At 41.7% G+C, this 144,179-nt stretch overlaps 9 protein-coding genes across 24 annotated transcripts in view; 5 read left to right on the top strand and 4 right to left on the bottom strand.

The window, feature by feature from the left end:
• Positions 1-1,269, bottom strand: part of LOC137295755 (alpha-L-fucosidase-like) — an 8,660-nt gene extending 7,391 nt beyond the window's left edge. The window contains exons 1-2 of the mRNA XM_067827287.1: positions 903-1,269; positions 681-787 (exon numbers count right to left, since the gene is read on the bottom strand). Coding sequence (XP_067683388.1) covers positions 681-787; positions 903-1,249 — 454 coding nt within the window. The 5' untranslated portion in view covers positions 1,250-1,269. The remainder of the gene's footprint in view (positions 1-680; positions 788-902) is intronic.
• A 12,366-nt stretch (positions 1,270-13,635) lies between these two features.
• Positions 13,636-29,523, bottom strand: LOC137296183 (MAP kinase-activated protein kinase 2-like). Its single transcript, XM_067827896.1, has 10 exons — positions 29,259-29,523; positions 25,773-25,915; positions 24,865-24,929; positions 24,063-24,142; positions 23,487-23,613; positions 22,215-22,290; positions 20,909-21,033; positions 20,247-20,332; positions 18,126-18,206; positions 13,636-17,701 (listed from the first exon to the last, which is right to left on the bottom strand). Exons 1-10 carry the CDS (start codon positions 29,409-29,411, stop codon positions 17,558-17,560), a joined length of 1,080 nt encoding a protein of 359 aa, XP_067683997.1. The 5' UTR covers positions 29,412-29,523; the 3' UTR covers positions 13,636-17,557.
• Positions 29,524-33,937: 4,414 nt separating this feature from the next.
• On the top strand, positions 33,938-41,415 carry LOC137295664 (RNA-binding protein spenito-like). Its single transcript, XM_067827130.1, has 3 exons — positions 33,938-38,087; positions 39,725-39,767; positions 40,499-41,415. Exon 1 carries the CDS (start codon positions 34,303-34,305, stop codon positions 36,598-36,600), a length of 2,298 nt encoding a protein of 765 aa, XP_067683231.1. The 5' UTR covers positions 33,938-34,302; the 3' UTR covers positions 36,601-38,087; positions 39,725-39,767; positions 40,499-41,415.
• A 6,171-nt stretch (positions 41,416-47,586) lies between these two features.
• On the top strand, positions 47,587-49,148 carry LOC137296175 (uncharacterized). The gene is made up of 2 exons (XM_067827881.1): positions 47,587-47,720; positions 48,442-49,148. The coding sequence occupies exons 1-2, from the start codon at positions 47,697-47,699 to the stop codon at positions 49,138-49,140; spliced, it is 723 nt and encodes a 240-aa protein (XP_067683982.1). The 5' UTR covers positions 47,587-47,696; the 3' UTR covers positions 49,141-49,148.
• A 5,439-nt stretch (positions 49,149-54,587) lies between these two features.
• LOC137296067 (uncharacterized) lies at positions 54,588-56,151 on the top strand. Its single transcript, XM_067827723.1, has 2 exons — positions 54,588-54,723; positions 55,445-56,151. Exons 1-2 carry the CDS (start codon positions 54,700-54,702, stop codon positions 56,141-56,143), a joined length of 723 nt encoding a protein of 240 aa, XP_067683824.1. The 5' UTR covers positions 54,588-54,699; the 3' UTR covers positions 56,144-56,151.
• A 2,281-nt stretch (positions 56,152-58,432) lies between these two features.
• LOC137296066 (transmembrane protein adipocyte-associated 1 homolog) lies at positions 58,433-79,781 on the top strand. Of its 4 annotated transcripts, XM_067827721.1 has the most exons (12): positions 58,433-58,561; positions 58,917-58,965; positions 59,665-60,018; positions 60,694-60,826; positions 64,645-64,734; positions 66,469-66,541; positions 66,850-66,929; positions 67,505-67,636; positions 67,963-68,023; positions 69,558-69,660; positions 70,393-70,473; positions 73,066-73,990. In XM_067827721.1, the coding sequence occupies exons 3-12, from the start codon at positions 59,795-59,797 to the stop codon at positions 73,310-73,312; spliced, it is 1,224 nt and encodes a 407-aa protein (XP_067683822.1). In that variant the 5' UTR covers positions 58,433-58,561; positions 58,917-58,965; positions 59,665-59,794; the 3' UTR covers positions 73,313-73,990. The 4 variants fall into 4 exon arrangements, with proteins under 4 accessions (XP_067683822.1, XP_067683820.1, XP_067683821.1 ...); XM_067827719.1 differs by lacking the exon at positions 58,917-58,965 and having other exon boundaries at positions 58,449-58,561; positions 73,066-79,781; XM_067827720.1 differs by having other exon boundaries at positions 58,458-58,965; positions 73,066-74,971.
• A 1,293-nt stretch (positions 79,782-81,074) lies between these two features.
• LOC137296385 (uncharacterized) lies at positions 81,075-101,976 on the top strand. 11 transcript variants are annotated; one of them, XM_067828175.1, is made up of 8 exons: positions 81,304-81,542; positions 87,018-87,075; positions 88,263-88,361; positions 93,813-93,887; positions 94,356-94,583; positions 97,031-97,232; positions 97,595-97,673; positions 98,544-101,976. In XM_067828175.1, exons 4-8 carry the CDS (start codon positions 93,860-93,862, stop codon positions 98,997-98,999), a joined length of 993 nt encoding a protein of 330 aa, XP_067684276.1. In that variant the 5' UTR covers positions 81,304-81,542; positions 87,018-87,075; positions 88,263-88,361; positions 93,813-93,859; the 3' UTR covers positions 99,000-101,976. The 11 variants fall into 11 exon arrangements, with proteins under 11 accessions (XP_067684271.1, XP_067684277.1, XP_067684276.1 ...); XM_067828170.1 differs by lacking the exons at positions 81,304-81,542; positions 87,018-87,075 and adding an exon at positions 81,075-81,231; XM_067828176.1 differs by lacking the exons at positions 81,304-81,542; positions 87,018-87,075 and adding an exon at positions 81,258-81,289.
• Positions 101,977-102,619: 643 nt separating this feature from the next.
• Positions 102,620-117,679, bottom strand: LOC137296802 (uncharacterized). The gene is made up of 6 exons (XM_067828660.1): positions 117,490-117,679; positions 109,759-109,879; positions 107,564-107,685; positions 106,160-106,268; positions 105,440-105,579; positions 102,620-104,754 (listed from the first exon to the last, which is right to left on the bottom strand). The coding sequence occupies exons 1-6, from the start codon at positions 117,524-117,526 to the stop codon at positions 104,513-104,515; spliced, it is 771 nt and encodes a 256-aa protein (XP_067684761.1). The 5' UTR covers positions 117,527-117,679; the 3' UTR covers positions 102,620-104,512.
• Positions 117,680-121,039: 3,360 nt separating this feature from the next.
• The window catches only part of LOC137296614 (inhibitor of nuclear factor kappa-B kinase subunit epsilon-like), a 25,267-nt gene continuing 2,127 nt past the window's right edge, over positions 121,040-144,179 (bottom strand). The window contains exons 2-20 of one of the 3 annotated variants that reach the window (XR_010957651.1): positions 139,380-139,657; positions 138,409-138,546; positions 136,971-137,100; positions 136,761-136,851; positions 136,080-136,173; positions 135,358-135,518; positions 132,376-132,486; positions 130,978-131,157; positions 130,303-130,505; positions 130,027-130,177; positions 129,369-129,555; positions 128,565-128,677; positions 128,235-128,351; positions 127,848-127,949; positions 127,509-127,605; positions 124,170-124,231; positions 123,694-123,765; positions 122,923-123,033; positions 121,040-122,234 (exon numbers count right to left, since the gene is read on the bottom strand). Coding sequence is in view for 1 of the 3 variants with exons in the window: in XM_067828424.1 (XP_067684525.1) it covers positions 122,976-123,033; positions 123,694-123,765; positions 124,170-124,231; positions 127,509-127,605; positions 127,848-127,949; positions 128,235-128,351; positions 128,565-128,677; positions 129,369-129,555; positions 130,027-130,177; positions 130,303-130,505; positions 130,978-131,157; positions 132,376-132,486; positions 135,358-135,518; positions 136,080-136,173; positions 136,761-136,851; positions 136,971-137,100; positions 138,409-138,546; positions 139,380-139,490 (2,178 nt within the window). In the remaining 2 variants the exon portion in view is untranslated. Of the gene's footprint in view, positions 122,235-122,277; positions 123,034-123,693; positions 123,766-124,169; positions 124,232-127,508; positions 127,606-127,847; positions 127,950-128,234; positions 128,352-128,564; positions 128,678-129,368; positions 129,556-130,026; positions 130,178-130,302; positions 130,506-130,977; positions 131,158-132,375; positions 132,487-135,357; positions 135,519-136,079; positions 136,174-136,760; positions 136,852-136,970; positions 137,101-138,408; positions 138,547-139,379; positions 139,658-144,179 lie in introns of those variants that run through there. The other 2 variants (XR_010957650.1, XM_067828424.1) reach the window with 2 other exon arrangements.

The raw sequence follows: 144,179 nt of genomic DNA, 5'->3' as shown, positions 1-144,179 counted from the left end.
CTGAATGACACAAATGTTACACAGTCCATGAAAGTGGGAAACACAACAGAATAAATGGTCCAGTGACTGCATACATTACTATATCAGAACTCATTTACTGATATGGTCCAAGGTCCCCTATAAGCTTGAGGTTACTGTCTTATAACAAACAGACTCAATATCTCCTCATCTCAGCACACTGCCAACTACCTATGTGAATTGATTGAGATTTCATACGTTCAAGAACAGATTTCTGTACTCAAACATGCTGATTATAATTAGATACAAAATAGACAAGAAAGTTTATTTCACATATTTGACATATATAGAACTTGGGAACAGTATGTCAATACCATGAACAAGTAGCAAGTTTACCTTGTATTATCAAATTACAGTTCCAAAAATATCTGAAGCATTGTTTATCTATGTAGAAATAACATTCTACAATATGACGTCATAATGTTTGATATTATTTGTTTGTGATATTCAATCCATTTCCTACTTAACAGCTCTTCAACTGTGACCATTTCCTTCTAACAATTTAGTGAATTTCACAACTGATGTGTTCAGTCAGCCATGTTCAGTCAGCCATGTTCAGTCAGCCATGTTCAGTCAGCCATGGATATACTACTACTTGTATCATTATCTAGCACACAAGGCCCCAAGCTTGTTCCATGTTAATGTGCAATCTAAATACATACCAACAATATCTCTCTTAGGGCCAACATCCATAGAGTTCCAGTTAAATGATGCTTTTGAAGGCCAGTTACAGAAACCTTCGTGATGCTTGCTTGTAAATACTATGTACCTGAAATGGAACAGATATCTCACATCATGCTAGCAACTGTTAGATGAACTTGAGTGACTACAGTTTAGTGCAATGATATTACATTTTTTTTGTTTTATCAGTCTTTCTCGCTTACTGTGCGCCTGATGCTGCAAATATGTCAGCCCAGTCTTCTGCGTTGAAGAATTCCGCTGTGAACATAGCGCCGAAATCTGCATACGTGAAACCGGGTCGGTAGTTCTCCTGCATGAAAAACCTGACACCCGGGGTACTCTGGTCACCCTTCCAGTTCCACCAGAACCATTCCGACGAGAAACTGGGCACGGAGAAAACACCCCAGTGAATAAAGATTCCCAGTTTAGCCTCATCATACCACGCTGGCAGGGGCCTGGAATCTATCGAAGCCCAGTTTGGCTGGTATTGTGCATTTACGCACACACAGAGCAGGAACAGAGTTACAAAACAACTTCTGGCCTCCGCCATTTTGAAGCATGTGACTGTGGTCATGTGACTTTGTAAACAAAGGATATGTAACTCCCTGGATATGACTCATTGCTTACCGCTAATATGAAATTGTCGTGTAGTGAGTGAGTTAGTTAAGATACATACCTACATGTGCGTCCTGACATTTTGAATCACATGACGCGAAGGAATTCCTTCCCTAAAATAGTAACACACGTGTTCCACACCTCGCTGCTTGTTTACAACACATTTTCATACATTTTTAGATAAGTAAAAGGATTGTGCGAAGGCTTTCGTTCCCAATCTAGGCAGACTGACCACCCGCCCCTTTCAACAGCTGTTTTCAGAGGAATTGCTCTTGAGTTTTCAAAGCTTTTTACAATATTCATAAAAGTTTGACTACAAAACATAGTTAACTGATAAGACGTATTGAATGTAGGGATTAAATAATTAATGAGTTAACGAATTAATTATCTCTAAATTCCATTTATGCATTTATGCATCAAAAATAAATAAAAAATAAAAAAAACTTTAACATTCCTCAGTTCACATTTCTACTGCCTTGAATATCACGTTTAATATTTCCATGTTGTGTAAGGTTTCAAGCACCCAGCTTCAGTACTTGCTGCACATCTCTTCTTTTCTATATCAGCAATCAAGTAGAAAACAGTGTTTGTTATGTGTCAATTATAAACAAATGCCAAAACAAGTGGATACATCTAAGAAGCAATTGTTAAACGGGGAAGGATCATTCAAATTACAGCACAAAGGCAAATGTCATATTTAAACTCTTGTTCTTATATCATTGATGAAAAAGGTTTATATTTCTTAAGTCACTTATATGCTTCAATGAAGTCTTAGTTCAGAAAGTCAAATACATACAAATACTAACATATTGGGGTAGATCTAAATTTGTTGTTAAAAAGGTTTAGGTCATTCAGATTACTTCACAATGCCAAATATCATATCTAACTCTTGTTCACACACCACTAGACAGAAGGCTTCCATTGTTCGATCAGTTGAAGAAATTCCATTTGCAAATATGACAGTATCTCTTCCTTTTGGTAGCAAAAATAGCAGTATTTCCAAATTATCAATGAAGTATTATTTGCATATTTTACTGATTTATACTGAGAACTTTAACAATGATAGGTGTATGAAACTGTACATAAAGTTTATTCTGAATCAAAGGTTATAATTCCATTTGCTTTTGAAGTTACATTGTATATTGCCTGCATAAAGCTATGGCAAAGTCATCAATATTCCCGGCAATGGCAAAACAGTCTTCATGAATATGTCTACGAGTCTACGATTATTTAAAATGTTTTGGCTTGTATATAGCAAAGTGGAAGCAAATTGTTGAAAGTATTTTAAGTTCTGCGCAGTTGGGAACCGATGACGTGTCAACCAAGTCAGCGAGTCTGACCACCTGATCCCGTTAGTCGCCTCTTACGACAAGCATAATCGCCTTTTATGGCAAGCATGGGTTGTCGAAGGTCTGTTCTATCCCGGACCTTCACGAGCTTGTCGTGTAGTAGTTGTACGGTTGAAACAATATTTATTTTCCTCTAATAACATATATGTATATCGTGTCATAGAACGGGGTTTGTGGGGATTGACAAACAGGAAACTTTGCCTATAGTAATGCCTCTCCCCGCATGATACTGAACATACATACTCAGACGTCACACGTTAGTTAAGGAAAACAAAACACATCCAGATTGAAGATGAGTATCACGTGGAGATTCTTGGAAATAAACTGATAATAATGGTATAGTCTTAATGGAGTTGTTCAATATCGTTGTTAGATTTTATGTTTCAGTGAATCGATATGTTTCTTGAATATAATTGTAGACTGATGTTGCCAGACTATTATTTTCGATGACATTAAATCGGCAATCACTGTACAGAATAGTTTTCACATCAAACCTTTGAGGTAGAAGTATTTGTTTCGTGTCAGATGATTAAAACAAGGACACACAAAAATGTATTGTAACGGATCCTCTGTGGAATGGCCACAAGGACAGGAGGGTTTTCGGCCAAATGCCAATCAGCGAGGTGAGAGTTCAAATCACTAAAAGCAAGACGGAGCTAGTTTGCGCAATATTATCTTATAGTGGCGTGATGGGAAATTAGCGTCATTTTTTAAATTTAGTTTATTACACCAGAAACGCAACATTTGGAAAATACCTCTGTTCTAGGCTACAGAAATAATGTCACCGGTGTAAAGAATTTTTATGGCATACAAGTAATACCCATATTCAGCGAAGCAAACGAATCAGAGATGCGTTATGGTACTTATTATTAAACGTATTAAATCTACAATGCTAAAACACGGCGTGTAACTCATACATTACACACATATACACTACACAAATGTACATTACACTCGTGTACATTACACATATACATTAAACAGGTGTACACTACACACATGTACATTACGCACATGTACATTGCACTCATGTACATTACACTCGTGTACATTACACACATGTACATTACACACATGTACATTACACACATGTACATTACACACATGTACATTACGCACATGTACATTAAACACGTGTACATTACACACATGTACATTACACACATGTACATTACACACATGTACATTACACACAGGTACATTACGCACATGTACATTACACACATGTACATTACACACATTTACACATGTGTACATTACACACATGTACATTATACTCGTGTACATTACACACATGTACATTAAACAGGTGTACACTACACACATGTACATTACACACATATACATTACACACATGTACACTACACACATGTACATTACAGACATGTACATTGCACTCATGTACATTACACTCGTGTACATTACACACATGTACATTACACACATGTACATTACACACATGTACATTACACACAGGTACATTACGCACATGTACATTACACACATGTACATTACACACATTTACACATGTGTACATTACACACATGTACATTATACTCGTGTACATTACACACATGTACATTAAACAGGTGTACACTACACACATGTACATTACACACATGTACATTACACACATGTACACTACACACATGTACATTACAGACATGTACATTACACACATGTACATTACACACGTGTACATTACACACATGTACATTACACTCGTGCACATTACACACATGTACATTATACTCGTGTACATCACACACATATACATTACACACATGTACATTACACTGGTGCACATTACACACATGTACATTACACGCGTGTACAAAAATATAACCCAGCATCTCGCATACATCACACTATAACAAGCTTCATATTACTTGAAGATTTTGTTTAATACTAATATACTGTACACTGATTCTGCAATACTGAAAAGTGTTTGCACTTACTGTAAACTTGACGTTGCACATTGTTTATACACATCATAGACCCTCTTGGTTATGTGCCTGGAGTGGGATTACTTTACGTGTAAATAAATATGTGTTTAGCCTGGCCCGTGCATTGTATCAACACGTCTGTGTCTTTACTGTATTCAGTTAACTGAATTACATTTTTTCTGATTTTAATTTCATATTGAACGATGTAATATCTATTCTAAAATCTCAACTATTGTAAATGTGTGTTAAAGGACAAGGGTTCCTATGGTATTTGTGCATCAACTATTGTAAATGTGTGTTAAAGGACAAGGGTTGCTATGGTATTTGTGCATCAACTATTGTAAATGTATGTTAAAGGACAAGGGTTGCTATGGTATTTGTGCATCAACTATTGTAAATGTGCGTTAAACGATAGTGGTTCCTATGGTATTTGTGCATCTATTATTGTAGGTGTGCTGTAAGTATATCGTCTGCGATGGTATTTGTGCATCAACTATTGTAAATGTGTGTTAAAGGACAAGGGTTGCTATGGTACTTGTGCATCAACTATTGTAAATGTGTGTTAAAGGACAAGGGTTGCTATGGTATTTGTGCATCAACTATTGTAAATGTGTGTTAAAGGACAAGGGTTGCTATGGTATTTGTGCATCAACTATTGTAAATGTGTGTTAAAGGACAAGGGCTGCTATGGTATGTGTGCATCAACTATTGTAAATGTATGTTAAAGGACAAGGGTTGCTATGGTATTTGTGCATCAACTATTGTAAATGTGTGTTAAAGGACAAGGGTTGCTATGGTATTTGTGCATCAACTATTGTAAATGTGTGTTAAAGGACAAGGGTTGCTATGGTATTTGTGCATCAACTATTGTAAATGTGTGTTAAAGGACAAGGGTTGCTATGGTATTTGTGCAACAACTATTGTAAGGACATGCTAAAGCGTAAGAACTACAGTATCTTACTATCTAAGTAGAGATTCTCCAGTTTATACTGCTTTCATGGACAACGAGAAGGCGTTTGATCGCATATGGTATAATGGACTCTTTTTAAAGTTATATCAAATGGGCATTAAAGGCAAAATGTGGCAACTCCTATATCAAAGCTATACAATAAGCTCTGCTTTTGTGCAATATTATGGTCTCAGATCAAATGAATATGTTATCAAGCAAGGTGTTGGGCAAGGAAGAGTCCTCTCTTCTTGGTTTTTCCTTGTTTTTATTAATGATTTGATATGTGAACTTAGAAATTTGAACAATGGCATTTGTCTACGGGGCACTTATATCCCATGTATTCTATTAGCTGACGACACAACACTTGGCTCTACTTCTCCAAAGGGTCTTCAATCATCACTTGATACTGTCAGCAGATATGCTTGTAAGTGGCGTCTAACTTGTAACGGCACTTGTGTCATTTTCTGCAAATATAAGAGGCATCTGGGTACAAATTCATTCAAATTTGGTGACTCAGACATACCAACAAGTGAACGTGTCAAGTATGGAGGCATTTTACTTTCGTTTGATCTGTCCCCTAAATCTAGAGTACGCTCATACTCCCAGAAAGCACGGCAATCTGTAAATTCTCTAAAAGGTCTAGGTTTAAACAGTAGAGATCTCCACCCTACTTCTTCTGTTAAAATATTGAAAAGAATGATACTTCCGACAAGCTTTTACGGTTGTCAAATTTTACCCATTCTTCGAGGTAAAGATTATGATTTGGTGGAAAGTACACAGAGATATTTCGCCAGAGAGATTTCGGTAAGCGCTTTTCCTCTGCTTCAGTCCTAGGTAACCTTGGATTGTGGAGAATGGATGGATATATAGATAAATGTAGACTATTATTTCTTGGCAAGCTGTGTAACAGCAAGTGTAATTCTTCATTCAAAGATATTTTCTGTGTACATCTAGCTACCTTTCAAACTAGAACAGCTGCCTCACATAGTATATGTGATACACTTATTCAAACCAGTTTTAAATCTTCAGTTATCTTAGTGCCTATCTAGAATTTGGAAGGTTTTCATGTAAATCGTCATGGCGAAGAATAATTATAAGCTGTATAAATGAAGCTATATATCTGAAACTGAACGATGGGTTTCTCAAGTGTGTGTGAGACAAGACATGATATCGCCTGACCCACAATTTCTTTGGTATACATAGATTGTATTGTTTGATGTATTTTTACATGTAATTTAAATATATATTACTGTTTTGTGTAGAAATCAGCTCAAGGGGAAAATTTTTCAAAATACTGTGAACTCTGCAAAAGATATTGTAATGATTATGACTGCCACATAATTCTACACTGTGAACACTATATGAACAGCAGAAACAACTTCTTTTCAAAACTCATAGTAGAACTACTATCTGAAGATGAAATGTTGTCACTGTTTTCTGGGGGTGAACTACCAATAACTCCGATATTGATGAAGTGTCATGGAGATGCATGATTGTCCTCTTCTGTAAATACTTATATTCATTGCTTCCCTCTCTAAACCTTGCATTCTAGACCTTTCATTATTTGTGATAATGTTGCTGTAAATATTTTATGTATATGTTTACAATGATCTTCGGACTGCAGTCTGGAGGAAATAAAGAGATTCATTCATTCATTCATTCATCCTATAACAGTGTTGGTACATACTTAAACATAAGTCTCATTAACCTATTCAGACACTGACCTTCTTTTCAGCCGATTCGAATTTTCTCGTGTGGAAAGTGGAAATTTACAGCACAAACAGCTCTGGTTAAACCGAATTCCAGTTCCTTGTTTCATAAGGAAATGGTATTTACGAATGAGGTTTAATATTAAACTTCAATAACACCGTCTTTCTATACTTTATGTCGAGGTGTAGGCAGCATACCTTAACTATGGAATCACAGATTGCCCCTGTTTGATAAGGTCGTAAAATGGTTCACGATGCATCTGGCTCACTGGTTAAACATGTTATGTGTTCTTTACGGTCATTCAGTGTAGTTCTGTGACGCACAGTGAGGTTGATGTAATATCAGTTTCGTCACAGACAACCAAAATTAGCGGCAGAGCCTCGTTTTTAGATTTCCACGATTACCAGGATTCCGTTTGTCAGAGCTCGTTGAACAACAGAGCACGCTGTAGGATTGCAAGGATTAGAGGGAGCTCAGTGTTGCAATATGCAAGTGCGTAGACCTATCACATCATACTGATTAACATTTATGCATCCACTTAAATGACATAGTTTAAAAATTCTGGACTGGTTATCACAGTAAGTTGCACAATAAGACGGAACCAATTAAAGAGGAAACGAGACTGTTCTGGTAATCAATGTTTTGACATGGAAAACGTGCAGAGCAGTTGTCGGTAGAGTATATCTTCACATGAACCCGAAGTTCGTGCTCAGAATACAAGGCATTTAGAAAGTGGTTAAATGCAATATACGTTACACAGGAGATTACAACTTCTCACTAAAGTACACATTCTAGTACCTTTGTTGGGGTAAGTCCCATCCGGGATTCGAACCCACACCATCAGAGTAAGGCACCTAATCCCAGTTCACAAAGTACTTTGCTTTTGAAACCGGTGTGCCCTAGCCCAGCTAAACGTCTGTAAGTCTAGTTGCGTAAGGCTTGAAACTGGCAAGTCATCGCTGTTGATGTACCAACTAACAAACTTTAGGACCTTCATGGACCTTGAATTGACCCCTGTAACAATCTGCTGCCTAGTAACAACAACGAGGGCGATATCGAGTCATACAGTGAGTTGTGACGTCAGATACACTGAAGATAAGATTGATAACAGCCAAGAGCAACAACTTTCTCGGCGTTGCTTGAAGGCCGGCATGTGAATTTCAGTTATCTCATGCCCTACACGACCAAGGTCATCTGTAGACTTTATATTATTTTGACAAAACTGACAAAGATTTCATGACAAACAGAGGTCAGGGCGTTTCTAGGAAACCACTTGATCATGGAGCGTCTTGGAGACACAACTCTTCACAACTAACATTGGTAATGGAGTGGGCAACTTGTGGTGATTTCCGATAATACTCGTGTCACGACGAAGTTTGTGATGGTTTAGACTGTCTCAGTCTGTATTTGGTAATGCTGGAAACACACGTTGTGGTCGGTGTTACCGCGGATGAGCTATTGATGACACATTGTCATTCATCCGCTTCCTCAACACGAGATGCGTGAATCATGTACAAATACACAAAATAACATCTGATTCAAGGATGTAGCACTTGACCCGGAAGTGTATCTGATCTGCCGGGTCCAGTCTTTGTTGTGAGCCGTCGGGGTCTGACATTAGGATATGTCAGTACGTAATAATACAGTTCCAACTTGATATCGAAGTCTGAAGTCAGACCAGCTGCTCGCGATGATACCTACTTGTGGCACATCAGTTTTGTGAATCTAGAAAATATTTCGTTTCTGAATGGGCAGATATAGTATTGTTTGTGTGAATGTATTGCAGCCCTCCATTTCGGTGATATAGATGTATTTCTGTACAAAACAAAAAGTGCCACTACTGAATGCAAATGTTTGAGTACATTTCCTCAGAAACTACTTTTCACCTGCTTGGGTCGCAGTGTGACTTCTTCAACATATACTTCGGAGTGAAAGAACTTGCAAGAACTCTGGCAAGTGCTTGTCATTTGATACGTCATTATGGGGTCCCGGGAACCCTGCTTCCAGTCCCGATACTCAGAATACACAATGTCATTTAGCAAGTGATCAAAAGTAGCACAGCTTATATTGGGGATTACACTTTCTCAGTAAAGTGCAAATTCTATTACTTTTGTTGACTGGTGACGAGTAATCAGTGGTGGTTTGGGGCGTTGTTAGGTGGCTGACTGTGTGCTGGCGATTTGGTGCCTGATGTGGATTCCCTCAAACCACCAAAAGTACTAGAATCTGTACTTTACTGAGAAAGTGTAGTGCTTAATATTACATATGGTACTTATGCTCTGAGTTAAAGTCAAATACTTGCATCATTTAAGGCTTTTTTCTGCATACAGCCGACGGATAACGGGATACTTCTCACTCACTCACTCACTCCAATCTGTTGGCATACACTGTCCTCCAAGTACGTGACGTAATTAAAACTCACTTGAGAATTCAGTTATTAATAACTTTCACGTTACAAAATCAATACATATATGCCACAAGACTGAAACCTGGTGACACGGTATTGTAAAAACGTCTTGCTGATCTGGTGGATGTATGTTATCCTGGCTGCTTAGATTGTGCCTCGTGTCGACCACTGGATTGTCTGATCCAGATTGGAATACTTACAGACCAATGTAAACATGCCGTGGAAGATTAATGAACATTAAACAACAGCAGGCATACAACAGATCGAGCTGATATCTAATTATTTTGTGTATATTTTAATCATATCAACGTGGAGGTGCACTGTATTATACTACAAAACGATCTCCAAGTTAAACAGATGTCAACGAAACATTAAGGACGCATGTGTGGAGAGAAGTATGGTAACATTTTTTGGTTACCGTAACAATACATAACAAGAACAATGTAATAGTAGCGGAATAGCGTTGTTCCTAAACAGTTAAAAAAGAAGAGAAAAGACAACAAAATACCCAAACTCCCCTGTACTTCTACAAGCCAAACTGCTGCAGGTACCGCCGATTGACTTCCGGGTCTGTGGAGGTGTTGAATCCTGGGAATACTGCCCTGTGTTGGATAATGTTCCAGTCTATTGGCCGAGACTGCTGCAACACCCGTGGCTGACGAGTCTCACGACTGAGGTACGGCGTCGGGCGCGACTTTGTGTGCTTGTGAATCACTGTAATAGTCACATTGAACTTGTTCTTGTCTGGGTTGCCTCGCCTGTCTCCTCTCACGTTCACAGACAGCTCCCCATCACAGTATGTGGCCTCCGATTTCAGGGGGATTGGAACGGCAGGTTTCCTGGACTGGCGTCTGTTGAAACCTGATCTCACGTTGTCTCTTCCTGTCATTGAAACATACGTTCGTGGTTGTTTGCTTGAAGCCTTGTTTCCATGATGGCCCGTTGCACGGTGCCCCGTTGACCGCTCTCCTCGGTGTTTGGTCAGCTGAATTCGGCCACACCTGTCCACACTGGGCAGAGACAGTTTATTCCTGGAAGCCATGTTAACCGATTTTTCAGAGAAATTATTCAGACGGATGTCGGCACAGTTGCCAGCAGCAACGTCAGAAGATGTGTCTAAAGATAACTCACTGTCTACAACATCCTTCACGCGTCCGGATTCGGAGTTGGTACCTGAAGACGAACAGTGCTGGTTACATCCTCGTTTTCTTGACCTGCTTGATGTCAACTGTATTGTGTTCTTCACGTCAAACCTTTCGTCCTTGTATCCTGCCTTTCGTCCTGATACGCGGTCTCCAGATCTCAGCAGTCTTCGATCGGTGCTCCTGCGCTCAGCTGACTGCTTACCCGCAGCTGTAGTAACGTGATAGCATCCCCGTGTAGACCTATCTCCATTGCAGATATTCCTGGCAGCGTTATGCTGTGTGTGACCCGGTGACATTTGGGTCGGGTAACGGCGTTTACTACAGTTTACTGCGATACTGCTGTCAGTCGTGCTGCCGCCTTGATCGCGTGAGTCTTCCCTACCCGGCGCTGCTGGGTAACTCTCACTCGTTTCAGAAGGCGTTGATTCAAAGTCGTCCTCATATTCCGGAACAGAGGCATCATCTATTTCAAGACTCGGAGAATGAAGTGGGGCAGCAGTTGAGAAATCGTCGGAGAAAATTTCTTGTTCCTCACTGAATATACTGTCTCTGTGTGTTTGAATTTGTCTTTCACTTTCCACTGTTACATTTCTTATCTGACTGCCGTATGTCCAGCAACCTGCTGATGGAGCAGTCTTTAATGGGTCAGCTGGTGTAGGACATATTTCTCTCGCATGACTTTTGGCCCTTGGCACATCCGTGAAAAAGTCGAAGAGAGAATCGTCATCACTAACATCCATAACTCTTTAGAAGAGCAACGCTACGAACCCTTCATTACTCCTCTGACTGTCCACTGTTTCAGGCATCTGCTGCTCTCACGAAACCATTGTTGTGTTAACCATTGTTATGACGTCACATGAAACGTCATGACGTCACAGAGGTGAAAGTTGTTACTGAGCGTCATGAATGGTGCGGTAGAGTTGTGACTATAGTGTTGTCTAAGTTCCGGGTTTTATTTCCCAGCAGTCATAAAATGTGTGATGGGGGAGGGGGAGGTGGGCATATCTTGCACACTGCATCTGACGGAAGAAAGGTGTGTGTGTGTGTGTGTGTGTGTGTGTGTGTGTCATATCATGTACACAATACACCAGTCACAGCCGGGGTTAAGAGCGGCGTCTGGATATGTTTTGAATCAGGCACAGAGCCAAAATGCATGTTATGCTCAGTGCAGCTATGTCGCAAAGCAGGGTCATCTGAACAACAAACATCCATCCGTTAGAGTGAGTGAGTGAGTTTAGTTTTACGTCGCACTTAGCAATATTCCAGCTATATGGCGACAGTCTGTAAATAATCGAGTCTGGACCAGACAATCCAGTGATCAATAACATGAGCATCTATCTGCGCAATGGGGAACCGATGACGTGTGTCAACCAAGTCAGCTAGTCTGACCACCCGATCCCGTTAGTCGCCTCTTACGACAGGCAAAATGTAGTTAAAAGTATATATAGTATGACTGGCATTCCAGGAAACATCATGTTGACAGCAGATTCACTATCCCATTTATCGAATAATGTTTTATCTTTTTACTTATATTCATTTCATTTGACCTGGTCATACTAGCTACTAGAGGGGGATATTGATTACAGTTTCAAGCCTGTTTGTGACATTCAGTATGTCACATGACCCGTGAAGGTAGAATAGGCCTTCAGCAACCCATGCTTGCCATAAAAGGCGACTATGCTTGTCGTAAGAGGTGACTAACGGGATCAGGTTATTAGTCTACCATTTCTCATGTTTAATCAAAAAAGTGAGTTCAGTCTCTTTTATTAACTGTGCATGGTCAAAGGACCAATGGACCCGTGAAGGTGCAGAATAGGCCTTCAGGAACCCATGTGCATGGTCGACTATGATTGTCATAAGAGGCGACTAACAGGATCGGGTGGTCAGGCTTGGTCAACACATGTCATCAGTTCCCTATTGCACAGATCGATGCTCATGTTGTTGGTCACTGGATTGTCTGGTCCAGACTCGATTATTTACAGACCGCTGATATATAGCTGGAATAGTGCTGAGTGTGGCGTAAAACTAAACTCACTCACTCACTCAATATGTCACATAAACGACAGTGATTGGATGCCAGGTGTGTCATGTATGCACATTTTGCTACCTAATCACACATCAAGCAATACATCTAAAGTCATCATGTCATTTATACAATTATTTCGCTTACCTCATTACGACGGCAACCAATCACAAACAAGGTTACTTTCGAGGCAACACTATCCATGCAACAAGCATGTCTTTAAGCCTTTAGCAATCCAGTTATATTATCAGAATAATTCTGTTGAACCTGATAGCTGGATAATATTGAATAAGGCATGTGAACACTGGGTGGTTCTGTTCAAACTCTGGGTCTGAGTCTTTTACATGTAAGCAGTAACTATTTGAAACCTATGTTACAAGTGACAAGCCTAGTTGTTGACAGTTGATATCTTTGAGTCTGAGTTGAGTTTTAAGCGCATGCTTTGTCCACAATTTAAAACATAAAACAATGACCAAACAATTCTGTTGCAAATAGCGTTCTAACAAAACAACAACAAAAACCCATTTAATTCTTCATTGACCAGTCACATGATCAAGGCAGTTCCGGGTCCAACTGGGAACTTTAGCCAGCTTCCCCACGTATCCATGTTGTCCGTCCCAGCCCTATTTAGCACACTAATTGCTAATGTGGACACGGGTTGGGGGATCATATCGTGCACACTAAATCAAACAGGGTATGGGGTCAGGGAGATCAGCCATACACTTATCATCAGGTAATAAACCTGACTGTCAGTGAACCCTCACTCAAGTTAAAAATGACGAACAAAATACATAAACACAGTCATGTTTTATTACCTATGGTATTAGCTGTTCCCTGTTTAGGGTACAACTAGACGATTTTGGTATGAGGAGGGATTCAGGGCACTTCTCATATATGAGAGGAGTCTAAGTAAACTTAGTCTCTGTACTTTTCGATACACACCGCTTGTGAGTATCAGTACTGAGACTTAGTTTCCTTAGACTGATATGAGCTCTACTTCTAGTTTGACAAGAGCCAGGAGAAGTGTTAACATGACTGTTGATTTTCCAAGGTATTACTGAAAGAGTTACATAGGTACACAGTATAGTTTTCACTGTAAAAGAAAGAACCGTAACTCTGGCAGCACGGATCTACATATCTCTGTATATATTACACGAGCAATATATGGCAGCTGACAGAATGCCTACACCATTCATGATACTGTGACATTCAATATTCAGTAACAGCGATAATAGAGTTTGCACTTTCCATTGTTGACAAGTTCAGAGTCTGGTTTAATATTGAGAAAAAACTATGTAAGAAAATATTTAACAACTGTTTAAGATGTGTTGATCACTCAAAGGTGTATAATTCACACTGACTGAAGACAGAGGACTCTAATTCTTATAAGGTTCACACTGCTGATTCTTCCAAAGAAATAACAGACTACTGAACTTCAACAACTCCTATCTGACTTGCATAAGAAGTCCATCTCATTTAGCGATACACTGACTGCTTTACAGAGGATGACACAGCACACACTATGCACAGGCAAGCAATATCCTCTGATCAGAATATTCCAAGAATCTGAATATCATGAATGGGTAGACATTACTACCACTGAGAATAAACAATACAGTCCTACGTCAGATGCACTATATACAGTTAAACACAAGTACTGTTTATAAAAATCTCTGTACAATAACAGACCATTTCTGTCTGTCTAGTGAACAGTCAAGAGCTGACAATGATGTCAAAATAAAAATGATACCACTGCGTCTAATTTGAATCATATTGTTAAGATTATATTATTCCTGCAAGGAAAAAACAAGTAACTGTTTTTATGACATTTTTGTACATCCCCTTTCTGAGAACAGATTGTTAGATAGGTGTGTGCACTATCCCCAGTAGGACGAACAAATGAAGAGAATCATAATAATTCATCCTGTATATAAATTATACCAAGTCTGTATTCAATTGTAATCTTCTAAATAATATCACTAGTAATGTATCAAAGGCCCTGTTGAGGAGAAATCAAAAATGGATCATTATTTAAAGTACATTTCAGTTAAACACACGAAGATAATGGGAACAGATATGTGTACTAAATGCATGTTACTTTCACTTGAAACACGCTGATTTTTTTCACAGAACACTGTGTTTGTCATTTTCAATACAAATTTACTGATATAATTTCTGATTTGAAATCATCATCAAAGAATAAATCACAATATCATTCAGAAAATGTCAGGACTGAAACCCTTCTTACTCAGTTTGGTAAAATGATATACATGACGGTAAAATCACTCTAACAAGCACACAAGGCACATAACTCACAAGCACACAAGGGACATAACTCACAAGAATACATGTACATAAATGTCTACAAAACAAATCTTCATGATCATACACATTTTTGTTAAAAATTTTTCGCACTAGTCAGCATTTGATGACAAATAATAGACAGCATACAAACTTATCAAGTTTAAACAAATAATAATTTCATTCAAATATCATAAATGACCTTGACATTTGTTACAGATTTGTGTTGGTGGTACCTGCAATACAAGTACATGAACAGTTCGTTACAGATGGTGAGAATTATTGACATATGCACTTTTGAGTTTAGAAGGCTGACATTTTGTGCCATGTTTCCAGCCAGATTTCACAAAGCTATAGTAGCACCAAGACCATACCATGTCCTTGGATCATTACACTCTTGTGACAGTCAACACCCATAACCATCTTGGCACGAATACAATCATTAGTAACAAGCATTAACAAACTTATGACTGTCGTAGCACTAAGATCCCTGTGTGTTACAGATGCCAAAGACCCTAGACAGCAAAAACACTGTTGCAGGAATAGATGTCTGTCAAAGATCTAGACATCGAACACTGCCCCATGAGGAGATGCCTGTCAAAGATCTAGACATCAAACTGATGCCTGTCAAAGATCTAATGAAACAGATACCTGTCTAAGATCTCGACATCGAACATTGTCCCAGGAACAGATGCCTGTCACAGATCACGACATCGAACATTGTCCCAGGAACAGATGCCTGTGGAAGATCTTGATACCGACCAGTGTCCAAGTAACAGCTTCAAGATCATTCATGGAGACAAATGCAACAAAGTGAAATATGCAAGTCAGTGTCCTGCAGGTGGGCATGTTCCTACACTACTGAGTGCATGATACCCGCTAAAGGCCTTGTCAGTCAAGTACAAAGCTTTTCACCAGCTGAGATACATTTTATGTATATCTACCTTGATAACAAGGATAACAGAAACTCCTCATCTCAGGTAAAACCTGCTTCTTCTGGATTTAGCATATTTAACGTCCTCTGTCAAATACAGATAATACATATATATAAAACAGAAGACTGCTCATTGAGGCATCTATACTACTCAGATGTTCCTTCATCGCCAGAGAAGGCATACAGTCACTTTACTTTGTAGTTGTGATGTGTGTCTGGTACAGTGAGCTGGTTACATGAGGATACGCTCCACGAAGACAACACCCAGTCTGCAATGTGTCCATATGTCGTAATGGGCGATGGAAGAACATAGCTGTGTTACCACTTGTCTGTTGTCCCCTTGTCATAACACTGACAACATAACACCAATGATATGACACCACCTACATCATATCATTGAGACATGTCGCAAATAAGGTAATTGGGGAAATGCAGATGAATATTAGAAATCTGCATACTATGTATAGTCGCTCTATTGTATGTATAGTCTCTCATTTGTATGTATAGTCTATAGTCAGTCAATTGTATGTATAGTCAGTCAGTTGTATGTATAGTCAGTCAGTTGTATGTATAGTCAGTCAGTTGTATCTCACATAGTGTATGCAGGTCATCATAGTTTCTCATACAATTGGTGGGAAAACAAATAGAGTATAAGCATTGTGTATGAAGTCACAGGGAGACAACTTTGAAAGAAATCTCAATGTCTCTTTTTCTTTTCCATTCCTGCCTTCATCCCAAAGATGATCATATCTTATAATTCCCTAATGTTATCATCCACCCAACTGAATGTCTCTTTGCCAAAACTGCCATAAAAGGCCTAAAAGAACAAACACATTTCACTGTAACAAACACGATGACTTCACAAGTTGCAGCTTCAAAACTGAATAACAATAACAAGAAAAACTGAACAATGTTTAGCATGATCTAGAAAATAGGATGTTTATAACTGAGTTTACTAACTGTTCAGTCATCACGGTTTGATGTAGGACTGAAGACAGGGAGCACTGACAACAGTGAGATGAATCAAACAACATTCCAGACCAAGTCATATTCCTGTTCCAAGATAATCCTACCTTCTTATCAAAAAGAAACGTCACTGACGTGATCCCATGGTCTCATGATATCTATTACTAACTGACCAGGAGTTAAATAATTGCTCCCTTTCTTAGAGTGATATTGGCCTAGGAAATCTGTGAAAAATAAGACATTGGTCTTTACAATTCATCTGGCATAGAATCTAAACTGGAGTGATCTAAATGTCTCCACCCACTAAGAGGCCCATGTTACATGTTGGTCCTCGACATACTGCTGCTCCCCATCAAGCACCTGCCAGCAGAATCATGCACCATTTGTCCTTCCACACTGTTTAATATATACGTCCTCAATATGTGCTTACAGGTTATAAATGAATATTCTTCATGGTGTTCCGGCCTGCTGGCTGTGACTGGATGATGATTTATGTGACGATGGAAGATGAGTCTACGAAGCCTCAGCCCCCTTGGTCTTGCCTGATTGTGTTCGTCGTTTTTTCAAAATTGGGTTGTTGGAATCAGATAGGTTCTTGATGTTGCAACAGTGGTCGTAGTCCACTCTCATAGTGGCCAGTGCGTTGGTCATCTCCTCCTGTTAGAACAAGAACAGAAACCTGTGTACTGAAGGCACAGAGGCTCACCTATTCTTGTATCTGTTCACTGATTAGTTTGCTATTGTTTGTGTTTTTCACAACTGTATGAAACTACATGTCACAAATTCGACCAGGCAAACCCATGATTGATACAAAAATTAGTTGTTTCTCTTTATAGGTCCTGACAACCTGTCAATAACCTGAGATAGAAGTGATCAGCAATGGTCCCAGAAGATTAATGCACATAAGCAGGGAAGGAAAATGAATCACATGGACCACCATGAAAAAAAACCAGGGCAATAGTTGCAACCTTTCATTTAACAGCACATTCTGTACATTAACGACATCCTGTGTTTTTGAAACACAAACCATGTCAATGTAGGATTATCAACAAAGATCATAACCCCATTCTGTCAAACCCACCTGCACATCCATCCAGACATCCTCCTCCTCTCGCAACACCCGTGCCGACATTAGGGGTGTCGGTGGGACCATTGAATAGTTCTATGTGAAAAAGAACCATATTAAAAATACATTTAACACATTGGAAACTATCAAAAGTCACCAGTTTACTACTAGATTGATTTGTGTAAAAGGTTTCCCCAAGAAACATTCCAGGATTCTCATTTATAACTTGTCAAAAAACTTTTTCAGCAAATGAAAAATGGAAATCAGCAGTATCTCATTGCATCAGTTCAGATCTACTAGACAGATCTTCATAGCACATTTCAGCAAGGAATATCCTATACTTTAGAAGTTCATTAGAAGAGGCTCATATTCCAGGGAGATAACTCTAGATGAGATGCTCCTCACAGCCCAGTTCCAGAGTTCTCTCTATTATCACTAGCACAAGTCTCAGCTACCTTCAGTCTCAGTGGACCCACAGCTGAACTCACTACTGACTGACCACATTGTTTACAAACAAATGACAATGACAAGTTATTTCTGAGCTAAAACTTCCTGTTTAAATAATTGACACTGTATTTCATATACTATTTCATCAGCTCTTGCGTAACTGGTTTGTTAAACATAAAGAGAGAATGTGGCTGGTCCCATGTTGGTATCCAACAAACCACCACTGTATTCCTGCAGACCTATTTACGGGGTCAGTAACTGTGTTCGCAGTGTGACAGGAGCCAACAATGATATCCCGAGGGTAGGAAGATGACAAGGGCTGGGGTGAAGCTGGTACTAACTACACAACTGGAGCCAACAATGATATCCCGAGGGTAGGAAGATGACAAGGGCTGGGGTGAAGCTGGTACTAACTACACAACTGGAGACAACAATGATATCCCGAGGGTAGGAAGATGACAAGGGCTGGGGTGAAGCTGGTACTAACTACACAACTGGAGACAACAATGATATCCCGAGGGTAGGAAGATGACAAGGGCTGGGGTGAAGCTGGTACTAACTACACAACTGAAGACAACAATGATATCCCGCGGGTAGGACGATGACAAGGGCTGGAGTGAAGCTGGTACTAACTACACAACTGAAGACAACAATGATATCCCGAGGGTAGGAAGATGACAAGGGCTGGGGTGAAGCTGGTACTAACTACACAACTGGAGACAACAATGATATCCCGAGGGTAGGAAGATGACAAGGGCTGGGGTGAAGCTGGTACTAACTACACAACTGGAGCCAACAATGATATCCCGAGGGTAGGAAGATGACAAGGGCTGGGGTGAAGCTGGTACTAACTACACAACTGAAGACAACAATGATATCCCGCGGGTAGGACGATGACAAGGGCTGGAGTGAAGCTGGTACTAACTACACAACTGAAGACAACAATGATATCCCGAGGGTAGGAAGATGACAAGGGCTGGAGTGAAGCTGGTACTAACTACACAACTGGAGACAACAATGATATCCCGAGGGTAGGAAGATGACAAGGGCTGGAGTGAAGCTGGTACTAACTACACAACTGAAGACAACAATGATATCCCGAGGGTAGGAAGATGACAAGGGCTGGGGTGAAGCTGGTACTGACTACACAACTGAAGACAACAATGATATCCCGAGGGTAGGAAGATGACAAGGGCTGGAGTGAAGCTGGTACTAACTACACAACTGGAGACAACAATGATATCCCGAGGGTAGGAAGATGACAAGGGCTGGAGTGAAGCTGGTACTAACTACACAACTGAAGACAACAATGATATCCCGAGGGTAGGAAGATGACAAGGGCTGGGGTGAAGCTGGTACTGACTACACAACTGAAGACAACAATGATATCCCGAGGGTAGGAAGATGACAAGGGCTGGGGTGAAGCTGGTACTAACTACACAACTGGAGACAACAATGATATCCCGAGGGTAGGAAGATGACAAGGGCTGGGGTGAAGCTGGTACTGACTACACAACTGGAGACAACAATGATATCCCGAGGGTAGGACGATGACAAGGGCTGGGGTGAAGCTGGTACTAACTACACAACTGGAGACAACAATGATAATAATTGATATCCAGAGGGTAGGAGGGTGACAAGGGTTGGGGTGAAGCTGGTACTAACTATAGCTCTACAAAGAATACTTACTTTAATCCACTTGTTCTGCATCACCTCTGATATAGACAGTCTGTGATCAGGATCTGTTCTCAGTAAACCTCTAATCAACTCTTTTGCTGAAAAAACAAACAAACTCTCGTTACACTACCCTCATCCAGCTGGGTCTACATACTGTATGTGTATCAATAAATGTGTTGACATAAGTCCCATGATGAAGTAAGTGGGCTGAACCACTAACACATTTCAGACGAGTGAATGAGGATGAATTACGCACCTTTTAGCAATATCACAATGAGGGACACCAGAAACGAGGGAAATCAAACATTCATGCTCCACATGGCGAGCCAACATTTATTCCATAACCACTAGGCCACACAATATTGTGTATTAACTATTCATAAAGATGGGTATAAAGGTATCCAAAATCAGCTGTGACATGATTTTCTCCATGAACAAAACAAACATTCCCATGACACAAATGAAGCAAGCCAAACAAATACCAGCGACAGACCCAGTCGTCATGCTTATGTCATGCTTATGTCATGCTTATGCCCTCAAACATGGTTACTGTAGATCCTCTGGACTAAACTAGGTAACTGACTAAAATGTTGACGTTTGTACTCTGTACTCCCACAAAGCAAAGCCACTGAGCAAAGTGGTAAGAAGTGTATTTTTGTGAAAAGTGCACCTACCATCTGTGGACACCCGACTCCACTCCGGATTGGGGAACTCGTACTGTCCATTACGGATCCGCTTCTTCATTCCGGGGGAGATGGCAGCACCATGGTTACTATAGAAGGGGGGATAACCACAAAGTCTGGAAGAACCAATACAAAACATACATAGTAACACCCAGAGAGAGTAACACATGCAATATGTACATGATAACACCCAGAATGAGTAACACTTACAATATGTTCATAACACCCATAGAGTCCAGCACTTGCAACATGTACATGATAACACCCAGAGAGAGTAACACTCACTATATGTACATAAAAACACCAAGAGAGTATGACACTAACACTATGTACATGATAACACCAAGAGAGTATGACACTAACACTATGTACATGATAGCACCCAGAGAGTATGACACTAACACTATGTACATGATAGCACCAAGAGAGTATGACATTTACCACATGTACATGATAACACCCAAAGAGTATGACACTAACACTATGTACATGATAACACCAGGAGAGTATGACACTAACACTATGTACATGATAACACCAAGAGAGTATGACACTAACACTATGTACATGATAACACCCAGAGAGTATGACACTAACACTATGTACATGATAACACCCAGAGAGTATGACACTAACACTATGTACATGATAACACCCAGAGAGTATGACACTAACACTACGTACATGATAACACCCACAGAGTATGACACTAACACTATGTACATGATAACACCCAGAGAGTATGACACTAACACTATGTACATGATAACACCCAGAGAGTATGACACTAACACTATGTACATGATAACACCCAGAGAGTATGACACTAACACTATGTACATGATAACACCCAGAGAGTATGACACTAACACTATATACATGACAACACCAAGAGAGTATGACACTAACACTATGTACATGATAACACCCAGAGAGTATGACACTAACACTATGTACATGATAACACCAAGAGAGTATGACACTAACACTATATACATGACAACACCCAGAGAGTATGACACTAACACTATGTACATGATAACACCAAGAGAGTATGACACTAACACTATATACATGACAACACCCAGAGTATAACACTCACTATAAGTACATAAAAACACACTGAGAGTATGATATTTACAACATGTACATGATAACACCCAGAGAGTATGACACTAACACTATGTACATGATAACACCCAGAGAGTATGACACTAACACTACGTACATGATAACACCCAGAGAGTATGACACTAACACTATGTACATGATAACACACTGAAAGAGCAACACTTACAATATGTACATGATAACACCTAAGGACCACATGTCACACGATTTGTCATACTTCTCGGGCCCAAGGACTTCCGGTGCTGCAACACAAATGGCAAAACATTTAGACATCAGAAACCAATAAAAAAATTTAGATTTTCCACGGAAAAATATCAGCTCCATGTCTGCCTAAATAACATAAATACATGTACCAGCTAATGAGCAAAATTGAAATCAGTATACAGATGGGTATTGACATGCAATGTGGAAGCTGCGATATGATACATCTTGTCACTACTAACACTGGCAGTGTACCATTGTGACTGCAAAGTATCATGCACTTAATATACGTTACAACACGAATCCCAATATTAGGGGGGCAATACAATATGTATCATGACACAAAAACCTTTAACCCTAACACCAACTATAAAACAATATCAAAACAAAAACAATGTTTCAATGAAAGAAATCTTAATTTGAAAAAGCCACTTTTTAGGCACTTTTTAACACAAAAACAAACACCATAATACATTATACTGTTACAGACAGGAAACAGAGATCAAAAACACCTTTAATATCTGCAGGTTGCTGTATGCTGTTCACTGCAGTCACGTAATAGAATGAAGTTTGTGCTGCTTTTAAAAACACTATATTCTGACATTCAAAGTTAAAGATCGATGTATCATGGCCCATCTGCTGCATCGTATTAGGACACGCTGACTTGGCCATTAGGAGACATGGGTTGATGTACCCTTGATGCTTGTCTATGTTCCGCCTCACCCTTTATCAACCCATGGGTCCTGATGGAACAACGTCTCATCAAACACCACAGTGTTAATCTGGAATTGTTTCAGGCATGGGTACAAAATATGTGTAGCCATCGCTAGATTTTGCAGACAAGACAAACAAATTTAGAGTTATCTCCATTCCATCTATTTGCATTTGCTAAACATGGCTAATTTCCTTACATCATCCGTGATTCAATGTTATTCAAGGTATTACTACCACAAAGTACCATGAGTTTGGCATTCCCAGCAGGGTACATTGAGATGTTACTTGCTTGTAAGCATGATACAATGAATATAAAAGAGCGCTCAGACAATCAGAAAACAAGATTTATGTGTGAGGTAAGACAAATGAGAAATAATAATAATAACAATACATTTCTGTTATAATCGATGTAAACAAATGTAAATCTTTGTATCAATTCACTGTATCGCCAGCTCATGCATCGATGTGTATTGATGAATCGTCACACCACTAGAGTATAGCATGGTGTCCAACTACCACTTACCAACATAATAAGGTGTATAGCAAGGTGTTTGTAAGGACTTGTAGTTGCTGATTTCTTTAGCGAAACCAAAATCTGTCAACTTAAGCACTCCCATTTCACCACGCTTTGAATACAACAAATTTTCTGGCTGAAACATGGAAGGATACTTTGTTTAAGAAACATACATCAGTGAGAAAAGATTCTTGTATGAATTTTACAATTTTATGTTTGTATAGCGAGTTAGTGAGTGGGGTTTTGTTTAATGCCACTCAAAAAAAACATTCCAGCCATATATGATCAGTAATGATCAAATGAAGAACTATATACAGGGAATATCTGGGATTCAAACAGATCATGAATGACTGGATCCTAATCCTCCAAAGGGACACAAATCTGCATTTCAAATTAGAGTATTACGGTCACATTAAACATCAATCTGCAAGCAAGGCATCATTAGTGCTCATGTTAAAATAGATTCTGAAACTTCAAAAGAAATTGAACAGGAAGATTCCACAGAAATTGTCTCAATTTCAACCTACTGAAATAAACTTTTCTCAGAAACATCCTGAAACTACCACATCATTTGGATGTCCCTACCTTTAAGTCTCTGTGGGCTATGTTCATGGAATGAAGGTGCTGAATGGCCTTAGCTATGTCACATATAACTGATGCAGCCTCTGAAACAACAAAGCATGGCATAAGTAACAAGTACAGAGGATTTATCAGAAACATGTAAGAAATCTGCAATGATGATCTTATTAATGACACATTACAATGAAATTCAGACATTTTCCAGCAAAAACACATCAACAGAAATATTAATGTCATTGATTTAAATATTTCACATCTCAACTAACTTAAAACGCAGTTAGCTCGAAGGGACATGGAAGGCAATATATCTAGTGTTTCACAGAGTGAGTGAGCGAGTACATACTATTTGGAAGCACAGTGAGTAAGTGAGTGAGTGAGTTTGGTTTCAGCAATATTCCAGCAATATCACAGTGGGGGACACCAGAAAATGGGCCTCACACATTGTACCCATGTGAGGAATCGAACCCGGGTCTTCAGCGTGACGAGCAAACGCTTGAACCACTAGGCTACCCCACCGCCCCCTTGGAAGCACAGTAAGCTGAATACCTGAAACCTGAAACAAGCATGTACCTGTGGTTTATGGCTATTGAATCAATGTAACTGGCAAATGTAAATTGCCAGCAAATGTAATGACTGAGGCACTCTCTGTGCTTCTGACCTGGAAGTCAATGAAAATACGATGTTTTCCGGATATAATGACACTCATTGAAACATTGAAACTACACAATCCTCAGGCGACTGCAAGATTAAGGCTCTGAGGCCCAAATCCCTGGATTGAACTAGACCTTGCATCATCTGTCCTCCTCACCTCTCTCTGTGAATGCTGAGTCTGCTCGTTCCTGGATCCTTGTGAACAGCTCACCTCCCTCCATGCTGAAAATAGCCATACATAAATGTCAGTACCATGCTTGTGCTTTCATTCACTTTCTTGGAAGGTTCTTCTCTCCCTGTTACCATAAAGGTTGTAACAAGGGCCATATTATTTTCATTTTGGAGGGGCGGGGGTTCAAGATGTCAGTAGGGCAAGTCTGGAGCCTTGATAGTTATTGTTCTGGAAGAGTTCAGGCATGAGACTGGCCTCCAACGGTATCTAGCCTGGGCCGTAAACATGATAGGCAAATGCCCTACCAGTGCACTACTGAGCTCCACACAAATACTGCCATTCAGAGTTATTCAGACAGGGAAATTCTACAGTCATATCAATGAAGAAAAGAGATTCCACAGGAACATAGGACAAAAGAAAAACACATGATGTTTACCTCAGTTGACAACCAACTGACAAGATACAGAGACACAGTGATTTCACGATTCTCTTATGTCAAACACTATCTCTTTCATACTTACTAACTGTCCATCAGAACATTAATGCCTCACGTCCAGAATATATGAGTATTTACAAAAGTGAGTGAGTGAGTATGGTTTTATACCACTTATAGTATAAGAAGAAATGGCCTTCACACAATGTACCCATATGGGGAATCAAACCCATGTCTTTGCCGCAACAAGCAAACACTTCACCCATTAAGCTAACCACTGCCCCTTTTACCTCGATTAAAAGTTGTGTTCAAACACATTTGAATTTAGCTGAACCGGTTGTCTTTTTAACACTAATTTTTGTTATAATAACACCTTTTTCCATTTTGCCTGTCTTGTAAATCTGGATATGGAGTGACATCATCCTGAGACAGCACAGGGACCCTGCAAGACAGAACTTACCACTCCATGACAACCAGCAGACATCGTTGCCCTGAGTAGTTGTTTTCATAAACATCGATAATCCGAACTATGTGACAGCACCCATGACATGCGCGAAAGTGAAGGTCGACCTCTCTCCTGGCTTTGGGAACATCTCGGAGCACCTGCAGAAGGGACAATGCAGTCAGTCAACTTTAGCACTACAACCATAAGATCAATTACCTGTGTTCAAATTGAAGAGGATCTTTGGGTTCTTGAAATCTGCTGCCTTTCAACTAGTGTCTGATTCAATATCTCAACCTTTTCATTCTGTGTAAATGTTCTTTGTACATTATCACAGCCAAATGGCAGCAATTTCAAATTTACTAAACACCTGACTTGCATCAATGCAGACAATAAAATCAAGATTAGACCAAATACACAAGTAACATGTCTCCAGGAATACAAGCACAACATAATGTTTGGGGTGTGTGTGTGTGTGTGTGTGTGTGTGTCTACCTATTCTCATCTGCTGCCATACTTAAATAACACAGCTGGGAGGCTGATATACAAATCAGAGTTGCAATTCATTCCATACTATAAAGTTCTGAATGAAAACTGACCCCAATGTTTCAATCAGACAAAAGCAATCTCAGATCTCCTGCCATCTTTTTATTGTACCAGTTACAAATTTGAGTTTTCAAGTATATTTCTTGTTCTTAAAAGTTCGATAAAGTGTTGATCAATTTATTACCCAAGAATGGAGCACATTATGGCCGTCATTTATATAATGATGCAAGAGTTATCACACTTGTGTGGTGTGCCTGACTTCCACACCCCTCACCTATTGGCCTCATACGCATAATGCATACGTCATCGCCATGCTACCAGGTTTACTGTGTTTACACTGAGCAGTGTGACGAAGCAAGCTCCATGCATGTCACCAACATAAACCAGTCAGTCTGTGCCACCGGTGATCATAACACAGGGCTAAAACCAACCCCAGTTTCAAGGCCACAGCAGTCTGAATGGCTCTCTGTTTGAGAAGTGAACCCGACACCGATGAATGAGCCCATGAGTGAGTGACTATGGTTTTATGCCACTTTTAGCATTACCCATTACACCGTACCCATGTGGGACATTGAACTTGGGTCTCCCATGTTTAAAGCCAACACTTAACCACTAGGCTACCCTACTGCCCAAGCCCCAGAGATACATCCTAACAGTAAACAATTTCATGTCTGCACAAACTTCTTCCACTCCATTACTGTCACATTCAGTGTAACATGACGGCCCATTCCAGCATAAACTGGCCTCACATCCGTACTTGTTTGAATAGTATAAAAATTAGGTGTGACCATGCAGTATTAACCAGATATGGTATGACAGTAATAACAGGATGTAGTTGAGGCAGTATTAATGGTATACTGGTATCTAGGAAACGACATGACAAATGATGTATAATGCATTATCTTTTCATTCTTGTTAATTTTCATTTTCTTTCTTATTCTTGAAAAATACCAACGGATCAGTAAAACAAGAAATAAAATTGCTCTGGCTGAATTGTGTGAAATATGTGATCAACATGTAGAATGTGTGTCAGTCAGGGTGAAACACTTCACCTCCCACTGCACCATAACACACAGCTGTATTGAACATCCTTGATACGTATTTCACCATATATCATTTTAACTGGTCTCATAACATACAACAGCTGTATCAGATGCAGAACCCTTTGTAATATTGTTTCTGCTCTCTAGTTCATGATATACCTAACTTCTTCATAAATATATCCAGTGATTGTATCTGATTTCCACATTTCCATTTATGTATATTCATGTCTGCTAACATCTTCACAAGGCCAAAGCTGAATGAAACTTGTAGTTGTGCAATATGACATATTCCCAACAGATACAGTTGACATATTTCCTACTTATTGGCTTGAAATACTCCCTACTGACAGGTTTGACATACTCCCATACTTCCTACTGACTGGCTTGACATACTCCCTACTGACAGGTTTGAAATATTGACATGTGGGACACAATTCTTACTGGAAGGCTTGACAAACTCCCTGCTGACAGGCTTGACATACTCCCATACTCTCTACTGACAGGATTGACATACTCCCATACTCTCTACTGACAGGATTGACATACTCCCTACTGATGGGTTTGACGTACTGCCAAGCAGGACACAGTTCTTAGTGAAAGGCTTGACATACTCCCTACTGACAGGCTTGATATGCTCCCTACAGACAGGTTTGACATAATCCTTACTGACACTGACAAGCTTGACATACTGACAGGCTTGACCAACCACAGTGACTGACACTTCTACAAACGACATACTAAGCAATGATTTCTAATGAAACTGTAAACATGGTAGGCAATGATTTCTTAAGCAGTGCATGGTTCTAAGTATAGAGTTCAGGTCACAAATCAGTTGAACTTAAGCAATGCTGAACATGGCGAGTCCTTGGATGGGTGACTGTGTTCAGCAACTTCACTTGTGTTAGTTTCTAGAACTTCTGTTCTGCCCTACAACAAGCACATGGTCTCATTTTCGGCAAGTGAGTTTGTTGACAAATTGCCTACATTTACCCAGCAGAAAATGGGTACCTGCTGGGAATGGTCAAGTGACTATTTACCTTACTAATACCTTACAGGCAGCTGCGATAATAAGCTGCTTTGATAGTTTGTGATATGAGCATTCACCTCTTGAATGTTGTTTAGCTCATAATAAACGTACTTATTATTACTTTTATCACTAATGAAGCAGGGAACATGGTAGGCAATGATGTCTGTTGAAACTGTTGGCAAAATGAAGATCTAACCTGGCATTGTTAGTTCGTACATTGTTTAATGCTACACATATCAATATTGTGTAACACTCGACTGCAGCTGGTAATGATGGCGCGTGAACCTAACAACCCAGTGATTGACATCATGAGATCTGATCTTCACAATATTGGGATGTACGATGACATGCATAAACTAAAGCAGCAGGACTGCCCACCCAATCCCCGACTCATATGCTAAACAATTCTAACCCTGATGTTCATAGGTTCAACAACACAGCATTGCTGAATTAATAATCAATGACGCAGTTATACTAAAATTCGATTCCGACTAAACCCTGTCAATGAAGAAGTGGATGATATCGGGAGACACCAAAATGTTTTACACTTGGTAACACTTTGAATATACACACGCTTAGCATGTTCAGATTTTAATCAGAATTTTGATTGTTTCTAACTGATGAATGCATCATAGTGTGAAATTCAAAGACGGCGTGTTAATGTGTACAGAGCGGCACAATGTTGAACAATGTTGAAAGGAAATGACTGAGAAACTAACAAGAAGTGGGAGGGGTCTCACTTGAATGTCATCCCTACACTGTCATCAACCGAGAAGCTTTCTCACGATCACTCATTAAAAACGTTACAATCATAAAAACATATTCAACGACAGTCTTTACTACATCACGTAAGAACACTGACGTAATTTTATAGAGTCGATTTCCTACCTTCAAGGCAAACTTTTCCCCAGTCGCCCGTGAAAAACACTCAACCACTTTTCCGTTAATCCCCAGCCCCAAAACACTGCCCGTTATCCTATAATCGTCTGAAATTGGGTTCTTCCTTGGTTGTAGGGGCCTCGAATGACTATCGCCCATCATCTTGGACACTGTGGGTCAAATTTGAACTAAATACAATCAACTTTCGTCGGTAATGCCTCTAATATAACCGTATACACTCGCGAAGAAGCGAGCAGGCGGATGTGTGTGCGTCGACGCAATGGGAAGTGACGTTATGAGACAGAAATAGCATCAAACGCGCACCTGTTATGGCGCATATACCTTGCCTGATCAGTTATGTCCCTTTGATAAACACAAAGCATGAACACGCTGGATTATAAACATAATTTATCTAGGTTAAAATGTTCGCAAATTTCGCAACAATGACAAAGAACTTCTGCCGGCTGATATGATGCAACTGTGTGATTGTCTAGTCCATATCTTCCTATTGTTAAAGTACAAACTAATCTGCTGATGTAGTATAAATGTCCTCCCAAGTCAATCTCAGTAAGCATCCTACTTGTACTTGTAAACGATTAAGTGCACATCCGACAGTATGACAAGAATAGATTAATAATTCCCCGAATTTCGCGTCTCTGCACCGAAGTAGCACAGTTTGACCAGGTTGAAAGCTTACAGCTGACTGTTAAATGGCGGTATGAAAGCAAAGATTCGTTGACAACTAGCCTCATTCTTTTTTGTATCCCAGGGCTTCCACTTATGACACGAATGAAAGTAAGCGTGTATTATTCAATGAGCCAAAAAGTTGACTTTTCTGTGTTGAATAGACATTCTGTACCAGTAAGTCCATGATTCAAGACAAAACCCTCACCATAAGATATAATTATTCTATTACTTATTCTCCAAAGAAAAGAAATGTCAAAGACTTGCTCATCTTCAAATATTAACAAAACCGTTCACACGAAATCAGAGTTTTCACACATGTGAGCTTTACCTAAGTGTGCTGTCAGTGTTTTGATAAGATTACATAATGCCATTTAATAAGTGGTCAAATGTAACATATGTTATATTTGGGATGACACTTTCTCGGTAAAGTACAATTTCTAGTACTTTTTTGGTTGAGTCCCATCCGGGATTCGAACCCGCATCCTCAGGGTCAGACACCTAATAGCCAGCACACAAAGTCAGCCGCTCGGAGATCGTGGTGGCTGAACGGGTTGGGTGGCTGACGTTATCTGCTGGCGATAGTTTCTTCTTTGTGTGAAGAGTTTTCGAATTGCTAATGCTATGCATTATGATTTGGAATAAATTCTAAAGAATGAATTTGTCATCCTATATTCCACGGTTCCGTGTAGAGAAAGTGAAATAGAACGCTCAAATAGTAGAATATATGTCGCACACAGCGCTAGGAGATATCACTACGCATAACACAACACAACATTAGAATATAACAGTATGTATAACAGAGCATTAGGATGTAACAGTATGTATAACAAAGCAACAGAATATATCTATATGTATGACAGAACATGAGAATATATCTACATCTTTCATAACAAGACAATTTGTACGGAGTCACAGTTGAAGTTACCATGGTGACACAAATCCCCTCTTAAAGCAATAACAGTCCCATGGTCACGTGGCCCCGCCTCACGTCGGTATGTGCTAGCACTGAATCAAACATTAAACGTTTGTTTTCTCTAATTCGTAAAGCCATATATAAGCACTTTGCAAAGCACAGGTCTGATCCATCAGGTCACGTGACGTTGTTTAGACCAACATGGTGATTCCTGTTCAAACACCAGTCCCGGCTTCGTGGAAGGAGTGCATCCTAAATCCAGTGCTGGTTTTAGGATGAAAATCACATACTGCAACAACTGTAAACATTCAGAGTAGACACTCCTGTCATAACTTGCAACAAGCTATTTGCTTCTGTAACTTTATACACAACGATCTATCATGTGTGCCATATGTAGTGCCTGTAGGTTTGTCGTCGACAGCGGAGTTAAGCAATATATGAACATTGAAGCAACAGTGTGTTGTTGGGGAAATGGGGAAGTGCTGCTAGTTGGAGCAACACCGGCCAGGTGTAATACCCAGCTCGTGACAAACAGATGATGTAGAAACAAATGATCCAACATTTGTGAAACTCATAGAAAAAGACGTAAGACGACACAAATGCAGACACCTAGTTGTGGGTATAGTAATGTGGAGTATCCCCGGATATCCCCGGATAAATACTGCGACTATGTGTCCCAGTTCACCCAGTTGCAAATGGGTACCATGTTGGGATGAGGCTATCTGATAACCCGTTTTACCCAACAGGCAGCATGAGAAGAATACTCATAAGGGAGTTGATTTGAAAAGAATGCCAGAAATATAGACACCCGTTCATCAAGGGGAAACTCAAGCGCATTTAATATATCTGCTAGTTGCGTACATTTGAGTGCTATATAGATAATCTATCGTATGAGACCACGTGTAGCTGTAGAAAACATTGACGTCATTTAGAATGATAGGTATAATGGTGTATAGACAGTACAACGGTTGTCTCAGGAAGCAGGCGACTGGTGGATGTGCCGGCAGGCTTAGTCTGGCATTCTCAAATGAACGCGATGCTAATTACGTTATGGCCATGAAAGTCCATAATGAGATTCAAACCAGAACCCTTCTGATCCGAAGGACTTCTCTGGCTCAAATTTAACTTGAACTTGATCATATGACTCCACAATGATCTATCATACAGACCCTGAAACTAATATACTCGATAAAACCCATGGACGTCTGTGATATGTGGCAAGTCCTAATTGTCGTGGTTTCAGTTACTCTGGTGAGGAAAGAGGTGGAGCTGTTTCAAAGGTCACAGACACCTGAAGGTCCCGGGGTAGAACAGGCCGTCAGCAACCCATGCTTGCCATAAAAGGCGACTGTGCTTGTCGTAAGAGGCGACTAACGGGATCGGGTGGTCAGGTTCGCTGACTTGGTTGACTCATGTCATCGGTTCCCTATTGCGCAGATCGATGCTCATGTTGTTGATCACTGAATTGTCTGGTCCAGACTCGATTATTTACAGACCGCCGCCATGTAGCCTGAATATTGCTGAGTGCGGCGTAAAACTAAACACGCTCACCCACTCACTCACTCAAAGGTCACATGCAGCGGTAGTCTTTGGTTGTTTACACAAACAAGTAAATAACCTTCTCGTTACATAAAAGCCGTGGTAGTTGTGATAAGCACGCTGTGTCGTAGAGAAAATGTCTGGTTTAGAGCCGGCTAAGCGCATCGGCAAATGAATCAGTGGCCAATGAGGCTTCGTTACACTTGAGTGCACACCCAACTGTTCTGACTAGGTTCGATGTCGCGGCTGCTTCGTTTCGAGGGAGGTAAGCCCAGGTACAAAATACTGCACTTTTGATTTGCGATTATACGCTTATAATTTTGTCTATTTGTAATGAACTTTATATATGATGAATAAGTGATAACTGTGTTTTAATTATGTTTGATTTTGTGGTTGCATGTGACCTTTATGTTTTTAGGTATTTATGAGCAAAGGTGAGAATATCATATCTACCTACCTATCTTCACATACTCACGCAAGCACGCACGCACGCACACGCACACGCACACGCACACGCACACGCACACGCACACGCACACACACACACACATACATTTACAAAGCGCTTTTTGTCAGTGCAAATGCGGTACACTCGAACTGAGTGTGTCATATATGTATCAACACATAAGTTTATTCCTTTTACACTTGGTTTGATCGGGCGATATATATTAACTAATACACTGCACATGAATAACGCCGTCGTTTAAATTACCATGGAAACCATATATATATATATATATATATATGCTGAAGTCACAGATTTGATTCCTGGTAATTTAATCGACTGAGTTCTTCATCTGCAGTGTATTGGTGGTTAGTTAAAGACTGTACGTGTGTGTAAACAGACATGTTAAGACGTCCCACGTATCAGAAAACACTTTGATGAATTAGTTCGTGAAAACTATAAAAAAAACTATAATCGTAACTAACGACAAGAAATTATATGCAACGAAAAGTGCTACACTTCATTTTATGAAAGAACAATATGCAGCTAATATGGCTTTAATTGAAAAAACTATCCGCTTTTTGAACTGTCTCTGAAAAAACATATTTATGGTTGCATACAAAATTACCAGGTCGTGAATGCTTCATTAACACAGATAGGCGGGCCTGATTAAAGCAGAGTAGATAGTTCATGGGTCATTATGGACAATGGGCATCCACTAATCCCACAGGCCGACCTGGCGACTATGCACTTAAGTCCCCAAACCGTGAACCTTATTATGTCCATGGAGGAAGTGCAAAGTTGGAGGGGTAGGTTTTGGTTCCCAGACTGTTACATCTCTGAAAGAAGCCTGTCTTGTCTTCGAAAGATCACATATTTTTAACGTTTCCCTACTTTTCCAGGAGAGCTCAAATATGTTATTGCTATCCATTCATTCTGTCACATTAATATCTTGTTGCTGAACCGCCTGTTTAAACTGTACAGAGCAAACACGGTCGGTATTTGATTACTTGATTTGCACACATTTCAGCGAAACGCAACAGCGGCTTACTGACAGTTTGAGCTTGTCGCTGCAGGTTGCTACTGTAATCCCCTCACAGCGTCAGCCCGTTCGCTGAGGTGTCACGTGTTGGGAAGGAGCGTAGACTAGGGGAGGTAATTTCGTTCCTTGCCAAATCCCACCTATGTATTCCTACGCAAAGCTGATGTGTCTTTTCCGGAATTTGGAATAATGCGCGCTACAATATAGTCATGTGCGTGTTTCATTTCTACGATTTGCACAGTCATTCAGTGTAACTTTTCGGCACACCAGCATTATTCAATAGTTACAGAAGATGGGAATCACCGTCAAACAGCTGTGCTTTAAAACCGAGAACAAAACAAATAATTTATTCAATGAGCCCAAGATGGCGGTGCTGTGAAACAGAAGCTTTCGGCGACATCAGCAATTTTTTTGGAGAACAACCGTCATGAAACGACAACAAGATCGTGATGCTTCTCCAAGAAGCAAAAGATCACGTTCTTCATACTCAATACCCGATCACGACTCTATGCGCGACAGATTGAGCCCAGACTTTGATCGGCGAGAGAGGGGTGGGAAGTTCAACAAATCGTATCCTCCACGTCGTGATGATTTTGACCGTGGAGAGATGGATCACCCTCGTAAACACTACAGAAATGATCGAATGATGGATCAGGGTTATGCTCCAATTCGTGATCAGTCGAAATCTCACGATTACAGGTCCCTGTGTATAAGTAGTATTCCAAGCAAAATTCCTGATCCATTGTTGAGGGATACCCTGCTCCAGGAGTTCAAAAAGTACGGGGAAATGAACGTGAAAATTACTGTTTCAGGCGACCAACGAGTGGCATATGTTAACTTCCGCTACCCAGAACATGCTCGTGTTGCAAAACATGCAAAAGCTAAGCTTGTTTTGTTTGAACGTCAAGTAAGAGTGGACCCAGTTTTCAATAAACGAACTCGTAGCAACAGCCCAAATAGTGAGTATAATAATCGTGACATGTTCTATGGCCATGCAGGTCGCATGGGGTCAGGTGGTTCCCCTCCTCCGCCCCACATGATGGGAAACAGACGAGGTGGAGGTAGAGGTGGGGGCGACAGGCCCATGCAGCCAGGGAGAGATTTTGTTCCAAGAGGGGATGCAGCAGCGTTTGCTGCTGCTGCCGTTGCCGTTGCTGGAGGACAACCACTTGATCGTCCACGTGCACCAAATGAGAAATTTCCTCATCATTTAGATCATGTTGATCCTGAATTTGATGATAAAGCAACAAGAACGTTGTTCGTGGGAAATCTGGATGTGAATATCACTGATGGTGAATTGAGACGGATATTTGAAAAGTATGGGAGTGTTGAAGACATTGATATTAAAAGACCCCAAAGAGGTCAGGGAAATGCATATGCTTTCATTAAATTCATTAATCTAGATTGTGCACACAAGTCAAAAGTGGATATGTCCGGAAAGTATATTGGAAAGTTCCAGTGTAAGATTGGTTATGGAAAGGTGACTCCAACAACTTGTTTGTGGGTAGGGGGACTTGGTCCTTGGGTAAGTTATGATACACTTGAAAGAGAATTTGATAGATTTGGTGCGATTCATAGGATAGAGTGGCCTCATGGCAAGAACTATGCATATGTACTGTACGATGGGGTTGATGCTGCTACTGCAGCTTGTCAGGACATGCGTGGGTGGCCCATGGGAGGACATAACAGACGTCTGCGAGTGGATTTTGCTGACCCCAACACAATCGCTGCAAATGTGTCGGAGCAAGACAGCCCATACCTGGACCAGGGACGAGGTTTTGAAGTTGGAGAAAAGGGTGGTCCATGGAAAGGCCAAGGTTCTGATGGCCTACCTGACCGAAGATCTCGTCGTGATGATTGGCATGTTTCTGGAGGTGATCCAATGAATGCATATCGTAATCCCGATAATCCACGTGATTCTGAACGAAGGAGAGATGATTGGGATCATTTAAGTGACCATAGTGAGCGTCAGAGACGACCTAGATCTCCAGGTGAGCTGGGTATTCATCGTTCTGGCAGGTCAAGGTCACCAGACAGACCTCGTGAGTTTGGTGGGCGTGAAGGAATGAAGGACCATGATACTTTTCGCCGGACTAGTGGTGAATCAGGAAAAGAATGTGACGAACGAATGGGTCGGAATGGGCGGAGGCTTGAGGGTGACAAGGAGCTCAATATTTCTGACCATGTTGGTTCATTGTCTGATTTAGCTAAGTGTTTACCTGTTGCTTGGAATGGTGCATTGATACTTAAAAGTAGTTCATTTGCTGCTCGTATGCATGTGGTTAGTGGGGATGTGACTATAGTAGACAACTTGATGAGAGACCCAACAACGACAGAATCCCCTGTTCTCAAAATTACTCAACGCCTCCGATTAGATCAACCAAAACTGGATGATGTAGGTCGACGCATTCAGAGCTCTGGGGCACATGGCCATTGTATCCTGTTAGCATTACCAAGTACTGTTCAGAGTTATGAGGACCCAAGTGGATCCATTCAACCAAGACCTCTCAAGAATCTGGTGACTTACCTGAAGCAGAAGGAAGCAGCTGGTGTGATCTCTCTCCCACCCAATCCATCCCAGGACAAGAACAATGTTGGTGTGCTTCATGCGTTTCCTCCTTGCACATTTGGGTACAGCTTTCTCCAGAAGCGTGCACCTCAGCTCCCTGCCGATCCTGCTAAAGAAGACTATTTGGTAGTAGTGGTTGTCCTCGGAGCTGCGTAGTTGTGCTTGGGAAGATCTTGTGACAGACATTATGTCTTTGTTATATTGTTTTTAAAAGCTTTAATTTGGTGAAGCTTCCACCTGAGTTTGTAGGTTAAGTTCTAGATGAACCTTCCTCTTCCTATCTTTTGAGTTGATTCAGAAATGTTATGTCCATTGATGTTTCCATGGAAACCCTGTCAAGTGTCCACTGAATGAAGCCTGTGCCTCCTTGTGTGAAGCCAAAGTGTAGGTTTTATGTGGCTGCAAAAATGAAACATGGTGTCTATCAGTCTGAACTGTTTATACATCCAACCATCCTTGTGATTTACTCTTGCATCTAAATACCTTGATACCCTTGATGTTAGTACACTTTCTTCTTTGTCACTGTGAGAAATTATGTCAGTTAGTCTTGCAATAATTGTTTTTTATGTGCCATACTACTATATGATACAGAATGTAATAAGGACTGGGATCCGATTGTCAGGTCCTTCATGCAGAAACATTGTGTATCCCATATTTATGCAGTAGTTGTCAGGTGTGAAGTGATTGGAACTACCTGTCAGAACACACTTGACTGTGGTACAGTAGTAATGAGTAAGCACCATGAATGGATTTCTTTTTTCAAGAATTTCTGGTAGCCTTCTGTTTGTGTAAAGGAAATGATGAGGTCAACATCAGTTCATGTTTTTGAAGACCCTGAGAACACGTTCTGTAATTGATTGTACTTACTTCTATTTGTTTTCTGTGCATTTGGGATGAAACTGATGAAGCCAAACCAATATTACTGTTTTGTGGTGCAAGCCCGTTGACATAATCTGTTTTTTATATTTTCCATTAGCAATCATTCAGTGGGCAATACAGGCAGGTTTTACATTTAGCTATAGCAGTAAAAATGACGTGATTTACAATAGTCTGAGGTCACATGATTGGGTGATGTTGATAACAAAAACTTCAATGTTGAGCTTCTTGATGGTTTGACAAGATCCCTTAGTTAAAACAGGTCATAAAGAGTTCTGTTGTCGCCATGGTTGCATTGTAAACATACTGCATGTTAAGAGTTGATTGTTTTCAGATGATCTGACTTTTATGTTTGAGACTTGACACAAGGATTCTTGTTATGCACTGTTTATATGATTGTACAAAGCAGACGTCATGGGCAGGTGGCCAGGCACTTAGACATTCTGCTGACTTTAATTCAATTGTAGATACTATTGCTGGTACTGTTACCGCTGCTAGTACTGACTCCACTGCTAATACTGATTTGGTATGCAACCCTGTATTTGTAACTTTATAAACATTTTGTTTTAGTTTTTACAATGATGCTGAGTAGTGGAAGATATCCATTTTAGTACTGAAAAGAATGAATTTATTTGTGTCACGTTTTGTAATTGTTTTAGAAATGTTCTGTATGCTTTCTTGTGTTAATGCCTGAACAGCATGTGCAGCGTGTCTCCATTGTCTGTCACATCTTCCCTTCCTGGTGCTGCAGCTACGTGAACACAAAGGTAAGTCCTCCACCTCAGCCTCTTCCTTACATCTGCCAGTCTGTTGTATCTCAAGTCTGCTGTAGAAATGTGTTCTCCAGAATAGTCTAGGCCAGTGTAAACCTAGTTCCACAGCTTCTCTATGAGTGTCCATGTAGACATAGGTCAGAATCTTCAGCTGTGTGTCCTATGTTGATGAAAGGCAAGGTCTCCAGTGCTGTGTCCTATGTAGATGTAGGTCAGGGTCTCCAGTGCTGTATCCTGTGTAGAAATAGGTCAGGGTCTCCATTGTCCCATTTAGACATAAGTGAGAATCTCCAGCTGTGTCCCATGTAGATGTAGGTCAAGGTCTCCAGCACTGTGTCCCAGATGTAGGTCAGGGTCTCCAGTGCTGTGCCCCATGTAGTTGTAGGTCAGAGTTTCCATTGTCCCATTTAGACGTAAGCGAGAATCTCCAGCTGTGTGTCCCATGTAGACATTGGTCGATTTCCAGCTGTTTCCCATGTAGATGTAGTTAAGGGTCCCTAGTGCTGTGCCCCATGTAGATGTAGGTCAGGGTCTCCAGTGCTGTGTCCCATGTAGTTGTAGGTCAGAATCTCCATTGTCCCATGTAGACGTAGGTCAGAATCTCCAGCTGTGTGTCACATGTAGAGACATATGTCAGTTTCCAGCTCTGTCACATAAAGACTCAAGTCAGGGTCTCCAGTGCTGTGTCCTATGTAGATGTAGGTCAGGGTCTCCAGTGTCCAATGTAGACATCTACAGTTAAATGCCATATGATTCTGCTTAAGGAGTATTAAATCTGGCATGGAATGCCAACAGATGAGAGCTGCTGTGGTGTATTCAGTCCACTCTTATGGAGTGTTGGGGTGTAACAGAATCCGTTCTGTTTATACAGTTTGCATTTTCATCTAATTATTATCAATTAAAATAGGCTTCATCTGTCCTTGCAAAATTGTTTTTTCCAGTGCAGAACTTAAAAACTGTTCTGTATTTCTTCTCTAAACTGGTCTGGTGGTGCACTGGTGCCTCTTGGTAGTTTTGGAATTCAGAACAATCTATTTTTTTTGTGTGTGTTTCCATGGCAACAAGTTTGACTTCAACTGAATTTGGTGGTAGTGCTCTTTTCTGGAGGAGAACTTTAAATCTGTTCACCATTTCTTCTCTGAACTTGGCGCATAGATAGATCTTGTGGTGTACAGGTGCCATTTTAGAGTTTTGAAATTCTTATTATCCTATTTTTTTGTTTCCATAGCAACAAGTTTGACTTTGATTGCATTTGGTAGTAGTGCCCCTTTGTGGAGGAAAACTTAACGACCTTTTAGTACTCTCCTTCCACTTAGCTGTATGCATGCTGATACATTTGATGTCGTCATAACAAGTAGACATGTTCATGAAGAGTAGTTTGCCATTGCGTGCGATATTGATGATTCTTCTTGTGAATTTATTTGGGGAAAGGAAACTGTTTCCCTGATGTTTTAACTAAGACATGCATGATTTTAGCACTGATGTAACCATGGTTACTGTACTTGGGTAGTTGCTGATTAGCATATGGGATATTTGACTAGTGTCAATACTGTTATTTCCACTCTTGATGTTTTCAAGGTAATATTGCTTCATTGTAATATTTGCAGGAATGTCTGTTTTTGTCATTTCAGTTTATCACATGAAACAACATCCAGCCCAGTTTAACGTGTGGAGGTAAGATATCAATGTATGCACTTGTACTGTTGTCTGTGTATTATGTGCCTTGGATCAATTTGAGAACTGTCTGCAAGCAGTCTTTAGTCATGAGTGTATGATGTATTCTTTTACAATTAAAAAAAAAGAATTTGTATTTGTTTCTGAGCTATTTATAGTTAACGTTATTGCTTCACCAGTGCTAGGTCAGTTTTAAATCTCACACGCACACGCATACATGCACACACACATACGCACATACACATACATGCACGCACACATACGCGCACACATACGCACACACACATGCATACACATATTGATATCTCTGTAATATTGCTGAAGCAGCGTAAAACAAACATACCCACTCACTCACTCACTCACCTTGAGAACAGATCTTTGTGTGTAGCAAGTGTAGGAGATAAATCTACAGTGCTATGTCGACACAGGAGAGTGTGATAAGGAAATGTGTCAGCTCAACATAAAATGGTTGGCCCAAAGTCATATGACACATGTACTGATATTACAGACTGGTCATCATTCTGATGTGTTTGCTTGTTAGCCTTTGTACACTGATAAGTGGATAGTACTTTTGCACTCCAGGAAACTACAACTATTTGCATGATTGAACATATTTAAAATCAACTTATACAAGAGAATTGCCTTTTTTGTGGTTACAAGATTATTATCATTGAATACATGCATAATATTTGAGTCTGTTTGCAGTAATTAATCAACAATAATTTTTACAGGTCACGCAAAGTCACAGTTTCAAAGGAGATTGGAGGAGGATTCTGAATAATGAAGACATGAATTCATTTGAAAATATGGATGTGTGAAAACTGTGCCAAATTGAGTGTTGGAAAAAGGAAAGCTTCTGTCATCCAAATGTTCCCTATAATGTGGTTATCTGCTACAGCCACAGTATGAGACTGAACAATGTGCTCCATACACTTTTCATTCCAAGCAGTGAGAGCCAGTCGAAGAAACATGTTCATGGGAAGTGCCATGTGAATCTCGTGAATGGTAGTTTGTTTATACAGTGTTACAAGGGTTGTTGTGTAGTTCCACACAGAGCAATTTTCAACCATGACAACGTTTAGATTTCTTAATGGAAGGAAGTTTCTTTTCCAACAGAAAGTATGCACAATTGCGAAGTTCAACACCATGAATTCTCTTTTGTGAAAATATGAAAGATGTGTTTTGGAAATTCATTGGTTTGGGGGAAAATGAGCTGAATCGCTGTTGTGTTCAAAATTAAATACAAGATGTTGTCAAAGTTGGAAATTAGAATGCTGGAAACTGTTCCTGGAGAGTGTAGGAAGTCGTGCCAGTGATGAGTCTAGCTGCTGCCTTCCCAGTCAAGGCTTTTGTTGGTTTAGGGCTAACCCTTACTCCGCTTGTAGTTGGAAGAGGCGCTTTCCCTGATGATGGCAAGATAATATGTGTTGTGTAATACATGCATGGCATACTCATTAATATAATATAGCCTGTGTTTTTGTGGTATTTCTTTATCCGGAAGGAGCCATGTTGGATCAAGAAATTGAATTAATTATATTTTGTGGACCAGTGCTTCAGTATTGTGACAGATGGTTTTACTTGTTGATTCCCAAGTGATGTGTACTCATTCTTTTAGGTATGTGAAATAAACGTACATGTGTGAAATGAATGTGATTTTGATTGTTTGATGAAATCGTTCTGTGGTTGAGGAAGGCAATCGCTGTACACCAGTGAAAATGTGAAAAGTTTTATTTCAAGGAATTCTCAAAGTTGCTGCTAAGTGACAAAGGTGATTCCTCTCCCTTAGAAGTCAACAAGACAGTATGTAACACTTCAAAACCTTCTTGACTCCATAAAAATTCCATCATTTGGCATCCATTCTTGTAGTGTGAAGTACAGCTACAGTGGAATTGTCCTCTCAAAATTGAACATCAACATTATCCATATGTTGTTCAGGTTTCGGTGCCCCTTGCAGTAGAACAGCCAGTGAATGAGGTGAAACCTGTAACAGGGTGGGTGTGCACTGGTAGCCATATTCGTCGATCCCAGTAACAGGGAAACATGGCGGTGCCTAGATGTGCTTGAAACCGTAATCGCAAGAAGTTTCAGGGAAACCTGACCCAAGCCTTTCATCATGTTGTCCTTGAAATCGTAATGTGTCCTCATAGGAAAACTACAGTGTTTGTTTTATGTCAATGGAAAGGAAAGTTTCCACAACTACCCTGAGTTTTGCTGGTGTTTTGTGTTTGAAGGCATGCTGATGCAGTTCTTCTCCAGGACCTTGTCCATGGGCTTTATGTGTCTCAACAGTGGTTCCACCTGGCCAGGAACTAGGTCCAAGCCTATCTCTATTTGCAAGACTCCCATTTACAGAGCTGCAAATGATGTCCATTTTTTGTTCTGACCATAGGAACAGGTCGAAGTGACCCCTGCAAGCAAGCTTTGATGTGCTTGTTATTCCATGGAGTGGCCATCAGTCAACTGGTCCCAGAAGTGGGGCTGTTTCTACCTGGACCTCGATGTGCCAAAGTCAGTGAGGCAGCCCTGTGTTTACTACCAATATTTTTATGGCTGTGAATTTTTTTCACAGATGTTCCAAACATTTTAAGTATATATTCTTTATTCTTCCTATTGAAGATGATGTTAAGTTTTCAGAATAAAGTATATTTTGTTATCAGATTTGATGAGAGTTTCGATACAGTGAGTATGGTGCCCCTGAGGTGTGTTATGTTTAAATGGGAAGGTGTCTGGACTTATGCCTTGTGTGCTGAACTAGTGTTCCAAATGCTACATACCGAGTCAATATGCGTCTTGGTATTTGTTCCAGGGTGTGACTCGTACAAGTCATGCGTCATCAACTACATGAGCACCTAGGTTAGTTTCAGGTGGTTATAACTCAAACCTTGATGTCTCCATCTATCAGTAGCTAGAAGCTTCTCATCAGTAACAATTCCATAAAACCTGTCACTTACAGGGTACTTGTTATTTCACCCATTTCACTCCAAACTACTATGATTCAAAACTTGAAGATGAATACCTGATGTTCAATTATAAGAATGAAATATAGAACTATGTTATTTACTTTGAAAGTTTTCTTTTACATAATTATTTGGGGAAAAAATACAATATAAGTGATAGAAGAAATGTTCTACTGTAGGTGTGAATTAGGAGTATGGAAGTAACTTTTTGATGATGGGTGTGCCCAGGGTGGACCAGCTTTCAAGACCAGCATGTTTCCCCTGCTGGTTACACAACCTGGAAACATGGACCTGATGTAATTGTGTAGTTAAGTTAAAATGGTGATAGTTTTTACTCATAAAAGTACAGATTCTAGTACGTTTGTATTGGGTTGAATCCTATTGGAAGTTTGAACTCACACCCTCAGTCAGGCACGTACTTGTCAGCACACAAAGTCAGCTGTGTAACACAAGCAATTATGTCTGTTGGCAATGCAGGGAAACAGTAATTCCAAGTATTATAAGCAGAGCATGTGGACACTAAGTAAATAATTCTTAGGCCAGGGTATCAGACGCCAACAGTTTTAGTCGGGCCACAGAGCTGGTTAGATGTAATACTTGCCTGCCTTGTCCAAAACTTACCTGCCCTAAAAAAATATACTAGTTTTACTTAGGGGATTTAGTTCAGACAAACCAAATTACCTGATAGACTATGTAAGGTTTGTATGGTTATATTTTAATTAATTGATAAATCATAAGCCACTAACCTCAGCTTTCAACAAAATGACTTCTAGTGATATTCTAAAGTGAACCTTATTATGTCAGTGACACTTTACTCTTCTTTCAAGCAAAGGAAGTGTCCCTTGCCCAGATTTTGCTGGAAAATTGCTGACAGGAGTAAAATCATACTCACTCAAGCAAATTAATCTGGTGTTCTCAAATGATTTGAAAAGATGAACATTAATGTGATGATCTTCACAAATTATAGTGAGTGAGTTTAGTTTAACAGTATTCCAGCAATATCCTGTGGGGCACACCAGCATGAGAAATGGGCTTCACACACATTGTATCCATATGGGGAAGGCTTTAACCACTAGGCTACCCACCACAAAGAGTAGGTGAGAACAGATCATCATGGCACAGGTACATGTCATCAAACCACTTACTGATGATCTAGTCCTACACTGCTGGTGCACAGGTCACCATGGATATCTGGATTTCCTTCTGTATCTAATAGCAGCAAGTTGGTTGGCTAATCATTGGTTTACACCCAACAACAGTGTGATACCAGTTATTGGCCCATAGATGAACCACAGGTGAGTTTCACATGTAATTTAGACACACTTACTCTAATAAACACTTACTTTCTCTGTAAGACTTGGGGTGGTGGGATAACCTAATGGATAGAGTGTTTGCTCTTCATATGAAGGCTTTGATTTCCCACATGGGTATAATGTGTGAAGCCCATTTCTGTTGTCCTCTACAATATTGCTTAATGTGGCCTAACACCATACTCACCCGCTCATACAAGACTTATGGACCCATGGCCAGTCACATGTAGTGACGAAGTTGGCGATGATGAGTTGCATCCCTTTGGTATGCCAGGAACTGAATGTTTGGGATTTGTTTTGCAGCTTCGCTCTCATCATCATCAAAGTATTTTTCTAACAAATTTAGCGGACTCACACTTTATAAACGCCAATAAGTACTTTGACACACAGGTAAATATTCCTAATGGAACTATAAAGGAAGTAAAATGTGGCCTCCCCAACCTCCATGATCTATCAAAGGATAACATATGTATTGATAACACTGCTTAGTAATGACAGGCAGTAGTCAACCCTGAATACTGAGCTTTCAAACAGTGTGGGCGTTACAAACTCGTGTCTCTGAAGACTAAAGTATATATGGATATACAGGGCAGTTACAACTACAAAATATCTTTAGGTGGTATTCTAAAGTCAACCTTATGTCTGTGAAACCTATTTTCAAGCAAATTAATGAATGTGGTGTTCTCCAATGATTTGTGAAGATTAACATTCATAATAAACAGCGGTGGTGGGGTAGCCTAGTGGTCAATGTGTTGGCTCGTCACGCCGGGTTCGATTCCCCACATGGGTACAATGCGTGAAGCCAATATCTGGTGTCCCGTGCCGTGATATTGCTAGAATATAATTATTGCTGAAAGCGGCGTGAAACTAAACTCACTCACACAATATCAACACGATGTTATTCACAAACCATATGCGAGAACCGATCAGTATGACAGTGGTTGCTCGGCCGAGTTATTCCATTAGGATTCACCTCAGTGATGTGTGTAATGACGACCAGAGTGAAGAACCGAGTCAGAATTAATCTTTCGAAAACCTAAGTAAGAGGCGACTGATCTGGTGGCTGAGGTTGTGCATCGTATCCCATTGGTATATATCGCTGTTCGTGGTATCAAACCCAGGACCGTCAAGTTCAGCGTCGATTGTGTTTTGATCACAGCATACGAAACATACAGCATACGAAACATACAGCATACGAAACAAAATTGTAATGCCATCCTCTCAAATGTGCTTTCAGCTGTTGGGAAATGAAGGTTTACTTGTAAACGCTTCCGTAATATAATATTTCCAAGACGATGTGAAAACCACGCCATTCTCTTTTTCTATTCATTATTTTTTTTCTTGTTAAAATCTTATGACCTTAAGCTAAATGTATGAGTAAATAAACTATGACAGTATGACACCGGGCAATGCCGGCTAGTTTCGGTCTGATAATCCAACGTGCCTTGGAAAATCACACACAAGTAAAATGAAAAAGACTCTTCTTGTCATTCACGTACATAACTGATGAGCGGTTGTTTGACAACACGGGTACGACTCAAATGTTTTCTGCTGGGTGAAACGAGAAAATATTTCCTGTTTCAGATGGGCAGGTGCACGCGAATAAAACATCTGGTTGAGGAAGGAAGAGGGGTACTGACGTCAGCACACCGGAAGTGTGTTCCGTGTGGTATGAGTTGAGCAATACTACCTATTGTTGTAAATCACATACCACACATGTAAACATGATGTTGTATTTAATAAATCTTATGTTGATACAGGACTACATCCACCTTTCCTGAAACGCACGTCATAATACTAAACTATTCGGGTTTTTTGAAATTACAAATGGTGTGTGCAAATTACATCCGCCACAAACACATGCAATGGCAAGTCAAATTTTTCAACCGAAAAACGAGAGCGTGGTAGCAAATGAGGTCAGCTTGGGTATTTGTCACAGTAACAATGAGATACCATGGTAAGGGAGATAACCTTATAGTCAAATCGTTATAGTCAAACGGAAGATGTCGAGAATTGGCGTGAAACACAATGTCGGTAGAACAGTTGTACAACGGCTGCAGATACATACCGAAACATAAGTCTCATTAACCTGTTCAGACACTGACCTACTTTTCAGCCGATCCGAATTTTCTCGTGTGAAAGTGGAAATTGACAGCACAAACAGCTCTGGTTAAACCAAATTCCATTTCCTTGTTTCATAAGGAAATGGAATATACGAATGACTCTTAATTTCAAATTTTAATAACACCGTCTTTCTCTACTTTATGTCGAGGTTCAGGCAGCATATCTTAACTGTGGAATCACAGATTGCCCCTGTTTGATAAGGTCGTAAAATGGTTCACGATGCATCTGGCTCACTGGTTAAACATGTTATGTGTTCTTTACGGTCATTCAGTGTAGTTCTGTGACGCACAATGAGGTTGATGTAATATCAGAATCGTCACAGACAGCCAAAGTTAGCGGCAGAGCCTCGTTTTTAGATTTCCACGATTTCCAGGTTTCCGTGTGTCAGAGCTCGTTGAACAACAGAGCACGCTGTAGGATTGGAAGGATTAGAGGGAGCTCAGTGTTGCAATATGCAAGTGCGTAGACTTATCACATCATACTGATTAATATTTATGCATCCACTTAAATGACATAGTCAAACACTTCTGGACTGGTTATCACAGTAAGTTGCGCAATAAGACGGAACCAAGTAAACAGGAAACGAGACTGTTCTGTAATCAATGTTTTGACATGGAAAACGTGCAGAGCAGTTGTCGATAGAGTATATCTTCTCACGAGAATGGAGGGAACGAGCATCCATTGTGCTGTGAATCCCACTGTGGCTGTAAAGATCGCTGCCAGGGCACCTATTCAGCTCTGCACATGGATAAAGTGGACTATAATCTGTAAAGGGCACATTGCTACTTTACACTAGGGATGGTTCGTCATGCATGGCCAAGGATTGTGTTCAGCTTAGAATCTCTTCAGACTGTAGCACCTTTTGAGTAAACTGACAAAATCGGGTTTCCTATGGCGGTTACGAGAATATCACCTCATCATTATGCAGTCACGAGACAAAACGTCACATTCACTAATCCGAATGGTGCCAAATATATCCCTGGTGAAACACTACGGTTCTGTTTTAATGTTTGACAGTATTTGCTCCTTGTCACTTTATAAAATCAGTCTTCGATGACATTTATCACACAGTTCTTTTATGTGTGTACGATTCCACACGTGACATTTCCGGAAAACTGCTAATAAATTTGCAAATATTTCTACATCTTATGAAACTGGCTATTCTATATATCATATTTTATTGATAGATACACGATGATTGCGGCAATTCTGCCACAGATTCATCCATCACATCGGGCTTCCCTTTCTCACTTCCAAAGGCCATGCGACTGGTTTACAATATTTAAATCGTTGCTTAACATAAATGATGTACATGCATTGGACTACATACTATTTATTCTTGATATTTTATATTAAACACACCTTTCCGCCTTCAATAGTCCAAGGGAGGTAACTCGTGTTAACCAGATCAGTAAAATTCGGAGTTGTCTGTCCAGGGGAAATATGTCCATGTCTGACCAAGAGTTCTTCAGCTTCCCAAGTGAATCGTCCCGGGAAAGGTCTTACAGCTTGCCACGCGGCGACGAAGTTTCATTTGAATGAAAGAGACCAACTTTGACTTGGTATCAACTTGATCGCAATCTCATGCTCCCAGCTAGGCGTCTACGTGTTGTTGTTACCAGAATGTAATACTGTTTATCGTTGTTATTTCGAGTGCCATCAATTCTGGCAAAGAGCAGCGATGGAGTCTTAATCGCGTCTTCGAGTCATAACCCCGCAGTGCCGTGTACAGCAGTACAGTGTTAGGACCAATCAGGACGGCAGTCCACTGTGACTGTCAGACCCCATCGCGGCTCTCCGCTCTATCATCTACCCGATGATATGACACTGCGACATTAGTGTACTCAACATCCGTCCAACAACTGTTATATAAGAAGTTAACAATAAAGTGTTCAATATTTTTTTTTCTTATTGTGATATTGTTAATGGATGTGATTAAATATTTAGATTCATATTTCGATGGTAAAGTGATTTCATATTTTACTGACGTTTCGCTCACTATCTATCGCTTGTTTAACTGTTGATTAGAAACATATAATGTAGCGTCATAAGAAATCACGAGTCGGTTGTTTTATGGGCACAGCGTCTTTACACCATCCTTTACATATTTTGATTGAAACATGTGTAAAACAATCAGAGCCGATGATCCTGGACACGAGTAGCTTTCAGCAATCGTTAAATATAAATAATCTATACCTAACCGATTCCGTCAGGCTTTTGATGAAACCCAAGTTTTGACATTGCAGGCATGCATTTCACAAAATAACCATTAATTATTTTCAGGAACAGTGTGAAAATCAAGTGATAAACAGTTCGTCCGTGGCAATGGAAGTCTCCGCGCGTATTGGTGTCATCTTGATCGATCTGCAGAAGGCCTTCACCCTGGGTCAGTGGATGCAGGCGGTTGGTCCTGGTGATGTCACACGCATCGCGCAAGTGTTCTCCCGATCTGCGGACGTCGTGAAGCATCTCTCTGACGATGTGCCACTCCTGTTGACCCGTTGTCTGTTCAGACGGGAACAGGACTTCGAATTTGACTCTGAAGTCGCGAACAGTCTTCAAAACAAAACCTACACAGAGATTATCAAGCCTAACACTAGAATTCTGGATTTCGATCCAGACGCTGTTAAAGCGTGGATTCAAAAACTCAGAGAAGAAAATATTACAACAGTTTTGATTGGTGGGTGCACGACAACCAGTTGCGTGAGACAGAGTTCTATTCAACTTCAGCAGAATTTCAGTCGGAAAGGTGACCCTGGGTTCGTAGTTGATCTGAGTATGTGTGGAGCTCGCGACAGCAACTATCTTAAGCGATGTGTTTTGTGTATGGAGAAGTACTTGAGTGGTTATGACGTGCGTTGCAAGGGGTGTGAGGAGTCTGGAATGATGTCTCCGGTGGATAAAGCCGTGGAAGATATGACGCAAGCAGGAGTCACGGTTGTACAACAATTTGATTGGTCGAAATATCTGAAGAAAGAATAAATCGTTATTGAAGATAGTATGTTTCTGTTTTAAAATGGAAGTGTTGGTCTTTCTCTTCAAGTTTAATCTAGTGTCCTGAAATATAAAGTCTTACATTTGTCATAGACTAAATCATTTCAATAAGATTCCTTAAAACTTCATGTATTCAAACGATCTATTTGTTTCAATATAAGTCCAAAGTGCACCGAAATTCTATCCCCTTTGTCTATGTAATGTATTCGGCAAACATTCGGTGTATCCCCTCTTATCATAACATGCTGTCTTCATCTCTAACACCGACTCTTGTCTTCCCAGTCTCTTGTCCACCATCCTAAACTACCACCCGAGAACGACCACGACGGACGCTCTTGGACACATTTATGTATATCTTCCCTCCCTGAATCGAGATGGTCTTCAGCCACCCATGCTTGCCGTAAAGGAGGACGCCAGGTTCGGTGAAAGAGTTGAGGCATGTTATCGTGTCATTAGCACATGAGCACCTAGGTTAGTTTCAGGTGGTTATAACTCAAACCTTGATGTCTCCATCTATCAGTAGCTAGAAGCTTCTCATCAGTAACAATTCCATAAAACCTGTCACTTACAGGGTACTTGTTATTTCACCCATTTCACTCCAAACTACTATGATTCAAAACTTGAAGATGAATACCTGATGTTCAATTATAAGAATGAAATATAGAACTATGTTATTTACTTTGAAAGTTTTCTTTTACATAATTATTTGGGGAAAAAATACAATATAAGTGATAGAAGAAATGTTCTACTGTAGGTGTGAATTAGGAGTATGGAAGTAACTTTTTGATGATGGGTGTGCCCAGGGTGGACCAGCTTTCAAGACCAGCATGTTTCCCCTGCTGGTTACACAACCTGGAAACATGGACCTGATGTAATTGTGTAGTTAAGTTAAAATGGTGATAGTTTTTACTCATAAAAGTACAGATTCTAGTACGTTTGTATTGGGTTGAATCCTATTGGAAGTTTGAACTCACACCCTCAGTCAGGCACGTACTTGTCAGCACACAAAGTCAGCTGTGTAACACAAGCAATTATGTCTGTTGGCAATACAGGGAAACAGTAATTCCAAGTATTATAAGCAGAGCATGTGGACACTAAGTAAATAATTCTTAGGCCAGGGTATCAGACGCCAACAGTTTTAGTCGGGCCACAGAGCTGGTTAGATGTAATACTTGCCTGCCTTGTCCAAAACTTACCTGCCCTAAAAAAATATACTAGTTTTACTTAGGGGATTTAGTTCAGACAAACCAAATTACCTGATAGACTATGTAAGGTTTGTATGGTTATATTTTAATTAATTGATAAATCATAAGCCACTAACCTCAGCTTTCAACAAAATGACTTCTAGTGATATTCTAAAGTGAACCTTATTATGTCAGTGACACTTTACTCTTCTTTCAAGCAAAGGAAGTGTCCCTTGCCCAGATTTTGCTGGAAAATTGCTGACAGGAGTAAAATCATACTCACTCAAGCAAATTAATCTGGTGTTCTCAAATGATTTGAAAAGATGAACATTAATGTGATGATCTTCACAAATTATAGTGAGTGAGTTTAGTTTAACAGTATTCCAGCAATATCCTGTGGGGCACACCAGCATGAGAAATGGGCTTCACACACATTGTATCCATATGGGGAAGGCTTTAACCACTAGGCTACCCACCACAAAGAGTAGGTGAGAACAGATCATCATGGCACAGGTACATGTCATCAAACCACCTACTGATGATCTAGTCCTACACTGCTGGTGCACAGGTCACCATGGATATCTGGATTTCCTTCTGTATCTAATAGCAGCAAGTTGGTTGGCTAATCATTGGTTTACACCCAACAACAGTGTGATACCAGTTGTTGGCCCATAGATGAACCACAGGTGAGTTTCACATGTAATTTAGACACACTTACTCTAATAAACACTTACTTTCTCTGTAAGACTTGGGGTGGTGGGATAACCTAATGGATAGAGTGTTTGCTCTTCATATGAAGGCTTTGATTTCCCACATGGGTATAATGTGTGAAGCCCATTTCTGTTGTCCTCTACAATATTGCTTAATGTGGCCTAACACCATACTCACCCGCTCATACAAGACTTATGGACCCATGGCCAGTCACATGTAGTGACGAAGTTGGCGATGATGAGTTGCATCCCTTTGGTATGCCAGGAACTGAATGTTTGGGATTTGTTTTGCAGCTTCGCTCTCATCATCATCAAAGTATTTTTCTAACAAATTTAGCGGACTCACACTTTATAAACGCCAATAAGTACTTTGACACACAGGTAAATATTCCTAATGGAACTATAAAGGAAGTAAAATGTGGCCTCCCCAACCTCCATGATCTATCAAAGGATAACATATGTATTGATAACACTGCTTAGTAATGACAGGCAGTAGTCAACCCTGAATACTGAGCTTTCAAACAGTGTGGGCGTTACAAACTCGTGTCTCTGAAGACTAAAGTATATATGGATATACAGGGCAGTTACAACTACAAAATATCTTTAGGTGGTATTCTAAAGTCAACCTTATGTCTGTGAAACCTATTTTCAAGCAAATTAATGAATGTGGTGTTCTCCAATGATTTGTGAAGATTAACATTCATAATAAACAGCGGTGGTGGGGTAGCCTAGTGGTCAATGTGTTGGCTCGTCACGCCGGGTTCGATTCCCCACATGGGTACAATGCGTGAAGCCAATATCTGGTGTCCCGTGCCGTGATATTGCTAGAATATAATTATTGCTGAAAGCGGCGTGAAACTAAACTCACTCACACAATATCAACACGATGTTATTCACAAACCATATGCGAGAACCGATCAGTATGACAGTGGTTGCTCGGCCGAGTTATTCCATTAGGATTCACCTCAGTGATGTGTGTAATGACGACCAGAGTGAAGAACCGAGTCAGAATTAATCTTTCGAAAACCTAAGTAAGAGGCGACTGATCTGGTGGCTGAGGTTGTGCATCGTATCCCATTGGTATATATCGCTGTTCGTGGTATCAAACCCAGGACCGTCAAGTTCAGCGTCGATTGTGTTTTGATCACAGCATACGAAACATACAGCATACGAAACATACAGCATACGAAACAAAATTGTAATGCCATCCTCTCAAATGTGCTTTCAGCTGTTGGGAAATGAAGGTTTACTTGTAAACGCTTCCGTAATATAATATTTCCAAGACGATGTGAAAACCACGCCATTCTCTTTTTCTATTCATTATTTTTTTTCTTGTTAAAATCTTATGACCTTAAGCTAAATGTATGAGTAAATAAACTATGACAGTATGACACCGGGCAATGCCGGCTAGTTTCGGTCTGATAATCCAACGTGCCTTGGAAAATCACACACAAGTAAAATGAAAAAGACTCTTCTTGTCATTCACGTACATAACTGATGAGCGGTTGTTTGACAACACGGGTACGACTCAAATGTTTTCTGCTGGGTGAAACGAGAAAATATTTCCTGTTTCAGATGGGCAGGTGCACGCGAATAAAACATCTGGTTGAGGAAGGAAGAGGGGTACTGACGTCAGCACACCGGAAGTGTGTTCCGTGTGGTATGAGTTGAGCAATACTACCTATTGTTGTAAATCACATACCACACATGTAAACATGATGTTGTATTTAATAAATCTTATGTTGATACAGGACTACATCCACCTTTCCTGAAACGCACGTCATAATACTAAACTATTCGGGTTTTTTGAAATTACAAATGGTGTGTGCAAATTACATCCGCCACAAACACATGCAATGGCAAGTCAAATTTTTCAACCGAAAAACGAGAGCGTGGTAGCAAATGAGGTCAGCTTGGGTATTTGTCACAGTAACAATGAGATACCATGGTAAGGGAGATAACCTTATAGTCAAATCGTTATAGTCAAACGGAAGATGTCGAGAATTGGCGTGAAACACAATGTCGGTAGAACAGTTGTACAACGGCTGCAGATACATACCGAAACATAAGTCTCATTAACCTGTTCAGACACTGACCTACTTTTCAGCCGATCCGAATTTTCTCGTGTGAAAGTGGAAATTGACAGCACAAACAGCTCTGGTTAAACCAAATTCCATTTCCTTGTTTCATAAGGAAATGGAATATACGAATGACTCTTAATTTCAAATTTTAATAACACCGTCTTTCTCTACTTTATGTCGAGGTTCAGGCAGCATATCTTAACTGTGGAATCACAGATTGCCCCTGTTTGATAAGGTCGTAAAATGGTTCACGATGCATCTGGCTCACTGGTTAAACATGTTATGTGTTCTTTACGGTCATTCAGTGTAGTTCTGTGACGCACAATGAGGTTGATGTAATATCAGAATCGTCACAGACAGCCAAAGTTAGCGGCAGAGCCTCGTTTTTAGATTTCCACGATTTCCAGGTTTCCGTGTGTCAGAGCTCGTTGAACAACAGAGCACGCTGTAGGATTGGAAGGATTAGAGGGAGCTCAGTGTTGCAATATGCAAGTGCGTAGACTTATCACATCATACTGATTAATATTTATGCATCCACTTAAATGACATAGTCAAACACTTCTGGACTGGTTATCACAGTAAGTTGCGCAATAAGACGGAACCAAGTAAACAGGAAACGAGACTGTTCTGTAATCAATGTTTTGACATGGAAAACGTGCAGAGCAGTTGTCGATAGAGTATATCTTCTCACGAGAATGGAGGGAACGAGCATCCATTGTGCTGTGAATCCCACTGTGGCTGTAAAGATCGCTGCCAGGGCACCTATTCAGCTCTGCACATGGATAAAGTGGACTATAATCTGTAAAGGGCACATTGCTACTTTACACTAGGGATGGTTCGTCATGCATGGCCAAGGATTGTGTTCAGCTTAGAATCTCTTCAGACTGTAGCACCTTTTGAGTAAACTGACAAAATCGGGTTTCCTATGGCGGTTACGAGAATATCACCTCATCATTATGCAGTCACGAGACAAAACGTCACATTCACTAATCCGAATGGTGCCAAATATATCCCTGGTGAAACACTACGGTTCTGTTTTAATGTTTGACAGTATTTGCTCCTTGTCACTTTATAAAATCAGTCTTCGATGACATTTATCACACAGTTCTTTTATGTGTGTACGATTCCACACGTGACATTTCCGGAAAACTGCTAATAAATTTGCAAATATTTCTACATCTTATGAAACTGGCTATTCTATATATCATATTTTATTGATAGATACACGATGATTGCGGCAATTCTGCCACAGATTCATCCATCACATCGGGCTTCCCTTTCTCACTTCCAAAGGCCATGCGACTGGTTTACAATATTTAAATCGTTGCTTAACATAAATGATGTACATGCATTGGACTACATACTATTTATTCTTGATATTTTATATTAAACACACCTTTCCGCCTTCAATAGTCCAAGGGAGGTAACTCGTGTTAACCAGATCAGTAAAATTCGGAGTTGTCTGTCCAGGGGAAATATGTCCATGTCTGACCAAGAGTTCTTCAGCTTCCCAAGTGAATCGTCCCGGGAAAGGTCTTACAGCTTGCCACGCGGCGACGAAGTTTCATTTGAATGAAAGAGACCAACTTTGACTTGGTATCAACTTGATCGCAATCTCATGCTCCCAGCTAGGCGTCTACGTGTTGTTGTTACCAGAATGTAATACTGTTTATCGTTGTTATTTCGAGTGCCATCAATTCTGGCAAAGAGCAGCGATGGAGTCTTAATCGCGTCTTCGAGTCATAACCCCGCAGTGCCGTGTACAGCAGTACAGTGTTAGGACCAATCAGGACGGCAGTCCACTGTGACTGTCAGACCCCATCGCGGCTCTCCGCTCTATCATCTACCCGATGATATGACACTGCGACATTAGTGTACTCAACATCCGTCCAACAACTGTTATATAAGAAGTTAACAATAAAGTGTTCAATATTTTTTTTTCTTATTGTGATATTGTTAATGGATGTGATTAAATATTTAGATTCATATTTCGATGGTAAAGTGATTTCATATTTTACTGACGTTTCGCTCACTATCTATCGCTTGTTTAACTGTTGATTAGAAACATATAATGTAGCGTCATAAGAAATCACGAGTCGGTTGTTTTATGGGCACAGCGTCTTTACACCATCCTTTACATATTTTGATTGAAACATGTGTAAAACAATCAGAGCCGATGATCCTGGACACGAGTAGCTTTCAGCAATCGTTAAATATAAATAATCTATACCTAACCGATTCCGTCAGGCTTTTGATGAAACCCAAGTTTTGACATTGCAGGCATGCATTTCACAAAATAACCATTAATTATTTTCAGGAACAGTGTGAAAATCAAGTGATAAACAGTTCGTCCGTGGCAATGGAAGTCTCCGCGCGTATTGGTGTCATCTTGATCGATCTGCAGAAGGCCTTCACCCTGGGTCAGTGGATGCAGGCGGTTGGTCCTGGTGATGTCACACGCATCGCGCAAGTGTTCTCCCGATCTGCGGACGTCGTGAAGCATCTCTCTGACGATGTGCCACTCCTGTTGACCCGTTGTCTGTTCAGACGGGAACAGGACTTCGAATTTGACTCTGAAGTCGCGAACAGTCTTCAAAACAAAACCTACACAGAGATTATCAAGCCTAACACTAGAATTCTGGATTTCGATCCAGACGCTGTTAAAGCGTGGATTCAAAAACTCAGAGAAGAAAATATTACAACAGTTTTGATTGGTGGGTGCACGACAACCAGTTGCGTGAGACAGAGTTCTATTCAACTTCAGCAGAATTTCAGTCGGAAAGGTGACCCTGGGTTCGTAGTTGATCTGAGTATGTGTGGAGCTCGCGACAGCAACTATCTTAAGCGATGTGTTTTGTGTATGGAGAAGTACTTGAGTGGTTATGACGTGCGTTGCAAGGGGTGTGAGGAGTCTGGAATGATGTCTCCGGTGGATAAAGCCGTGGAAGATATGACGCAAGCAGGAGTCACGGTTGTACAACAATTTGATTGGTCGAAATATCTGAAGAAAGAATAAATCGTTATTGAAGATAGTATGTTTCTGTTTTAAAATGGAAGTGTTGGTCTTTCTCTTCAAGTTTAATCTAGTGTCCTGAAATATAAAGTCTTACATTTGTCATAGACTAAATCATTTCAATAAGATTCCTTAAAACTTCATGTATTCAAACGATCTATTTGTTTCAATATAAGTCCAAAGTGCACCGAAATTCTATCCCCTTTGTCTATGTAATGTATTCGGCAAACATTCGGTGTATCCCCTCTTATCATAACATGCTGTCTTCATCTCTAACACCGACTCTTGTCTTCCCAGTCTCTTGTCCACCATCCTAAACTACCACCCGAGAACGACCACGACGGACGCTCTTGGACACATTTATGTATATCTTCCCTCCCTGAATCGAGATGGTCTTCAGCCACCCATGCTTGCCGTAAAGGAGGACGCCAGGTTCGGTGAAAGAGTTGAGGCATGTTATCGTGTCCCCCTCGTCTGGATTCATTCCTAACACATTTCGGCAATATCTTGTCCAAGCGTCGCATTGCGCCCGCTTTTGTCAATGATCTGAGGTCACCTCCATGACTGACCATGTAAACCAGGCAGGTGTTGTAGGTGTAGGCTTTCACTGTGTTGTCCATGTGACTTGGTCATTACTGGAGGAGATACGCGGAATGTTTGCTGAAAACATTAAACAATGGAAATGGAATTTCGGTGCAATCTGGATTTAAACTGATATTTTACCATCTATTTTGCAACATGAAATAATTTCTTAAAAACCTCGTTAGTGGTTCTCAATACACCATCTACTGGAATTGCATGAAATACTATTTTCATTATGTCCTCATTGCCGAGGTTGAAAGGTAGTTAGTATTGGCTGTTAGATCTGAAGAGACGACGGGCTTGAATATTCGATTGAATTCACCGAGAGCTCGCTTATAAACCCACCGAATGCAAGAGCGAAAACACGGGTAGTGGTCTTCTATATTTGCTGGAGTGATGGAAGTCCATTTTATATCACCATTCTAGAATTGTCTAAAGGAAACATGTTTTGATTCAACGTTACACAATAAAATGACCATCAATGGGCCCTTCCGAAAGAAATGTTTCGTGTAACTTGTGATTCTGAGAGTTGAAAATAACCTATTTGTTCTCAACCTCCCAGAATAACACGCCCGTTTTCCTGAAGTCTGTGCATCAGAAAGGACGACTTATCATCCATTTCGGCAGGAGGAGAGTTTTACAATTGTCTGCAATCGTGTGCGGAAGAAGAGATCATGTCTTTCTCACACATCAAAGTCGACTCACGCGCGCACTCGCTATTATACATACACACTACAAGTGTGAACTCCAGTCATGGAGCAAAACGTCCCTACACTACTGCAAAATGTTAGAGACGTTTTGAAATACAATTATCACCAGGATATGCAGTAACGAGTGCGCAAGGTGGTGTCATGTGAACGCAGGGTGATGTCATGCAAACATATAAATCTGGAATATACGAAATCTGACATGTGGTCACACTTGACCTGTTGCCACGTGGACCTGCTGTGAACAGTACCCGTTCTTAGAACTATGCGAAGTGGCGGGCGGGCGGAGATCGGGGTATTACATTTCTTGACTTTACCTACTTGTTTTGTCGTTATCACAAGGGGGCACGTCCAAGGAAGAAATCGTCAGGTGAACTCTCAGTGACCTTTGGCGGCCCAAACCAACACAGAGGATGATAGGCACGATGGCAGCTTGACGAACTGATTTCTCAACCACCTTGGTCCATATTAACACGCAGGCACAATTACTGCAACAACCTTGAATTGATGCACTTGGAATTACTTCCCTAGTTGTTTATGTGTGAACGATTGTCCTATTTATTTTTTATTTATAAACCTTATACAATGCACACAAGTCACTTGCGAATGTAGTAATGGGATGCAAACACAGAAATATGTCAAGTTCAAACTTAAAAATCTTATTATGCATCTGCCCTCCAAGCGTAGCGTTTCAATGGTTTTCGTGACCTCGCATAATCATTTGTTTCAGTGAGGTCGTCCCATCAAGCTTAATTGATCGCTTGAGCGATGACAATACAGGGGAGGTAAATCTGTCGTTCCAGAATTGCTCGCGTGCATATGTACATTTATGTAAATGAAATAGTTTATATTTTTTGCCAGGAACTAGAATATCGATAAGGGGTAGCATGATCCGCGCTATATTTGTAAATTTGTTGAAATCAAAGACGTATATTCACGTAAACATACGTCTTGGGTTGAAATGTTTGATGGGAGTTTAAGCATAATACTCGCGTCTAATACTAGGCTATGATGTAACCGGAAGCGCTGCATCATCCTATATTTAGACGTTTAGTCTGCGTTTCTTTTCCGGTTGAAACTATTTCTTGTGTACTGGTGTCATAACAGATCAGGTGGTCACCTACGAGATATAGTAAGCCCAATTCTCACCAGTTGAATGTTGCGTGTTTGAATGGTATGTTTACAGTTTGTGTTTACAGCCGACACATGAAAGAGAATGCATGAAAAACACCCCTCCCTTCAAGTCCGTCGTGGACTGTCAGTCACAGCGTGAATATGAATCATACAGTTATTATTGTTTGTGATCAGCTGTGTGTTATTAATTCCGTCAGATAACAACACCTGTCGCCTCACTTCAACGAAACGACTAAGAGGCCAGTGATAAACTTACTAAACTAGGATGAGGCCAATGTCTGTTGAGCTAATGAGAGTCTGTGTTTACAATAGGGTGTTGAGATTTGTCTGTACTGGTATTCATGTGTTGTTAGGGGAAGAGATCATTACTGAATCTTTTTGCGGATCTGGCCTGTTTGTGTGGTGAGTAATTTAGATAATCTTTCGAACATCAGTATGAATAGGTAACATAAGACTTGTTAGGTGGTTTTGTCTTCAACACAGGAAGTCACATCAGACCAGATAGAAATGTACATGATTTGAGTTACCATTGTGACTCTTCCTGTTCCATGTAGATGCATAGTAGGTTTGTGTATATGTATAGTGCTAAAAGTACTTGTGGGATGCTACATGTGCTGAGTGCAATGGGAGTATCTACTAAAGAGGCGTAAAATTAAACACTTGTGTGATTGTACCCTCAGTATATTGTTCAGTATATTGATTACTGGATCATCTGGTCCAGGCTCAATCACTACAAACAAATGTTATATGACTGGAATATTGATGAGTTTAGCAACATTCAGACCAAGAGACCCTATTTTCTTTTATCAAGTGGTATTGATAAAATAAGTGTTAAGATACCATGCAGGTTTTTTTTCAGCACAGACAGAGTTAAGGGTTTTTTTTTTGTAGGTGAACTTATCATTAGTTACAATAATGTTGTGGTGATAGTCATGTTTTTATGTTATCAGTAAAATACAAATCTTCTTTATGAAGATTAATGATTATGATTATATCCACTTCAAAATTAACTGGGATATATATGGTTCAAAACTTACTGACATTAACTGCAGACTGCAGATTTCCGATCCTGTGTTGACAATGTAATGTATATCATTACAGGTAACAGCAACATGGATGGTGACTCCACTACAGCCTTCATTGTTCAAGGAAAATCAAGATTAACACTTGGACTCAGATGATTCATGGTCCAGAGTGATTGGCAGTTCAGTGAAACATATCTGTTTGTTGAATGACCGTGGCACATTTCAGTATTTCCCCAACCATGGTGACTCATGGGATGAAATCAAACATTTTTGCCGATGAGGTTTTACATGAGTCAGGCAATTCCAGCACAACTCTGGTCCCACCACTGATGAACTCCCCCATGTTGAGAAACAGTTCCTTCATTCCTCCAGCAGTAATCTCGCAACCCCCTTGTCAGTGGATTCTTTATGCAGATGTTGGCAACTCAGGGTAAGCACACTGAGTGAGGTGTGTGAGTGAATTCTTTATGTGAATGTTGGCAACTCAGGGTAAGCACACTGAGAGAGGTCTGTGAAGTTGGCTTCTGTGTGATGATGTTGGCAACTGATGGTAAGCACACTGTGTTGGGTCTGTCAGTGGCTTCTGTGTGGTGATGTTGGCAACTCAGGTTAGGCACTTAGAGTGAGGTCTGTCAGTCAATCTGTGTGCCCTTTTGAATTACATACGTGTGCTTCTTTTCAAAAGTTCACCCACTTACTTAAGTCACCCACTGTATGTTATGGTTTATGGTTACATCAAAGACTGATTTCTCCACGACCTTGGGGGAACCAACTGCAAACTTTATGCAGATGAATTGTAGGTGGATTGTGCAACAAATTGCTGGAAAGCATGTTCAGGTATCATGCATGTGAACAGTTGCAGTTTGGTGTAAATTTTTGTTCAGAATCAATCAGTTCTCACTTATTTTTATCATTTATTGAGTTAATGGCAATAATCTTTTCAATGTTACGAATTTGTTAACAATTCATCGGTTCATATGTAAACAGTGTAAAATATTTAGTTTATTACAAATGCCTGAAGAAAGAGGCTGTATTTACAGTTGACACTAGTGAGTGTAAACTAAGCAAGTGTATATTATGAGCTAGATATGATATATGTTGACAGGGTCAGGATCTGGGATCTCATCATCCTCATCCCCAATGCATTGTTCCTATTGTTCTTACTATGGCGTCTCAAGTCCACCGTCTCCAAGCTTAGGACACACACAAGCCCAATCTTCATGGCATTCTATTTTCTTGTGAGTAGCAGTTGATTATAACAGCATGTATGTGTAGAGGCTGTGACGTTTCAGATTCATGTAATGGGATTCGAACCTGGGACCTTCAGATCTGATGTTGGAAACCTTGTCCACATCACCAATAATACTACGACCTGCTGTGCCATGTAGTTAGATGCCGAGTCCTGCTCAGATTCAACAAGAACATGAACACGGTGAGCTCCAGTTTGGGAACCAATTACTTTTGTATTCGACCCCAGGCCTTGCGTGAGGTGAGACGTTCTTGTAAAATGACCCAAGGTGTAGAACCACGGAGGAGGTTGACAAGGTAGGGAAGTGAGGGATGACTCACATCAACATGGAGATGTGTGGATATGTGGAAATAGGCTGATTAGTTCCACAAGATGTTTTCCCCTCATGGCTGAATGGTCCATGAATGTTACATTGTTTTATTGTTTTGCTCATTACAAGAAATAATTTTGAATAGACCAGTGTACAAAATAAAACAATCTTCTGGTTTTCAGTTGGCAACAACAGTCCCAATCTGGTTGTAAGATGAGAACATTTGTATATTAGATCTGTCTGTAAGATATTAATTTTTAACTTACCTTACCATAGGTCTTATGCATATTACCTCAAGCATGACAGTAGAGATCAGACAGACGTTGATTCGCCATTCCCTGAATGGCTACCTCGTGTATCTACGGATGTAGTCACAGAAGTGACTTGATCTCCCTACTCCCTAATTCACTTTTACCTCTAGCATTCGTCTGTTCAGACGTGTTTGTTTCGCTCGGAGTTTTTCCTATATGTGTTGAAAAAAGTTGTCTCTCTACAGGTAGGTGTGTGTTGTTTCCCTAGGTGTGTGGTTAGTTAATTGGATTTAACTTCACTTACCTTGCTACCTCGTGTTGTAAATGTTTTTTCTCTCACTTCGATGGGGGTTTTCCTGCGTCATTTGTGAAGGTGTCATGGCGGGCTAGGAGGTTTTTATTCTGTTGGGGATGCTTCCTCCATCTGTTCTGCCATTTCGTATGGTAATTTCTCCTTATTTTGCCTTCTTTTCATGTGTTTTTTGTTCCACGTGGCATGTTTCGCAGGTAGCGATGTTGGTTGCTGGCCATCGCTGTCGCGAGCTTACAGGCATTCCCACTTCTTGTTGGGGGTGCGCTCTTGCTGCATTTTTTGTGTAGGGGTGTTTTTCCGATCTCCCCTTTAACGTTGATTTTTTGTTTCACGCTTCAGTTTATGTTTATCTGTTGCAGTTAACTGTGTATGACTCGGCAATTTTGTACTATCTGCAAGGGGCAGAAGTCAGCTAAGGATCCCCACCCCTGGTGCCCAGATTGTGCATCACAGGCCAGTTCCCTTGACAGCCGCTGTCAGCATTGTGCATTCGGTGGCGGATTTCAAGACTTTCTATCCGTTCGTAGGAAAAGGTTTACTCGGCGAAAGAGGAGAATGTCTTCCCCAGCTTTGTCCTTAGGTTCCTTACAGGATGACCCGGAGCTATCTACCTTTACAGCGCCAACGCCGACGCCAGGTTTGGATCGCTCGTCAGTTACGCCTGTTTGCTCGTCTCCGGAGCCTCCTCGCTCAGACGCCTTCGTCGACTTATCCCGTCCGGACGCCTTGGCACACCCATAAGTTCAGAGAAGGTCTCTCCTGACGCCAAGCACTTCAGTAAAAGAACCAGCGCCTAGCACATCTGCAGCACCAGCGCCTTTGCCGATGTCAGCGCCTACCTTGATGCCTGAACTTGCTCCAACTTCAACGCCTATGCCTGTGCCAGGGCCTATGCCCATGTCAGCGTCCACGCTAGCTTCAATGGGGACACCCTCACTGGTCCCAGTACCAGCGCCTATACCTACGCCAGCACTTGTTCAGACGCCGGCTCCTGTGCCCAGGATCCCCAGGATCTCGCACACACTGTCCAGACACCCCTTCAACACCAGGGCGAGGCAGAGGCAAGCACCCCTACTCTGGTCGCTGAAGCCTTGGATGTCTACGACTGGGACCTCCCACCAGCCAGACCGTGGTTCCCCGATCTGCGGTGCCTCGTCAGCAGAGATCCGTTTCAGCTCCCAGATTGGCCACACCTTCTGCGTCATCCTCACAGTCAACAACTCCATCCAGATCCGCTGAGGTTCCATCTGCACGGCTGGACCATTTACAGAAGGCATTAAGGGCGAAAGGCTGTTCCTTGCGTGTGGCGAATGCCATAGCCCGAGCTCATCAGGTATCCACCAGATCCCTATATGATGACATTTGAAAACTTTTGTGCTCAGAGATCACAGGATCCCATGACAGCCTCCCCACAGTTTGTGGCGAATTTTTTGATGTTCCTACGCAATTCCAAGCATCTGAAAGGGAGTACGTTGGGTACCTATTTGTCAGCGCTGAACTCCGTCTTGGTGGTCAAAAGCTTTAGATTTCTAAAGTACCAGAGTTGGTTGCATTGCTTAAGGCGTTCAAGTTGGAGGACTGAAGGTCAAGTTCCGCCCTCCAGCTTGGGATCTAAATGTCGTTTTACAACACTTGAGAGGACCCCCATATGAGCCCCGAGAGGATGCCTCTTTCGAACTGTTGTCTAGGAAGACGGTGTTCTTACTAGCCCTAGCTACGGCAGCTAGAGTTCGTGAGATTCATGCCCTGGATGTCACACAAGTGCGCTTTGAACAAGCGAGGCATGGTCGAGTCCACTTGGGTTTACTGTGGGACTTCATTGCCAAGAATCAGCTTCCCAGTCAACCGGACAGACGATTTTCCATCCCGCCTTTATTGACTATCCTGGGACGCCATGATACTGAGGAGGAGTTCCTGTGTCCAGTCAGGGCCCTTAGATGTTATATCCAGAGGTCTGCCTCGAAGAGACGTTCCCGGAAAATCCTGTTTATTCCCTTTCCTTCATCTTGCAAGGGTGAAGTAAACAGAAATACGATTGCCTTATGGCTTCGTTCGACTATCCTGGCGGCGTATGATGCCAAGAAACTTCCCCATCCGACGGCGAACAACCCCCATGAAATCAGAGCTCTGGCGTCCACTATGGCTTTCCACAGGAACTGTACGGTGCCACAAATTATTGAGAGTTCTTTTTGGAAGTCGACCACTGTTTTTGCCTCACACTACCTGAGGGACTTGGCGGTCGAGGACATGGAGGAGCTTTAGTCTTTTGGCCCATTGGTGGTTGCACAGCAACTCACCCGGCCTTCCGCCCATTAGGTAATTATGTTGTTATTACCATTGGTCTTAAGATTAATCTCACCCTCTGGGTGCATCGGTTTCTCTTTGGAGTTCCCCTTGGGTTATCCTTTGTCTTGTTTCCAGGTTTGCCCTGTGACGTTTGGCACTGGTCTCCTGTGTCTCCTGTGCATGTGCTTTGTCTGCTGAAGAGTTGAAGGTCCTCCGGAGTCCACACCACCGTCCTCTCTGTCGAAGCCATATGCATAAGACCTATGGTAAGGTAAGTTAAAAATTTAATAAAATCTAAATATTTTAGATATTTAAATACTTACCTTACCATAGGGCGGTGACTCCCTCCCAATGCTGGATGCTCCTCCCCACTTTGGACTCTTTGGACCTTTTTTTCTGCTGCCAGTAAAAGTGAATTTTGGATGGCTTGCGTTCCCGTGAGTAGGGAGACCACGTCACTTCCGTGACTACATCCGTAGATACACGAGGTAGCCATTCAGGGAATGGCGAATCAACGTCTGTCTGATCTCTGCTAGTGAAGCTTGAAGTAATATGCATAAGACCTATGGTAAGGTAAGTATTTAAATATCTAAAATATTTAGATTTTAATAATTTCAACTTTTCACCTATAATTGTGTTTTGTGCAGGTGTTCCTGGTAGCAGTGATCAGCGTCCTGCGATGTATTGTCTCCATGACGGTCAATGCATCTGTGCTGGCAGGAGATATAGCAGACAAAGTAAGTGTGTCACTTCACTGTAGACTGACTGTCACACTAATACACCCCATGAACGTGTGTCACTTCAATGTAGACTGACTGTCACACTAATACATGACAGTGTTATTGTTAGTAATTTTCTGTGATAAAAGGTATAAGAAATCCTCTATGAAACAGCAAAATATAACACAGGTAAAAAATAAAAAATACTCTATATATATATATACACAGTGGAAGCTGTCTAATTCGGACTCGACCCATATATATATATATATATATATATATATATATATATACACAGTGGAAGCTGTCTAATTCGGACTCGACCCGGACTGACTTTTCTGTCCAAATTACGAGGAGTCTGAATTGGACTCGTGGGTCAAGAGTTAGCTCCCTTGACCTGGAGATGTGCATGAAAGACACAACTACCCTGGTGTAACATGTCTTTGGGGTAATAGCGCAAAAGACGATCATGAACATTATTGCGTATCAGTAGATTATCAAAACTGTAATTCCGTTAATAAATATCACCTCATCCTTTATAAATTTATTGTTAGAATTTTTCTAGCTCCCACTGGTTTCCAATGCAACACACATTTCATGTCTTGTCCAAAAGCTTGAGTGCTAGAAGTGACGTACCATGTTTTTGCGTTACTCGCTATTTTGCGGGGTAACGCCCTTGTATGGAAGCGCATGTGATTCAGTCTTCTCCACAGAAATCAACAAATACACTGTATCATTGGTCAAGCCATTTTGTCACCGCTGAGAAATTACTGGAGTATCGTCTTTTTATAACAAAATCGCATACCATCAGAATGACACTGAGTGAGTCATGTCAGCTTGCTGAACTGCTTTGTTAATTCCTTTTTTTTTTATCACACCTGATAATAAGTTTGAAGTCGGTAATCGGCTAACTACAAAGCACTTCCACCTCAGGCAGTCCAGGTAGTCCGAGGTAATTAGCGATGTTTTCATAGCAAATGGGAGACCCATTGTAAACCCATGGGATTATTTATTGTTTGCAATCCAGTTTTTAAGGCAATATATTGTTCAAGCACCTTCAGGGAGTAGAATTTGCTGAGTTGAAGAATACCTGTGGTGTACCCGGGTGTTGTGACCAAGAATTTCACTTCTCGATGTGTGTCTCATGTTCATCCAGTGGTTTTCATCATTGTTGAAACATTCTTCTCTTGTATTTGAATCATATTGATGCCCTAAAGTTTTAGGATTAACATGTGGTACATGACAAGGAACACTTTACTTCCCAAATTTTGGACATTGGAAGGATGTTAGCAGAAACCTTCTCACAAGCCCTTTATCAGTTTATTGGCTACAGTAACTGCTGGTACACAAAGTCCTGTGTTTCTGTTGAGAGGTGCTGTGTGGTTGTATTCACTAGAGTCAGACATGGGAACATGGTGGAGGAATGTCATTTGTCTCTCACATGTGGGATAAATGTATCTCAAGATTGTTAGGTTATCATGTGATGTAGCCATGGAAAGTCCATGACATGTCCCCAGTACCCAATGTTGATTGTTATGAGGTGCTGAATGAAGGATGTAAGGAACTGCTCTTGGTTATTGTGTTTTCTTGTCTGTCTGTCACCAGTAATGGCTTGTCTAGTCCCTCCCAAACTTCACCTTTATGGATGACCTTGATACAGCTGGAATATTGTAGATGGTTACATTAACACCCCACTCCAGTCTTGTTCCTGAGGTTTAACGTCTGCTGTAACCATGGTAACTTGACTTACAGGTGCTGTGGTTGATCCTGCGTTTTTTCCTGCTGGCAACTGAGCTGTCAGTTGTCTCCTTTGGTCTTGCATTTGGTGAGTACATCAGTCATATACTTTACTTGTCATCACAACTCAAGTCCAGTCCTCAGGGGCTGTGGATGTTGAAACATTGGGGCAGTAGGGTAGCCTAGTGGTTAAAGTGTTCGCTCGTCACCCTGAAGACCCGAGTTCGGTTTCCTGCTTGTGTACAATGTGTGAAGCCAATTTCTGGTGTTCCTTACTGTGTTATTGCTGAAATATTGCTAAAAACAGAGTAAAAACTCACTCACTCCTAATTGCTGGAAGATACAAGTGTAAGTGCTTGTGTCCTCACGTCATCCTTATATGCTGTTCTCCTCCAGGTCACCTTGACAGCCATACAAGCATCCGCTGGGTGATGATCGTCACCTCCGCTGTAGCTCTGGCCTACTCCTGTACCCAGGTGAGAATACATACTGTGACAGTGACTGTGGCTCTGACCTTCTCCTGTAGCCAGGTGAGAATGCTGACTGTGAACTTGACTGTAGCTCTGGCCTACTCCTGTAGCCAGGTGAGAAGAGTGAATGTGACCTTCAGTGTATCTCTGGCCTACTCCTGTGGCCAGGTGAGAATTCTTGGTGTGAGCTTGACTTTGGCTCTGCCCTACTCCTGTAGTTAGGTTAGAACACTGAATATGACCATGACAATACCTCTGGCCTACTCCTGAAGCCAGGTGAGAATACTGAGTGACCTTGATTGTGGCTTTGGTCTACTCCTGTAGCCAGGTGAGAATACTGAATGTGACCTTGACTGTACCTCTGGCCTACTCCTGTAGCCAGGTGAGAATACTGAATGTGACCTTGACTGTGGCTGTGTGTAAGTAATGTACATTTTGCCAGACGTATATGTGCTCTGCTATTGTATGGGATATTTTAGATATTGTACTCTAATGTTTGAGATGTAGCTGTTTGGGCAGCAGCTACAATATCATCTCATGTTTGTCTGTCTTTTGTACGTATATATTTGTTTCTGTCACAGGGAACACTTGAGTTTGTGCGTCCAGACCCAAAATTCCATGTGGAGTCAGGTGCCAATGCAACAGAGAACTTTGACATCTTCGCACATGGTGGCATGATCTTCTGGTTCTCAAGCTCCCTCTTCTTCTCTATTGTAAATATCTATAAGTAAATTTTCATTGCAGTTTGGAAAGTCAAGATTAAGTTTGAAATTTGAAGGTCCAAATGCCATTGTCAGTCATGTATTTTCTTCAGTATATAAGGACTCTGCAATGTAACCAGACAGACATTTCCCGTTATAAATGGAAACATGACACAAGAATGGATATATGGCCCTCTAAATCAGTGTGGGATAAATAATTTCCAATTGACTTTTTGTCAGTGTAATAGACTAAGAGTTATAAGGTTGCAGCCATGAGAGAGTGTGAGAGCTTCTTGTATTGTTCATAGCCTTCTTTCAACTGTCATTTCCTGTTTCAGGTTTATAGTGTAATATTTATCCTTCCATGGACAAACTTGAAGACCAAGCTCTCGCTTCCCTGTAAGTAAACAGGAACAGGAAGTATTACTTGAACTGCCTGAGAGGTTCCATGTTATATATCTGTGTATGCTTGTCAGTGAGGGTTGTTTGTCAGAGTAGGCAGGATTGTGGCTCATAATATCACTCATCAGGTTGTCTGAACTGGACTTTATGAATTATAGGCCAGCATAAGAAAGCTGGGATATTGTCAGCTACATTTAACAACTAACCAACATCAAGGATTCTCTCTTAGAAGTTATTGTCTACATATTTCTGAATAAGAACTGACTTCAATGTTTTATTAAAAGCATGCATTTTTTAACCCCCCGGCATGGAATGCAGGGGGATATAGTTGGCACCTTGTCAGAATGTCTGTCCGTCCGTCCATAATCAGTTTGTTTCTGGAGCAGAACTCAGAAATCGTTCAATATTTTTAGACCAAAATTGACAGATATAATAATCTGAATCTATGGTTGTGCCTTTTGCTATTTACAGATTTTTGGCATTTTTATTTTCTTCATGCTTCGTTTCCGGAGCAGAACTGAAAAACTGTTCAATATGTTTCTGCAAAACTTGGGAGATATATCAATCAGAACCTAAAGTGGTGCCTTTTGCTGTTTACAGGTTTTTGTGATTTATTATTTGGTTTCCATAGAAACATTTCGGACTTAGTCTCAAAATGGAGGGATGGGCTTCTTTTCCAGAGCAGAACTCAAAAAAATGTTCAATATTTTTCTGCAAAACTTGTTAGATACATCAGTCAGAACCTAAAGTGGTGCCTTTTGGTAATTACAGGTTTTTGTGATTTATTATTTTCTCGATTCCAATGGAAACGTTTCGGACTTAGTCTCAAAAGTGAGAGGTGTGTTTCGTTTTTGGAGCACATCTCAAAAAGCTCCTAATATCTGTCAGCAAAACTTGGTAGGCATATGTAGCAGACCCCAGCATGGTGCCTTTTGCTATTTACAGGTTTTTGTGATTTATAATTTTCTCGGTTTCCATGGAAATGTTTCGGACTCAAAATGGAGGGATGGGCTTCATTCCCGGAGCACAACTCAAAAAACTTCTAAATGTCTTTAAAAAAACTTGGCAGATGTGTAGGGAAGAGCCTAAAGTGGTGCCTTTTGCTATTTACATTTTAGGATTTTTATTTTTCCCGTTTTCCATTGAAACAATTCTGAGTTAGTCTCAAAATGGAGGGATAGGCTTCATTTCCAGAGCACAACTCAAAAACCGTTTCATATCTTCAAAAGATCTTGGCAGATACATGAGACAGGTCTTGAAGTAGTGCCTTTTACTGTTTACAGATATATGGCATTTATATTTTTCATGACTTCCATGGAAACGATTCAAACTTAATCAAAGAAACCATCAAGTAACTGTCAGATTATTTGTCGGTTTCAAATATGTAGGGTCCGGGGGGATATGCCATCCACTGATGACTCTTGTTGAATCTGTGTACATTTGGCACCAATGTGCCCACTGTAAATCTTCACAATACACAAACTAGCTTAACGTCAGACTTGTATTACAAAGTGTTCTGTTGCTGTTTCAGCAAAGAAGTCCTTCTACTACTATTCTCTGTTCCTTGCCATCTTGAACCTGACTCAGGCCATCGGCAGTGGACTCATCTACTTCAGTGTAGGGAGGGGTCTGTGGTAGGTTCACGAGTGGACTCGTCTACTTCAGTGTATTTAGGGGTCTGTGGTATGTTCATGAGTGGTCTCATCTACTTCAGTGTGGGGAGGGGTCTGTGGTAGATTCATGAGTGGACTCTTCTACTTCAATGTGGGGAGGGGTCTGTGGTATGTTCATGAGTGGTCTCATCTACTTCAGTGTGGGGAGGGTGTGTGTGGTAGATTCATGAGTGGACTCGTCTACTTCAGTGTGGGGAGGGGTCTGTGGTATTTTCATGAAGTAAAACATTATAAAATGTGACACAACACTGACATGTCAAGTAGCTGAGATCATGATATGTATGGGCACTGTCAGTGATACCATTGTGATGATTATTAATCAGACATGTCTGAGGCAGGACCAAAACTTAAATTCTGCTTGGTGGGCTGAATGGGGATGGCCTTTTCCTGTCAAACTTACAAAATATGCACTTGTCATCTCTGAAATGAGCCAAAGACATTTTTAGTCCCACAGTATGTTCAAAAACTCTGTTGGTCATGCTTTAGAGTATATCTAACAAATGTTGAAGTCTACATGAACAGACAGATGACACCTGGTGAGATGCAACTTGGCAAGTCAGTGTGGTGATTGTTGAGAAAACTCACATCAGTGTCCTAGTTATCATGTTTAAAGCATAATGTTGCTTCTGTCTTGTCATGTTTTGAGGTACTGTGTTGCCATAGCGTTCAGACAACTTGTTTGCCATGTTTCAGTGTGGTGGATGTAACGACGTATGTCTACTTCACATGTTTCCATCCCCTCGTTTACGGGACATTTTTGAGGGAGTTCTTCAGGTACTGTACAGTCAGTGGAACTTGCGTTTGATACACTATATCCCCATGCATGTGCACCACTGTGAAACAGCAAGGAGTAGGGGCAGATAACTCCTTCACACGCTGACACCATCATCACAGACTGGGCGACCAATCACATGATCCTCACTGTTGTGTCTCCAGATTGTTGTGATTGACAAAATAGCTTCGTTATTAACCTTGTGTACCGACTCCGATATGTACCCTGATGCTATGCTGAAATCTGATCTTATTGTGGAATGAAATTCTCCCTAACAATGACTTGTTACTTAACATATTTCATCTATATTCAGCAAAGCACTTGTACCTCCACACCCTACGAATGTCATCTACAGATGATATACATCTCACGTAGATCTTTTCCTGCACCATTGCTTCTGCTACTTACACGAGTTATCGGTCATCGTCACTGAGTTATTTGTTAATGTCTGTTAATGTCAGTTGCTCATCAAGGCCTGGCATTGATTCTGTTCTTAATCTATCCTGAGACCTGTCAGTCACAATCCTTAGTTCTCCATTGACATGTAAATCCTTCTCAGTCCTTTCCAAGATCTGTCAGTCATTATCCTCCATCCTTCCCAAGATCTGTCAGTCATTATCCCCCATCCATCTCAAGATCTGTCAGTCATTACCCTCCATCCTTCTCAAGACCTGTCGATCATTATCCTCCATCCTTCCCAAGATCTGTCAATCATTACCCTCCATCCTTCCCAAGACTTGTCAATCATTATTCTCCATCCATCCCAAGATCTGTCAACCATTATCCTCCATCCTTCCCAAGACCTGTCAATCACTATTCTCCATACGTCCAAGGGTCTGTCAGTCTTTATCTTCCTTCCTTCCAAAGACCTGTCAATCATTGTCCTCCATCCTTCCCAAGATCTGTCAATCATTAACCTGCATCTTTCCCAGGAGCTGTCATTCATTGTTCTCCATCCATCCCAAGATCATAGGCATAGCTACTAGTTTTACATTCATTTCTGTGATGTTCTAGTTGTTTTACTGTCCTTCGTCGACAGATTTTTATAATACTCATATATTCCATTTTAATGTTCCGTTCCCGTCACGATATGGCTGAAATATTGCCGATGTGACATTAAATTTTAACTCACTCACTCACTCACCCAAGACTTGTAAATCATTATCCTTCATCCCTCCAAAGATCTGTCAGTCATTATCCTCTGTCCATGCCAAGACCTATTTATCATTATCCCGTGCCCATGTCCATGCCAAGAACTGTTTATCATTATCCTGTGCCCCTGTGCCCATGTCCATGCCAAGACCTGTTTATCATTATCCTGTGCCCCTGTGCCCATGTCCATGCCAAGACCTGTTTATCATTATCCTGTGCCCATGTCCATGCCAAGACCTGTTTATCATTATCCTGTGCCCCTGTGCCCATGTCCATGCCAAGACCTGTTTATCATTATCCTGTGCCCATGTCCATGCCAAGACCTGTTTATCATTATCCTGTGCCCATGTCCATGCCAAGACCTGTTTATCATTATCCTGTGCCCATGTCCATGCCAAGACCTGTTTATCATTATCCTGTGCCCATGTCCATGCCAAGACCTGTTTATCATTATCCTGTGCCCATGTCCATGCCAAGACCTGTTTATCATTATCCTGTGCCCATGTCCATGCCAAGACCTGTTTATCATTATCCTGTGCCCATGTCCATGCCAAGACCTGTTTATCATTATCCCGTGCCCATGTCCATGCCAAGACCTGTTTATCATTATCCTGTGCCCATGTCCATGCCAAGACCTGTTTATCATTATCCTGTGCCCATGTCCATGCCAAGACCTGTTTATCATTATCCTGTGCCCCTGTGCCCATGTCCATGCCAAGACCTGTTTATCATTATCCTGTGCCCATGTCCTTGCCAAGACCTGTTTATCATTATCCTGTGCCCCTGTGCCCATGTCCATGCCAAGACCTGTTTATCATTATCCCGTGCCCATGTCCATGCCAAGACCTGTTTATCATTATCCTGTGCCCATGTCCATGCCAAGACCTGTTTATCATTATCCTGTGCCCCTGTGCCCATGTCCATGCCAAGACCTGTTTATCATTATCCTGTGCCCCTGTGCCCATGTCCATGCCAAGACCTGTTTATCATTATCCTGTGCCCATGTCCTTGCCAAGACCTGTTTATCATTATCCTGTGCCCATGTCCATGCCAAGACCTGTTTATCATTATCCCGTGCCCATGTCCATGCCAAGACCTGTTTATCATTATCCTGTGCCCATGTCCATGCCAAGACCTGTTTATCATTATCCTGTGCCCCTGTGCCCATGTCCATGCCAAGACCTGTTTATCATTATCCTGTGCCCATGTCCTTGCCAAGACCTGTTTATCATTATCCTGTGCCCATGTCCTTGCCAAGACCTGTCCTTCATAATCATACATCATTCCCAAGAGCTGTCTATTCTTATCCTACTTCCTCCCCATGATCTGGAGTCATTATCCTCCATCCTTCCCATGACCAAGAGTACAGATACAAAATCAAACAAAATCAACAAACTTATTGTCTTCTTGTCAGTCATTGTTGTGTGACCTTGCCCTTGCAGCATTTCCATCCCAAGCATCCCGTTCTCCTACAAGCACCAGGTGGATGAGATCCCTGACGAGGACACGCTCAGCCTGCCGTACCAGACACCCTTCGAGCGGGACAAGGATGAGGGTGTTGCCTTCAGCAACAGCTTTGACAGCACCCACTTCAACCGACAGAGTCAAGCCAGTTCACCAAATGGCTCTGTGAACACTGTGCCACCTAGTCTGTCCCTCAACAGCGAATACTATCAGGCCTCGGCCTGAAGGGAGATAACTGCCAACGTCTCATCGCACTAGGATCTTTGATGTTGTGAAGTACCTTTGATATGCTGTTGTAGAAGTCCAGACAGGGATCCCCAGAATGACAACATCTAATATTTGTTGTTGTTGTGCTGTTTGTGATGTAGATAATGCAATTGTGTGGATCCCTTGATCTGCATACATGCACATGTAAAATGATGGCGGAGCTGATGGTGTAAATGGACACTGTGTGACACTGCCTTGTTGCCTATAGGAAGGATTTAACCAACACTTAAACTTTGTGACAACTTGAGAATTCTTGCCATACTCGGTAATAGGACAAGAGGAATATTGTGACGTTTTTCTGTGAATCTGTGAGTCTGTGACTTAAGGAATCTGAGATGTTTCTGTGAAGTCATCCCAAGTGAACTTCTTGTCTGCTTCTTTGTGTAGTTTTCTAGTCTGCTGAGATGTGGTTGGAGAGACTTCATATAGCAACATTGTTCTGTGTGGAGATAGGGACGCCCCTCCACTGGACGAGATCTGAACAATCAGATGCTCATTCTGTTGAGACTGGTGAGTGTCAGGTGAGACTGGTGAGTCTGTCAGATGAGACTTTGAATCAAATGGGAAACACAATATGTCATAATGACACTGCTTGAACATGATTATTTATTTTTAATAAATTTGATAATTTTGTGTGTTTTGCTATTCTCAGCTGATTTGTATTTTTATGCATGAATATTATGATTTGTACTCTGTGATGTTTTTTAAGGCAGAAGTTACTGAAATAACTTCAGTAGCCATGGTAACCATCACCCAACATTTTTGAAAGATAACCTGTCAAGGAAACACTGAGGAAAGAAATATTTTGCCTCGATATGTTACCATGGTTACATGAAATGCGTGACATATTTGCCCTGTACAGAACAAAACCACAAAGAGGATCCCTATCTGTTACCTCTACAGAGGTAACGGGTCACTCAGGTGAACCTTCATATCATCATCAGGCTGTTATGTTTGGATTTGCGGGATCAGGACTCCACCGACCCTTCCATACTTGAAAGTAAATAAACATGCAACCAGCAGTATGTGGAAAGTACTCAATGGCATAAAACTCCACAACAAAGCTCAGCTTGATGGTCTTAATTCACCAACCATATCTGATTTTGTGCATGATATAGGTGAGAGTTGTGTCCCAAGATACACTGATTGTTGTGACAGACTTCAGAAGAGGATGGTTGCTGGCTTCAGTGAAAATCACAGTGGCCAGGAGTGAGTCGTGACAAACAGAAACATAATGATCTGATGTTTATTATATGAGTAGATGTTTGTTTTGTAGCATGTTTAGCTCAGCAGTATTTACACTTATATGATGAACAAAGATAGTTGCCATTGAGTTGTGGGAATGACTATTTATGTAACTTTTTATAGCCCTTTAAGCCTCGGTAATGTATCATAATATTGTACATGTGATTATATAGATGTTTTGTTTGTGTTTCCTACTGATTCCCACCAGGTCATCTAGACAAGGATTGTTCTATAGACAGTGTAACTATGATATTTCATACCACTAGATGATGATTTGTAATACATATTGCCTGTTGACATCATGAAGAAATGTGCTGTTGATATATGTGATAAACACAAATGCACTGTTTATAAACATGATTAACATAAGTATATAACCTCGTCTCTGGTCCTGTAGATGAGGTTCAGGTTAGCAACTGGTCCAGGGTTATTTCCTCTGAAGAGATGTGTCCCATAGTTGTACCAGCACCATATTATCTTTCCCTCCAAAGTTTCGAGTTTGAGGTTTGTCATCACCCATCGTACTGCTGGCTATCATCAATGTGGCAAATGTTTATGACTTGCATCACTGACGAATTCAAACCACAATTTAAACTGTAGACATCTGTTAGTATCTACAGGAGGGCCACAAAGTCCTGAGTTTTGTTTAGCAGGTTTGCATATTTATGGTGTATTATTTTATAAGGCTGAAATAATAAAAACTCATAGTTGAGTTATTAAGTGTAAATACATATATGAGAATATTTATAGGCAACCCATGGTAACGCAACTCAATGTTGCACTTAAATGTAGGCTTTCTGAATCTACTGATACATATATTGTAGTAACACCACCCTTGTAGGTAGCAGAATACAGGACATTTAGTTGTCATCTGCCACGATCTGACTCCTACAAGGTTGTCAGTATCAGGTAGTCCTAGTGCCGTCGACCCTGTTAGATTCCAGGGCTGGCTTGATGTGTGCTGACATACACCTAAACATGTACGTCATGTAGTGTGTGAGTTTGTACTCCCTCGTCTCACTGTAATATTGAACTAAGTAGTTCTATATTGATTTGACGCCTCCAAAGGTGTATGTGATATGTGTGGATTGTTTTGTTGTGTACATTATTAAAAATTCTCCCGCACTTACTCCATGATAGTGTCAAGGCTGTGACATGATAGTGATTGATGTGTTTTTACACTTTTGAAATACATGTACTCATTGAAGAACAAATGTAATACTTATCTGCCAGAGTTTTATTAAGACTGAGTTATACGTTTGCAGAGAAGAGTTATCTCCCTTCAATTACATTTTATTGAAAGTGTGTAGCAAAATGGCTGAAGAAAAGGACATTATGAAAAGTTCATGCTGCTGGAGTTGTTGATTAATGAATACTTCTCTTTGACTGGCATTTTGTAAACGTGTAATACTGTTGTGATATACTGCAGCACAGGACAGATGTATGTACACTTAACAAGGACTAAGCAAGACAGCATGCGAAGTGATTAACAATATAATAGAGAAGTTGTCAAACATTCCTCATGTATATGTCAACTAAACTATGAGTAATGAAAGAAAAAATTATTCCTGTCCTTTTTGAATTGTTTTGTCAAGTTAACTCTGTGTGCGTGCTTGCATGTTTTTGGAAATAAATAATTGTAAATGGTTAAGTCCTCTAGATGTACACAGTAAGTCACCCAGACTGACCAACAGTTGGCAGATTGGTCATAATAATGATTAACATATATCAAATTGTAGTTCCTTCACAGCCTTGTGTAATCTCCTCTCAGCAACTCAAACTGTCCCATGCCATATATCTCTAACTTGTATGAATTTAAACTGTTTATTTGTTTCTTTATAAACCCATAGTTTTTCATAAGATGACTTCAGTTTTTAAGGAATCTGAGAGAACTCATGAGTTGTGTCAGACATTCACAGGTGGCAGGAAAACTTGATGACTGTTACTTTTGTGTTTTAGTATACTTATGGACACAGAAGCATAATGTTGCTTACATGACTTGACAAAGAGACAGGTGGTGTTGTCTGGCCATCTCCCGACTAGTGACAGGTGGTGTTGTCTGGCCATCTCCAGACTAGTGACAGGTGGTGTTGTCTGGCCATCTCCAGACTAGTGACAGGTGGTGTTGTCTGGCCATCTCCCGACTAGAGACAGGTGGTGTTGTCTGGCCATCTCCAGACTAGAGACAGGTGGTGTTGTCTGGCCATCTCCCGACTAGTGACAGGTGGTGTTGTCTGGCCATCTCCCGACTAGTGACAGGTGGTGTTGTCTGGCCATCTCCAGACTAGTGACAGGTGGTGTTGTCTGGCCATCTCCCGACTAGTGACAGGTGGTGTTGTCTGGCCATCTCCAGACTAGTGACAGGTGGTGTTGTCTGGCCATCTCCCGACTAGTGACAGGTGGTGTTGTCTGGCCATCTCCAGACTAGTGACAGGTGGTGTTGTCTGGCCATCTCCCGACTAGTGACAGGTGGTGTTGTCTGGCCATCTCCCGACTAGTGACAGGTGGTGTTGTCTGGCCATCTCCCGACAAGTGACAGGTGGTGTTGTCTGGCCATCTCCCGACTAGTGACAGGTGGTGTTGTCTGGCCATCTCCCGACTAGTGACAGGTGGTGTTGTCTGGCCATCTCCAGACTAGTGACAGGTGGTGTTGTCTGGCCATCTCCCGACTAGTGACAGGTGGTGTTGTCTGGCCATCTCCCGACTAGTGACAGGTGGTGTTGTCTGGCCATCTCCAGACTAGTGACAGGTGGTGTTGTCTGGCCATCTCCCGACTAGTGACAGGTGGTGTTGTCTGGCCATCTCCAGACTAGTGACAGGTGGTGTTGTCTGGCCATCTCCAGACTAGTGACAGGTGGTGTTGTCTGGCCATCTCCAGACTAGTGACAGGTGGTGTTGTCTGGCCATCTCCCGACTAGTGACAGGTGGTGTTGTCTGGCCATCTCCCGACTAGTGACAGGTGGTGTTGTCTGGCCATCTCCAGACTAGTGACAGGTGGTGTTGTCTGGCCATCTCCAGACTAGTGACAGGTGGTGTTGTCTGGCCATCTCCCGACTAGTGACAGGTGGTGTTGTCTGGCCATCTCCCGACTAGTGACAGGTGGTGTTGTCTGGCCATCTCCAGACTAGTGACAGGTGGTGTTGTCTGGCCATCTCCCGACTAGTGACAGGTGGTGTTGTCTGGCCATCTCCAGACTAGTGACAGGTGGTGTTGTCTGGCCATCTCCCGACTAGTGACAGGTGGTGTTGTCTGGCCATCTCCCGACTAGTGACAGGTGGTGTTGTCTGGCCATCTCCCGACTAGTGACAGGTGGTGTTGTCTGGCCATCTCCCGACTAGTGACAGGTGGTGTTGTCTGGCCATCTCCAGACTAGTGACAGGTGGTGTTGTCTGGCCATCTCCCGACTAGTGACAGGTGGTGTTGTCTGGCCATCTCCCGACTAGTGACAGGTGGTGTTGTCTGGCCATCTCCCGACTAGTGACAGGTGGTGTTGTCTGGCCATCTCCAGACTAGTGACAGGTGGTGTTGTCTGGCCATCTCCCGACTAGTGACAGGTGGTGTTGTCTGGCCATCTCCCGACTAGTGACAGGTGGTGTTGTCTGGCCATCTCCCGACTAGTGACAGGTGGTGTTGTCTGGCCATCTCCAGACTAGTGACAGGTGGTGTTGTCTGGCCATCTCCCGACTAGAGACAGGTGGTGTTGTCTGGCCATCTCCCGACTAGTGACAGGTGGTGTTGTCTGGCCATCTCCCGACTAGTGACAGGTGGTGTTGTCTGGCCATCTCCCGACTAGTGACAGGTGGTGTTGTCTGGCCATCTCCCGACTAGTGACAGGTGGTGTTGTCTGGCCATCTCCAGACTAGTGACAGGTGGTGTTGTCTGGCCATCTCCCGACTAGTGACAGGTGGTGTTGTGTGGCCATCTCCCGACTAGTGACAGGTGGTGTTGTCTGGCCATCTCCCGACTAGTGACAGGTGGTGTTGTCTGGCCATCTCCCGACTAGTGACAGGTGGTGTTGTCTGGCCATCTCCCGACTAGTGACAGGTGGTGTTGTCTGGCCATCTCCCGACTAGTGACAGGTGGTGTTGTCTGGCCATCTCCAGACTAGTGACAGGTGGTGTTGTCTGGCCATCTCCCGACTAGTGACAGGTGGTGTTGTCTGGCCATCTCCCGACTAGTGACAGGTGGTGTTGTCTGGCCATCTCCCGACTAGTGACAGGTGGTGTTGTCTGGCCATCTCCCGACTAGTGACAGGTGGTGTTGTCTGGCCATCTCCCGACTAGTGACAGGTGGTGTTGTCTGGCCATCTCCCGACTAGTGACAGGTGGTGTTGTCTGGCCATCTCCCGACTAGTGACAGGTGGTGTTGTCTGGCCATCTCCCGACTAGTGACAGGTGGTGTTGTCTGGCCATCTCCAGACTAGTGACAGGTGGTGTTGTCTGGCCATCTCCCGACTAGTGACAGGTGGTGTTGTCTGGCCATCTCCAGACTAGTGACAGGTGGTGTTGTCTGGCCATCTCCCGACTAGTGACAGGTGGTGTTGTCTGGCCATCTCCAGACTAGTGACAGGTGGTGTTGTCTGGCCATCTCCCGACTAGTGACAGGTGGTGTTGTCTGGCCATCTCCAGACTAGTGACAGGTGGTGTTGTCTGGCCATCTCCCGACTAGTGACAGGTGGTGTTGTCTGGCCATCTCCAGACTAGTGACAGGTGGTGTTGTCTGGCCATCTCCCGACTAGTGACAGGTGGTGTTGTCTGGCCATCTCCCGACTAGTGACAGGTGGTGTTGTCTGGCCATCTCCCGACTAGTGACAGGTGGTGTTGTCTGGCCATCTCCCGACTAGTGACAGGTGGTGTTGTCTGGCCATCTCCCGACTAGTGACAGGTGGTGTTGTCTGGCCATCTCCCGACTAGTGACAGGTGGTGTTGTCTGGCCATCTCCAGACTAGTGACAGGTGGTGTTGTCTGGCCATCTCCCGACTAGTGACAGGTGGTGTTGTCTGGCCATCTCCCGACTAGTGACAGGTGGTGTTGTCTGGCCATCTCCCGACTAGTGCAATTCTCTCAGTTATGATGTTTGTGTTTTTTGTCATATATTTTCATACCTGTAAATAAATCAGTCATTACGTGATGTCAACTGTGCATGCAAATTTAAGTAAATAAATTTGAAATGTGGTTTAAAATGTTTTTGAAGGTTGTGGTTTGTTGGAAGCTGTTGTCACTTTAGGTAGAAGCCTCCTTCGATGACTGAACATCTGTCCACAGAGGAGAAGGTCGGTACTTACCGTTCTTTACACTCCGTCCTATAGAAGGCCCCTTGCTTTAAATTTACTCCGGATCTCTGGGGCTTTGTTTTAATATAGGTACACAGATCATGTAGGAACTATACTGCATAAAGAAGTAAGTAATAGTTTTAAATTTAGTTTTTCTATCTTGTTGAGAGAGATAATAGTCGTGCCTGTTGTCGATTGCTCTGTGTTTCACTCGGTGCGTTGATGTGGTCACAGTCATATAGTTTACTGTATCCATAACATTGGTAAATATATCTTAATGAACTCTTCATGAAAGATGTCTGCATATATGGATGTTATGTAATTTCTAGGTCATGTAGGATACTAATACTACACATCCACGTCTTGTTTGCAGAGAATATGGTCAGGCATTTGTAAGTAATGCTATCATACTATCATAATACTGTTATGCATTATAACACGATGTTGGCGGCAACTGTCGAGACATACCACATCTACAATACCAGCCCGGTTTAATACCATCTTCATGATTTATGGCTTTCGACAGTAAACCAACACCAGAAGAACTGTCAACAGATTGAGTGCAAATCGGGCTTCGCCTTGTCGTCCACGAACGTCTCAAGTAACAGTACGGATAGCCGGAGGGGACATCTCTGTATCAGGAAATGGCAATGTCATTGTGCAGTGTACCTCACATAAAGACGTCTTGCCAACAGCACAATCCGTGTATGCCCTCGAGCTTTCCTTCCCTACATTATGTTAAACAAGTTGCTATTCTTTAATGTTATCTACCTTGTCACCCGTTTACTACCTTTCAAACAACTCATCCATGACTCATTTACGCTCTCGAGCCCCTAACTTTCTGAAATTTGTGAGTTTAAGTGAATTTAGAGTGCATGATTGTATGATTGACCGACAACAACTGTAGACCAAACCCCCTATTAAAGTAATGTGTACTCACATCCCCAAGAGATAGGTCTCAGAAACGTAGAAACGTGACCAGGACAGGCTTACCTCACCAGTTTGTGCGTTGCCCAAGGCTAACCTAATACTCACACTATCACCGCCTTTAATGAAGGTATTCAGAAATATGTCCCGAACAGAGCACCATAGGTTAATGCTCGTCAAGGAATATGTTATCCCACTCAGTGCGACCTGCTTGTGAAGTAAGCCAGGTGTATATTACACATGTAAATATAACTCATATCAACACGTCATTGCTGTGCAGCAGGTGACCCGATATAACTTGTGTTGTCAACGTTGAAGCAGCTGGTGACGCAATGACGTATGGTGCAGCTTCGGTGGTGACGTTAATAGGTTCCGTCATCTGTCACAAAGAGGTCGGGATTATAGACGGCAACGACTACAGCACCTGTACAAGGTAGGTCTGTCCTCCACGACGAGGATATGTGCTCGGATGTATATTTCTATCTCGGAAAGTATGTGTGTGAATCACGATCTTTTGCTTTTCAGGCAGGACGATCCAATTCTGTAGCATATCTTGTATGTCAGCTTACGTCTCTACTCATTTTTTTCGAGTTCACATCCCGAGTTGTGTGGAGCATTCTGTTCCTTCTCACCACAGAGGAGCCACGGAGCTATCTTGGATGCTACCATTGGCTGAGCTCTTGTCCATTGGATACACCAGGAACCCATGACGGGGTTTTATGCCCGTGTCGTCCCAGACAGCAAGTATGTTTGCTTGGTTTAACTGATGACACCTGAATCACTACGTTCTTTCTTGGAATACTGACCCGTGAAGGTCCCAGGGTAGAATAGGCCGTCAGCAACCCATGCTTGCCATGAAAGGCGACTGTGCTTGTCGTAAGAGGCGACTAACGGGATCGGGTGGTCAGACTCGCTGACTTGGTTGACACATGTCATCGGTTCCCAATTGCGCAGATCGATGCTCATGTTGTTGATCACTGGATTGTCTGGTCCAGACTCGGTTATTTGCAGACCGCCGCCATATAGCTTGAATATTGCTGAGTGTGGCGTAAATCTAACCTCACTCACTAACTTACTCTTGGAATACTGTTAAGAGAGGTTAACAAGTAGATCTATAACTTTTGTCAATCACTCACTCACTCCCTCACATCACATGAGTGATGGATCGGCTGATGGTGCGGACGCCCGTAGAGAGACCGACTAGAGTTGTTATCAAAATGAATATCTTTCCTGGCCAATCATTAACCAGTTCTGGTGTGAGTATGTATGATGTATGTATGTATGTATGTATGTATGTATGTATGTATGTATGTATGTATGTATGTACGTACGTACGTACGTACGTACGTACGTACGTACGTACGTACGTACGTATGTATGTATGTATGTATGTATGTATGTATGTATGTATGTTTCTGTATATGTATCTGTATCTGTATCTGTATCATTGTGTATTAGTTTGTATGTGTTTGCATGTGTTTGTTTGTATGTGTGCGCTCGTATGTGTATCTGTGTGTTTGTGTTTGTGTATGTGTATGTGTATGTGTGTCTTTGTGTCCCTGGCATACATATACGCCCAGAAACGGAATGTGTAAATATATTAAGGCTGAATCTCAGGTAGGTTTTATTCATTACCGTTGTTGGTGAAGTGTTCCAAAGACATTTACCTAGTTGAGTGTGTTGTTGTGGAGCCGACCTGATCATAGTGTTGCTTGTAAATTAGTCAACTTAAGGATCCTAGAGATTACAATTGACATTGTTGTATGATGGCAAATAGATATATAACATCTGCTGGGCTAGGTGGATCGGTGTTCGTTATGTCTATTACCATTGTGCTGAATGTCTAGTCTGTTAAGTCGACCTATGGCGGTGGGGTAGTCAAGTGGTTTAGGCGTTCGCTCGTCACACCGAAAACCCGAGTTTGATTCCCCACATGGGTACAATGTGTGAAGCCCATTACTGGTGTTCCCAGCCGCTGTATTGCTGGAAAATTGCTAAGACCGGCGTAAAAGGGAACCCACTCACTCACTTAAGTTTACCTTACCCTACAATCCCTGCTGAACCATTTGCAGTTCCAAGCAGTCGCTTGGCAGTCATTTGGCAGACATTCGGCAGTCACTGGCCGACACCCGGCAGTCACTGGCAGACGCTCGGCAGTCACTGGAAGACACTCGGCGGATAATTCACTTCACAACCTCATGGCACATACACCTCCAACTGATACTGTGACCTGTGATACTGATGTATACTGTACTCGACATATTCACATGAACGGCGGGCAATTAGAAGAAAACTCACGAAAAGTGGAATATTGTATTTTCTCCTAACACATCGCCTCAGTTTCGCAAGCTGACAGTCAGAATACCCTCGACCGCGCCCATACGTCAGAATGAGACACGATTAAAACTGTACGTTGTCTAGGAAAAGATACAAATATTTTTCTCATAATCTAACATTATGACATCATGGTGCATATATGGGCTGCGATTAGTAGTTGTGATGTACACATATGTACAATCTGTAATTGTATTCAAGTTCAAGTTGTATTGTCGATGTGTGATGTGGCGAATGTGACTTGGCAGTGCCTTCCCTGACCTCCGTGACCCACGTGACCCCATGGAAATCCAAGCTTGGTGTCAGAATAGACATCCCTTTCATCGTATGATCCTGATACTGAAATTACTGATGATGATAATGTGTGTTATTGTATCAATATATCTTTTAGAAATGACACCATAAAATAAAGGGAGAACTAAATTGTATGGAAGCTCTGAAGGGACACAATGAGGACATAACGTGCACACGATGGTGTGTTGACGATACAGCTGACAGTGCACACCAAATACGACACCGTTTGCATGAAGAGACAGCCTTGTGAAATATCTCTTTGCACCGTGAGCGTATAACAAACCTTCTGGAATATGGTGTTAACGAAGCTGTACGTAAGGTCACGGATATTTTGTCCAAACCCATTGGGAAACCCATCTATTCTAACTTCAGTTAACACAGAAACGGATGCAACCTGCATGGTTTGATGTTGACTGCCAGAATTTGAAATCGAAAAACTACAGACTGCTACATAACATGAGGCGATGTAAGAGCGCCCCTAGTACTGGCAGCAGGACAGAATTTCAAACAGTGTTGTAAACTCAAAGTGACGCTTTATGATAGAAAACTAGCAGACGACTTGAAAACACTGCCAAGAACGATAACTGTTAACAGTTTTGGAGGAGTCTGAAACGAAAGTTCGACTCGTTTTCAAGTAATACAATAAACGCAAGCGAATGGCTTAGTTATTTCAGGAACTTACTTTCAGAAACTTACTGAACTCCGATGTTAGAGACAGGAGACAAATCCCAAAGCGTTATACACCACTTCCTAGGGCAACTCTCAGCCGAAGACCGTGATGGTTTAGCTGCTAGTGATGCCTTTCTAGACAATGAAAGGAAGAAAAAATCAAACAGTCATTCCACGGCCTTGTCAAGGGTAAATCACTAGGTCAAGATGGTATGCCCCAAGAACTGTTCAAAATGAGTAGTGATGGTTTCCTTAAATATCTGAAAATGCTTTTCAGCAAAGTACCTGACATTGTGACTTTTCCAGATGCATGGTACAATGGAATGGTTATCCCTATGTCATATCAGGAGACAAAGGATCCAAACAACTATAGGGGTATCTCCCTTCTTAGCGTTATGAGTAGAATATTTACTGATATTATTGAAAAAAAGTTTAAGACGATGGTTTGAAACAAACGAACTTTGAGTGTCAAGGTTGATTCCGTCCGGGATAGGTTACAGCAGATCACCCATTCACAGTTCAGTCACCATGTCCAAAATATCTTTAATCAAAGGGTAGATTTCATTATTGTTTATAGGTTTCCGAAAGGCATTTGGTGGACAGGTAAAGAATGATGACTCTACTGCTCCAAAAAGGATTCCATGGAAAACTCATTAATCTTCAAGGAGTGTCTAGAGGTGCAAGGAAACGCAACTGAAATACTCTCAATATCTGCAGGGGTTCGACAAGGCTACATTCTCAGCCCAGTGTTATGTATATCATATTTAAATGAACTTGTAACAGCCATGTGTAGAGCACGTACAAATGAAATATTCGTCACCCAAGATATTGAAGACTTGATGCTCGTGCTTTCTGAGGATCACATTGTGGTATTTTCGTTTACCACCATCGGCTGACAGAGACAGCTTACCAAACTGGAATCTACTCCTCAGAATCAGCACTACGAATCTTTTAATAAATCCAAGATTATAGGTTTAGAAATGATGGAAACCTAGCACAGAACCACAAATGGACTTTTAAAGCAATGCCTATCGAAACCGTCAACTATTACAAATACTTTGGACGTATCTTCTCATCACGACTTGCATGGGCTCACACAACAAGCTAGAAAAGCATTCCTCGCGATGTAAAGAAGCTACAGTTTTCAGCTGCATGTACGGTATTTGACACTAAAGTTTTGCCAATACTCCTTACATATTTAGAGCCCCACCAACAAATTTCAAGATGAACAAGCTAAGAACCAATAACGATATAACGGCGATCTGTTAACTTTGTAAATATAACCTTAATAAAGACGAGAACCATGCATTGTTTCTTCGTGACAAGTATGATCCAGCCTGACATACTCTAGAGAACCTACAATCAGTCTACAGAAGCTGCAATGAGTCAATAGAAGCTACAGTCAGTCAACAGAAACTACAATCAGTCGACAGAAGCTTCAATCAGTCAGCAGAAGCTACAATCAGTCAACAGAAGCTTCAATCAGTCCACAGAGGCTACAATCAGTCAACAGAAGCTTCAATCAGTCAACAGAGGCTACAATCAGTCCACGGAGGCTACAATCAGTCTACAGAGACTCACTAACCATTCAAGCAAGTTGCATGTCACAAAACAGTAATGTACGGCATCTCACATCTATCGACCTATAGATATCTATATGAAACTCAAACTCAAACTCATTTTATGATAATTTTTTATTTACATTGTATTTGTCAACTGTGTCATGTGGCCTAAATATTACCGAATATACTTCTGTTCTGTATTGTTCACATAATAGTGAAGTATAGGAGAAAACAGTTCTCCTCGGTTTTGGTAGACAATCTAAATCCGGAGGGGAGGGAAATCAAGAGGGGCGGAGCCCGATGGCTTTTCATTGTCTACCAAACCCGAGAAGTTTTTTCTCTAACATATATACCGTCAGTGATGGGTAATTACAATCTAGATGATCAGTTAAGGAAGCTACATAACAATAACTAAAACGTGAGTAAAATCAATTTAATGAAAGGAACTATAAGTAGATAATTTAACCTCACAAACTTCTTCGATCCGGTGGCCGTGTGGTGGAGCTTCTGATTTCTGATCTGAGATTTGCGGTTCCAATCCCGCTTCGGAAAACATTTGTATTGTGCCTTTAATCTTGAACGAAATATTGCGGTTGATTTCAAACACGCATGTATGTGAATGTTGATGTGCATGTAAAGTTAGGAAAAGTAAAACCTGGGAAGGTCTTTCTAGCGAAAAGTAAAACCTGTCCACTACAAAACAAAAACCTCTAATGCGGTTACTCCCCGGAAACAAAAGATGACTTAATATATAGTGAGAAGCGCACTTTAAGTATTTATTAACGTACAAAAAATACGCTCGTAGTGCCAGCAACTTGACATGAAACCAGTGGAATCTGTCTGAAAACATGTCTGTATCTGGCATGAAACCTGAAGACCATCCGGGAATATTTGTATTTATCTCAAACAGGGATGTCCCTGCTCTTAGCCTGTCTTTAATGTTTTGTAGCAGATATCGTCACCTTACTGACAAGTGATGCCTAGCGCACAGGCGAGCAGAGGATGCTCCGTATAAACATAAGATTTCCTTTACGTCAAGTCTAAGGACTTCCTGTCGACTACAGTAGAGTACAGTGTATTCATGTATTGCAGTCCCGATAGGAATCACCGACAAAGCAAATGCACAAGGTATTGCAGGATATCAGTTTTACAGCTGAAATGGCGATGTCTGTGATGTCGCAGAAGAACAGTCACGAGCTGTGATAATCTGCTCCAGTGTCATGTTTCTTAAGATCGATACATTTCTACAGCAAGTGACTTTTTGTTATCAGTTTGGATAATGGAAAGAGAATGTAATCTTGGGTAGATCAGACTTTGGATAGCTTGTTCTGTTTTCATGTATTCGTGTCGTCTTTGCTAGGATCAGAGAGCTATCATCCTGACAATGACAACCACCGGGGAGATGCGGTGACCTCCAGGTAGTGTATATTACTGTTGTTTGGGAGATCACTGCAGGACCGGCGTTCGAGCATACACCCTGCAAGTTGTGGTTTACCATTGCCCAAGAACATTCTCTTGGAAAACTACAATATTCTTTGTAGCTGATAGTGTTACATGTTGATTGTTCTTATATCAGTCAGTAAGAGACCTAGGTGTAAAACCAACTAACAACAAAGCTAAGTGATGTAATTAACAATTGTATTCTAAAAGTAACTAAGTTTACGATTAATTACAAAAGTATCACTTTTTCGGCACAAACCAGAGCGAAAGTACAAAATCATGGTATTGAATACAAAAACAGTGATTAAAGCAATAAAGACACTGATGGTGATGTATTGTCTTCTCACCAACACTAGTACCCCGACCTGCAACTGGGTCCAGGCAGAGTATAGTGATCACTATACACAATGATGGTTTTTTCTGCTAACTTCAGACGTAGTGTGATTCTCTATGATTCTGGGATCGACTCTTTATGGCACTGTCCAGACCATTCTGTGTAAATCTGGTACAAGTCCAAAGACAGCACACGATATATACAGTGATAAATCAAAGCACAGGCTACATATTGTTATTTAGAGTATTTCCCCAGTTTCTCGGCCTGTGTAGTGCGGCGATGTGTTGTGCTACGCTTGCGTGCACTTCACCTTTGTTAGTATCCCCCAAACCGACACCCCTCTACCTACGTCACTGGTGGTCTTTACGGCATGATTCACTGGGGATGACAACTTAAGGAACTACGTAAATGAATGTCATCAGGTGTCATCAGTCTGTTCACTTGTATGACATCTAGAAAGTGGTTGGTATGAATTACATGTGTCGAGACTGACATTTCTGCGTGAGAACACTTCATCTCAATGTGTTTTAAAGCAGGCAGATTAACTATACATACCATAGAGTGAAGCCACCGTATAGTCTGGCTATATTTTGTGTCATGATCGAAGTCATGCGTAACGTATAGATTTCCTCGACCAGTGAATTGCTAACAATAGCAGCCGCTCTCAATGTAATATAATATGGCTGGTCCAAACAAGCTTCATGGAAATAGGCCATGAGTCAGGTAATCGTGCTTGGGTTTGAAGGTGTGTACAGTAAAACAGTTATGTTAACATTCAGTCACATTGATTTTTGTCAGTTCCGTGTTCAGATTTCACCTTCATTTATACAGGTGAGCAAGGACTTCTTGGACGCACCATCAACTGTAACCAACAGCCAGGGACGTACACATCCAGGCATATTGTACAGGAGTAGTGTTGGGATTTCACACGTAAGTTCATACTTGGATACTTGTGGTAAAGACAGTACCACCCCCTTAGTACTGTCTTTACATCAGCACAGTCCCTTCTTGGCGATATAGTCCGACCAGGCCAAGGACGGGCCATGTTATAGTGATGATATAGTGAAAATGGTGTGTAGCCGTGAGTTGTTTAGAGGTGTGGTATATTGCTGTTATAAGACGGTACAGCTATATATCCACTATGTACGAGCCGCATAGGTGTGTGGTATATCATGTTTTTGTCAGTCATGGACTAGATATCGTTTGAGTCGTAGTTTCCAATTCAAGAGTAACCATCTCTCTTTCTGGTCACCGTAACATTGTTACGCAACCGCTCGTTAAACAAGAAATGACTGGCTTCTTTGCCCAGGATATTTCAAGAATGGCTTGACACACTCTATTGCGTGTCAGCCACATTCTATGTCTTGTCACTATTTACCTGTGCCCGGAATATTTTGTCTTATCAAGAAAATACTTACGGTTGACATAAGTACTACACGAATAGGATCCTCATTATCACCATTGATGTAAGTATTATTACGAGTACGCATAGTTGTGTGGTATATTACAGTCATAACGCACTGTAACCAATAGTTGTTTATAACACGCGTAACATATTGTAGCTATGAGTCTCATTAACCTATTCAGACAATGACCTACTTTTCAGCCGATCCGAACTTTAGTTTCTCGTGTGAACGTGAAAACAGACAGCACAAACAACTTTGGTTACTCTGAATTCCAATTCCGTGTTGTAAGAAAATGGTATTTATAAACGAATTTCCATTATAAACTTTAATAACGACATACTTCTGTGTTTTATGACGAGGTGTAGGCAGCATGACCCTAACAAAGACGTCACAGACTGTCCCTGTTTGATGAGATTGAAAAATGATTGACAATGCATGTGGCTCAGCGGTTACACCTGTTAGCGTTTCCTACGCTTATTTAGTGTAGTTCTGTAGCGCACAACGAGATTGATATAACACCATTTCCGTACCAGACCGCCAAACTGTTGAAGCGATAGAGTCTCATTTTGAGATTTCCACGATTTCCAGGTTACCCTTTGTCAGAGCTCACTGTACGACAGAGCACTCTGTACGACAGGGCACGCTCTACGACGTATTTGCAAGGATTAGAAGGAGCGTAGTGTTGCGGTATGCAAGTGCTTAAATGTACCCAATCATACTGATTAATATTTATGGATCCAGTTCATGAGTTCTGGACTGGTTATTGCACCAAGTTGCCCAATAGGGAAACACACAAGTATATACAGTCATATCATGGGGTAGATATCGTTTGACAACCCTGGAGGTTCCAATACAAGGGTAGACATCTTTCAGTGTGATCCCTCAAGCGAATCTGGGTCGTCACATTGTTGCACAACCGCTCGTTAAACAGGAAATGACTGACATCTTTGTCCAGGATATTTCAAGAATGACTAAAGAGACTTATTTAATTGTCACGCATGCAGTCTATTGACGACCTTATCATAAGTCGTGTCACGATTTACTTGTACTCGTAATATTTGTCTTATTGAAAGAAAATACTTACACTGATATCAATTCTACAGTGTTAGAGGTTTATCAACACTCTTATAACTTTTGAAATGACCACATCCGAATGTAAATCCACCATACTGAATTATGTTCAAACTCGGAATATCACGAAATGTTCCAGTTCTTGTAAAGCGTCGATCGGTTTCAGAAAAAGATCAGCAGCCTTAATTCAGAAGTAAAGTATGAAACCGTCCACACGTCACCTTCACCTTTAGCAGTGTCGTTTATTTATGTTTCTTGATGAGTCGATATTCTCAATACGAACAACTCAGACAGATCAATGAAAGGGCGTCGCTCTATACATCAGTGAATGAATCGAATGAAGAACAGCGTGCTGCTCGATGATATACACAAAGAACTAAGCATCGATATCCCTGACATATCTCACAACTGAATGAAACTCGATCTTGACCCTGAACATGCCCAGGGCGTCATGGAAAGTGATGCTTGTAATACTTTATGGAAAAAGCCCATGTAAAGCCTCGGGAGAATACGTACTATCAAACCTGATCCTGTCCTTCATAACGCCAGTGCATATGTTTATATCACTGGATTTTCTGTCCTTTTGACGGCAACGTGATTGGTAAGATTCAGGGAAAGCATACTAATCATGCGGATCTCGCGTTTGAAATGTCTCGCTTGCAACCGAAGTACTCTGACGTGAGACTCCCCATTGTTCTTTGTGCCCTTGGTTTGGTACTTCCTGATCTCTTGGCGCAGGTCAGAAGTGTGCACGGTTCGACACTGGGAGCTCAACCCTTCTGACACTCTGGAAGGCTGCAGTGTTGGGGAGTTCTCCTGAGAGTTCTTGGTAGGTTCGACTTAGGTAGCGTTCCCTGGTAGAAGTCCCATTGGCTATATGTAGAGGGGGCAAGGGCCCTGAGCTGATGATGAGCCTTACCAGCCTGACTGTGCCAGGATCACCCGAACCCTCTCTGTTGCATTTTGACTTAAATTTGTAAAACGTAATAATGGATATCAAATATATGGGTGTAATATCCGAAAGGACTCTTTACGCATTCTCTCACAAAAAAAGATGGAAAAGTACACATTAAAGGAGGACTAGTTTAAATGAGAATGTTTGAAAGCCGGCCTTAAATGAACATAGAGAAGGGTAATTGCAGTGTACATTTGGGAGAGCATTCGAAACTGATGGAGCACTGTATTTGAAAGAGCGTCGTCCTGCTGACTTTAAATTGTACTTTGGGATTTCTAACAGTTTCTTACTAGAAGTGTGGAGAGTTCATGGAGCCTCGTATGCAGAGAGCGTTGCCGAAAGACGAAACACAAGTATAGCAGTCATCTTGTATTTGCAGCAGAACGTGATAGGCAGCCAATGCAGATGCTGCAGCATGGGAGTTACATGATTATCCTTCCGTCTCTTCATCACCAGACGAGCTGCACTGTGCTGTTCTCGCTTGAGTCGAGCGATCTCGTGAAGAGGAAGACCAAAGCAAACTGAATCGCAGTAGCTAGTCCAGCCCTGAAGTGATGAAGCATCATCAGCAATAGAAGCAAGTCGGCGCATCTCTCTCTCTCTCAGTCTCTCTCTCCCCCCCCTCTCTCTCTCTCTCTCTCTCCGAACAACAGCTGACTCATCTCTGATGAGTTTTAGACAGTCAAGTGTACCAAGTGTGCCTTAAGTTCGGTTTTGTCACTTATCGATTTCAGTTTATTACAAACCATCCTTTCCAAAACATCGTCTGTGTTTGATTATTCGCCATGTTTGACAGCCCTAAAATCCCGAGGAAGACAACTTTTTGACATTTCGGTGTCGTCTGCATATTTGTCGCCTGGGAAGAGATGACATCTGAGAGTATTTGCACATTTAAGTAAACAACACTGGTCCTAGGACAGACACCTCTGGAACTCCATACATGATTGGTTGGACTGCATGGAATCAATTTCAGCTCTTTGTATACGTCCACTGGCATAAGATTTAAGCCATTCTAAAACTGTACCTCGAATGGCATATGTTGTTTCCATTCGTTTTAATAGACGTGAGGGATCCAGCGTATTCATCTCCACGCTTAGATCTAATAGAGACACGCTTAAGCCACGCTTAGATCTAATAGAGCCACGCTTAGATCTAATAGAGCCATCAATGAGATTTGCCTTTCTTTAGCCTTTAGTGGTAGGTTGATAACAACACAAAGTTGTTTCGGTGCTGTGTTTCTCCCTGTACGTGGACTGACACATTTCCTAAAGCCCTGCAGTACTGAGATGCTCCAACAGTTGTCTCAGAACAACATTTTCCAGCGCATTGGAGCAGGGTTTTCTGTATGTAGTTGTTTGTAATGATTACACTGTAAAACACGACATATGTCGTGCATGATTGAAGTGATTGATTGAAATGCGAGTTGACAACCACTAACAAAACTCAAGAGGTTTACACCAGCGTCACTAGCCGGCCGCTCCTGACGTAAATAAGGAGTCCGACCGACCGAACTCGCATGATTCACAACTACTGACGGGTATCGAAGACATCTTACCGATAAATACCGGTAAAAACATTGCTTTCCTCGGCGCGTATTTACATTTGTATCATAGTAGCTGCCATCTGGTTGATTCGTTTTTAACCCTTTTATAAACTGAACCAATTTTTGCTGCCGTAGAATGGCCCAGACTATTCTTAATAAACACTTGCCTGAATGAACAATGTTTAACGAGACACGAACAGACTGAACTGCTCCACATTCTACTTACAGGAGTGTTATCTTATGTTCATTATTTATTGGTGTTGTGACCGTGTTCCTGGGTTACTAAGTAGGTGTGTAAACATTTGTGCTGCGATATAGAGGCTCTATCAATTGACATGTGGCGTTAAACATGTGATCAGCAGGGGAATACTTTCCTGACAATAAATATGACGCCATTGTGTATGCTAAACCAACTGACATATCAGCAACCCTGACAAGACGCGCACAGCTGTGCTATGTTCCTGTGTCAGGAGGGACAAGTGTAGCCTTGCTTCTCATGTATAAGGCAACTCGACGGAGTTGCTCCTCTTAGGGCCAGGCACCTGATATACGAAACTTAGATCTAGACCTGGTTTCGACATCAAGATGATGTCGATGCCCGAATCTTCTCTCCAGTAGAGATAAAATATACATGTAGTAGAGTGACTGGAACATATTCACTTGCTGGTATATCGATCGTGTCCTTGAGAGAAAGATAAGAACCGAGGAGTCTCTTCTTTTTCCCGATTTGTGAAAAGTCAACAATTCTTTTGTTTTTTTATACATGCTGTACATATGATGTATTTCACAAGCTTCTTAAATCACTTTTCATCAGCTTGTAATCAATGGAATCTGGACTAGACAAATCAGGGGTGGAGATCTTGAACAGCACCCCACTCCAATGACTACCATATCATCAAGATGACGCATAGTCAACGACGTCATCAAGATGGCACATAGTCAACTACGTCATCAAGATGACGCATAGTCAACCAAGTCATTAACATGACACATAGTCAACCAAGTCATTAACATGACACATAGTCAACCAAGTCATTCACATGACATATAGTCAACAAAGGCATTAAGATGATACACAGTCAACCGATTCATCAAGTTGACACACACTCAGCCATGTGGCTTGACAAATTACATGCATGTCCATCTCTTCCTCGAAACTGTTGTCTGGAAAGTTGAGATACTGTGACACGGAAATCTCATGTATATCCCGGGTGCAAGTGGTCTTCAGCAAACCATGCTGGGTGTAATCTGTAACTAACATAATCAGGTTTTCAGTAAGGTGGACTGACTTGCCCTAGTTTATTGTCAAAACTCGAACATTTACAGACTAACGTTATGTAGATGGAGTATTTCTGATCACGGTGTACAACAAACAAAGCATTTATTTAGATTCTCCTGTTTTTCAGACAGGTTCATCGACGGATTGTCAAAGTACCTGTAGGCGTCAACAACGATGACGAACTTGGACAGACAGTTTTTCAGTAAGTACGCGTTTTCTCACAAGGATGCAAGTAAAATAACGGAATATGCTCTGTAAGAGGCGTATCTTCAGATGTGAGTACAAAGCATGTCCGTTATGTGCTCTGTTTCGTCACTCGTTAGAAAGGTTCAGAGACAATACTGACATGTCAGCATCATTCCACTGAAATAGCAAACGACATAGCAGCAAGGACAATGATGACAGTGATGATGATTAAGTCCCCGCCAAATCCCTACTTCAGCAACATGTACGAACTGCATGTTGATATTTCTAAATTTCTGATGATGATGATGACGACGACGGCGGCGATGATGGTGGTGGTGATTAAATCCAAGTCAAATCTCCACGTCAGCGACACCACATCAGAACAGCATGTTGATATTTGTAAATTTCTGAATATGTGGACAGAATCACGGTGGTAACAGTCGACTGCTACATTGAATTCAGAATAATGGCATGTTTGTTACAGATTCGTGTGTACCCATAGTTTACCCTTGTACTGTTGGTGGTAAGTACATAGACCCGTGCGACTGTGTCAACTACTTCTTGTGTGAGACCGCCACCAAGATAATACAGCAGAGCTGCAGTGCTGGGACAGCCTTTAACCATCAGAATGGACAGTGTGAGAGGACGTCCAACGTGGTGATCATAGACAACCTGTGTGAACTGGACAAGCCATACAACAGATGTTCTACTGGTAGGTTTGTCTGTGAACGTATGTGTGTATATGTGTGTATGTGTATGTGTGTGTGTGTGTGCGTATGTGTATTTGTGTGTGTGTGTGTGCGAGAGCGCGACTGTTTGAACGTATGTGTGAGTAAGTATGTGTGTGACTGTTGGAACATGTGTATGTGTTTGTGTGTATGTGTGTGACTGTTTAAACGTATGTGTGAGTGTGTTTGTGTGTGCCTGCTTGAACGTATGCTTGGGTGTTTGTGTGTACGTGTGTGACTGAACGTGTGTGTGAGTGTGTATGTGTGTGATTGTTTGGACGTATGTGTGAGTGTGTGTGTGACTGATTGAACGTATGCTTGAGTGTGTGTGTGTGTGTACGTGTGTACGTGTGTACGTGTGTGACTGTTTGAACGTGTATGTGAGTGTGTTTGTGTGTGACTGCTTGAACGTATGGGTCAGTATGTATGTGTGTGACTGAACATTTATGTTAGTGTGTATGTGTGTGATTGTTTGGACGTATATGTATGTCTGTTTATGTGTGACTGCTTGCACGTATAATTGAGTGTGTGTGCGTGCGTGTGTATGTGTGTGACTGAGCGTATGTGTGAGTGTGTTTGTGTTTGTGACTGTTTGGACGTATGCTTGTATTTCTGGTTGTGTGTGACTGCTTGCACGTATGCTTGTGTGTGTGTGTGACTGAACGTGTATGTGAGTGTGTATGTGTGTGACTGACGTATGCTTTAGTATGTGTGTGAGAGTATGTGAGTGTTTGTGTGTGACTGCTTGAACGTATGTGTCAGTATGTATGTGTGCGACTGAACATATATGTTTGTGTGTGCGTGTGTGACTGTGTGAACGTGTATGCGAGTGTGCATGTGTGTGACTGAGCGTATGTGTGAGTGTTTCGAATGATTGGGATGTATGTGCTAGAGCGTGTTTGTCTCAGCGTGTGCGGGGAGGGGACGGAGGTTAAGTGCACGCGTGTGTGTGAGTGTGAGCGTAGGTGAGTGAGTGGGTGTATGAGTGTGTAGTGGTTTAGTTTAACATTGCTTCAAATAACATGTCAGTTAGATCAAAGCCTGTCGACCTGAGTAAAGCTATCCTTGTACATGAGGACGGTTCCCCACGTTCAACCGGACGCGTGGCACCAGTCATACTGAAACAAATGTCGACCTACTTTTCAGCCGATCCGAATGATTTCGTGTGAAGGTGTAAATAGACACCACAAACAACTTTGGTTACACTGAATTCCAATTCTTTCTTTCATAAGAAAATGATGAATTTTCATTTTAAACTTAAATAACTCCGTATTTGTATATTTTATGTCAAGGATTAGGCAGCATGCCTTACCCATGGAATCACTGACTGTCCTGTTTGATGAGGTCGTTAAGTGCAATACATCTGCCTCACTGTTTACACCTGTGAAGTGTTTATTGCTCTTATGAAGTGTACTTCAGTAACGCACACTGGGATTGATGCAACATCAATTTCTTACCAGACCGCCAATATTTTCTAGCGCCAGTCTCGTTTTGAGATTTCCACTATTTGTAGGTTTTAGTTTTGTCAGAGCTGGCTGTACGACATAGCTCGCTGTACGACACAGCACACTGTACGACAGAGCTCGCTGTACGACAGAGCACGCTGTACGACAGAGCTCGCTGTACGACAGGGCACGCAGTACGACAGAACTCACTGTGCGACAGAGCACGGTGTACGACAGAGCACGCTGTACGACAGAGCTCGCTGTACGACAGGGCACGCAGTACGACAGAACTCACTGTGCGACAGAGCACGGTGTACGACAGAGCACGCTGTACGACAGAGCTCGCTGTACGACAGGGCACGCAGTACGACAGAACTCACTGTGCGACAGAGCTCGCTGTACGACAGAGCACGCTGTACGACAGAGCTCGCTGTACGACAGGGCACGCAGTACGACAGAACTCACTGTGCGACAGAGCACGGTGTACGACATGTATTAGAAGGATTAGAAGGACCTCAGTGTTGCAATATACAAGTGCTTATAGACGTATCACATCATACAGGTTACTATTTATGGATCCAGTTAAACGAATAAGTCTAAACATACTTGGCTGGTTATCGCACAAAGTTGCCCAATAGGGAAACACACAGTAAACAGGAAACGAGACTGTTCTATCATAAGTATTTTGACCTGCTGGCGAGGTTGTGCTGGACTAACAAGACCTTTGGGGGAATCATAGGATTCGAAAGACCACCAACCAGTGCATCCGAGAGCTTTGTGTAGTTTGAGCTTTGAGGTGCACTGGGATTTAACGCCATACTTAAGACTAGGTGACATGACGCCATGCATGGTGTGTATGTGTGGCTGCTTGCGTAGCTCACACGTAGCTGGGCTGGTTGCATAGTGCTAACTCACTGACATACTATGCAGCATGAATACCCTACTCAGACACATTGTACTGACCCAGAAATACTGACTATGCCCAGTACCTGGCGCCGACCTCACGTACCTACAGGCCAGATGTACAGGCACCACAACGACCACGACCAGCCCTACCCCGGGGGCCAACACAGGCAACCAAAGCGACAACACAGGAGCGATAGTGGCAGGTGTTCTCGTCTCAGGCGCAGTGATCGCTCTCATCGTCGTTCTGTTCCTTTACCTGAAGAAACGTGGGAAGCCGCTCAGGTGGGTGCAGATTTGTCATGTGATCCAGACGATAAACTATAGTAATATGTGATCTGTTTAGATAGATGAAAATAGATGTAGTAGTTAAAATATTTGGAGACCATATGTAGTATGATTTAGAGCTGAGAGCCTGGTTTGATTCCTAACAAGACCGCCATGTCTGTATACAGGTGTTCAGCTTCTCTGCCGGAATGTTGCTGAAATATTGCTGATATATACACTTGTAACTTTTTTCCTATGACATCCCTACCTGCATTAGAGAGCACACGTACGTACGTACGAGAGAGAGAGAGAGAGAGAGAGAGAGAGAGAGAGAGAGAGAGAGAGAGAGAGAGTTTCAGTCTACAGTTGGATTGTTCCAGTGATTACATGAGCGTGTTCAAGCGGAAGCAGGGAACACGGGATGAGGGTGAGGAACCATATGCCGAGATTGGAGAAATGGTGAGTGATTTCCTACTAACATTTCATAGCCCGAACATAAGTACAGATGGAAACACGCACACACGCGCGCACGCACGCACACACACACACACACACACATGCAAGATATCCGACGTTGTGCAAAAGTCGACTCATTATATACCTGGGGGTTATACTCTAAGGAACTCACGCAGAGTGACATCAGTGACGGTTAGAAGGGCAAGTGTCAACGCAAACTGTACGTAAACTCTTTTTTCTATTTTTTATTTCACCACAGCTACAATGTACAGTATGGTACAGTATTGAAATATGACAGAGCAAAGTTACTTTGCATGGTAAAGCGATGACCAGAGTTTTGCAGTACGAAGTGCATCACATGGTGTAATAAAAGTACACAGTTTCTGTAATAAAAAAGAAATCGTAAAACACAGTAGAGTATAGAGTGTTTACGGTATGGAGTACTTCGCATGACACAGCAATGTATACAGTTCTTTACAGTATGCAGTGCATCACCTGGCAAGTGTAAGTAAACTTAATCTCAGTGCTTCTCTGAGTGGAGTATGACGAAAAGTACAGAGGCTAAGTTTACTTAGACTTTTGTCATCTCTGCATGTCCATGAACACGATCGATGAAGTTTACTTGGTGTGTTCGAGAGTTTAACATCTTGTGTTCCAGAGTTTAACAAATTGTGTTCCAAAGTTTAACAGCTTGTTTACCAAAAGTTAATATCTTGTGTCCATGGGTTTAACAGCTTGTGTTCGGTTGAACTACTTGTGTTCCGAAGTTTAACATCTTATGTTCTTGAGATCGACACCTTGTGTTCCAAAGTTAAACATGTTGTGTGTCAAATTCCAAACACTTTCTGTTCGAGAGTTTAACATGTGTTCCAGAGTCACCCAGTGTACAAGGACACGAACGGAACCGGCCCTCCATTGCCGCCTGACCGACCCGACTTCATCCTCTCCCCAGCCCTCAAGGTGAGCCAGTTGAAGGACCCTGGGAGGCGGGAGGAAGTAGCTTATGATAATCCCGGATACGCAGATGATAATGACGTCATTCAAGGAAATGTGTCACAGATGATGTCAGTAACACTCACTGTGCCCGACGCCTCCGCTGTAGCCACGGACAATCTAAATCACCCAGAGTACTCTCCCTTGGATGAGAGCAGAATAGAATCCCCGACTCCCAGATCGTACACACCCCTGAGTATTTATACCAGAGGCCCGAACCCGAACTCTTCCAGCGACACAGGGGGTGTTCTGCAAGTTTCAGATAACGACTACCAGGTTCCGACACCTATTCCGGAATACTGTGAGCTTGAACCTGGCTCCACAAGCGTGTCTTGAAAAATGACGTGTTAGTAGTTCACATTGTACACTGATATCAATGATAAAGTGCTTCCATGATTTACCAGATAAGTTTATCAAAATATATTTATTCCCAGCCTCTGCCCGATACCACGTGACGTTTGACAAGGCATGTATCATTTGACTGTTACAATGATTCATGTAGCCTACAGATCACCTGCAGTGACATACCGATTCCGATTGCAGCAAACTCGAATCTGTTTCACGTGACACTGAGAAGCCCAGTTTATATAGATTTGATTACAGGATTTGTTCTACAAGCATTACTCTTACATTGATATTAGAGCTCAGTGAGTGAGTGAGTGAGTGAGTGAGTTACATCACAGCGTGTGAGTGTGATGTGAGAGTGTTGAAACCCATGTGTATGGTACAGTCAAACCATTAATCGTAATCTGGGTAAATCAGGGATTCGAACAGTTGTACAGTATTACCAATACAGTAATATATTGGGTATCCTTAGGATGTTCTGTAACATATAATAATCTGTGTGACAGAAAAGTTTCTACTGACATGTTTGGTTTACATGATGAAAATGTATGTAACCGAATTACAGACAGTTTCAGTTATCAATGTGTATGCTGAAAAGTAAAATGACGACTGCGTCCGAGTGTAAGAGTCAGTGGCTGCCTAATGCTGTACAGGCACTAACACGACGCAAAACTTGTTATGGTGATGTAGAAGGATATCAAGGATTATGTTTAGCTGCTGATTTTAGTCTTGTAGCCTTTGAAAACAAATTGTGGCTCTTAGGTTCCATGCATTCCTAAGGCAAGTTAGTATGTTGGCATATGATGCATATGATGCAAGTTAGATTCAATTCCAAGCTGGCTCTTGAAGAAACCTTTGGACTCGTCGTTGCCTGTGCCGACACATATTGTCAATATTGTCATCTCTACGGGATGGTACTATGCCAGAACAGCTCAAACCTGCCAGTTGCCAGTGCCGACACATATTGTCAATATTGTCATCTCTACGTGATGGTACTATGCCAGAACAGCTCAAACCTCCCAGTTGCCAGTGCCGACACATATTGTCAATATTGTCATCTCTACGTGATGGTACTATGCCAGAACAGCTCAAACCTGCCAGTTGCCAGTGCCGACACATATTGTCAATATTGTCATCTCTACGTGATGGTACTATGCCAGAACAGCTCAAACCTGCAGCTAGCACGCCTCTCTTCAAAAGAAAGAGTTTAGATCCTGAACAACTTAAAATCTACACACTAGTATCGAACCCAACATTTGTGTTAAAGCTGATACAGCGAGCAGTTGTTACTTAAGTATCGCCCAAGATGATTTCCAGGAAGAACTCCAAGCTGCTAACTTTCATGGCACAGAAACAGCATTGACGAAGGTTCAGAATGATCTTCTCATGGGAATAGATCAAGATTGGGCGGCTATTCTAGTACTACTAGATCTCTCAGCTGCCTTCGATACCGTCGACCACATGATACTCCTTTCAGCCTTGGAAGGTGCATGTTGGCATCAGTGGGGTCGCATTGAAATGGCTGGAATCTTACATACCTGGCAGAAAACAGACCGTCATGATAGATAGAGAGATGTCAAGTACCAAGGACCCTGCATATGGTGACCAACAGGGATCTGTACGAGGTCCGTTCCGCTTCACAATCTACAATTCCTCCCTCGGTGCTATTGTGAGATCTTGCAGTCTGGGTCTGCGCTTGTATGATGATGACACGCAGGTTTACATGGCATTTAAACCACTGGAGAAGTCGTCACTCACACTCACATTTGAGTCAGTTCTGCAGATTGTCTGTAACATCAAGATGTGAATGACTTCTAACTTCCTGAAACTGAATGAGGCAAAACCGGCTTCTAGTATTCTGTTCCAAACGAAGTAAAAATTCTCTCCCCTCTAGAGTTCCGCATTGGTGATTGTACGATATCTGTGAGCAAGGAAGCCCGGAATCTCGGTGTAACATTCGACTCATGCCTGAACATATCAACCGCAAGCGTGCGTATTTCCATATTCATATCCATATTCAGCATAATAATGAATTATCTCGATGTCAAGACCACCTCAGCTCTTATCCAATCTTTAAGTCGAGACTTGATTACTGCAACTGGCTGCTGTTTGGAACATCCCAGCATCTACTTGGCAAGCTTCAACGCGCGCAGAACACTGCAGCTAGGGTGATAACCCGTCACCAGAAATAGGAGCACATATCGCTTGTACTGCACAGTCCACACTGGATGCCAGTCAGATACAGGATCCAGTACAAAATACTGTTGTTAGTGTTCAAGTGTGTCTAATGGACCTTTCAAATCTTCTTAAAAAACACTACCCTCCCAGATCCTTACGGTTTGGTTCCCAGTATTTCCTGGAGGTACCAACCACCCGAACAAAGACGTTTGGGGATCGTTCAGTCGCAAAAGCCGGCCCAATAATGTGGAACAATCTACCAGTGCACCTCAGATCGCAGGAGAATCTATCAACATTTAAGTCACAGCTACAAAAAAAACTAGCGCTATAGAAATATTTGTATGGGTGGTGTGGATGAACTGTCTGTCTCTATACGATATAATTAGTCCAGAGGCATGTACTGCATTCAGTGTCAGCATCAGTATCTGTTCCATTCATACAGCAAGTATTACTGTATCATGATTACTATGGCAAAGATATACCCAGCCTGGTTCTTGGCTATCACTGAGCGGTGTCTTCTTGGAAATTTGATTCGTGACCATTTAGCCATGTTATCAGTTATATCTCTTGTACAAACCAACTTTATCAGAATCTGTGTCGATCATACAGTCACTGTTTAGACTACACAGATTCGTGTTCTTCTTGTGAAAAGTCCTGCCTTCGATGGACACAGTAACGTTCGGGGGAGTTGGGGGATCTACCTTAGAAACCACATTCATTCTGATAATGTTGTATACATTTGTCATATTTTTGTACACACGATCACAATAAATGAAATATTTCAAAATAATATCATAACGTTATTCTCCGATGTTGTCAGTCACGGCGTAAACAATTAAAGCATGTACCGCCTGTCAGTAAGTGGGTACCCGGTAGGATGTAATTGTAAACCTTCCAATATCTTCTAGCTTGGTCTGTATACTCCCTGGATTTGGGAAGGAAATGAAATGCACACTGTTGGATTGGCCGGGTTGGTAATGAGCATGCTTTCAAGTGGGGCTTTGGTGCAGTAAAGATCTATACAATATCTGAGATGTTTTAGAATCCTACTAAAACCCAACTGTTCTAGTGGAACCAAGGTATCACGTGACGTGTTTTGGCCTCGCGCTCCGCGGCTAGAGACGGGACCCAGGCTGAGTAGAAACACGTCGGGAAACCCAGTGGCTTAGAGACGCCTCACCGTGAAGAGTTGCGTCCCTTAGACAAGCCAGCATCCCACGTTGACAGTCTCAAATCTCCGATACTGTGGATCGATTTGTCAACACCAGTGCTGATACCTCCCTTGTTGCTTCGTCAAGACAAACTGTTCCATTTTCCGCTAAAATATTCCCAAGGTGAATCATGTGGCAATAGACGCTGATGTTGCCTTTCTATTGTGACTGGGTATACCCTCCATTGTGCTTGTGAAACGGACACAATAACGGACGTTTATACACTGCTACTGAGATTTTTTATTCCGTTCAACTCAGAAAATAATACAAAGCATCTAAATACGAAGATAACAAGAAGTAAAATACAGACATGACGTTATTCTCTCCACCTCCAACCTGTCTCTACCACAAAGTCGACGATCAAGTACACCACATAAGTTTAAACATCTGTTGTACGAAAGGCTGCTAGTCGACTACACACCACACACACAGATATGTTGAGAAAACGTAAACAATAACTATGTCTATAAATACAAATGTCAACAAATGCAACAATGAAAATCATATGACTAACAAAAGTCATGATTCATCCAGGTATATACATGACGAAAACGCAGCAATGGAGTGAAAACGCATTTCGCTTTCCAGTTTCCATATTCCTGATGTTTACATCCATGGCCAATAATTATGAACAAATGTAATGCATTTACATATTTCCACATCCTTCCCCAAGTCAGAAATATCACTGGACGAACTATTTGGAAAAGTTAGGTAGAGAGCCTGTCAGCAGAGACTTGCGATCGGTGTTTGGACCTCGTCATACCATAAGGCCTTGTAATAATCGTACCCTGTCTGGTAGGGTCATACCACAAGATGCCCTATCTGGCAGCGTTATACCATCAGACGTTGCAATTATGTTACCATGGCCGATTACGTTATACCGTAAGACACAGTAACGTGACGTCCTATGTTATCAGACATTGTAACGTGACGTCCTATGTTATCAGACATTGTAACGTGACGTCCCATGTTGCCAGGCCTTATAACGTGACGTTTCATGTTACCGAACATTGTAACGTGACGTCCTATGTTACCGAACATTGTAACGTGACGTCCTGTGTTACCAGACATAATAATGTGACGTCCTATATTACCAGACATTGTAACCTGACGTCCTATGTTACCAGGCCTTATAACGTGACGTGAGGGGGAATTTCTAAGCAGGTAATCTGGCAGATTCAGCCTTCACGATACGATGACGACAGTGGTATTTTTAAAACAGACTTTAAAGGGGGGAAAACCTTGTCAGATTTTACCACTTTGGCGTCAGCTAAAATATGTACAGAGTAAAGATCTTAAACAGAAGCATGAACTATCTCAGTCGAAAATTGACAAATAAAACACTAGAAGTCCAACCAGCTTCATGGTTGTGCAAATGTTGTAGGTCCTTGAACAAGAATGTATTACAATACTGTATATACCGCCACCAGAGGCCGTTCTTCACCCACTGATGGCATTCCCGCACATCACAGAAACACATGGCGGGGGACGAATGAGTCTCTAACTCAGCCGTGAATGAAGCAAAAGCCAAGTATATAATAATATAATATACTTATTTAGGGCTAGGTTAGGGTTATTATTTATTTATTTAGGCGTGTGACAAATACTGGCTGCATATACACTGACAGACTCAACAAAGTATATGAACCGTCTGGGAATGTATCTGTAGAGTTTGAATTCATCTGTACACACTTTATGTGTCTGTACAGTGTAATTGCATCTGCACTTTGTTTCAGATGCAGTTCAAGCGTTCGTTAAGAGTTGAATGTGTTGGTGTTGGGTGCCATGGCAACACAGATCTCACGCGTCTGTCTACGACACAGAAGTTCTCCACCGCTTACGGTGTACTGGGAAGGGTTTCATGGTCCCCCACGTATGGCAGTAGCCCGCGTATAGAGCCCACTATATCGTAAGTTTGATTTGCTGAATTTCAGTTAAAAATATTCAATATCAGTTATATACATATTGATGTGGTACAGTTCCTCTTGTCCCTCAGACTATGTAAACACAGAGGTATAACCCACCTCCTATACTGGCAGTGAAATAGTCTGTACAGCAGATGTTACCCGTTTCTGTTACATGTGCGCTCATGTTTCTATCCCAGTTGACGTAATGTTATGGAAAGGGGGGTTCAACGAGAACGGGGACGACAGAAACAATCACTAATAAAACATTACAATTAAAACTCGTGCGACATCCGGAGTTTGCTTCCCTGACGACGGTGTCTGACGTCATTGTGGTCGACAACGTGACAACGACCTCAGTCGTGTCGCTCACTAAGGCATCATCTTGAGCTTCTCTTACTGTTGTTGTTGCCGTTGTTGTCGTCGTGGTTGCGGTTGTTGGTGTTGATGAAACTGAAGTACAACATAAGTTTGGAACTTACTCTATGCTAAACCTGAAAGTTTCCTCCATGTACAGCCACTAAATGAATGAAATGAGAGATTTTCCCACCTGAAACGGAATACCCGAGTAAGCTGGTGACCTATGATGAGACCTGCTTGTCATGTGTATTGTAATGTTATTCTACATGTAACAAGAATATCATCCGATATGAAACATTGTTCCACGAAACCCCCTGAAATTTGTCCTTTCGGCTCTTTTTCAGTTTATGACAAATTTCATATTTTACGTTCAAAACCGCTGTGTGTGAGGTGAGCGTGTCCCAGAGGAAGCCCCAATTCACGCTGTCACAAACAGAAGGGTCCTTATCAAGCTGTGCTGCAGAAGATCAGGTATGTATGAGTTTATATAATTCGACTTTTGTATTACATAATAACATAACACCTAAGAGTAACTTCTGATGTTAATGAAGTGCATTTTAGAGATTTGTGTAAGTATTTACGTGTATGAATGTGCATGAGAGCGAGTGAGTAAACGTGTGTGTTCATGTGTGGATAGTGTGTGTGTGGTGATAATGACGACGACGACGATGATGATGGTGGTGATGATGGTGGTGATGATGGTGGTGATGATGGTGGTGATGTAAACAACGTCATTATAGGGAGCTATTAAATCTCACGAGAATGTGCGGGGACTCACGCGACAGTTCTGTTGCACACAAGGCCTCTCTGCTCATAGAAACGTACGTGGTGGCCAAGCCGTACATCACCGTCGCTGCCTCTGCCCCACACAGCGTCTTGGCAGCGTCCCGACAACACGTGACGAATTCGTCTAGAGCTCTGTAACAGAGTATCTGAGTTTGGATTTGAACATCATGTCAGTTGTAACATACATGTATGACATATTTGGCATTACGCTCTCTTAGTAAAGTACAAATTTATACTTTTGGGGTTGACTCCTATCCTACTGGGAGTCGAGGTGGCTGTGGGTTAGACGGCTGACTTTGTGTGCTGGTGATTAGGTGCGGGTTCGAATCCAGGATAGGAATCAACCCCAAAAGTACAAGAATCTGTACTTTACTAAGAAAGTGTATATCATAAATGAAATATGTTGCATTTGACCACTTTCTAAATGACACTGTGTAATCATCGTGTCAGTAGCATCACACATGTCAGCTGATGGCGGGGGAAAGGCTACACTGTAGGTACAGCTCTGAGACGCCCCCTGGAAGTGGTCACCAGCTACGTTAAATAAAAGGGACTAAGGGATAATCATGGGAATCTGATGTCTGATCCCACGAACACAGGATCGGAACGTCGCACTCACTGAAGTTGTATATCCATAAATCATAGTCCTCATTCCTCTAAATAATTGTTTCTATTTTCACTTTGTAAAGCCGAGGTTATTCTCTATCCTCACCTGCACATCTCCATTTTGGATCCTTTTACACGCCTAACATCGTCATTGCACGCATCGACCTCCATGTTGATTTCCTGGTCGAGCCAACAGCTGCCCGTCTTCACGTAGTCTGCAACGTGATTGGTGTGTAATTTACGACTGACTTAACTCTATGATGTCTTACGACTGACGTAACTCTAATGACGTCTTACGACTTTCATAACTCTAATGGTGGAATACGACTGACGTAACTCTAATGGTGGAATACGACTGACGTAACTCTAATGGTGGAATACGACTGACGTAACTCTAATGGTGGAATACGACTGACGTAACTCTAATGGTGGAATACGACTGACGTAACTCTAATGGTGGAACGTAACTCTAATGGTGGAATACGACTGACGTAACTCTAATGGTGGAATACGACTGACGTAACTCTAATGGTGGAATACGACTGAAGTAACTCTAATGACGATTTACGACTTACATAACTCTAATGACGATTTACGACTTACATAACTCTAATGGTGGAATACGACTGACGTAACTCTAATGGTGGAATACGACCGACGTAACTCTAATGACGTCTTACGACTTACATAACTCTAATGGTGGAATACGACTGACGTAACTCTAATGGTGAAATACGACTGAAGTAACTCTAATGGTGGTATACGAATGACGCAACTCTATTAACGGTTTACTACTGACGTAACTCTAATGACGGTTTACGAATGACGTAACTCTATTAACGGTTTACTACTGAAGTAACTCTAATGACGGTTTACGAATGACGTAACTCTATTAACGGTTTACTACTGAAGTAACTCTAATGACGGTTTACGAATGACGTAACTCTATTAACGGTTTACTACTGAAGTAACTCTAATGACGATTTACGAATGACGTAACTCTATTAACGGTTTACTACTGAAGTAACTCTAATGACGATTTACGACTGACGTAACTCTAATAACGGTTTACGACTGATGTAACTCTAATGACGATTTACGACTGACGTAACTGTCATGGTGGTATGCGACTGACGTAACTCTAATGGTGGTATACGAATGACGTAACTCTAATGGTGAAATACGACTGAAGTAATTCTAATGGTGGTATACGAATGACGTAACTCTATTAACGGTTTACTACTGAAGTAACTCTAATGACGATTTACGACTGACGTAACTCTATTAACGGTTTACCACTGAAGTAACTCTAATGACGATTTACGACTGACGTAACTCTATTAACGGTTTACGACTGATGTAACTCTAATGACGATTTACGACTGACGTAACTCTCATGGTGGTATACGACTGACGTAACTCTCATGGTGAAATACGTCTGATGCAACTCTAATGACGATTTACGAATGTCATAAAAAATCATGTGCACAGTAAGGAGAAAACATCTCACCCGCCTTTGATTCATTACATATGTCGTTTATCTGCATTGCGATAGGTTGCCATGCCAACCGACTTTTCTGACTACAGTCACCCAGGTGCTGCCTAGCACAAGTAAACAGTTCACTATATTTGCTGAAACGAATAAAAGAAAAACATCTGCAGTTGGACCAAAGTTTGATGTCATTTTATAAAGTCAACGTGCGTGTGCGTACGTGTTTGTATGACGGAGGAAAGTAAAAAGGATTCATGCTGCCCAATAAAAACCATAATTATTCCGAAATTAAATAGTGTATCTGTCAAAACATTTTTATTATAAGTGCGTATACATACACATATGATCATCTACAACACACAAGGGTCGATGTCATACAGTCATACGTTTTGAACGAAAAAATTAGGGGTTTGCGCGTTTGTTGGGAGCATGAGATTCAAACGTATTTATGATGTTGACATCACGTTGTTTTACCTGTTGTGTGGTCATTCAACAGCTCTAACCGGAGACAACGCATGTACTATGTTACGGGTTGCTGCAAATAAGTTGTTTTCTACTCACAAAGTGGACATGGGTTGATGTGCAGCTTGTTTCTTTATATTCCCTGAGCCCTAAGATGACCCCGAGAGACCTGTCTTACCGAACACATCAATGTTAATTTTGAAGTGTTTGAAGCATGGGTATCGGAACATGTTCAAGAGTATCGGAGTTAAGCAACATCCAAACATTACTAACATGAAATAGCAAACGGATTCATAGAATCAGTGATAATCTACACTCGCTTGCTTTCTTTACCGTTGGTACTAATTAACGTGTGCCTCGTAATGCTCCAACACACACAGTGACTTAGTTCGTTCCCAGCGCTACTTCACGTGTTTAACAGAACTTTAGCCATTTTATTGTATCAGTCGGAATGAATGAATGAAAGAATAAATGATACACCGCCGCCTTGCCTCCCAAAACATGTTAAAGAACGCAAAGGTATCGCGAGTACACATGAGTTAATTCCAGCTGTCCTTTTTTAAAATCTGCTTTGATACATTTTTGTTTACATTAATAATTAATTCAGGTATCTTACTGCATGTGGGGTGGAATGGACATTAACAAAATGTTAACTGACACCCCTCAAAAACAGAAAGTGTAAACCTGTCATAAGGCGTCCTAAACACCTTTCCAGTTTTGTCAAATAATAAGATGAACAAGAAAGAAAAGAGTTATGGAACTATAACCCTCAAGCATCACAAGCATGAATGGCGGATCAGATCAGATCGGCGACATGTCATATTTTTCTCACACCTCAAATACACCCTAACATTTTGTTTCAGATTATGCAACTCTCACTATTACTTGCAAACACATTTCACCTGAAAGTATATTCCCCTCATATGTTAAAGGTGTATGTGAAAGATGGTTATGGAAGAAATAGCTTGGAACACTCAAAGAACGGCGTGTAGCATTTCAGTGGCGGATCAGAACAGATCGGCGATATGTCATATTTTTCACACACCTCAATTACATTTTAACAATTTTTCAAGTCATAAAACTATTACTATTACTTGCAAATACCTTTCAACTAAAGGCGTGTTTTCCCTCTAGAAAATAAACGAATGTGTGAAAGAAGTTTTTATCGGCACACTTTAGTCTATCTTCGCGGTGAATCGAGAATAGAAACTTTACTACAAATCTACTGTCCTAACACTGACACTAGTACCAATTATTTGACTTAAACTGAAATGACAAAATAGTAAAATAACTTATCTTCTACATGTAGGATTTCAGTTGATAAAACACTCAGCGAATTTAATCAGTTGCTGAAAATAGAACGGGCTCAATCTTAAATACTACGCTGTCGCCATATTGGCTACAGTGGTTACGTAACGACCCGAGACATACGTTCAGCGGCATTTCGGGGAGTTTCTTCTCCCGCTATATATAGTCTTCCTGATAGAATAAATATTACTTGCTTGTAAGCGGGGTACATTGATTGGCTAACCCAATCAGAAATCGGCATTTATGTGTGAGGTAAGATACTGGTATATGGCAAACAGTTATGGCAAAACCAATTTGCTCAACAAAATATGAAACACAATATCACATCGGCGGACGTGACGTCATGTTTATTTTGTCAATAACAGAACATGTACACCACTTCCCTTGAAAAATGTGACATATACATTGTTGAGGTAAAATATCTGCTAGAATTAGTTAAAAACCTGCATTCGGCGACAATGTTGTCCGGGTCAAGAAACGTCAACTTGGAGTGGATGAGGCTGCTGATGTGAGGACACGTGGCCGCCTCCTCATTGCTGCACGCGGACGCCCAACTGACCAGCGCTGCAACACAAACCCTCCAGTATCTCATTATATTCTTCTCTTCCAGTGCTGCCAGCTACATAACTTACGTGGTCGTGTTTGTTACTAGATATTAAGTATTAAACATGTTATTCTCAAATGAAGTTTGTTTTCTGTGCTCGAAAACAACTGAATGTCTGAGAAAGGTTTCCTACTTTTTTGGTGTTGTGTCACAGCTTCAGGTGGAGCAACCTAATATTAGAACATTTTGACTATGGGCTTCCACATCAACAGTTTATCTGTGAATGTCATGCTACCAGTTGATTGACACAACATCACTTACAGTTTACACCGTGTCTAATAAAAAATAACAAAACAACGTGTGTGCCTCTAGGGGCGCATGGAAACAGATAACACATATTCCCGCCAGTAAACTGGTCGAACAATCGCATGCCTTTGGTAAACACCATGTCGGAAGTCGGAACGCTGTCATTCGTATTTAGACATGCTTTTGAGAGACTGCAAAGATAGACTGACTGACAGGCTAGGTCTAAGCACACCGGGCGAGAAAAACCTTCATTTATTCTACATCATTTTTTTTACATAAGGAAGGCACTTTGTTTGCTATGTACTAGCCTCACGATCCCCCATATTGTTTGACTTTTTATCATGGTACCCTCTCCAAAACGTAAAATCTGCAATAAATGCATCACAAACTTCAAGAAATAGAATATGAATGAAACAGATTCTGTGTTTGGGATAGGCAAAAGTCCGCTATAATCAAACCTAAAATCAAACTGAGCAAGTTAAAGTGACTCAGCCATGTTCATAAAAAGAGGTTGTTTTGGAGACACTATCCATTCCCTTCCGAAAGAATTCATCATAAGGACATCACTGATTCTAATGTTTTCATTGTTCACACATGATGCCAAACGGTTTAAGCTAAACAGTGAATGGTCACACAAGTGTCAGCCCCCAATATATTATAAACAGTGCCTGCTTGAATATCTGGACACATGTTTGTGAAAGATCAAAGTGGGAATGTCCTTAAGTACATTCCCTATCCAGATCTAAATCAAGCAATCCGAGTGTTTGACTGTTGATTATGGCGGGAATACAGTTAGTCTCATTACTGTCAACAACAAATTCTCCTCTTATAAAGAGGATATCTCTGTTCCCCAATGAAAGGTATTATTTGAATTAGTTTTGCATTATATATCAATGTATGTTGTGCCCTGTAGTATTTATAAGAAGTATGTATTAGAACTGTTTCAGTCAAAGGAAAGAGTCTACTATATATTTTGTGGTGCATCGCATAAACAGACTGTTTAGTTACTACGTTGTTTGGAATATCATAACTAACCGTTCTGCTCAAAAGAAACGCGTCATGTTAAGTAGCCCGCCATTGTAGATCAGCATATCTTGCGCACCTGCTCACTACTTCTTAACACCCGCTCGTAACAGACAGTACTAAGGGCGTGAAGTGACAGTACTAAACCCGTGACCTCACATGAAGGCACAGTACAATAGCCGTGACCTGACGTGAAGGCACAGTACAATAGCCGTGACCTGACTTGAAGTGACAGTACTAAAGCCGTGACCTGACTTGAAGGCACAGTACTATAGCCGTTAACTGACGTGAAGGCACAGTACAATAGCCGTTAACTGACGTGAAGGCACAATTCTAAGGCGTTAGCTGACGTGAAGGGACAGGAAGTGGCAGTACTAAAGGCGTTACCTGTCAGGAAGGGACTGTGCTAAAGACGTTAATTGACATGAAGACACAATACCAAAGTCGTTAACTGACATGAAGGGACAGTACCATTGTCGTTAACTGACATGAAGGGACAGCACCAAAGTCGTTAACTGACATAAAGGCACAAAACTAAAGTCGTTGACTGACATGAAGGATAACATACAAAACAATGAACACACAACCTGTGTATACTCATCCCACAACCTGTGTATACTCATCCCACAACCTGTGTACCCTGATCCCACAACCTGTGTACCCTCATCCCACAACCTGTGTACACTCATCCCATAACCTGTGTATACTCATCCCACAACCTGTGTACATTCATCCCATAACCTGTGTACACTCATCCCACAACCTGTGTACCCTCATCCCACAACCTGTGTACACTCATCCCACAACCTGTGTACACTCATCCCATAACCTGTGTACACTCATCCCACATTCTGTGTACCCTCATCCCACAACCTGTGTACACTCATCCCACAACCTGTGTACCCTCATCCCACAACCTGTGTACACTCATCCCACAACCTGTGTACACTCATCCCATAACCTGTGTACACTCATCCCACAACCTGTGTACCCTCATCCCACAACCTGTGTACACTCATCCCACAACCTGTGTACACTCATCCCATAACCTGTGTACACTCATCCCACAACCTGTGTACCCTCATCCCATAACCTGTGTACCCTCATCCCACAACCTGTGTACACTCATCCCACAACCTGTGTACACTCATCCCATAACCTGTGTACCCTCATCCCATAACCTGTGTACCCTCATCCCACAACCTGTGTACCCTCATCCCATAACCTGTGTACACTCATCCCACAACCTGTGTACACTCATCCCACAACCTGTGTAACGGCATCCCACAACCTGTGTAAACTCATCCCACAACCTGTGTACCCTCATCCCACAACCTGTGTACACTCATCCCACAACCTGTGTACCCTCATCCCACAACCTGTGTACACTCATCCCACAACCTGTGTACACTCATCTCATAACCTGTGTACACTCATCCCACAACCTATGTACACTCATCCCACAACCTGTGTAAACTCATCCCACAACCTGTGTACACTCATCCCACAACCTGTGTACCCGCATCCCACAACCTGTGTGTACTCATCCCACAACCTGTGTACCCTCATCCCACAACCTGTGTACACTCATCCCACAACCTGTGTACACTCATCCCACAACCTGTGTAAACTCATCCCACAACCTGTGTACACTCATCCCACAACCTGTGTACCCTCATCCCACAACCTGTGTGTACTCATCCCACAACCTGTGTACCCTCATCCCACAACCTGTGTACACTCATCCCACAACCTGTGTACACTCATCCCACAACCTGTGTAAACTCATCCCACAACCTGTGTACCCTCATCCCACAACCTGTGTACCCTCATCCCATAACATGTGTATACTCATTCCATGACATGTGAACACTCATCTCATAGTCTCAATAGGCCCATCCCATAACCGCTGCACATTCAATTAATAACCGCTGTACATTCATCCCGTAGGGTCTCTACGCAAAAACCATTTGCCTCTGTACACTCACGCCGTAACCTCTGTGTGCTCATCCCATGACCTCTGACATCCTGTGCACTCACGATATGCACGTTTACTGAGTATGCAGGAGGTGAGTGGCGAACAATTCTGTCAAAGGGTAAACATTGGTATATTTATATATATCGTGTATCCTGAACGGTAGATATGGGCGTCATAATATTTCCTCGTGGAGAGGGCAGAGTTTCCGTGGATGAATCAGAATGTGAGAGAGAGAGAGAGAGGGAAAGAGAGAGAAAGCGAGAGAGTGCTATCTTCGTTGTTTTTATGGCATCTATGTCTATTTCTTTCATCACCTCGCATCTCCCTATCATGGGCTTGCACCACGTTGTTCTTATTGCTTGACGGAGTAATCTTTGGATAATGTAATTTGTAACAGGTGAAACAGGCATAACTGATTCTACACACACACACACGCACGCACGCATGCACGCACCTACATACATACATACATACATACATACATACATCCATACATACATACATACATACATACATACATACATACATACATACATACATTCATACATACATACATACATACATACATACATACATACATACATACATACATACATACATACATACATACATACATACATACATACATACATTTAATAAAACACACTTTCGCTGACCCAACTAAACTATTCGCTAGATATCTTGGACGTCCTTTAAGACACACAGATCCAGAGTCATTCACCTGCTATTGTTCTCACTCTGATAGTACAATTTCTAGTATGAGGGCGTATCCTTAGTTATAGCAATAATATCAGGCTATAACCTTGTTTGAGGAATGTATGAATTAATATTCACATAAACGACCATATTCATCTGACCATACAGCTGACAAGGAAACCCGTTCCATGCCATGTGCATTTTAACAGCCTAAAGTAAAAGCTGTATATACGGTTCTGACTACACAGTGATAGTTTCTCAACTGACCATGTGACTCTGTTTTAGGTTTTACACATTGTGTATAGTCTCTATGGTGACAGGAGATAGTAACCTAACAACTATTTACATGTTATCCACCATTCTTAATAATGCAGTTACACAATATGCAATCAGTCAGCGTATTGTAACACGGACACTTCACGGCATAACGCGGTTGTGTTCAGTATACGTTGGTAAATTAACATACATAACACTACCTTTTAACCGATTTGTCAAAAGTTATTGTTTATGTATGTAGATTTACCAAGGTATACTGAATTTATCTTGGTATCTCATTGGCGAGTAGTTTTGGTTTTCAACATATGCGCAGATATTCACCACAAACTACAAGAATGCAAGACTGGTTTCCGGAAGAACTACTCGACTACTCACCAAATATTTACCTTTGATCCTACACTAATAAAGTCACTATTACAAAGACATAATTCGTGTGCAATATTTGTTAAAAATCCCCTGACTCTGTAAATGGAACGAAAATATTGTAAAAATTATTTTTCGCATATGATTTATAGTAATTGGGGTTTAATAAAGAAAAATAAAAATGTTTTGGGGCCTTCAAACCTTGGACTAAGTTTCGGATATATTGAATAGTTGTATTGGAGAAAATGGTAGTGTTTTGAGAAGAGTCTTCTCTTTAAGCAGGCAATTATTGAAGATTTGATACTGTGATGTCTTAAGATATTTGTTGTGAATAAATGTATTTCTTGTAGTTCTTAATAAGCACAGAATTCCCATGTAGTGGTGTTCATTAGATCATAAATAAAGTGTATCCCTGCATTGTACTAATTGTTTATACAAAATTGTCTCATTACCTATGCTGAACATATGTTTAAACCAAAAACTTTGGTATAACATTTCGTTTGAGCTTCATGTGTTATGTTGCTTCTTATATCTCACCAACAAGGATGTCTTATGTAAGGTGTATGTGTTTTTCCATGCATTCAGGATCAGCTAAGCGAAGTCCTCTATGGTTAGGTATGTAATTTGTCATGTGCAGACACTGGGAAATAATCACATTATCCATGTTATTTTATGAGTATAAATGATATTCTTAATGCGTGGGTCACTAATTCGTCCAAAGTCAGCTGGCACAGCAAATACATCACTCCTAATATTTTCAGATTTGTCTTTCTATACAAAATTGAGACGTAGTTCGATCTAAATTATGGCAACGTTTCATAAGTCTGGAATTGGCGGCGAAATGTGTTCTTCCATCCTAAAGGCTCAGTACGTAAATGTTGAATCAGGTGTTAGTTAGTCAGGTGATAGATCGATGTCAACGACCATTTTGATTGTCTGAATGGGTTTTGGTCATATTCTCTTCTTCTTTTTAAACAATTGTATTTTGTAATTTTCAATTGTGGTCACGATGATGCCCAAATGATCCCAAATGAACTTATTAGAACTTCTTAATTCTCTTTGCCACCGATGTAATCCCAGCACCAGAGTATATTCTTGCACTGCACACTCAACTGCATATGTTGCAAAAATACAACAATACAGGAACTTATCAGTAATCTGGAGACTGGTTGTATTTAAGGGGGGCATCCAATATCTACGTTGTATTTACGGGAGATGACCAACATCTACGTTGTATTTACGGGGAGCGACCAACATCTACGAATGAAACACATCGTTTTCAAGGGAAGTCAGTTAATATTATTAATTCTCACAGATGTTATGGGTTGGTATTTTCTCACACAATGAACTTTATAAAAAGCCATTTGTTGCTTGTTTATACTTGACAATGTGTCCCCTGATGTCTTCAGAAATTTTACAGCATTGATTTGTTTGGATTCTACATCTTTTGTACAAAACATCGTATATGCATTACCTTGATCTACCCTGAATTCTGGGGTTCCTGGTGAATATGGTCAGTATCCTGTGCACATATTTCCACAAGTAATACGCCTGAGATTCTGGTTCAAACATTCTATGTGCACGGACAACGTCTGCCGGAAATAACCGACAATATATGCTTTTATATTCAGGTACTGTCGTTAACATGGGCTTCACTTATTAGAAGCTTTGTATTTTCTGAATAACATTTTAGAATCTATATTTTCATTAAAATTTATACAAAAGCATACGACATGAATCCTCAAGTCTTTGAAGGGCATTTAGAAGTGAAATGCATAAGAATGAAGATTTTATGGATATCAACTTCTTTATATGAGAACACAACGTTTCGGAGTTAATGCTTACTCCTTCATCACCTGATGAAGGAGTAAGCATTAACTCTGAAACGTTGTGTTCTCATATAAAGAAGTTGATATCCATAAAATCTTCATTCTTATGAATCCTCAAGATCGTTTAATCTCGAATCCCTCAAATATCTTTTCGTTCTAACGTCCTGATAATTATGCTGCTTAGGTGTAAACATGAGAGAACTTCATGGCACGGAAAAGAGGTATGGAGGGTGAAATTCACTTTATCTTTACACGTCCGACTGTCAGTAATCCGAAAGTTCACAAAAACGTCCCCACCCCTGTTCTCCACTGACGGCCCTGTTCTCGTCCAGTGTTGTATAGTCATGATCAGATCAATGCCGAGGTGGAGTGGGCCACATTATTTTCACAGGAAGTTTCGTGTTGCTCCAACAATAAATCAAGGAGCAGGGATACACCACATCTCCAAGGAGCCACATCTCCAAGGAGCCATATCTCAAGTGCTCATGTGAGAGGCTATTGCTGCTCGGCCACTGTTCTCTGAAAATTCCTTTTCGTTTCCTCAAGTCCCGGTGTGTTTACATGAGATGCGGTACAAGTACCATCAAATATACTGTTTAGATCGAATTGATCTTATGATTTACTTCGCGCTTGTGAAAACTGCAGCAAGGACAGACAGCTAGTTACACACGTGTATATTGTACATTGTACTTGGAACTCCATAAAATCACCATCACTCGTAGCCATAAGTTATCAGTGTACTAAACTAGCTATGCACCTTTATACGTGTGTGTAATCTAACTCGCGCTTCGTGATTGTATATGTACATTTGCAGGTGACAAGGACTAGGCACACAAAAGTGTGTGTGTGTTTGTGTGTGTGTTTTTGTGTGTGTGTGTGTGTGTGTGTGTGTGTGTGTGTGTGTGTGTGTGTGTGTGTGTGTGCGCGCATTGGTGTGAAACTAGCCTTCACATGTATGAAACTCTATAGACATCTGTAACTGGCTTTCCCTTGTATGTAAATTTGCAGATGTGTGAACGAAGCTGTTTACCTGATTATGTGAGTACATGTGTTTCCTGAAGGTATATATAACCAGCAAGACACGTGTATATTTGTAAGTCCAGACTTTATCACTAAGTTAATTATATTCCTGTATTCACAATGTACAACTGACTCTTACCGCCCAGGAATGCGACTTCTAGGATCGTAAACTTCATTGTAGCTACTGCGTCGGAGACATCTCAAATGTTGATGTGTGGGTCTGAGGGAGGCGACGAGGCGACATATGGGCGGAAGACGGGGGAAATACTGGCGTTATCACGAAACAGAGGAAAATACGATGTCCTGTTCGAGCTTGACCCTCATTTTGTGGCTCACGTGACCAGGTTTGTTGACAACAGCCTGTATCTGTCCATGTTGATGTCTCCAACCAACCACTAGCCTCTCTACCATCCATTCCATCAGCCCGTCATCATCCTCATCTATATATCCTAATTAGGATTTACCGCAGTGTAGAGAGTTAGCAGGGCTGTACACGTCTTTCAGCAATACTTAGGCAATTCCATGGCGGGGAAACCAGAGACAGCTTTCATATACTGTAACATGTGGGAAATCCAACCCGGGTCTTTGGCGTTCGAAAAGCTAATCCGTTGCATCATATCTAGAAATTACAAAATGCAAGTATACATTTGTCAAATGCAAGAGCCAGACACAGTTAAATATTCATAATTGAATGAACCCATCTACCTACCCTCCTACCTAATATTAGTTAACCATCTTCCAACCCACATACCTGCAGAACCTACCTTCCTACCCACCACCTGCTTACGTACGTACGTACGTACCTACGTACCTACCTACCTACCTACAAACCTAACCACCTACCCACTTACCTAATTATCTACCCACCTTTCTACCCACAAACCTACAAAACCTACCTTGATGCTCACCACCTACCTACCTACCTACCTACCTACCTATCTACCCATCTACCTACCCACCCTTCTAAAGAACAACATTCTTGACTAGATGATTTCTAGTGGAGTAGACACTTGTGACAGAAGAATATGGCCGCGTGGGTTTTGTCGTAGACCATAATAATTCTATATATAGCGGTCTACTTTGGTGACGATCTGCTGCTGGCTAAGCTCAGCTTCAGGGTATAGCTGCTCTTTATCCCTCTGGGATGGGTGACTGCTCACGGTGACATACGTTCAATGTATTCCTACATGACTGAAGAAGGTTTCATGCATTCCTACCTGTCTGAAGGTTTAATGCATTCCTACCTGTTTAAGGATGGTTTAGTGCATTGCTACCTGCCTGAAGGTTTAATGCATTCCTATCTGTCTAAAGACAGTTTAATGCATTCCTACCTGTATGAAGTCTGTCTCCATGCATTCCTACCTGTCTGAAGCTTTAATGCATTCCTATCTGTCTGAAGCGTTAATGTATTCCTATCTGACTGAAGCTTTAATGCATTCCTATCTGTCTGAGGATGGTATACAAACAAAAGTATAAAAACACTCAGTAAGAATGAAAACAATGCTACAATATATATATTTGATCAGACAATTCTTGAAAAATGCATATTCATATGTAAAGGTCTGATTCATTTATGTAGCTTACTCTTGAGTGTAGCTTTGGTTCATGACTATAGGTTTCGTTATAGCTTTGCATAATGAGTGTAGCTGTTTGATGAATTTAGCGTAGATTCCTGAGCGTATTCTTGAATTTGTAAATGAGTGATTTGTAAATGTTCCGTCTCTTACGACCGAGATGCACAATGAATACCCCGAGGGCATTGATCGGGGTCAAGCGCCACTAGGTCTCCAGAGATGATTGTGACTTTGAGGAGGGGCGTACTTCGGTGCAGATCCACTAGGTCTCCAGAGATGATTGTGACTTGGCGGAGGGGCGTACTTCGGTGCAGATCCACCAGGTCTCCAGAGATGATTGTGACTTGGCGGAGGGGCGTACTTCGGTGCAGATCCACTAGGTCTCCAGAGATGATTGTGACTTGGTGGAGGGGCGTACTTCGGTGCAGATCCACTAGGTCTCCAGAGATGATTGTGACTTGGCGGAGGGGCGTACTTCGGTGCAGATCCACTAGGTCTCCAGAGATGATTGTGACTTGGCGGAGGGGCGTACTTCGGTGCAGATCCACTAGGTCTCCAGAGATGATTGTGACTTGGCGGAGGGGCGTACTTCGGTGCAGATCCACTAGGTCTCCAGAGATGATTATGACTTGGCGGAGGGGCGTACTTCGGTGCAGATCCACTAGGTCTCCAGAGATGATTGTGACTTGGCGGAGGGGCGTACTTCGGTGCAGATCCACTAGGTCTCCAGAGATGATTGTGACTTTGAGGAGGGGCGTACTTCGGTGCAGATCCACTAGGTCTCCAGAGATGATTGTGACTTGGCGGAGGGGCGTACTTCGGTGCAGATCCACTAGGTCTCCAGAGATGATTGTGACTTGGTGGAGGGGCGTACTTCGGTGCAGATCCACTAGGTCTCCAGAGATGATTGTGACTTGGTGGAGGGGCGTACTTGGACATGAACTCTTTGCTGTTACCGCTTCTTTGTTAAGTTGGTCCCAGTAACACCCGACAGTGACTTAACACAGAACCACGGATGTCCTCACCACAATGTCTCCGCCTTGTGCTGCATCCAGCTACACGACGACTGTTTCCTTTGGAGGAAAGCAACAAAGTTGACAAAAATACTCCACTTCCTTTTGCGCTTGTAACCGAGGCCGGTTTTGTTTTGTCCAGCCACTGGCTGCCTAACTGAGACATCAGGCAGTTCTAAATGATAAACATTTGATCGCTTTAGTTGGACGATGTCAGATAAATTAAGACGAACACTCACTCTAAACATAATTAATATGAATAATGTCACTATGTCTAAGCGAAAGAATATGTTTAAGTGCATAATTATACATTCTATTATAAGAGTTGATGTAGAGTGCATGAGGTGTGCAGCTGAGGAGGACAACACAAGTGGACAACAGGGTTGGCGAAGACCGCTGACTGGACGGTTATGGGTCGATGTAACCATGTCAACAGAAACCCCAAATCATATATACTGTAGGTTAGTTAAGGGTGTTATGTGCGGATTTTTGTTTGTGGAAAGATCTGAGTCAGTGACCTGAATATTTTGTAAGTCCCTCCGATCCCTAAGTAGTAGCCGTTGTCTGACTGGTTAAATCTATTTAACCGTCACGCGTTTGATTGGACGGTCATAGGTCGCTCAAAGGTTACCTGACGCGACCTTCTACAGGGTTTGTTAGACTCAGACTAAGCTTACTTAGACTGCCAGTTAGACGTTGTAATGCAACTCAATACAAAAGTGCACAAAGAACGGCAGTAGACTCAAACATCGTACAGCTACTATTAAATAAGAGTAATAATAAGGTCAATGACAATAATAATAATAATCACCATCTAGCAGCATCAGTGGTCACGATTGGGTGAAGGCCACGGGCAATCGCGGGTTTGTGGGGTGAGCGGTGCATGCTGGTGTGACATAGCTCATATTAGTGGATAACGCATTCCTACAGACTTCAACCACTGTGATGATCGGGGAGGACATAGTTCACACATTGCACACATTCTGCCAATGAAGACACAATACCATGTAGAAGGTCAGCTGTATGAGCTTTGTAACTCAGTAAAAGTGGGATCACTCTGGGGGTGCGGCGTCCAAACACAGATGGGACTCAACCTCACAAAAGTATTAAAATCTGTACTTTAATGAAAAGGTCTAATCCCAAAATAACAAGTGTTAAATTCTGTACGCATCGTGTTAACTTCTGTACACATCGTGTTAGACTTCAGTTGCGAGGGCATACAAAAACTAAATAAAGACCTATGTACTCCCGTCTGTTTCCTTGAATAACATATACTATGTATACGAACAGTTGTGTGTCCTGAACGATCACAATCCACACCTCTACTCCAAATATGTGACATGTGAGATACGGACACACACGCTGATGGTAATCATATATAAATTTTCAATGAAATAGTAGAAATATTTGCATGTGTTTGTGACAGGCGTTAGCGTGGGAACATGTTGCTCCCTGTCTTGTTGTTAGCCTGTTTGGGAGCGGTGTCTGTGCACGTCCATAGCACACCCGGAGTCATGCAGTAGTTGAGATGTTAATCAATATTATCATGCGTCAGTGCATTTTGAACATGAAATACTATGTTGCAAAATTGGCGCTCGCATATCGGATGACCTGATCTTGATCTAGAGTAACCTCCTTTGCAGACCTTTGGTGTTCAGGTTGGACATTCTAGCTGGCTGCACATAACTGTGAACCTCGATGTGTTCATCCACAGTGGCACTTGTATAGCTGTGAACCTCGACATGTTTTAATCCACAGCGCCTCGACATCTGTATCTGATATGTGATGACACGAACAAGATGTGACGTTACACCCTTTCTGGAGTGTTTATAGCACATCTGTAGATGTGTCTCTATACCTCAGCTGCCATTACGCCAGTGCTGACTGCCTAACGACACAAACATTCAGCCAACAGATTTCCTTGATCACAAAAAAAACCAGAACATCTTCAGTTACCAACTTTGTTTTTAGTTACAGGAGCGTGCTGGTTAAGAGGACTCGTCAGTTCCATTACACAATTCAGAAAGGTCATTAACATCAGTTGGTGGGTCTCACAAATGCAGACACTCTAGGTGTTCTGAAATGACAAGTATTGATGGCTCATGTCTAAACTTTCGTGTTCCTTTTCATTCCCAACCCATCTTGATTATGAAAGGGACAGACATCTGTTCTTCTTCTGTGCCATCTCGGGTAAGACACTATTGTCTCCTGTCAAAAGTGAGTTCAGTTTTGAATGTGGCTGAGAGGAAGAGAAAAGTGGATGTTCTGAAGAAGTGTGACTTTCCCTTTCAGTCTTTCTGTTAATGTAAAACATGTTAGTCACTATGGATAAGGCAGTTATAATTAACATTATTTATTAGACAAAAGACTCAATCAGTTACCATAACAGTCTAAGCTTTTAAGATCATACACTTTCACAGTGGTTGAATCAAAATGAATCTGAATCATAATAATTCCGGTCAGACGCCAGTGATACAACTACCAACATGCGTTATTTCTTCTGAGAGCATCGCCATTTTGTTTACGTCCGGTTTCAGCCACAGATCAAATATCCAAGCACAGGACCTGTACCAGGTCAGGCATACGGGAAGTCTTGCTTCGCATTGACTGTCTGGCTGTGGATGCACAGTTTAGGATGGATCTTGATAAGGTTCCATCCGAGATCAGCCTGTTGATACTTGTAGGCCTATACATTGTTTATTACGGTACGACCCGCACATCGCAAGCTGATACACAGACTTAAGCGACACATCTGTTTCGGGAGGTACGTGGCTCGTCACGTTTATTGTCTGACGGAGAGTGTTTTGCTGTCAAATACACAGAGTCAGTACACTATTGTCAACAGATTATATCACAGATTTGCTTTTTGCATAGCTTTTAAGTTTACATATGTCCAGCCAATAAACGGCAAATATGTATGCCAGCTTGTCGACAACACTCCACATTAAACACACACGACAACATATGCGGAAAGTGATCACGCACTTGTATGTCCATATGTCAGAGTCTTTCTATAGAACACGCATGTCGATATGTATTTAGACATCAATGTTGAGCACCTCCAGTTCCGGCAGATGATCCATGAGGTCCCTAAACCTACAAAGACAATAAGAATCCATGACCATCTGCTTCTAGTGATGCAACGCATCCTGCTGCATCCTGCTTGTTGAATGTGTAACTCGACAAAAATCAAGCTCTAGGGCGGATTTCCTTCAATACATTCCAGCTTTGATATCCTAGTGACTGACATTATGAACATCATCGTACGCTACTGTGATATAACGATAGGATTAACCCCCACACCCCGTTGTTGGTTGTTGAATACCAACTGCCTCTGCAGGGTTTAATCGTCCTTGGTCGGGGAACACAGCAATGTTGTGCGAACTACACTCTTACATGAATTTTCATCTTCCCTGTTGAAGCGACCAGGATTTCAAATTTCTTCCGGCATATTGTTTTGGTCTTCCGGAGATTGAGTTAATTATATGCTCAAATTTTGAGGAAAACGACCAGGGTATTGTCAGAGAACCCAGTGACAGTATAACAACATACTAGCGTAAGCAACCTTTTCAGTTGTGTAGCACTGTGAATTTGTGGACAATGGCCACCTATAAGATATAAATTTAATACTCCAACAATGTCACCAACATATATTTCAGCCGATCAAGATCCAAACAATGGACTAGAAAATGGTGACTGTTTACAGGAAAGGTATATTCACGGTAGTGGAAATATTTATTGAAATAAATAACAAACCGTTTTTTATTGCTTTCGCATTCTTCTGTCAGCTGCCTGACACTGTGCTGTGGTAGCGGGGCTGGATCACATCTACAAACGAGTGACTGAGTTATAACATGTGTTGAACACTATTTGTACACTTGTATCAAAGTTGTAGTAGAGTGTGATTTAGAAGACAGACAATAATATTGCATATTCAACCGGTTCACACCTTTCGTTACCCCCCAAACACTCCTACATAACAAGCCTTAGATCCACACAGGCCCTGTCGCACAACTATCACCCACAATGTCTGCCATGGTCCCAGTAACGCCTTGTCGAACAACTATCACCCACAATGTCTGCCATGGTCCCAGTAACGCCTTGTCGAACAACTATCACCCACAATGTCTGCCATGGTGCCAGTAACGCCCTGTCGTGACTAACCTTTTCCAATCAACAGGCACAACTAGCAAAAACCCACAAAGCACTCGTCTGCCAGGAAATATACTTACTCAAACAACGTGGCAATACTTGAAGCAATATGTTTCCAAGCAATGTCTGACGATTTCCAAAACTGCAACACAAACACACCATCTTTAGTTAGTTGTTGACCTTCTCAAGTCAATGTCTCAACATTACCTTCTTACATAATTATGTGTCTCCACATTACATACTTACATACTTTGGTGTCTCAATATTACCTACTTACGTAACTGCACCACAACATTACCAACTTACATAATCATGTGTCTCAACATTACCTACTTACATAATCATGTGTCTCAGCATTACCAACTTACATAATCATGTGTCTCAACATTACCAACTTACATAATCATGTGTCTCAACATTACCTACTTACATAATCATGTGTCTCAGCATTACCAACTTACATAATCATGTGTCTCAGCATTACCAACTTACATAATCATGTGTCTCAACATTACCTACAACGTATTTATCTTACTGAACACCTCAATGTTATTTTGGAACAGTTTGAAGCATGAGTATCGGGTCAAGGCGCTCAACTCGGACACATTTATAAGTATGGCCTAAACATACGAGCGAGTCGAGCGCCTATGATCGGATCCTGCACTTCAGCCCTCCTGTGTGAATCAAGAGATTCGAATCTTGCTACGTACTGTTTTCCCCTTAGCTATTGTCTAAGTAAAATCGCCGCTGTGTAATTCCCCTTCTTTTCATTCACAGGGACTACATTTGAACGTTTTCTAAAAATCTAATTATTGGAATAAGAGGCAAATCTTTCCGAAGCTATCGCTTGATTTTGCAGCTGATTTTGAGTTATCACCCTTCTGTCGATTTGCACTCATAAGACATTTCCGTGCATCACGCGTTATTCAGTATTATTTGAGCTAAAGAAGTACTACCACGAAGTACCGAATGGGTTGCCATTGGCATCGGCTACATTGCCGTGTCCCTCGCTTGTAAGTGAGGTACATTGAAAATCTCAGACGAGAGCTTAGCCAATCAAAAAACGACAATTATGTCTCAGGTGCGATAAAATTATGTGTCTCAGCATTACCTTCTTACATAATTATGTGTCTCAACATTACATGCTTACATAATCATGTGCCTCAACATTACCTTCTTACATAATCATGTGTCTCAGCATTACCTTCTTACATAATTATGTGTCTCAGCATCACCTTCTTACATAATTATGTGTCTCAGCATTACCTTCTTACACAATCATGTGTCTCAGCATTACCTTCTTACATAATCATGTGTCTCAGCATTACCTTCTTACATAATTATGTGTCTCAGCATTACATGCTTACATAATCATGTGTCTCAACATTACATGCTTACATAATCGTGTGTCTCAGCATTACCTTCTTACATAATTATGTGTCTCAGCATTACCTGCTTACATAATCATGTGCCTCAGCATTACCTTCTTACATAATCATGTGTCTCAGCATTACCTTCTTACATAATTATGTGTCTCAGCATTACATGCTTACATAATCATGTGTCTCAACATTACATGCTTACATAATCGTGTGTCTCAGCATTACCTTCTTACATAATCATGTGTCTCAGCATTACCTGCTTACATAATCATGTGCCTCAACATTACCTTCTTACATAATTATGTGTCTCAGCATTACATGCTTACATAATCATGTGTCTCAACATTACCTTCTTACATAATTATGTGTCTCAGCATCACCCTCTTACATAATTATGTGTCTCAGCATTACCTTCTTACACAATCATGTGTCTCAGCATTACCTTCTTACATAATCATGTGTCTCAGCATTACCTTCTTACATAATTATGTGTCTCAGCATTACATGCTTACATAATCATGTGTCTCAACATTACATGCTTACATAATTATGTGTCTCAGCATTACCTTCTTACATAATCATGTGTCTCAGCATTACCTGCTTACATAATCATGTGCCTCAGCATTACCTTCTTACATAATCATGTGTCTCAGCATCACCTTCTTACATAATTATGTGTCTCAGCACTACATGCTTACATAATCATGTGTCTCAACATTACATGCTTACATAATCGTGTGTCTCAGCATTACCTTCTTACATAATCATGTGTCTCAGCATTACCTGCTTACATAATCATGTGCCTCAACATTACCTTCTTACATAATTATGTGTCTCAGCATTACATGCTTACATAATCATGTGTCTCAACATTACATGCTTACATAATCATGTGTCTCAGTATTAAATGCTTACACAATCATGTGTCTCAGCATTACCTTCTTACATAATTATGTGTCTCAGCATTACATGCTTACATAATCATGTGTCTCAACATTACATGCTTACATAATCATGTGTCTCAACATTACATGCTTACATAATCATGTGTCTCAGCATTACCTTCTTACATAATTATGTGCCTCAGTATTACCTTCTTACATAATCATGTGTCTCAACATTACATGCTTAAATAATCATGTGCCTCAGCATTACCTTCTTACATAATCATGTGTTTCAGCATTACCTTCTTACATAATTATGTGTCTCAACATTACATGCTTACATAATCATGTGTCTCAGCATTACGTGCTTACATAATCATGTGTCTCAGCATTACCTTCTTACATAATTATGTCTCAGCATTACATGCTTACATAATCATGTGTCTCAACATTACATGCTTACATAATCGTGTGTCTCAACATTACCTTCTTACATAATCCTGTGCCTCAGCATTACCTTCTTACATAATCATGTGCCTCAGCATTACTTTCTTACATAATTATGTGTCTCAGCATTACATGCTTACATAATCATGTGTCTCAACATTACCTTCTTACATAATCATGTGTCTCCACATTACATGCTTACATAATCATGTGTCTCAGCATTACCTTCTTACATAATCATGTGTCTCAGCATTACCTTCTTACGTAATCATGTGTCTCAACATTACCTTCTTACATAATTATGTGTCTCAGCATTACCTTCTTACATAATTATGTGTCTCAGCATTACTTTCTTACATAATCATGTGTCTCAACATTACCTGCTTACATAATCATGTGTCTCAACATTACCTTCTTACATAATCATGTGTCTCAGCATTACCTTCTTACATAATTATGTGTCTCAGCATTACATGCTTACATAATCATGTGTCTCAGCATTACCTTCTTACATAATTACTAGCAGTTTTGTTACGGGGTCCTGCGTTTCCTTGTAACGGAACATTAAAATGGAATGTGATATGTTGAATGAAACACTGACTCAGAGACAACTGGAAATATGCATTTCAAGTTATAAGCCACATATCTTCTCGAAGTGGCATTCAGAAAATATGGTCTGACAACATGCACGAGACTAATTAGTTACCTCATTAAGTTGTTCAGTTAAAACTGCACTCTCCACCTCTAGATCCTCGAGCGTCTTGTGGAAATACAGCAACCTTTCTTGATACTCCAAGTACAACCTGAGATACAAGATACCACGTGACTGCCAGTACTGCACAGACAATGATGTACATGCTCGCCCCAGGCCTGTGTTAAAACTTGCAGAAACTGGAATAATTTCCGTCTTGCAAAATCAGAAACCACTGTTTTCAGAGAATGAAATGGGTTTTGTCACACGCCATAGTACACGTCATAGAACTGTCGTGCTTGCTTGTATGTATATTTCAGGACAACTGTGTTTTTATCAGGATTATACATTTACCTCTTGAATTCCTTGAACTTGAGATGTGACGGGTGTTTGTGACGCATCTGGTGGGTTCGCCAGTAAGATATGCTTTGTTGGCACAGCTGTTCTAAGTCTCTCCTGGAAACCAAGGTCAGCACTGAGTAGGCTGGAAGTGATTACGTCACAAACAAAGACATACAGGTACAGTACATGATCCCCAGGGCCGCAGGGAGCCCAGCTGCTCCCCTACAATCGTTTTACTCTTTAATTTTGTGCACCAAACTATTGGTATGACACTGTTTTGACGTGGATTGTGCCCCGCTTGCTTAGAACAGCAAGGAAAAGAAAACAGCCCTGATCTTGTACACTTAGTTGCATCTGTTTGTGTTCTACTCTTCTGTCTGCCAACACATATTCATTCACCTGTCCTTCTTGTGCATAAGTTCCTCACACTCCGGAAGCGGAAGTAAAGTTTTCCTGCTTCGGATTCTTCGTAAAATGGTTTTGGTTTCTTCAAACACACTTTTCAGCATACTGGTACTGAATAAATACAAAAATGTGAAGTTGAAATACACAATGACGAAATAATTACGACTCCACAATAATCTGTCATCAAACAGTGACCTGACAGTTCTACTCTTTCCTCGTACAGATATATTGTTGTACAACGTAAGAACATATCTAGTCCATTATTGTTGTCGCCCTAACGCAATTTTGGCTGATACAATAACTGAACGATATAAATTCTAGTACCTTTCAGACTGATAGAAACTCTCCGAGTTCACGGCCGGTGATTCGAAATGTTCGTTCAGCTTTGTTCTAAATGTACACACTTCTTTCTTCAACAGACAAAGTTTCCTATGGATCTGGAGAAGAAAACAATATATTCCAGATATCAGGGAATAAAGTTATTTTAATTCCGCCAGAACATGTACACCCGTGCTTGTATGCAGCGTATATTGCGTGTTTAAGTCGCGCCCCATTGTTGCCAGATTCGAACCCCCGACTACTGCCGCGGATCATCAGCACAGTGAATACTATCAACAACATCTTACTGTTATCAGCAGGTTTTATGGGAGGAGGTGGTGTCGTTAGAGATGAACATGATGACCTTTAGAAAAGATCAGAAGTCACCGATGTATGTCATTCATGTAACTTAAAAAACAGTTGAGAGTCATGTACGTGAAATGAGTCTGTGTCCTTAACCTAAGTAAGTGGCTATTATCAACAGAATTTCTCTAGGTTTTCACAATACAATAACGTGACATGGTATCACTGATTGTATTTGTTGTATACTTTGGGAATTAACATTTTCAAGTGATTTCCCCCACACAAACCGCGTTATGGCGATGTGTAACTTGCCAGTGTTTGACTAGATGACCTGTAGTGGATTTAGGTGTTTACATTACTAGGTCGGCATGGCTGCTGTTTTCCCGGGACAGGTTCGTATGTAGGGCACCATGACTTCATGTATTCACTACTTATTCAGTGTTTAGTACAGTATATATCATCAGTATCCCGTACTATAAGTATCATAAGTATAAAGCGTACACCTACTGTACATATCAACTGTTTCGCTGTGTTTGTGCTCTGTGATAGTGTAGTGTCATATTCACGGCTGATTTCCTTCCTTGTCGATTCGTAAGATCTCATCAGTTCAAAGCGGGACTTCTTCTCCTGGCACGTTTCTGACAAAACACGGAACTTCTTTTCAACCGTTTGCAGCAAATATTTTATGTAGGACCTGAAACATGAACACAGACAAGTTAGCCTTTCTGACAGTGTTATTTAAACATCTGCACGCCTCGCGCTGTTGCGTTAACACGTTAAATGCCAAAATGTCACACTGGAGGTTAAAAACAAAATGTAATAGCATCATAGAATGGATCACTAAAACATTCGCAGCATTTCTAGTAAATATGTCAGTCACTTTAACACACAGGGAGAACATATCTTTAAAGGGTTACAGGACATGTTCAAACAAACATCCCAGAGCATGGTCGGCCATCATAACGGTGATTTGCACGCCACGCCAGTGAAGTCACCTGTCTTCTGTTTTCACTGCTAATCTTTGCGAAAAACCTGGTGTCTTAATTGTTTGAAATTGCTCGAGAGATACTGGAGGTATTTTCTGTATACGTTTCTTCTGGTTATAGGAAGAATGTTATCGCTTGTATTCAACTGGTCATGGGCTTCGGGAGATGAAGGTCCCTACCAGAGTGACAGCTCAGCTCGGTTCTGACCCTTCTCAACTCTGGCTGAGGCGACCACTTGCAGGAGGAGACGAAATACAAACACACAGATATTAGACGCTGTCTTCGTGTCACAATCCACAGAAGGACGGGATCCAAACGTTGGTGGTTGGTCTGGCAAAACACAATAAACCACAATTATACCGCCTGTATAGCTGGAATGTACTAAGGGAATTATTGGGCAGTGTCTGAATCTGTACTGATATGTCGTGGTTCGCGGAGACTACGCAGAGATGTACCTAGAGTTCCGCTGGAGCGACCCTCCTCCTCGGATTCGTATTTGTTGACTAAGATGATTGGTTCTTCTTCATCTGAGTTGACTGACGTTAACAGATAACTAGCACTGACCACTTCCCACAGGCGCTGATCACGATGGAAGAGCATTTGGTGTGGAGCTGGAACCTCCGTTGCCATGGCAATGGCTTCTTGAAGCTCGGACATGCTGACAATGAAAATGTTTAAAACATTTTAGATGCTTTCATTTGTAGAAATGGCATATGGAAGAAACATCTCAATGAACACTTACAACAAATCTCATATGACACATCGCCATCGACTAAGAGGACTTTCATACCCTGATCTACTTGAACTCTTGTATTCTGGTACAACATAAACATTAAGACAACTTTACCATTAACTTGTCGTTAATTGAGCAGGCTCCTAGAAGACCACGCGATGCCTCAGAAATGTCGTGAGGAGGCTGCTGGAGTAAAAGACGATTTTTTCCAGTTTATGCTAGAAAAATAATGTCAACAAATATATTGTTGGTCGATAGGATTATTATACGACCCTCCTGCCATCTAATAAAATTCCGTACACAAAGACATATAGGTAGAATATCATGATCTTCGGGGCCGTACACATACGCAGTGGAGAGTTATGGACAAGCTTCCTCTGTTAGCAAAAAACAATACCTTGGCGATTGTGAGGTATAGATGTTGTGAAGTGCCGCATCTTCCGCGCTGATTACTGTGAACTTCTTCAGACTGACCAGCCGCTGCACACTGTCCTCTAGAGTCTGGAACGTCCACTGTCGACACCGATCTGCTTCTAACAGACCAGCAATAATGGACGCTGTCCTGTCTCGGATAGTTCTGAAAGAAGTTATGATATCCAAGTTATGATATCCAAGTTGTGATATCCAAGTTGTATTATCGGTCTTCCTCGTGGTGTCCAGCTCCCTGAGTCCAGAGCTAAAATAGTTCAACAGGCTCTGTATCTATGCACATAAAACCAAGCATCACCCCCGTTTCTATAGAAGTTGTTATATGTAACAATAATATAGCATGACCATAAATTACTGGGAATTTTAGGAATAAAAGAAACCTTGACCAGTTATAAAGGTCTTGCTTCCATTCAAGAGAGGCAACTCTGTTAATCACTTTCCATTAGTTCGTGAAGAGTTTTCACCCTTTGTTTACTTGCCAGCAAGAGACATTTTCAGAGTATGAATGATTTAGAGAAGAGAAGGCTGATTTTAGAGTTTTATATGGACATCAGATCAGCTAAACTGATTTCAAGTAGAACAGGCATCCATTTGTCCTCTGATGATCGTGTTTTGAAAAAATATTGCAAATGGATATGGCATTGAGCATCAGGGAGGCGCAGATAATTGACTTGTCGGTGGCACCAAGCTTGGTAGTCTTGTTTCAAAAACAAACGAAACAGTTTGGCTGGATATGACTGCTAGAGGAACTATGGCCGTCTGTAAGGAGACAGGTAGAACTATGACAGCTTAGAAATTCTGTGACTTTTTCAGATGAAACTTCTGTGTGGCTGTCTCCTAAAACATTTAAATTCTGGACCAAACAAACTGAAAAACCTTTGAATCATCGCCCAAAGTACAGTCCTAAATTTAACGTGTGGGGGAGACATATCTGTGATAGGGGTAACGCCCCTCTGTGTATATGAAGGGAATATGAACAGTGAGCGGACCAAATCATAGTTCAAAGCTTTCATAGGCCTGGTTCCGCACCCAAAATATATCATTATCAGATTGGTCAAGCTATTGCCCTGGCCTACATCAAATAGAAAATGTTTGGGAACCTATGAAGGAAAATGTCAATCAATGAATGGAAAAAAATATAATCTTAACCCTAACCCAACCCTGACCTTTTTTCTGTTCGTCTGTGTGTCTCTGTGTCTGCATGTCTGAATACGCCTGTCTATATGCGCCTTCCTGTTTGTGTGTATGTGTACGTGCGTAGCAATCTGCATCATATCATCTGAATCGCTGTGACGTGTGTATTCAACTGACAGTAGCCTTAACGGGCAAGGTGACAGTGACGAAGGGTGGTGACGTGGTTACTCACGGTGACAGATTACACGTGACTGGGAGGGTCTTTTTCCACCTTATATCTTCAGAGGGCGAGCGTTGTTCTCCTGATATCGTCCCTGATGGTTTACATGTGATCATCATGAACCTGGAAATGGATCAAACATATTGCGATTATCTTGAACCTAAACATGGACAAGCCATGTCGTGATTTATCATCAACCTAAACATGGACCAGCCATATCGTGATTTATCATCAACCTAAACATGGACCAGCCATATCGTGATTTATCATCAACCTAAACATGGACCAGCCATGTCGTGATTTATCATCAACCTAAACATGGACCAGCCATATCGTGATTTATCATCAACCTAAACATGGACCAGCCATGTCGTGATTTATCATCAACCTAAACATGGACCAGCCATGTCGTGATTTATCATCAACCTAAACATGGACCAGCCATATCGTGACTTATCATCAACCTAAACATGGACCAGCCATGTCGTGATTTATCATCAACCTAAACATGGACCAGCCATGTCGTGATTTATCATCAACCTAAACATGGACCAGCCATGTCGTGATTTATCATCAACCTAAACATGGACCAGCCATATCGTGACTTATCATCAACCTAAACATGGACCAGCCATATCGTGATTTATCATCAACCTAAACATGGACCAGCCATGTCGTGATTTATCATCAACCTAAACATGGACCAGCCATGTCGTGATTTATCATCAACCTAAACATGGACCAGCCATGTCGTGATTTATCATCAACCTAAACATGGACCAGCCATATCGTGACTTATCATCAACCTAAACATGGACCAACCATATCGTGACTTATCATCAACCTAACGATGGACCAACCATACCGTGATTATCGCAAATCTGAACATGGACTAACCGGAACGTGATTATCCCCAACCTAAATATGGACCAACCATGCTGTCATTAACCGCAGTCTAAATATGGGCCATATCTTTCAAAAGGTCAGTTGTAACTGTTTTCAACATGCCACAACGTAGACATCTCAATACTGAAGACCGAGCTAGAGCCATTGGCTGGAGAAATGCGGGGGTTTCACAGTGGGAAGCTGCTCGAAGGTTGCGTGTGAGTCCATCCGTCATCTGTAGGTTACGGCAACGCTTCCAACTGACCCAGACAGTACGTGAGAGACCAAGGTCAGGACGCCCTCGTGCGACAACTTTAAGAGAAGACCGGTACGTCGCTGTGGAGGCATTGAGGAGTAGAACCGTCACCGCCAACCATCTTCGACGACACCTGCTACAGGCACTAACGTCCGTGACTAGACCGCCAGGAAGCATCTGAGGCAGGAAAACCTTCGGTCCCGACGTCAGGCTGTTAGACGATGTCTCCTTCCATGTCACAGAGGTGCCAGAGACACCACCTACAGCGGGCTTGACACCACCGACAGCGGGCATGGCATCACCGACAGTGGACATGACATCACCGACAGTGGACATGACATCACCGACAGTGGGCATGGCATCACCGACAGCGGGCATGGCATCACCGACAGCGGGCATGGCATCACCGACAGTGGACATGACATCACCGACAGTGGGCATGGCATCACCGACAGCGGGCATGGCATCACCGACAGCGGGCATGGCATCACCGACAGTGGACATGACATCACCGACAGCGGGCATGGCATCACCGACAGCGGGCATGGCATCACCGACAGTGCACATGACATCACCGACAGTGGACATGACACCACCGACAGCGGGCATGGCATCACCGACAGTGGACATGACATCACCGACAGCGGGCATAGCATCACCGACAGTGGGCATGACATCACCGACAGTGGGCATGGCATCACCGACAGTGGACATGACATCACCGACAGTGGGCATGGCATCACCGACAGTGGGCATGACATCACCGACAGTGGGCATGGCATCACCGACAGTGGACATGACATCACCGACAGTGGACATGACACCACCGACAGCGGGCATGGCATCACCGACAGTGGACATGACATCACCGACAGCGGGCAGAGCATCACCGACAGTGGACATGACATCACCGACAGCGGGCATAGCATCACCGACAGTGGACATGACATCACCGACAGTGGGCATGGCATCACCGACAGTGGACATGACATCACCGACAGTGGGCATGGCATCACCGACAGTGGGCATGGCATCACCGACAGTGGACATGACATCACCGACAGTGGGCATGGCATCACCGACAGCGGGCATGACATCACCGACAGTGGGCATGGCATCACCGACAGCGGGCATGACATCACCGACAGTGGGCATGGCAGCACAATGACGGACGTGATCTTGTCTACAGACGATCTGGGGAAAGTTTTGCTGACATGAACGTCCGTGAACATAATCGTTTTTGCGGAGACAGTGTGGTGTTATGGAGTTCTCATTCCATCGCAGAACCAACCTGTACGTCATCAACGGGAATCTTAATGCCGTTTGGCACATGGATGAGATTCTGGGACCACTTGTGATTCCTTGTCTTCATGGAATAGGCACACAGGCAGTTTACAAACAATGCTAGGCCACACCTAGCATGCATAGTCAATGACTTTCTTCGACAGAACTAAGTCACTCGGATGGACTGGCCAGCTTATCCTCCTGACCATGCATGTGACCTGTTAGCCAGACGTGTTAGAGACAATCACCCTCCACCTGCGTGAGCTAGCTCAGTGGTTGACCCAAGAGTGGCAGGCTATCCTGCAGAACACATTACAGACTCTGGTGACCTCTATGAGACGTCGTTGCGTTGCATGTATCGCTGCTAGAGTCTTCAACTCAAGCCTTGAGTTCCAGTTTTGACACCAGTCACATTTTTTATATCGCCACTTGCTCTCCATATGAAATGTCGGAATTTTTTTCCATTTCTTAAGACTTACTAACAACGAATTTACCGCACACGATTTTAAGCATAAATTTATCGGTGTCCCCCAACTGCTTTTGAGTATTATCTTATAAGTGGCACTCACATAACACTCCGATTCTTGCGGACACCGCCGTAAGGTTTGAAGGGGATGTCGCCGGTGCAGGCGTGGTAGATGGTGACGCCGAGGCTCCACAGATCTGCAGACTCGTCGAACACCGTATTGGCACCTGTACCCATAAAGGCCTTTTCATACATCGCTGGATGCTATAGAAAGGAATACAAAATGATGATGATGATGATGATGATGATGATGATGATAGAAATGCTTGAAATCAGCAAATATCATACTGTTCCATCTCCTGTGTACATCTGAGAATCAATGACGTCATAAAGAGAATGTTTCAGTATTTTTCTTGAAAACAGTGGCATTTAGATCTTTTAGCTGCACTTATGGACCTATGTCGTTACAAACTGGAGATGCATGAAGTTTTGTGAGTGAACGCGAGATGAACTGTGGCAATCGCAAACATTCTTGGGTATGAGTTCCTTTCAGTCCAGTCATCTAGTTATTGTTTTATTGAGACACGGTAGAGGGGCAATGAGTGACTATTTATGAAACTGTCTGCTCCTTGGAAAACACAGTTCAGTATATTGTTGTAGAAATGCACCGCAGACGAGACGTTTTACGTTACTGTGTGCATGCAGCTGTTTTGAGAGGCAGCTCTAGATTTTACCCCGCTTCCAGCGGTATTTCACCTCTGTGAGGGATTTAAGGCACATTGCACGCATCTGGTTCTTAACACCACGGCGTCGATTAATACTTACGAGATACTCCTCGGTGCCAGCGAGGGACATAAACTCGCCATTGTCCTGGTCAACTCTCTTGCTGGCCCCGAAGTCAGCCAACTTGTAGACCACACTACAAGGGAAAGAACTCCGTAAGTGATTTCACTGTACTAGGAACTCACATATATTGCTATGCTAACGTTGCAGTTGTTCCTCAAACCGATCTCAGACGATACGAGGAACATGGGCCCGCGTTGACGCGTTTGATAACGGTACAACCTGTCATACACACCTAGAACTGAGTGTCATACATACCTAGAACTGAATGTCATACATACCTTGACACTCATACCTAGAACTGAGTGTCATACATACCTAGAACTGAGTGTCATACATACCTAGAACTGAGTGTCATACATACCTAGAACTGAGTGTCATACATACCTAGAACTGAGCGTCATACATACCTAGAACTGAGTGACATACATACCTAGAACTGAGTGTCATACACACCTAGAACTGAGTGTCATACATACCTAGAACTGAGTGTCATACACACCTAGAACTGAGTGTCATACACACCTAGAACTGAGTGTCATACATACCTAGAACTGAGTGTCATACACACCTAGAACTGAGTGTCATACACACCTAGAACTGAGTGTCATACATACCTAGAACTGAGTGTCATACATACCTAGAACTGAGTGTCATACATACCTAGAATCTGGCTTCTGGTCCCTCAGTATGTTTCCTGGCTTGATGTCGCGGTGGACAAAGCCACGCTGTCGGAGATACTTCCATCCTTGACCTGCGTGAACACCACACTGACCATTACACCATCACTGACCAACCTGTCGACCGATCTTTCGAACGGTTCTTAATGGCGGCAAAGTCACAACAGTAGTAGCGGCCTAAACTAATACTTACACGTGTCGCTTAGAAAGATGAAGAACTGTTTGTCATCAAGGCCATTCATATACTCTGGCTGCTGGAGAAAGGAGTGCAGACTTCCTCCCGAGCAATACTCCATCACCAGAACACTTTTACCTGTACCATACTAGCAAAACATAGCTGACATCAAAACACACAGACAACCTTTAGACATGGGCAATAGCATGAGCATCAATCTAAACCTTTACTACAGTTTTGCAGGTATTTCTCATGTCACCTACTGATCAATCTAAACCTTTACTACAGTTTTGCAGGTATTTCTCATGTCACCTACTGATCCAACGCCACAGGCCCGTGACACCACTAAACCGTCCCAGAAAACAACACTTTACCCACACATGATCACGTGACACTCAATCTATCCTTGACCCCAATTGACCCCCCAATATACTGAGTCTACCCTTAACCCACCGTGACCCCTAATGTGCCCATATCTCTAGGGTATACTTTCCGATAAGTCTCCACTATACCCTGCATTACCCCCCTCGGCTGGCTTTTTACAAATCAGATGTCTACACTGGGACATTGAGCGTACCGATCTCAACTCACTTTCGTTTTTTTTAAACTATCTAACCGATTAAACTGGACAACATAAATCATGCAGAGGTCATCTGAAGAGGTAGAAGGAATCTTGCATATATTTCTTGTAAAGTTTCGGACCTGTATGATTGAAAACCAAATCCGAGTCACAATGCAAATAAACGTTCCAAGCTGCGACAGCTATCTTTGTTGATACTTACAAGCTCATTTGTAACGATGGCTTAGTTGATACGCTACCGTAAGAATTGGGAGCCAACGAAAGGGAGGTAATGCAATTATCGCGCAAACCCGTAGATGCATACATCACAACGTATATCCTTGAGATATCGTGGATGTATGTGGTGGTTTGTAGTCATGTGCATGGAGCTCAGGTCACAAATCAGCTGAAGGTATGCAGCGTTCAGCTTGGACAGTCCTTGGACTGGTGACCGTATTTGGCAGCTTGACTCGAGTCGGTTTGTCTGACTCGAGTCCTGCCCCACAACGAAGCAAATGTGATACATGTGATCTCACCTTAGGCGAGCGAGTTTGATCAAAATTGCCTCTGGTCATCCAGCAGAAAATGGGTACCCGGTGGGATAAGTCATGTAACTATAACCTTCTAGCACCTAACAGGCAGCTTGGGTTATCAGGGGTAATAATATGCCTGCTTTGACTGTCAGCGCTAAGAGCATTCACCTCGTGAGTGGAGTTTGGAGCAATAAACGTGGGCATATTATTAGTATGCAATGTACCGAGTCAACAGACATCCTAGATGAAGCAAGTTATTGTGTAACCCTAGGATATAAATAAGACAGTGACATATATCGAACGAGACTATATGTTCCACGTTATCCAGTTGACAGTTTGTTTCAAAAATTTCGGAAGTACTCACCTCCTCTTCTCGTCTAAAATATCCCACAATGTTTCGATGGGACATTTTCGTCAAAGCTTCAACTTCACGAATGTTTTCTTGCGAGTTGCTCCACTGGGCATCCTTGAAGATTTTCAGTGCATGAGTGTCGCCCGTCGCCTTTCAAAGACAAACAGCATGTGTACTGATGGCGTCAACGTCAGCGACATAAAATATGAAGTTGACAACCAAGGTGCGCGTGCCACCTGCTGTCATGAACCTTTCTAGTACCCATCTATATGCACGGCACAATGTCCACACAAAAAAACACGGATTAACACAGACTTTGAGAAAAGTCATGCCAACAGTAAATGTTTTGGGGGAATCATTTTATAAGAGTATGAGTTATGAAAAGATTTTGTCATTAAAGTAATTCCATTATTAAATCTAAAAAAACCAATGGTTGTAAAAGCATATTTGTGATGTTGTCTATAGGTATGTCTATGACATATATAACAACCTGTCTATGACATATATAACAACCTGTCTATGACATATATAACAACCTGTCTATGACATATATAACAACCTGTCTATGACATATATAACAACCTGTCTATGACATATATAACAACCTGTCTATGACATATATAACAACCTGTCTATGATACATACAACAACCTGTCTATGACATATATAACAACTTGTCTATGATACATACAACCTGTCTATGACATATATAACAACCTGTCTATGACATATATAACAACCTGTCTATGACATATATAACAACTTGTCTATGACATATATAACAACTTGTCTATGACATATATAACAACCTGTCTATGACTTATATAACAACTTGTCTATGACATATATAACAACTTGTCTATGACATATATAACAACTTGTCTATGATACATACAACAACCTGTCTATTAACAATCTATTTTACGACCTTGCTCACTCAACTACGCTGGAATTACTCTGATATGCAAGCCAGCAAATCTTACTTTTTCAACGCCGATGAAAACGTCGCTCGAGGCTCCCGTGCCAATTTTATTTTTAGTGAAGAAGATATGCCTTGTGGTTTGACCAAAAGTGCCCTCTGTGACTCGCAGCATTGTGTAGAGTTGTAGTAGTCGCAGCACGGGGTCCACGCATGTCAGGGGGTCGTTGATCCTCACCAGTATCTATTACCCCTCCTCAACTTGTGAGGAGACTAGTCTTGACTGATGCGCAAAGCACCGCAAGACCTGTTACTTTACCTGTGGCACCGCAGTCATTCTGTCTGAAAAATAAAGATTCATTGCACATTACACATGGCTGATCATTCAATCACTGTGGTGGCAGCGATCTCTGAGATACATCTATACGTCAGTCCGTTCACGTCACTAAACAGTTGCCACAGGAGTGAGTGAGTGAGGTTTTACACAATTTATATAATATACCCGTCTGCTGTACATAAACACCAAAACTTGGACAGGACAAAAGACAGATAATCGCCTCAGATAGATGTGTGATAGTGTTACAGATTAAGATTACTGAATGTAGTGATATATGTACATATATACAGGGCTGTGTACCTGTATACATATATACAGGGCTGTGTACTTGTATACATATATACAGGGCTGTGTACTTGTATACATATATACAGGGCTGTGTACCTGTATACATATATACAGGGCTGTGTACCTGTATCTAGGAATGTTGGGAATACCCGCCCAACACTTGCCATCCACGTGACTATATGGGGAATGCATGAGCGTGCACGTCTTCTATACAAGGAAGCAGATCAGCCCTGTGACATATCACCCTGCAATTGTTTCCACATAAGTGGTATTTGCTTCAGAACATGTGCTTGAACCCAAAGTCAGGCTAGTCGTTAAACCGTTAAAATTAATTTATGGGAGAGGCGTGAAAGGCCTGCCATTACTGTTCCCGGAAAATAGCCCACTTTCGGTTTCCAGTGTAATTGAGAATGTAAGTTTTGCTTTCATTTCAGAACAAAACCATCTGATAGACGATTACATGTTTATTCTATACCTGTTGGACAGCTTCTGTGATGTTGCTAGAATATTGATACGAAATCAAGGAAAACCATACTCACTCACTCACTCACTCAGGGTCTAGATTTTCGAAGCTCTCTTGGCGTAGTCGTAAGTTAATGTTAATGTATAGCACTTACGCCTCTCTTATCACTAAAAGAGCATCGAAAATCAAGGCCCCGATCACGAGACTGGGGATACTTCTGACACACCTGTAATGTCACTTTAACGTTCTATAGACATGTGACGTCTGCAGACCAACAACGTTGCCAGGCGTATCTAACAACACGTCCAAAGGCCACCTTGAATGTTTTACTGAGGGCGTTTAGATACAGAAGTACCCTGATGAGTGCCTGGCCTCTCTAACCTTGGAAAGAATACAATTATCTTGATTGAAAATGATTGTAAATATGAAATAGCTATAATCTATGAATGTATTAGTTGCCGATGCATGTTGTGTAACTAGGCGTGCCTGGTGTCTACTTTCCCTGAAGAAAGTATAATTTCATCTTACTTCAATGAGGAAGTTTGTAAAGCTTTGTGAAACAAATGTTGGAAACAATGGTCACATATTGTTGCAAATATCAATAGACAGATCAATCACGTCACTGGGAAGCACAATGCCATCAGAGCTATAAATAGACTGGGTTTTCCATGTCCACACTGTGTGAAGTCAAGCTGCTGTCAACAGTTGTGATCATAGACAGTGGCTGCTACAAAAGCTTGTATTGACGCGACGTGAGGTACCTGGGGAAAGAGAAAGTGGGAGTGCGTGTGTTTACGTGTTGTAGTAATGATAATAATATGTGCATTTTTGTAGCGCACATATTGACACTATAGGACACTGTGCGCGCTAACAGCCACAGGTGCCGTACATCGTGTTTTACATAACCCTTTAAGATAACGTGTATTTAGTCAGTTCACGAGTTACCTGGCCATAGCGTCTCTCTCTCTCTCTCTCCCTCTCCCCCCCCCCCCCCCCCCCTCTCTCAATGGCTGATTTTGCTGCCAAGGCAGCACTTAACAAATCTGTAACACCACTTCTTATTCCATACTCTGATTACAAAACCAACATTAGAACTTATATCCGTGCTCTGATGCAGAAGAAGTGGGACGCTCACGTTGGTAGGAATAAATTACATGAAATAAAATCCTACATTGCTTATACCTCCTTCGGTTGTCAGTCCAGATTTGAAGAGGTCATCATCCGACGATGTGGCATTGGCGACACAAGATACACGCACGAATACATATTAAAAGGTGAGGATCCTCCGTTCTGCATCCCTTGTGATGAAAGAATCACGGTCAAGCATATTTTGCCTGACTGTGCTGAGCATTCCACCACAAAGGACAACCATAAAAAATCAAGAATTATGGAGGATCTTTTTAACAGTACCAGTTCTCATTTAATTATTGCATTTTTAAAAGGATTAGATCTGAGTTTTTTATCATTGGAAGTTTAAATAAGTAACTCGTTTTGTAGTGGCTGTACCCTCAAAGTACCGTAACATTATTATTGTCCTCCTGAGAGTGTACGTAAGTCCCAAAACAATTGATGTAAGTTTTTCAGGTTTTTAATCACAGTATTTTTGTCATTTTAATGTATGGCTAATTCTCTACCTAAAAGCCAATGGCTGAGGGATTGTGTAAATCCAGCTAGGGTCCATGCAGATATCAAAAGTAATGCAAGTCCCCATGGTCCTTAGAGGGATTTTTTGTGTGTTTTACACTGAACAATCCAGTTTTTAAAGCGCTGTATTTGTATGTAGGGTGTTTTCGGGGATTTTTTAACGTCACAGATCCTGGTGTTGTACTGCGCAGTGGGAGCGCGCGATATCCGCAATCCCGGTGACACCTGGAGCAGGAAGTTATCACGTGCACAGCTCCAGTCAGGGTTTAATATATCCAGTACCGTACCAACTGTTAAAGTCTAAGCTATGGTACACGGCGGAACTCTTGTCACACATTGTGACTTTACAACCTGGTCTATATCATGTCGTTAATGCGACATATTGCACGTCTCGATAGCACGTGGCCAGTCTGTAGGTCGTTACATGAAGACCCTTGAAGATCCGGGCTAGAATCGATCCTCAGTAACCCATCCTTGTCGTAACAGGACTAACAGGATCTGGTGGTCAAACTCGCTGACTTGGTTGACACATATTATCGTATCCCAATTGCATAGATCGATGCTCATACTGTTGATCACTGGGTTGTCTAGTCCAAACTCTACAGACCGCCCCCATGCAGCTCACGTCCTTTCAGTTCAAAAAATGTATGAGACATTCGTGCAGCGCGATACCAGTGCTCAGTAATTCAGGTTTAAGGATGGGTGGCTCCTACACACAAAGTGCCGTCATTCAGTGAGTCAGGTGAAAGTATGGGTGGGTGCTACTCTTTACCGCTGCAGGAAATGTGAATGTTCACTGGTTAAAAATCCCACCCGACCAAGGACCGACAGTACAGCACATATTATGGACTGGGGCGGATACTTACATATATTTACATATCCACTCCTGCAATCAAACCTATGATGTCATGAGTCCAGCCACGTAATTATTACATTTTGATTTTAGTCACCCTCGTTGTAGTGGTCAAGCTCGCTGACTTGGCTAATGCCATGTCATGTCATTGTATCCTAATAACCGATTGATGCTCATGATGTTGGTCACTGGATTGTCTGGTCCAAACTGAATTATGAACAGACCGCCGCCATACAACTTCAGTATTGCCGAGTGGGACGTTAGACAACAAACCAACAAACCCCATGCGTCACTTTCCCTTTCGACTCGACCAGAAGGAGGAAATCCATGACGAATCTTCACCCGACCTTAGAATATACTATCTTCATGTGCACGGATCTCTATATGTGTGTATGGATCTGTATGGCGTTTACTGCAATGTTGGAAGTTAAGTAACATGCGAAATATACCCATATCTTAACCTTGAAGGGACCGCTTACTTATATGATTTAACAGATCGATAACAGAGTCGTAGAGGACTGCATTATTCAGTGACGAGGCATGTATCGGCCAGATGAATGATTCAGTGACGAGGCATGTATCGGCCAGATGAATGATTCAGTGACGAGGCATGTATCGGCCAGATGAATGATTCAGTGACGAGGCATGTATCGGCCAGATGAATGATTCAGTGACGAGGCATGTATCGGCCAGATGAATGATTCAGTGACGAGGCATGTATCGGCCAGATGAATGATACAGTGACGAGGCATGTATCGGCCAGATGAATGATTCAGTGACGAGGCATGTATCGGCCAGATGAATGATTCAGTGACGAGGCATGTATCGGCCAGATGAATGATTCAGTGACGAGGCATGTATCGGCCAGATGAATGATTCAGTGACGAGGCATGTATGGATTTAGTGCCGTCATCACGATATCCTTCCGCATTCCTGGCTGTCTCATTAAAGAGCGAGTGAGTATGGCTTTACGCCGCTTTTAGCAATATTCTAGCAATATCACAACAGGAGACACCAGAAATGCGTCCCACAGATTGTACCCATGTGAAGAGTCGAACCCGGATCTTCCGCGTGATGAGCGGACGCTTTAACCATATGACTACTCCACCTACCATGTTACAGAGACACAGTGACCCGTAACACAGGCTCAGTGACCGGAACACAGACATAGTGACCCATAACACAGACATAGTGACAGATAACACAGACATAGTGACAGGTAACACAGACATAGTGACAGGTAACACAGACATAGTGACACGTAACACAGACATAGTGA

Source organism: Haliotis asinina, chromosome 9 (assembly GCF_037392515.1).
Source record: "Haliotis asinina isolate JCU_RB_2024 chromosome 9, JCU_Hal_asi_v2, whole genome shotgun sequence".
Taxonomy (NCBI): Eukaryota; Metazoa; Mollusca; class Gastropoda; order Lepetellida; family Haliotidae; genus Haliotis; species Haliotis asinina.
Note: the sequence above shows the minus strand (reverse complement) of the source record. Positions and strands in the feature narration are given on the sequence as shown.

Bases quoted from the DNA above. Each gene is read 5' to 3' on its own strand.
- LOC137296066 (XM_067827719.1), top strand. From the start codon at position 59,795: ATGACCGTGGCACATTTCAGTATTTCCCCAACCATGGTGACTCATGGG. The intron at 60,827-64,644 runs GTGAGTAGCAGT...TGTTTTGTGCAG, and splicing joins TCATGGCATTCTATTTTCTT to GTGTTCCTGGTAGCAGTGAT. The intron at 70,474-73,065 runs GTACTGTACAGT...TTGCCCTTGCAG, and splicing joins TTTTTGAGGGAGTTCTTCAG to CATTTCCATCCCAAGCATCC.
- LOC137296385 (XM_067828170.1), top strand. From the start codon at position 93,860: ATGACGAACTTGGACAGACAGTTTTTCA. The intron at 97,233-97,594 runs GTGGGTGCAGAT...GGATTGTTCCAG, and splicing joins AAACGTGGGAAGCCGCTCAG to TGATTACATGAGCGTGTTCA. The intron at 97,674-98,543 runs GTGAGTGATTTC...CATGTGTTCCAG, and splicing joins ATGCCGAGATTGGAGAAATG to AGTCACCCAGTGTACAAGGA.
- LOC137296175 (XM_067827881.1), top strand. From the start codon at position 47,697: ATGAAAGAGACCAACTTTGACTTG. The intron at 47,721-48,441 runs GTATCAACTTGA...AATTATTTTCAG, and splicing joins AAGAGACCAACTTTGACTTG to GAACAGTGTGAAAATCAAGT.
- LOC137296067 (XM_067827723.1), top strand. From the start codon at position 54,700: ATGAAAGAGACCAACTTTGACTTG. The intron at 54,724-55,444 runs GTATCAACTTGA...AATTATTTTCAG, and splicing joins AAGAGACCAACTTTGACTTG to GAACAGTGTGAAAATCAAGT.
- LOC137295664 (XM_067827130.1), top strand. From the start codon at position 34,303: ATGAAACGACAACAAGATCGTGATGCTTCTCCAAGAAGCAAAAGATCA.
- LOC137296183 (XM_067827896.1), bottom strand. From the start codon at position 29,411: ATGATGGGCGATAGTCATTCGAGGCCCCTACAACCAAGGAAGAACCCA. The intron at 24,143-24,864 runs GTGAGGAGGACA...TTGTTGTTTCAG, and splicing joins CTCAGCATTCACAGAGAGAG to AGGCTGCATCAGTTATATGT. The intron at 17,702-18,125 runs GTGGGTTTGACA...TTGTTCTAACAG, and splicing joins ATGTCTGGATGGATGTGCAG to GAGGAGATGACCAACGCACT.
- LOC137296802 (XM_067828660.1), bottom strand. From the start codon at position 117,526: ATGAAGTTTACGATCCTAGAAGTCGCATTCCTGGGCG. The intron at 107,686-109,758 runs GTTTTTAACTAA...TATTCGTTTCAG, and splicing joins AACATTGTCGCCGAATGCAG to CAAATATAGTGAACTGTTTA. The intron at 105,580-106,159 runs GTGAGGATAGAG...ACTCTGTTACAG, and splicing joins TCCAAAATGGAGATGTGCAG to AGCTCTAGACGAATTCGTCA.